This window comes from Dreissena polymorpha, chromosome 5, assembly GCF_020536995.1.
Source record: "Dreissena polymorpha isolate Duluth1 chromosome 5, UMN_Dpol_1.0, whole genome shotgun sequence".
Taxonomy (NCBI): Eukaryota; Metazoa; Mollusca; class Bivalvia; order Myida; family Dreissenidae; genus Dreissena; species Dreissena polymorpha.
Genome location: NC_068359.1, coordinates 94,720,346 through 94,864,524, shown reverse-complemented (window position 1 = coordinate 94,864,524; position 144,179 = coordinate 94,720,346). Strand labels below are relative to the sequence as shown.

The 144,179-nt window shown below is 34.3% G+C and overlaps 3 protein-coding genes and 1 long non-coding RNA gene across 7 annotated transcripts in view; 2 read left to right on the top strand and 2 right to left on the bottom strand.

Moving 5' to 3' along the window:
• The window catches only part of LOC127831475 (neural cell adhesion molecule 1-like), a 4,178-nt gene extending 3,671 nt beyond the window's left edge, over positions 1 to 507 (bottom strand). Inside the window, exon 1 of the mRNA XM_052356459.1 lies at positions 151 to 507. Within this exon, the coding sequence (XP_052212419.1) occupies positions 151 to 499 (349 nt within the window). The 5' untranslated portion in view covers positions 500 to 507. The remainder of the gene's footprint in view (positions 1 to 150) is intronic.
• A 33,829-nt stretch (positions 508 to 34,336) lies between these two features.
• Positions 34,337 to 87,794, bottom strand: LOC127880873 (ATP-binding cassette sub-family G member 1-like). Of its 4 annotated transcripts, XM_052428345.1 has the most exons (16): positions 87,459 to 87,794; positions 69,032 to 69,149; positions 61,284 to 61,473; positions 60,322 to 60,467; positions 58,710 to 58,833; positions 57,518 to 57,632; positions 56,280 to 56,397; positions 54,555 to 54,699; positions 52,998 to 53,054; positions 47,951 to 47,989; positions 46,035 to 46,136; positions 44,653 to 44,821; positions 43,374 to 43,474; positions 42,425 to 42,580; positions 39,640 to 39,758; positions 34,337 to 37,641 (listed from the first exon to the last, which is right to left on the bottom strand). In XM_052428345.1, the coding sequence occupies exons 1-16, from the start codon at positions 87,655 to 87,657 to the stop codon at positions 37,404 to 37,406; spliced, it is 2,136 nt and encodes a 711-aa protein (XP_052284305.1). In that variant the 5' UTR covers positions 87,658 to 87,794; the 3' UTR covers positions 34,337 to 37,403. The 4 variants fall into 4 exon arrangements, with proteins under 4 accessions (XP_052284305.1, XP_052284306.1, XP_052284307.1 ...); XM_052428346.1 differs by lacking the exon at positions 47,951 to 47,989 and having other exon boundaries at positions 87,459 to 87,793; XM_052428347.1 differs by lacking the exon at positions 52,998 to 53,054 and having other exon boundaries at positions 87,459 to 87,793.
• Positions 87,795 to 88,033: 239 nt separating this feature from the next.
• Positions 88,034 to 106,485, top strand: LOC127880875 (RNA-binding protein 7-like). Its single transcript, XM_052428349.1, has 3 exons — positions 88,034 to 88,257; positions 103,700 to 103,862; positions 104,672 to 106,485. Exons 1-3 carry the CDS (start codon positions 88,171 to 88,173, stop codon positions 105,253 to 105,255), a joined length of 834 nt encoding a protein of 277 aa, XP_052284309.1. The 5' UTR covers positions 88,034 to 88,170; the 3' UTR covers positions 105,256 to 106,485.
• Positions 91,207 to 92,155, top strand: LOC127880877 (uncharacterized). The gene is made up of 3 exons (XR_008049797.1): positions 91,207 to 91,301; positions 91,602 to 91,683; positions 92,008 to 92,155. It is a non-coding gene; the product is annotated as an uncharacterized LOC127880877 (long non-coding RNA).
• Positions 106,486 to 144,179: the final 37,694 nt, after the last annotated feature.

Here is a 144,179-nt window from a genome sequence, read left to right as displayed (position 1 = left end):
TTTTCAACCGAGTACATAGACGTGTTTACAGTCGTAATGGTAATCTCATTTAATTTGTTTTTCTTGCCAGGACATTTGCAAATTGCAATCAATTCAATGTTTACCATTTATATTGTGTTGAATGGTTGTGAAAAGTTTATTTTGACATACCATTAACTGTAATGAAAACATAGTTGCTAAATTTAAATTGTCCATCAATAGCTGCATCGCATCTCCATCTATCCCCGTTATCAGCAACGGTTAGTGCTTGAATGGTGCAGGTATACTCCCTTGCACTTACACAAATGCATATAAGTCCTGAGGGCGGAGGTGGATCAAATCCACAGGTGGCGTTACTAAGCACTCCACTTGCCAAGAGTTTCAGCTCTGGAGAACCCGGCGTGTTTGCAGTTTTACGCCAGCTAACGAATCGTACATTTTCTGTTGCCGAGCAAGTCAAAGACAATGCATTCCCCAAAGTTGTTCTTCCGCCATCGATGGATGTTCCATTTCCGGTCATCACTATGTCATTTGCTTTTTATATATACATAATACGTTCAAATTTATTTAACATATACATGTTATTATTATGCGATAAATTATACCAGACTTTCACGAATATTCCTTTAAACCGTGATCGATTCTAAATTTAGATAATCAATTATTATCGTGCATTCGGATATACGGATATTTGAAGACATGTATATAATAATGTGGAAGGGCTATACTTCGCACGTAACCGATAGCATTATGTTTACTACACAAGTAAAGTAAATCTGAATGGCCATTTCGCAGCATACAGTTAACCATCTATATACAGCTTAAACCAGTCAGATTGATAGTTAATGTAAATGGTTGGTGTGTTACTGTAACTGCAAAATAATATACAATCAAGTGAAATATAATAAAACTTTATTGGCGTCGCACTGAAATGCGGCGACTAGTATGTAATACGTTGTGGGGTTTTTTCGCTTATGAGGAGAAGTTATTTTACGGATCAATGTATATATTTTTGTTGTCAAAATATCTTGCAAAGTGGTGATTTTTTGTGTAAATAAGTAATACATTTGTGCCTATTACATCTACTACAACATTTATTGCCATTAATGCAAAGCTAATTGTTTAAATTCATAACTGATCACAGGGACTGGGCAATAATAAAAGATCACAGGGACTGGGCTGGTAAAACTATCTGGTTTTGTATAAAAGCAACCATCTAGTTACTAATAAAGGCGCTATAGAGCGCGAAGCGCGACACGTATTATTAATTGTAATAATGAGTCTTGAGAAAGGAAGCAGCCTCTTATCAATGAGGAGCACCATCACAGCACCCCAGTCTCATTACTATCAAGTCCCCCTACAGGTTTTTTTTAAGAACCACATATAGAAGGCCGCAGGCCTGACCCGTATCTTGCCAGTGGTATGGACCCTTTGGTATAGACCTTTAACCCCGCTCACTATCCAGCGTTTAAACTTCCGGGTTTACATGTAAACCGACTTTTAATAGCTTATTAATATCTTAGTTAGAAGGTGATTTTTTTAAGCGGTTCCGTAGTGTAGTGGTTACACGCTCGCTTCACATGTGAGAGGCCAAAGGTTCGAGCCCCAGTAGAATCAAATTATTTTATTTGTGTTCTATGTTAACTTTTTGTTTTGATGTAGACATTTTAGTTTAAATAAAGTTGCTGTTTTATTGTAACCATTTTTTGTTTTTATTATGCCCATTAAATATATGTGTGAGAGGGTCGGGGTGTTCGTAAACACATTAAAACTTTTACAGTGTTTTCATATCAATGAGTACTCAACCCCAATCGTAAATGAGCAACGTAAGAATAAGTTCAGAATCATCTCCCCTTGAAGTTGATAAAAATATGAAATTACGCCCACAAGATGAAGCAGATATTTTAAAACCTACACAGTTCTGTTCCATTAATGAAAACTGCACACGGATGCCAGTAAAAAAAAGGAAACCGATGTAAATAAAATGAACTATGAAATATTTGGGGGTTACAACACAAAACCATAGATAATGGTTATTTGGGAGTTATAACACAACATCACAGATAATGGTTATTTGGGAGTTATAACACAAAATCACAGATAATGGTTATACCAGTATCTTTTTTCTATTTTGTTTAAAATAATCGGCAAATATATTAATATTTACAGTAGAAAAAAATCGTTCCATGTAACTTCATTGAGTGCCTTGTACACTTAAATTCCCGACGCCCTTTGATGCTTTGCATCAATCGTTATCTTGTATGATATGTGTTATATTCTTAAAGATGTTTCTTAAGGTATAGGTATAATTGGAATTACATTTCATTTAGCAAAAATCTAACACGACTTATATTACTTTTGTTAAAATCGCTCAAAGCACCTCTAAAGTATAATTCGTATTTAGTGGTTACTATTTAACACAACCGAGTTTTTTTTAATTGTTCAGTCATGTTAATCAAGTCGTTTGATTAAACTTTACGTATAAGTTAATGTAAACAAGTTCCAAGATATCTAGAAAAAGGAGATGAGATGTCAATTACATTTTGAAAGATATTCAATATTTTGTTCATATAAAACAGGGGGCCATGATAGTCTCACATCGGTTCCCTGGATAGTGAGTGTGGCCAGATTCGAACGGAAACTATGAACATTATCATACTTGGATGTCTTGTATCTTATACGTACGTTGTCAGCGTTGTAGTTTCAGAATATTTCGTTGTGAAAGTTACTATACTTGTTTCAAATATACAATCTCACCACCACGTCGCTTAACGAAGTAAATTTTGATTCTATGGGCGTTATTTGATAAAACTTAGTCGAGACCCACTATATGATAGTACATGCCAAATATTACACATTTCGACGTTTTAAGAAAGTGTTGACTTAATTGTTGTCGTGAATGCTATAAACATACAACGAAATTGAGGCATAACCAGTGTTGACCCCAACAACATTATTTAATCAAATTGTGTAGGTAGCCACTATCCGATGTTACAACACATGCATGAAATGGTAAACACTTGTTTGAATGATTTTTTAAAGGTATCATGCTATATAAGTATATATAAATCAGAAGACCACTAGGGCGTGGTCCGTTTTGATCCCAGTGGCATGAATACCTCTTGACAGAACCTTTTTAATAAACTTCGTATCAAAGGACAGCCGTTTTTGGCTTCGAAGAAGTTGTTGGGTAACCTTTTACGTTAAGTCTTTATACGACATGTACCCGTGAGGCATTGTCGGCTTGTACCAAGGGACAACATTTGAACGAACTTGGTGTAAGTATTCTAAACTATGCTTCATACTAAAAAATAAACCTTTCGTCCTCGCTGTTTAAATGAATATGCTTATATGTGCTATTTAATATAAACGTCTATATAAATTATCTTGGTGCGCTGCCATGTTTGACCCCAGGGGTATGATTTGAAAGAACTATATAGCAGATAACTATGCGACTTTGCATGGTATTAGAGGAGAAGACGTTTTCAAGTTATTTTTCTATAGGCTATTTATCATGCGACCACTTGGGCGTGTTTGACCCATAGAGTAATAATTTGAATAAATGTTCTAAAAAACCCTGTTTTATCACACATCATATACAATCCCGATTTGTTTTGTTTCAGAGAAGATGATGTTTAGTCTTTGACTATATGAGTCAATAATAATGCGATTCGTGGGATGTGACCAGTTGAGGATCACTATTAAATGTTTAACACCAAATAATAAGACCTTGATATGTGAAGTTATAGAGATGATAATTAATTTTTATCTACTTTAAATATATTTATGCTCGATTTACCTACATATGAAGAGAACGATTTTAACAATTTTGATAGAAAATGTTCATTCAACGGTATTTCCTGTGAGGCTTTGTGTATATCTATTCAGCAGTTTTATAGGATGTAATGCAAAGTGTACGCACGACTTGCATGCTTTCGGAAAATTACAAAATCTTATAAATAAATCATATATTAAAGACATAAAATTTCAAGCAAACAAATATACGGATTCTGAAGTCATATGCAAAGATTCATAACAAAAAAGGATGGAATTCTTGGAGTTTCTAATAATTGCATCTAAATATAGCAATAATATGGTGTGGTGTTGTGCTCGTAGTTTTGTACAAGACATGTAATAATTTGAAACAAAAGATAAGTTGAACTAGTTTTAGAAACAATCGTAAATTAAATCTTTACCTAGAATACTTACAATGACATAATTGCTGTTAATCCTTCCACCGCTCAGTGGGAATGCTCCACATTGCCATCTGTTGCCATGGTTACCCAAGGTCACATTCTTTATTGTCAATGTTTGTCTAGATGTGCTGGGACAGCTGAAGCCGTATAGAGAAGGGTTTGGCGCAAATTCATGGTCAGGCGGTGCACATTGCGAACCATTAAACAAGTTACATATTGCTCCAACCGATGTGAAATATTCGGTACTGTTTGAACTTCTGTACCATGCGAAACCTAACGTTGCTTCTGTAAACTCACACGACATTGACAGTGGAAAGCCTAGAAATGCCGATGGCAATGACAATGTAGTATTTTGTGCATCTGATATGTAAAACACATTGACCTTGTGCAAAACTTTCTTCTACACACTTACCATTAAAATATATATGTTTTCTACTAGATCTTTGTTTGTTCATTTTGCCTGAATTACTAACAGTACATTATAGAGAATGGGTCGCATAACACATAAATAGGCAGTGTATTTTTAATATAAAAAAACAATATCAACAGCAATATGTACACTTTGGCACAATCATCAGGTTAAGCATGTACACCAACGTTTTCATGATTAAACACGATTATGAGAAGAAACTTGAATTACTTGTTCAAACTAAGAAACCATTGATCTTCTGTGTGATTGTAATATGTTGGCATTAACTAACACTCGTTCTATAAATTGCTCTCTAACATCAACAACTTGTTTTGCAACGTTCGTTTTAGATAGACAGATAATTACAGTTTACTTACTTCTTACATTTGGACCATCCCAAAAAAACGCATATCCATATTAAATATATCCTTATTGCTGGTCAGATGTGTTTGTTCTTTACATTTGAAACAAGCACAAACAAACCGGTGTGACATAAATAAATAACAGCTGGCAAGGTTTACAAGGAAGTTTAAAGCGAGTGCACAGTAAGTACATTGTTCGTCCTACGTGTTTACTTTACACATATCTTTGAAATCATCTTTGGGGATAAATACTTGCGACTCAAGGAAGATAAATGAATTGGTATTGAGCGTTTGTAAACCATAAGTACTATTTGAATGCCATACGCAATTCTCGCTGATTATTTGATTATAATTTTAACCATACGCGACATGTTCCTCCGTTGTACAAAACCCGAGGTAAAATCAAAGACAAGCTTGTTAGAGGACTCTGCATGGATATATTTATATTTATATGCTTCCATTAAATATGTGCTTGATGTGTATACACACGAGAAATTCATGTATTAAATACGTTAGATTTTAGTGTGTTTAGACATTTATTGATTCAAAAGTCTTGACACTAATTTCCAATTTATTGGCTAAGATTACTTCTTTTTAGCCCGCAGTTATTTTCTCCTTTGGGTTTGCTGAAATGAAATTAATTTAATAACTCATAACAATACATACAAAAAACATATTTTCGTATCTGAGTGGTGAAGATTAATAACTGCAATAAAGCTCACAAGAGATTTGTATTGAATTAAAGCAAATCCATTTAAGTTTTGACTTCGCTTACTCATATTTCATTTTATATTGATTAAAATAAGTTTAACTTTAATTTATATCGCACAAATGTTATAAGTTTATGTCATACAAAGTTACTGCATGTTACCAACGTATACCGAAATATGTTGAATGATTACATTTTGAATTTAAAATAATGCGGAAAACACTGTTTACTCACCGTTATGCTCGTAGCAGTACAAAATCGTGTTTCTTTCAGGGTTGCAATGATCAAAATGAACAAGACGGCATTTAAAAAATATTATCATACATAGGGCACATGAACACAGTCTTTTTATATGACGGTACATAATGGATTTTCATACATGCTTAACTAAGAACGATAGTTAAACAGTTTTTCAGAAAAGCATAATACATTTACATCTCTCATTTGATAAACGTTCAAATGAACAAGAAAGGAAAAGATAGAGCTGACGCAGGGGATGCCATGACCGTTGTGATTTTCCAGTCATAAGCACATGTATCATTTGTGTGGATTGCCCTGTCGAACGCTCTCAGAAACTGATAGCTGGATATTTCTTTCTTTACGTATTGCTGCCTTTGATATAGAACATGCCAATGTAAATGTTGCTACACGAGTGTTGCTGAATCCATCAGATAATGTGCCTTGTCGAAAAATAACTTTCCTTTGTTTTTCCATTGCATGCGTCATATTACGTCGTTTGCTTAAACACGTGATTTTGCACACGTTCCAATCGGAAATTGCACTCGTGACCATCGAGTGTTTCAATGTATATAAAATGGGCCTTTTCACGTTTTGGTAAAATGACAAAATTAAAAAAAAATGTTTTAGAATGTTTTAGATTCGTAAATGTTCGTTGTAGTTATGATGTTTGTGAAGAAACAGTAATACATAACATTAGCCATGCTTTAAAATATCTATTATATGTATATGTTTACGATTACAATAAAACCTGAACATTATACAGCGTTGCAACGCGAAACGATGGAATAATTTGGAGATTTCTGTTGTTTTCGTTATATTTTGGGATACTACGAGGATTGCTTATACAAAGTATAAAATACATTGTAAAAACACTCATTGTATGAGCACGGATGGCCGAGTGGTCTAAAAAGCGATAGACTTTAAATCCATGGGTCAGTGGTTCGAGCCCAACTGAGGATTACTTTTTTTCTTTCTTTAATTTTATTATTGTTATTTTTTTAATTGAGCTTTTTAGATCCAATGTTTACATTTATCAATATAAAGCATTTAATGACAAACTTCAATTCATGCCAAAATCTGTGAATAGGCCCCTTTTATATATGCACTTCAGAACAGAAATTCAGTACACGTTGGACAACCGATAGGTCACGATTACTTGTTGTCGCGGGTCCGTTAGGCCACCGCATTTATCTTGTTGCTCAGAATATATTACAAGCATTGTAGAGCGTGTGTGTTAAAGATAAATCAGCAAGAATTAATATCAACGAAAATCTGTATGGACTTGTGTTCGATTTTGTATTCCATCGTCTATGCGACATTTGTAAATAGATTTGGCGACCTTTACAAATAAAAATAGTATTGGCCTCCAAATACTTTGTTTTTAAACAGTAGATGATACTGATTTTGCAGATGATAATTTAATAATAAGTAGGCGCGTAATTCAGTTGCCTTTAATCTTATTAGAATATTGAATTCCTTATTCTAATTTTGTATAATGATGTGCTTTAAATGTTAACGAAACTATGTTATTCCTAAACAAACATGATTTATTTAAACTATATATGTTTCCTTAATTTTGAAGAATATGATACGAATGTATTGTTATATTTCAGTTAACGTTTTTGTATGATGATGTGAGTATTCATGGCATTAAACTTTAAATTGGAATTTGAATTGTATTGGAATAGCGAAACATCAGAAACATAAAAACAACAATTTTAGTTAAAACCAGAATATTGAGGATAAACATACACGATTGCATTGTCTTAAGACTTTCTGTACCCCTTGATATATATTTTTAGTCCTACGTCTAACACTGTCCAATTGCATTTAACCATCGAATAGGCATATACAACAATAACTACAACAAATCTTTAAATATTTCATTTGAGAGCCCTATACTTGGGAAATCTATTTCACAAATCGTCTTCGGCATCTGTTCAAATATTGATATCCATGTTTTTATGCGATATAAATTAAGTAGACCAAGCTTTTATTTCCGATCTAAGTACCGGATTCGAACTGCTAATTATTTCTGAATTACTTACGGCTTCTCTATTGAGCGACAAAAACAAACATTATCGTATAGTATTATGTAATATCATTTTTAGTCGCCGGTATTTAAGTTCGTGGTTTTTGAAGAAATGAAGTGCTAGTACACGGATCAGTGGGGCTGAATGTTCGTGAACGAGTGGTTGGAGCGACGAAGCCAATTTCAATTAGTCTCATTCGATTACAATAATTGCCATGCTGGCCTAAATCTTACCTTCATGGATACAACAAAGTGATTTGTTTTAATCAATAAATACAAAGTTCGTTTGGTTTGTATTTGCATTACAAACTCAACAACAAGTTAAACGTGTATAATAATCTGTCAGAAGATTTTAATAATTTGAACTGATCCAATAAACCAATATAAAAGTGAAAAGGTCTATGTTATAAAGCACATGTACATAAACATTAGGTTGACTGGAAGTTAACCTTCACAATCCACAAACAGATGACCATAGTCACCACACTATAAGACAAGCAGTTGCAAATTTGTCGTAGATCTATTATTTCCATTGTAAATTCGAAATCATATTAAAGATGTAAGTATACTGTTATTATTCTTGGTTCAAGGTTCAAACCAAATTAGTAACGCTTTTAGTTTTTAGCAATTCAAGCGGACACTACACTTGGCTTCAGCAGTGCTATAAATAAAGTGATGGATGCTGATATGAAGATGGAGCAAGTGCTATATAGTTTGATGGTGGATCTGGTTGTATACAGCAAGAATGCAGGTATTGCTGGACAATCACTGAGCATGTGCCTAAACGTGGTGGCTCCCTAGAAAAATCACAATCCCAAGATACGGTACATTGAATTCCTCATCTTCCTTGAGCACATGCTGAAATCAAGTATGCTTATGAGGATTGGAGAGGAGGCCTTCCCGATTGACTACCCTGTCATTGAACATGCTTGTAACACTAACATATTTCAAGCCTTCGATAATTGTTTGTTTTGTTTGTGTAAACATTTTGTATAATCCTATGTTTGCATCCATATTCTTTGATAGGCCTACCCACAAATTCGACGAAAGTTTATGCCACACGATTGATAATGATTTTACTGTATATAATCTTAGAAACAAAAACAAAATTAAACTTAATTAAAAGGCGCAAAATAACATATTAAATGATAAACTGGACGTAAATGCCATTTGTCTACTACTAACCGATTGCCAGTTTTTATATTAATGGCGTAACCGTTAATAATACTTGTGTTTCAAATGTCACTTCACACACAACAAATGCACTAAACAAGACACACACTCACACATTGCATACAATTGCAAAACACGAATAACGCGTTGTCATTACCTAGGCACGAATAATTCAAAAACATCTACGAAAATACATTCATGAACGAGCAAAGTGACGCAACTATGGCAAAAATCAATTATTGCAAACAGCCATTGATAATGAGCTTTAGTCTGGAGTACCTCCCCCTGACACTTTGTATTGGGTCAGGCACACATGATTCATGATGACAGCCACTGTGTTCTTTATAATGGATTATTAATTTATTTTCGGAGCAAGGAGTTCAAATTATGATCATCGGTACGTTTTATTATAATTAATATATTGGCGATAATGATTTTTCTTTATTTTTACGTCGAATCTCAATACATCGACATATAATATATGGCTATATTTCGGAGAGAACGGATTTTTTTTATAACGCAATGTTTAAGAAAAGTCGGATTTTAGTTTGACATTAAGTTTGACATTAATATGTTAATGTGGGTATTTTGATAAATATTTTCACGTGTTAGAAATATTTTCATACTTCTAGGCTCTATATAGTTTTACATTGAGTTGTTAATGTGAGTTTTTGACAAATTGACAAAACAAATCATGTCTTTAAAATATTTTCACACTTCCAGGCTCTATATAACCTTTAAGTCAAAGGCACCGTAGATTGGTAGTGGATCCGTGGTGTAGTGGAAACGCAATGGCTTTACAATACAGAGATCGTTGGTTCGATCCCCCAATATAATTTACAATCCCTTTGGTTTATCTTTTTGACACATGTGTGACAATTATTCCATGTGTCATGAGATATTTCCATATAAGGAGTGTAGAATTTTCTACTCGTCGATTAAGTTTTCATGATGCAAAATGAACACTACACAATTTCATGAAGATCTTTGTTTATATTATTACAAAATCTCAAATGTATTGTTAAGCATATCGGTGGATGGAGAAAACAACAAATTACACATGAAACGACCACCTTGCCAGCATTTCTTGCATCAAAAATACTGACCAATTTGTGCAAGCAACTGACTGCTTCCTCACTTGAAATTGTAACCTGATAACTCCAGGTAGACAAGTAAAAATCCCATTACAAAACTAAATTTGGAGAAATTCATCAATTGGATGCACTAAAAATATGGTTCATGGGTAAGAAAATTATGATATGTATCAATTTACCAAATTTGCAATTAGACTACGATTTCTTGTTAAGTAATAATGTTTATTTAAAATATTCATCGTGTTTTAAATCTGTTGCACGATGTTTGATGAAACGGCCCCCAGGAACGGTAGCTCAAGGTCAATATTTTAGGATGAAAATATTAAATTCATAATATAATATTACAGCATCTTTAACAAATAATAATTCTTAAGAATTTTTAAGTTTTGTGATATAATATCCTATTGGGCACATTTAAGCGTATCCAGTCACTAGAGAACTGCAGTACATTGTTTGCACAACTATACGATTTCCAAACTGCTATTCCAGTTCCAGATCAGAAATACAAACGCTGCAACAGGCAAGTGGTTTAACCGTTGAGTGGAACCCGAAGAAATAATTTATTTGTTCTCTTCTGCACATCAAATTGTTTAAACAGCATTCTTTCATGTCTTTGCTCATTGCTGTTGAGGCCAATTCTCCTTGGTTGAAGTACAGGATGGCCTGTGCATCTGTGCACGTTCTTCCAGCTAGTCCAATTTATTGTACATATGCTGAAAAAATAAGACAATATGACACTTTGTAAATTGTGTTGTGTATTTGATATAATACAAAACATGTTTTTTCATGTACATTTCTTTAACTACATCGTTGAATCAGCAGAGCTTTTTAATATATCTAGTTGTAAAGTCACTAGATAATGCACATATCATACTTTCAACAATTTATTGTAAAGTAATGTAAAAAGTACTTTGAACAAATAGATTTTTCCCAGGTCAAACATATTACATGCTCAAATCATTTTATATTATATCTCTGATCAAATATTATTATGTATTTAACTAAGTTAATATCAATGCTGCTGTTTTTGTGATTAGATCAATTGCAAGGTATCCTGTTAGGCATGTTTTAATAACCTAAGATAATCCATGTACATGGGTTTATTATAGTATTTACCCTTTATTGGTATTAAAGATACATTTGAATCAGACAGTAATGATGTGTATATATATATATATATATATATATATATATATATATATATATATATATATATATATATATAATTTGCATTTGCTATTGTTGACCAATGAGCATCTGTATTACAACAGCGCAAATCCAGTTCTAAATGACTAATAATTAGTATTATTATGTATCTATAAGGAATGGAACAGTACATGATCATGTATAAGTATAGAGCAAATTCATGTCATGTATCTGATATGAGTATGAGACATTTTAACAAACTTATTAATTTAAAGTATTACTCTTTAATATATAAAAGTGATTACCTAATTACAGTCCACAATTTATTACCTGCATAAAATGTCATGCTATATGATTTCTTGCTAAGTCTGACATTTGCAATCGGACAAATTTACCAAGTTAGAAAATATCCCCAATCTATCATCAAGGTACGTGTCAATGACTTACAATATAAACCCATTTAATGGTATTCCAGGTACAATTCTACGTTGGAATGTTATTGAAATGTATTATTTTTTTTACCAATAAAATATATATCATATTCATCATGTACATTGAACAGATATCCACTTGTTGGATTGTGTACACATTCATTATCCGAAATATGCTGTGTCCGAATTGAGTAAAAATGACATCCTTTTTTTAAACAAATCATCAGTGATTCGAAAATAACAATAAACGGATCGATACCTTTAACTAAACCTTAATCAAAGCTTCAAAGTTTTTCACTTACTCTAAACTTTAATTTTTGTACGATAATTAATACATACGTTGTGCGCCGCCATTTTCTACGGTTGCCTGAAGTACTTAAGTATTAGTACGACAGGACCCAGAATAAATAAACTTTAGTCTGCATTACCCGCCCCTTTGTGTTCGCATATGTTTACAATCGAAGCAAGGAACCAGACTAAATGGACTTGAATAGAATGTTGATATTAGAGAAAATAATATTACTGGCCGTTCTTTTTTCATTACAATATAAAGAAGTGAAATAAAGCATTTGAAGATTAAATTGTCAATCATCATACTTTAATTGGATCGTAATCATGTGACTCTCTCTTTTCAAAGATTTGTTTTTTCGGTTCTGTCACAACATGGTGTTGAGGCAACATGGTGTTCTCAATATGTCGTTATCATAATAATGACAATAATAATAATAATAATAATAATAATAATAATAATAATAATAATAATAATAATAATAATACTTATAATACTTATAATAATAATAATAATAATAATAATAATAATAATAATAATAATAATAATATAATAATATAGTAATAATAATAATAATACGTATTATTATCATTTTTTATTATTTTATTATTATTATTATTATTATTATTATTATTATTATTATTATATTATCATTATTATTATTATAATTATTATCATTATTATATTATTATTATTAATAATAATAATAAAAATAATAATAATAATAATAATAATAATTTTTATTATTATTATTATTATTATTATTATTATTATTATTATATATGTTTAGTATTTATTTTTTACGTACTATTTTATATTTAATTTTATTATTTTTCATTTTTATTTGTTTATTGAGTTAAAGTGTTATTTTCAAATGTATTATTTTTAATGTACTAACTGTGGGTAGATAATAGCTTAGATACACAGTAAATCATGTACAACACAATGGTCCTAATAGTTGTTTCTTAAACTGCACCAGCTGTTTTCATTCTCTAATTCGCAAAGTTTATAAATGGTACATTTGAGCTGCAGAGAGGTGTGAACAGCATAATGGTTGAATTTGATGTTTTAATTACCTGGTCGTTGATTTACGAGAAATATTATTATCAAAAGTAATTTCCTATCATACTGTTTGTAATTATTTCACAAATTGTAGGGTACCACAATATACGTTTGACTTAATTAAACCTTTTTAGTTAATAAAGAATCAAGACATAGGCTTTATATACTTTAAAAACAGTATCAAGTAATTCGTAAAGGTAACAAAAAGGTCCAAACGGATGGATCTGATAGTGTAACCGCCTTGTGTGTATGTTTGTTTCGGTGTTTACATATATTGAACAAAAAATTATACATCTATAAGTCACAAACAAGGTTAACAATTCAGTTCATAAAATAAACATACCTGTCTTCCGTATAAAAACCATTGAAAACCAATAATGTTGTTAACGTTCAAACAATAATGATTAAATGGCACATTTTCTTTAATTAATTTAGATTTTTGAGTAAAGTTATTTGTTAAAACATTCGATTTCTTCATTAGGGTTTACCTGTGTAAATCTTCATATGTGGTCTGCGTGTCTTGAAAGTAAACGGCACAGCAGTATAACAACTTTATGCACGATTGTGCGATTGATTATTTGCGATATATGAAAAATAAGTGTACTAGTAAATCGTCACAGTCAAATTATAATGCAAATGAACCAAAAACTAAGTAGTGAGTTATTCCAATTTTTAATTCCTGCGATGTTTATATAAATTTATGAAAATTATATTAATGGACTAATTAAAAGTGTAACAATACCTCCTTTAACACAACATATTATCGATTTCGAAATCCGACGCATGCGGCTACAATTTCAACTACAAGTTCCAACACAGTAACCCCTAAACACAACCCACTATCATGTCGGTTTGTGAAGAATCGATATAAGTATATGAACATATAATATTTTAAGTCCTTTTTACAAATAATTGGTATTATTTTCATAGACTTCTTATATACATGCTCCTATGCACATTCTTAGGTTGTTGTTTTTTTAAATGACGTTTAAAAACTCCACGTTATTAACAATATTAGGATCGTGCGACCCGTTTACATTATCACTATGAATGATATATAATGAAGGTTAGGCAGTAATTGAAACGTCAGAAATAAATCCAGCGTATTTAAGATGTTGTAATATGAGCTGAAACATATATATGTTTCGATAATTCATTTGTTATCAATATATGAAACACACTAGAGAGTTAACTTCATTTTAAATACAAAGAGATAAATATGTTGAATCACGGTTGCATTGTACCGTCGGTTTATTCAAGTGTAGGGAAAGCAAGTGTTTATATTTATTTTTTTAAAGCAAAGTATGTTTTATTAGAAGAAATATACCCACATATTAAATACACAAATAAACAAACATATCACCCTAAAACCTAGTTTGAGTAAACAATGATTCGCTGGTATATGAAGTTATTTACCAATTAACATTAATGGGATAATTACTGTATTCAGTTTCTCGGATTATAACGTGTTCCCAATATTGCTAGCTTTGTAAAATATTCTTAATTTGATATCTCGCTGACCTGCTTTGTATTACAAAATGATCTTTACTGACGTGGTAACGTTCGTGTCAATGACGGAAAACTATGTGCCATCTGTGGTTGGTTCTGGGGTTGCGCTGTCCTTGAACCAGGTTATGATTGCAGAAGGTTTGCCTGGAGACGTGACACATTCGAAGGTCGTGATCCCTCCATCCTTAGTAACAAGATTCTGAGCAATGGGGCAGACAATTTCTACATACGTTATTTGAACTGAAGCATAATTAAACGCATTGCATACAATTTCAAGGTCAAATTTTATTCGAACTCGTAATAGCATGATAAATGTTTATGTTTGCTGTATGTGAAGTAATTTAATGTCAAACGTTACTGTACATGCTTGTTTGAGCATTCGGATTTAAAATAACAAGAACGTGTACTAATATCTCTTTGGAATTATTTGCTGATGTTGACTGTCGACGAATTGATAGTGTTTCTAGCAGAACATTTAATAGTGTCTTTGTGGGCTGTTCAAATTTGGGATAGGTAATTGTTTGACCTTTTGGTGTTCTACCTGAGTTAGTCCACTTATAGGTTGGAGTAGGATTTCCAGCAGTTGGTTGTGCACGTGAAAACAAGCTGCTCTCCGGACAAGGTTTCGATTTCTTCAAGCACGTTTGATTCGTCCTTTGTAATTTGTGGAATTGTAGGTTCGACTATAACCATCCACTTTATGAGTACATAATTATTATTTCGATAAATCATTTCGACGTATCCAAATTTAGACTTGTTTGTATAATATGCTTGTATATGGATCCTTCGAAATTTTTATAAATTCCACACAGTCATTGTCCCCGTACTCAGCACGGTCTACTCGAAGGAGTGAACGTGTGAAGAATGTGGAGTTGACACACCTAACGCTCACTTCCCCCGCTAACCTCAACGAAAAGGGCTGTCAAGGGCAAACAATATTTATTTCAAAATATCTGCTGCTCTAGAAAAATTGATAAAAGGCTATCAGTTGAAAACACGTGAGTGTTGGTAAATTGTTTTCAGCAACCAAATCTTTATTTGACAAATGCGTTGCGTTCTCGCTTATTGCTGAAATATCGCAAACTATATAGTTTGTTGTGTTTATACATACACACAACTAATTTAACAATGGTGTAACGTAAACAAAATATAAACAGCACAAAATAACTGATTAATCGGTGTATATGAATACAAATTCTTGACAAAGTATAATGTCGATGTATAACATACGGTATTTGATACTAAGTGTTTCGATTATCCCAATGGATTATATGTTTTCGAATGCATCGAAATAAAACTGTTTGTATTGAGAAATTACCACATCATGTTCAACATTTATCAACTACATTGCCCATTAAAAAATGTCTATTAAATGCATTATTTTCTCCTTAGAAAAATAATAATTGGACATATTCGCTTTGTGTTATATCTTTATAAATTTATTAAAACAATTATAATTACCACATAAAATAAGCATTAACTTATGTTGTTTCTGAATAAAAAATACCTGTTTGATATTTGCTCCATAATGAAATAATGTGAAGTACTACACTTAACCCCACTATCGCCATGTTTGAGACATGAGAAATGTTGTACATTTTTATTTGAATAAAATAAATACTTTCAAAATCTCTCTTAAAGTGGCATTACGGTTCAAAGTATGTTTTCAACTATTGTACCTGTTAATAACAGTATTGGAAAAACGTTCACATATTATTTTATAAAACGTATGATTATGCTATTCGTAACAATTTCTATAAACTCTTGCAAAATAAATTTATCCAGACCCCGATAGAAAGAAATGTTCAGATTATTTTGTTTCAGGTAATTTGCATAGACAATTAGGTGAAATAACTATAACCGTAACATGTTCCTTTCTTATGACGCCATTAAGTATATAACCATGGTTTAAGAGGGATTGTGTATATAACGTGTTATAGTTATTCGAACTAACAACATCTCGACATGCGGGCACAGAAATCTATAGTCGCATGTACAATTACTTCCATGTGCGATCGAATAGATATAATGTAAAGCAATCAAGATCACATTTTGTAGTATACTAGCATTAGGTATGTCATTTTTTATAGTTCATCGACATTTTTTTTTAAAGAATCTTGATTTAGTATTTTCTTGTACCCACAAGGTTTGCAACGTCAATGATCAAATTATGTTTAGACAACAGGTTCATTACTGCCCTACATCGCTGACCTGTGCACAAGGTACACAAAATGGTCTTACCTACTGACAATGTTTTGAGCCCACTTGACCCAGGTAATGATCTTCAGATTGTCAATTTATATATTGTTGCCAAGTGTTATCAAGAGTTAGTCACACTTGTGGCTTCAAGATCGATAACAATATTCTCACAGGCTGTTATGAACTTATAAAAATCCATCTAAATCAAACTGTTGCTTGATTGTCACTACATTAAAATAGGATGGAAAGGTGTTGTTGAATACGTCTGAAAAAGAATGTGTGTATAAGTTAATCAGCAAGTATCAAGTGAGCAAAACTATGCAGCGGAGAATTATATATTTTTATAAATAATTGTGTAAGGTCGTGTACAGTTTAGAGATTAACTAAATAACAGGCAAAGGTTGTATCATGTTAGTGAATGGAATGAGATATAAATCAAACATTATCAAATCTGATCGAGGCGAAAATATAGATTAAATGGACGACTTCACAGTTTGGCAAAACGAAATTATTCAAAAGATTATATAAAGGTAAACTTATAAAGCTTGTGTAACCTCTTTCATTGACAATTTCTTAAATACACATACTATGACCTTCACAAACGTAGAGTGATCAAATGTTAGCGGCTTGACGTTTTCCTAACCAGGATACCTTGTTCGAATCCTTATGAGAGCAAATTTTGTATCAGACTGTTTTTTTTTCTTTTGTAATTAGTGTAGACTACGTGTATTCCAAATAGAACAGTTTTGTTATGTAAGCATTTATGTACGTTTATCAAATGTTCAATAACATTTTCAATGGTTGTTTAAGATGCCATTTTCTTTATTTTATTTAACCATTAAATGTGAACATACCTGAAGCACCTTTTAAAAAGATATATTGCAAAATTTATCTACAAACCAACGGCACGTTATTGACTCACTCGCTTAAGCTTATTTATGGCATCTTTAATCGATAAGAAAAATTCCCCAAAATAAACCGAGAGAAAGAAAACTTGATTTCACTGTATGGAACGTAGTAGATAAAGGATACATACTAGAAATGACAAGCAATTGACGTGTTCAGTGTAACATTTTTTTTATTGCAATGTCTTGCGGATTATATATACACTAAACAAGTCATTCTTAACAAAATGGTAAGTTTGATTCGATATAATTTATTTAAGTTTCATTTGTAATACAATCACACAGTGAATTAAGTTATGGGATTTGTTGGGTAACTGTTTAAAAATACACTTCGAACGTTTGTCATGAAACAATCCTCAAATTTTATTACAATTCAGAGAAGACTGAAAGTCAAACAAAATTATATGGAGCGACAATCTGAAAAACAACAACAAATAATGAAAGGAAAATGTCATTTACAGTAAAGGGCTTTACATTCAACACAAATCGTAAACATATCATACACTTTATTATCATTAAATTAGAACAAAAGGCATAACGATTACTGTAACATTAGCTAAATGTTATGTATTTGATACAATGTACAGAAAGCATTTACAACACTTAAAATTAAACTTGGTGTGTGTAAGGAGGCGCATGGCGGAATATAGCGGTAATTTGTATCGCCTTGTGTTGTTTTTAATATTGATTTGTTATCAGTAGAAAAAGTCTCAACCACGATTCACCCCTTAAAGATTGATAAGTTGATCATGATTTGTACAAAATTATCTGCAAGTTTGTATATTGTTAAAACAGTGGGTTAGGTTGAACATACTTGGGCCTTGTTTACCGACATTCGTGTTTGTTCCACATGCTGTTCTGTAGTTTTTTTACAAATGCATAGTATTGTTATTTGTTTGTAATAATACGAATAACAAAGGAAGTTCATTTCAAAATAGAACTTTATCAGTAATGAATTCCGAGACGTTTTAGAATAGATCTTTCGAGCACCCAAAGGAAATAACGCGATTTTAAATTGGAAGGCATATGCAATTTAAACGCTTTCTTTGACATGTGCACCAATGTCGATGACAAGCAGTACAAATATGCGTTATTTTATCGATTTTAATTGATCATTTTTCAATATCGGGCCGATACTCTATGTATATATTTTTAGTTATAAGTGTTTTTCGATTGTTTGAATATAGTATATAAAGTATGTTTTGAATATCGACATTTTTTTTTTAATTGTCACTTTGTTAAATTTTGAACAAGTCCCTTGACGGAACATATACATTTAATTATGAGTTGTAAAATAGAATAGCCTAATAAGTTTCTGTTATAGAAACAGTGTTAAATCTTTTGCGTGCGTGTTATATTCTTTTTCAGAGTGATTATGTCGCCCCAGACTTTTACAACCAATTTTCCCTCATGCTGTCCGCTGCACTTGATGACATTGGCGTGAATATGAAAACTGTCAACATGCGAAGGCGTCTCCAACTGGCTCTTGAAAAGATCCTCGACATACAAGAAAAGTTAACCTGTCACCAAATATGTACGGCGTTCATCTTCGGTAGTCAGACAGAGGGAACGACCACACCCGATCTTAAATCAGACTGTGATGTAATGATGTGCATGGGCGACTTGAATGTTATACTTAATTGGACCGACTGGAAACCTGATGTTGGAAATGCACTGATGTTGAAATTACCAACGACAGCGCCACAGCATTATCTTCTTCAAATTCTTTATTCTGATACCCCAGAGCCTATTACATCTGACGATTTGGAAAATGTAACATGTTGGGATTTTATATTGCAATCTGGTCATTTGGTAATGCGGTCCGACTTAACACTTCTAAACGCCCAAAAAAATATATCTGCTTTTTGGGGAATGACCGCCAAGACGAATGGCCCCGCGGTCACATTGAACATGGACGACTTGGTGTTTGCTTTTCCAGTTCATGTAGTTCTGCCTGAAATTCAATGTTTTATAGCGAGAGAAAGGCCAGGTTATTGGCCTACGCCTCAACTTTTAGATGATGCTCGTCACTGTGTTAACTTTCTTGTGCCTCTAGGAAACCCTCTTAGTGATGACAAATATTTGGAGTGGAGATTGTCAACAAATATGATAGATCGAAAACTAATGTTCAGTTTAAATGTTACACAAATACAGTGCTATGTGATATTAAAATTAACCAAGCACTCGCTGTTCAGAAATTACACACTTAATTCAAAAGGAATTACAAGCTACCATTGCAAAACTGTCTTATTTTTCACGATGGAAAAACATCCCCTCAATATATGGGAACCTCATAATCTTCTTCTAGTAGTAAAATTATGTCTGAAGACATTAAAATGTTGGTTAAAATCAGGCGTGTGTCCACATTTTATCATTCCGGAAGTCAATTTATTTGACGGTAAACTTAATTCGCTCGATCGTCGCCGTTTATACAAATGCGTATCATCACTGATAAAGAATGATCTTCAATACATATCTGAGCTTAAAATCGAAAATTTACACCAACGAATGGTTGCGTGCCAGATTGGATATATTCCGAAAGACTGTCATACACGACGACGTGTGCATATTGGAATTTGGCAACTTTTGTCGATGTCAACATGTTTTGTGATTTCACGGATAAACATTCTGCTGCATGCAACACGACAAAACTCAAATACTTATGAATATTGTCTTGGTATAATCAGAAACCTACACATTGTCATGAATAATGATATGACAGACGCATGCAGACGGTTGGTGATGCTTTTGTCCGTGAATTTTGCAATGGCAACAGGATCGGCGAGTGGTAATCATCATCCTTCATTAACCCTGTTCAAATATGGATTTCAAACTGACATTGCTTCTAGTCGGCTAAAATTCGCATCAATGCTGTACTGTAAAGGAAATATGCAGGCAGTAGTACATGTCTTAGAAGACGTTAAACGTCGATATAAGGGACTGATAACAAGGATTTGTTCAAGAAAAGGAATCTATGGTTTACGAAATCGCTCTCTTGTCGAACTAGAGTATTGTGTTATGTTCTTCAAGAAAGATGCGTATTTCGTTCCTCATTTTTTGCTTTATGATTTGGCAAAAAGTGCCCATTTAAAAAACTTGGAATACAAATCTCCTTTTGAAAACGAATATGTGGATACATTTGAAGCTGATCCGCGCGCATTTCTTTACTACTTAGAGTATCTCACATACGGTTCATTGGAGAAACGGAAAGAACAATTATCGGCTCTGCAGAATTTGGTTGACCGTGTCTCAGATGAAAAAAATATACTCCCGCACCGTGAAACTGCAATGAACATGTATGCTCACTGTGCGGAGATGGAAGGAGACATTGAGTTGGCGATAGAAGTGTTTACTAAATCCCGTAACATACGTCCTACTAATAACACTGCCTGTTTTCATATCGATAGGCTTCATAAAACACACCATGCCAATTGTGAATAAAACAAGATATGTTACGATAACATTATACATTTTAGATACTTACCTCTTGGTAAGGCAAAAATGAACGAACGATTTGTCTATGGTTATGGTTACTTTTGGAATACGTAAGTTCACATGATTATAAGATAAGATAATTAGATATATGGCTTAAAATATATTTTATAAGACAATAGAATGTGATATTTTAATCATAAGCATGTTTAAAGGCAACTTACGCACTTGAATATCTGGTGGTTACTTTTCACGGAATAACAAATCATTTGCTATTTGCTATACAGTGACACAAACAAGCAAATCAACCTCAGTCGGTCATTAGCTGCCTAATAATGTTCAATAAAATTTAAACGTATTAAATAAAATACAAATTTTTCGTGTTTACGTGTAACTGCCGAATCTTTACTTAGCAATCTAGATTTAAACAATGGTTAAATATTGTCAAAACATTAACGATGGCAAATGTTTAATGTTTAATAATTTTTGATCAAGAATGAGTCGTAAATCTTCTACAGTGGCAATAATGTCTTTACAAGATTTGACCTGCTGATCTAGGTTTTGTGCACACGTAAAACAGATTCATTATCAAAACACCTGACGGCCAAACGGACAAGCTGGTCCCAGCAAACCTCAACTTACAGCCTTGATGGCGTATAAATATAACATATCGTGCCAATATATATATATATATATATATATATATATATATATATATATATATATATATATATATATATATATATATATATATATATTACAGGGAAGTGGGTAATACATAAAGAAGAGTTTGTTAAACATTAAGTACGAATACATGAACATATTACATACAAATTAAACTAAGGCAGCGATCCATACACCATGTGTCATGAAGGATGTCTATTGCAGGTACATTTGTATGACTTGACGTTCACCAAGTTGGAATGTGATACATAGCACTGTAAGAGGTAAAGGATATCCTATGTAGGTACTTTGTTATGGCGTTATATAATATATTATATATTAAAATGGTGCAAAATGGTCACACTTTTGTGAAGAAGGTTCTGACTTGCTAAACAAATTTGTTCTTTTCGAGATATTTAAGATTTTGTTTAATTATTTTTTTAGGGGGGGGGGGGTCGGATGGCCAAATGATGAACAAAGGAGTTGATTGACAGACAGATAAAAACGAAAACATGAAATAATGTTATATCAAATTTTATAATTATATCTTGTGTTGTTTTGGAGCATTTAGTTAATGAACCCTTGTCCGAATTTTCATAAAAGTGATCTGAATGATGACATTAAGTGGTAATCAATGGGTCGCATTTAATCATCCATTTGCCCTCTATAAGTATACACAGTTTAATCCATATCCCTCCAATTCTTTCTCATAAATTACATGAATTAGCCGTATCTTACTGACTTTCTGCGTTATTTTGTTGATAAGCAAATAAAAGGAAGAGTGGAATAACAAACATACAAATGGCACACCTAAACCATATGTTGACCGAAATTGAATGTGAATATTTTATGTGTTTTTTTAGAAATGACTCAATTAAGATTGTTTTATTTTTAACAAGGATATCACCACTGAGCGGGTCGAGCACATCGTCCTTTAAAATCAAACATATTACATTAAGGTACCTTCAGTAAGTTTTGAGAAATCGCAGGATCATAAATATCTTCATCATATCCAGCATCTCTAGCAGCAGAAGTAGCAGCAGCAGAGGCATCATCACAGTAATCATCATTATTTGTTTCATAATTTTCATCGTCGTCATCAATATAATTACCTACATACCTGATGAAGAGATACAAGTTATTGTGATAGAATGGAGGTCTGAGTACAAACAGAACCAATGTTTGTAAAGTTCTAGTTACAACAAAATTATCATAACTAACATTATAATCATCATCAGCAAATTAGCCACAACAAAACCAACATCATCATGATCTTCTTCTTTTTATCATAACCACCACCAGTATCACCCATTCATCATCATCACAGCAACAATATCATCACAAACTTGATCTTATTTTCAAAACAGATGAAGATTCGCCTCTCAACATCCTTAGTTACTTCGTTACAATGGAGTTCATCAATGATGTCACTTTAATCGTTATGATCAAAACCACAATATACCTCAAAAACACCATCCTCAAAAAAGTACATGGAGATAATAGGTCGTACTAGTTGGTGGATTGGTTCACAATGTGTGCTTTATTTTGGATATGTGACTGTGGGAATGTTACATTAATTTCAATCTTCTGACCAAATTTCATGATTGTCTGAGAATAAATGTAGCCTCTAGAGCGTTAACAATGCCAATGTTGACGGCACAAGACGCACGACAGACAAAGGTGATCACAAAAGCTCACCATGAGCACTTTGAGCTCACGCGAGCTGAAAACAACAATGATTCAAATGTGGTCCCATGTTTTTTTTTAAATATCTATCAATGAATGGAGAAATTTGAGATTGGACAACACACACTTTTTGTTCTCTTTCCAACATAAAACCGTGGTCTTAAATGTAGCCACGTGATTGCTGTTTGTAACACAGTCTCATATAGGTGAAATTGTGTGTCATTTTATTTTACAGATAAAGACTGATTGTGTTCCATTTAGATTTAGTAATACACGTCATAAACGTGTCATCGGTTTCACAGAAGAGAATGTTGAATGTTTTTTTACTATAAACACATGCAAAAAAAATGGGTTGTCTTTTAAACAAACGATTCATGATTTCAAGTTCAATAACCAAATTTCGTGAAACTTCAGTTCACGAACTTTTACTTCGTGAACAAGTTTATGATTTTTTTCATGAACTATAAGTGAATAACAAAACCAAACCTTTGCACATATCAGAATTAATATTATATGTTGACTCAAACATTAAACTGAAAGAATGATTCATTTTGATAATCCTTACTTTATATGATTGTTTTACATATTTTGTTTCGGCATATTTAGCTTTTTTATTTATGTACTTATGAATGCTTAAAAAAATATTAACAAACAAGAGTGCCAAACTGTCACAAGATACGCCCGTTCGGAGGTTTTGGACACCATGCTTAATGCTTGAAATGCACTAAGTGACCTCGAGACCTAGTTATTGACCCGGCATGACCCATATTTGAACTTGACCTAGATATCATTTAGATGTAACATCTGACTAAATTTGGTGAAGATCAAATGAAAACTACTTCAATTAGAGAGCGGGCACCATGCTAAATGCTTGAAATTCATTATGTGTCCGATCGTGACCTCGTTTTTGACCCGGCATGACCCATATTCGAATTTGATCTACATATCATCTAGACTCAACTTCTGACCAAATTAGGTGATGATCATATGCAAACTACTTCAATTAGAGAGCGGACACCATGCTAAATGCTTGAAATGCACTAAGTAACCTTGTGACCTAGTTTTTGACCCGGCATGACCCATATTCGAACTTGACCTAGATATCAACTAGATGCAACTACTGACCAAGTTTGGTGAAGATCGGATGAATACAATTTGAATTAGAGTCCGGACAAAGTGGCGCCGTTGAAAATGCACTAATTGACCCTATGACCTAGTTTTTGACCCGGCATGACCCATATTCGAACTTGGCCTATATATCAACTAGATGCAACTGCTGACCAAGTTTGGTGAAGATCGGATGAATACAATTTGAAATAGAGTCCGGACAAAGTGGCCCCTTTGAAAATGCACTTATTGACCCTATGACCTAGTTTTTGACCCGGCATGACCCATATTCGAACTTGGCCTAGATATCAACTAGATGCAACTGCTGACCAAGTTTGGTGAAGATCGGATGAATACAATTTGAATAAGAGTCCGGACAAAGTGATGCCTTCCGCCCGCCGCCCGCCGCCAAGGGGTTTCACATAATACGTCCCGTATTTTATACGGGCGTATAAAAAGGACTTCCAGTATTTAATTTGAAGTTTGCAAGATTTACAGATAAATTGTAAAATGTTTATAATTTGTAGTTCATTAACTAAAACAGTCATTGCTGTTTAGTTCACGAACTGTGTCATTCATGTTATTAATGTCAATACTTGGGCAAAGTTCTTGGACTTGTTCATGAATAGTTCTTGAATTCGTTCACATGGGTAAGTCTATAAAAAATCATTTGACCCCTTGGGTGTGTTTGACCTCAGGGGCGTGATTTAAACAAATCGTATACAAAAACCATCGTTGATGTAACAAACCAAATATAAAAACCCGGACCCTTTTTGTTTCAGAGAATGTTGAGGGTTTCATGTTTAACATATTTGTTCAGCTCCAATGACTTAACATAAGCAACGGACCAAAATTTATTGAACAACTTTTTTGTTACCCAAAAATAATTTTTGTTAATTTTCGGTTCATTCTTCCCTGTGGTTCAGACTGATAAGTCATTATAAGATACGTTTCAGGACTATTGGACGATGGCAAAACGGTATACTTAAAGCTACTAAAGAGCCCTTAGTGGTCACGGGAGCGTAAACCCAATCCAATTATCGCCTGCTTTATAGGTTGGACACTAAAAAAATAGTTACAGTATATGACAACGAACCACATAATGCAGTATGCTTGACTCGGTAAAGGCAAAAGAAGTGTGTTATCAATATGGAAGTTACAGTATTGTGTCTTAACTTCTGGGTTAGAATACTGCAAACGAGTCTACATCTGGCCACGGTATCGTTAAACAAGAGGGCCTGAAAGGCCCAAAGTCGCTCACCTGAGATAACAAGATATTATTAGGACAAATCTTCTGACCAAGTTTCACGAAGATCGGAAAATAAATGTGGCCTCTAGAGTGTTAACAAGGTTTTACTATAGCCATATAAGGAAAATGCCCCGCTCCCTGGCAGCCATATTTTTCAACCAACCGGCATCATTTTTGAACTCGTCCAAGATATTATTGGGATGAATCTTCTGACCAAATTTCATGAAGATTGGACAGTAAATGTGGCCACTAGAGTGTTAAAAAGATTTTACTATAGCCATATAAGGAAAAATGCCCCGCCCCTTGGAAGCCATTTTTTTCAAGCAAACAATTATTTTCGAACTCATCCAAGATATCATTGAGACCAATCTTCTGAGAAAATTTCATGAAGATTGGACAATAAATGTGGCCTCTAGAGTTTTAACAAGGTTTTACTATAGCCATATATAGCCATATAAGGAAAAATGCCTTGCCCCTGGTGGCCATGTTTTTAAAGCAACCAAAACCATTTTCGAACTCATCCAAGTTATCATTGGGACAAAATATTCTGACCAAGTTTCATGATGATCGGAAAATAAATGTGACCTCTAGAGTGTTAACAAGGTTTTACTAAAGCCATATAAGGAAAATCGCCCCGCCCCCGTGGTGGCCATGTTTTTCAACCAACAGGCATCATTTTTGAACTCGTCCAAGATATTATTGGGATGAATCTTCTGACCGAGTTTCATGAAGATCGGACTATAAATGTGGCCTCTAGAGTGTTAACAAGATTTTACTATAGCATTATATAGCCATATAAGGAAAAATGCCCCGCCCCTTGGCGGCCATGTTTTTCAAGCAAACATAACCATTTTCAAACTCATCCAAGATATCATTAAGACAAATCTTCTGACCATATTTCATTAAGATTGGACAATAAATGTGGCCTCTAGAGTGTTAACAAGGTTTTACTATATATAGCCATATAAGAAAAAATGCCCCGCCCCCTGGCGGCCATGTTTTTGAACCAACCGGCATCATTTTCGAACTCGTCCAAGATATTATTGGGATGAATCTTCTGACAAAGTTTCATGAAGATTGGACGATAAATGTGGCCTCTAGAGTATTAACAAGATTTTACTATAGCCATATAAGGAAAAATGCCCCGCCCCTTGGCAGCGATGTTTTTCTAGCAAAGGTTTTCATTTTTGAACTCATCCAAGATATCAGTGGGACAAATCTTCTGAGCAAGTTTCATGAAGATTGGAAAATAAATGTGGCCTCTAGAGTGTTAACAAAGTTTTACCATAGCCATATAAGGAAAAATGCCCCGCCCTCTGGCGGCCATTTTTTTCAACCAACTGGCATCATTTTCGAACTCATCTAAGATATTATTGGGATGAATCTTCTGACCAAGTTTTATGAAGATCAGACAATAAATGGGGCCTCTAGAGTGGTAACAAGATTTTACTATAGCCATATAAGGAAAAATGCCCCGCCCCTTGGCAGCCATGTTTTTCAAGCAAATGTAACCATTTTCGAACTCTTCCAAGATACCATTGAAACCAATCTTCTGACCAAATTTCATGAAGATTGGACGATAAATGTGGCCTCTAGAGTATTAACAAGATTTTACTATAGCCATATATAGCCATATAAGGAAAAATGCCCCGCCCCTTGGCAGCGATGTTTTTCAAGCAAAGGTTTTCATTTTTGAACTCATCCAAGATATCAGTGGGACAAATCTTCTGAGCTAGTTTCATGAAGATTGGAAAATAAATGTGACCTCTAGAGCGTTAACAAAGTTTTTTTACCATAGCCATATAAGGAAAAATGCCCCGCCCTCTGGCGGCCATGTTTTTCAACCAACCGGCATCATTTTCGAACTCATCTAAGATATTATTGGGATGAATCTTCTGACCAAGTTTTATGATGATCAGACAATAAATGGGGCCTCTAGAGTGTTAACAAGATTTTACTATAGCCATATACGGAAAAATGCCCCGCCCCTTGGCAGCCATGTTTTTCAAGCAAACGTAACCATTTTCGAACTCTTCCAAGATATCATTGAAACCAATCTTCTGACCAAATTTCATGAAGATTGGACAAAAAATGTTGCCTCTAGAGAGTTAACAAAGCAAATGTTGACGCCGCACAAGGCACAACGGACAAAAAGCGATCACAAAAGCTCACCATGAGCACGTTGTTCTCAGGTGAGCTAAAAACGTACTTGCATTTGCACTTGAAGTGTTCAATCTTAATGGTCATGAGATAGTGCTTACAATGCGATGTCTTATTTCATGTTTGCGATTATTGACAAGACATGAGCATTGAAATTTATAATCGGTTTTTGTGTGTGAAATATTTTATTCCATGGATGTGTTTTAATTCAGCAAACGAAATGCATCAACACACGTTGCAGGATGTAACAGAAGCATAACAGAATCGAGAACGTGTTCATCAAACACGAGTAATGAACTAAACCAATTTTCTTAGCAATAGATTGCAAAATTATTTTATTATTTTTCGAAAGTTTACAGAAACGTTTTCCAATAGTGTAATGCACAAATAAAGCGCATTGAATCATGGTGGGTCCTACTTCATACACAGATCATGCCTGTAGCAATAATCTTCCACAGATCTCGCAAATAGAGTGGCTTTAACAATAAACAACAAGATGTGTTTGTGAAACACTATGTCCCCGTATATGACGTTTGACCTTGGAGGATGACCTTGACCTTTCACCACTCAAAATGTGCAGCTCCATGAGATACACATGCATGTCAAATATAAAATTGCTAGCTTCAATATTGCAGAAGCGTCATTACATGAGCAATTTTGACCCATATATTTGACCTTGAAGGATGACCTTGACCTTTCACCACTCAAAATGTGCAGCTCCATGAGATACACATGCATGCCAAATATCAAGTTGCTATCTTCAATATTGCTAAAGTACTCATCAAATGAGCAATTTTGGCCACAAATATTTGATCTCTGACCTTGAAGGATGACCTTGACCTTTCACCACTCAAAATGTGCAGCTCCATGAGATACACATGCATGCCAAATATCAAGTTGCTATCTTGAACATTGAAATATTGCAAAAGTGTACATTAAATGAGCGATTTTGACCCATATATTTGACCTTTGACCTTGAAGGATGACCTTGACCTTTCACCACTCAAAATGTGCAGCTCCATGAGCATGCCAAATATCAAGTTGCTATCTTGAATATTGAAATATTGCAAAAGTGTACATTAAATGAGCGATTTTGACCCATATATTTGACCTTTGACCTTGAAGGATGACCTTGACCTTTCACTACTCAAATGTGCAGCTCCATGAGATACATATGCATGCCAAATATCAAGTTGCTATCTTCAATATTGCAAAAGTAATTGCAAATGTTAAAGTTGGCGCAAACCAACAGACCAACCAACCAACAGACCAACAGACAGGGCAAAAACAATATGTCCCCACTATAGTAGTAAAAACTAGAATGCACGAGGACACAACATAATATTTATATAAGCAATAAGAGTTGGAAACCGGTGTTGGGTTTAAATCATGAAGACTGAAACAATATAGTGTCAATAAACGATTTTTATTGTGAGGGGGGTGTAAATCAAAGCGCATCCAAATGGATAGTGGTTCATCACATAATTCATCAACATGTGCGACACTGAGTTAAGTTTTGAACGATTTCCCTAATTGTTCAGACCAAAAGTATATCAATTGTTCAGACTGTACATAAGCTCTGCGTCTAAATCTAATTATTATCAACAAATATTATGTAACTTTGATGTGCTCATTGTTTTAATCAACGGTCTAGTTCGAGCATGCTTTATACAAACAAAATACTGCAACCAAGAATATATTCGTACACTTATAGGAAAAATGTTTGAAAATGATTTTGTTTAAACTATACATGTATATCAATATTGATCTAGAAATAAATACAGAATGCTAAAAATTCCAATCAATAAATCTATAAGACGTAATTTGTCATCGATGTACATTTAAAACAAAGTCAGTTTGTTGGTGTGATTTTTTTTATTTCCATGGATGTGTTTTCATTCAGCAAACAAAAGACATCAACCAATGTTGCAGGATGTAACAGAAGCATGGCAGAATCGATTACGTGTACATCAAACACGAGCTATGCACTAAACCAATTTTGCAAACTTATATTATTATTTTTTGAAAGTTTACAGAAACGATTTCAAATAGTGTAATACACAAATAAAGCGGATTGATTCATTGTGGGTCCTACTTCATACACAGTTCATGCCTGTAGCAATAATCTTCAACAGATCTCGCCAATATAGTGGCTTTAACAATAAAAAAAACTAAAATGCACGAGGACACAACATAATATTTATATAAGCAATAGGAGTTGGAAACCGGTGTTGGGTATAAATCATGAAGACTGAAACAATATAGTGTCAATAAACGATTTTTATTGTGAGAGGATGAAAATTATAAAGTGCATCCAAATGGATATTGATGTGCTCATTGTTTTAATCAACGGTCTAGTTCGAGCCTGCTTCATTAGAACTGCCTTTAAATCCCGTATCTTAAAATTATGTTTATTGGCACCCTGCTGTATTCAAGAGCAGCGACCCGTATCAACTTTGACGATACAGGAAATAGTGCGATGTTCTATTGATAAGTTATATGAGAGAAAAGTTATAGATACAGATAAGAGATTTTATTGTGTATCAATATCCCTATCGGATTACCAAATGGTGGGCTAGACATTCCTTAAACAAAGTTTTGAAGAACTTACCTTTCATGTGCACATTATTATGGCAATAACATCGTGATAACCATATTGGTTACTACAAAGACAATGCTCGCCGGATAACTCTCTTTACTTAGACATTGTGACTTCAACAGTAAAGAAAGAGGTAAATGCGTAAAACAAACAACAAAAATCTGTTTCTAATACTAAAGTCAAGGTACTCTCTACTAAATAAACAAACATATTTTCAACCAAATATTCTTACAGAAAACGCAACCAAACTGTTCATTCAGTATGAGAAAGTTAAAATTGAAGAAAAAACCCTATATACATAATGACGGGCATATCTACATTGCACATTAAACATTTGAAGCTGCCATGTCACAGATTGCAAGACAAAGTGTGGCCAAAAACTGTTGTATAGAAGTGTCCTAAAAACGTTTTGTAAGAGTTGAAAATTAATGTTTTATTAAAGTGTGGAAAAAAACAAAACGTTTTATTAATCAAGACAAAAATCCTCATAAAATGCATTAAACTAAACTAAAATATTAAATCTTACATTTAGTTAACAAATAATGTAGTACTAATAAACTCTTTGTGAAAAGCCCATGCTTGAATTGAGTAGGACTTGTCAATATTTAATTGGCAATATTAATTGGTTAATTGCTATGTGGAGCATTTTGATCAAGGATTAGTCAATTCATTGACATGTAGCCTATTTGAAGACGAGATTTTCAACGATGTTATGCACATGTGGGAAGTACAATTAGATCCTCCATGTGAAAGAGTGATGCTCCTACCGCACCACATATTTTACACTGTTGTTTTTTTGTAAAAAAAATCCAGGTCACATAAGAAAATAATCAGCATTTTTGTCCCACGAGCTACTTTTTACTCTCAAAAGAGTTGTTTAAGGTGCTTTTGAAAGTTCCTTTAAAATAGGCTGAAATTATTTAACATGACAATTTCTTAATTCTTAAAATTGATAAACTTTTTTTTCATTTTTGCAATCTGTGATGTAGTAGCCTAAAGCCTGACATTAAACAATCTTCTCACACTATAAATACAACATATAACAATAAAGTTCCTTGAATTACTTGAAATAAACGTATTCAACAAACATATTAGCAATCAATGCTCAACAATATACAAAATACATAATATTAGTTCACATTAATTACATGATACTTCCAAAGATGCCCAGTAAAAAACAACCTCTTTAAATGTTTAACCTTAAAGTAAATAAAACTAAATGTATGCCATAGATACCGTAAATGTTTATATATTTCTGTTGCAATTGAATCAGTTTATAGAGCAAGTTTACATAGTGAGGTTAAATGGCATGACCTTTTTATTTAAATGGCAGAAAACAAAATGACTGATGAGTTACCGGTATGTTCATACATGTACCTGAATAGCCAAAAAACTTTAACTAATATGTCTAATATGTCACGTTCTGAGAAAACTGGGCATAAGGCATGTGCGTAGTGTCCCCCCAGATTTGCCTGTGCAGTCCGCACAGGCTAATCAGGGACGACACTTTCGGCCTTCATTGGATTTTTAATAAGAAGAGACTTCATTTAAATAAAAAATGTCATAAAAGCGGAATGTGTCGTCCCTGATTAGCCTGTGCGGACTCCACAGGCTAATCTGGGATGACACTTTATGCACATGCATTATGCCCAGTTTAGAACAATATGTCCTTACCACATTTGAGTACAAACCTTAACATTAACATTACTTTTCTCTTCAAATGAAAGTATCTCTTAAACAAATATGAGACAACTAAGGATGAATACACTCTTAAAAAAATTATGAGAGGACACTTTAATACAACCACTTAATTACTCAGCATAATGATGATGACATGGATATAATCAAAACAATAATATAACAAGAAACCGTCGGACACGGGTGATGCTCCCCAAAGGTTTTTTTTGGTCACAATATTGCACTATATATTCAGATAAAAGGAAACGTCTTGAGGGGCATAACTTTGTACAAAATAATACGATGGATGGTTTAGCAACTTAAATTTTTAAAGGGCCATGACTCTCTAAATATATCATCTAACCAGAACCCACAAATAACATGCGCATCTCCTCAAGGTAGTTAAGCTTCCCATAAAGCTTCATTGAATTCCAGTCAGTAGTTGGGAGGACAAGAATTGCACTATATGAACAGTTAATGGAAAATTTCAAAGGACCATAACTCTGTGAACAAGAAACCTTCGGAGACGGGTGATGCTCCCCAAAAATTTTGTCACAGTATTGCACTATATATTCAGATAAAAGGAAACTTCTAGTAGTTGGATTTGTCTTTTGAGATTGTCTTACTACCAGTGCACATTAAGGTCTCATTGGCCACCGTGCACTGGTCTATTTGGATCTAAATTATTTCTTTGGCGAATACCCGGGAAGCCGGGGTAAATTTGACCTACTTTGGCTCTAAATTAATCTTTCTCCCCTGAAAGGTCACAGGGGCAGGTCGGGCTACAATAACCTCGTGAAGAGGCCAGTAGGACCTGTAAATAAACTCTGAAATACACACACTTCTAGTAGTTGGGAGGACAAGAATTGCACTGTATGTACAGTTAATGGAAAATTTCAAAGGGCCATAACTGTAAAAATCATCCGACCAGAACCCGCTGATAATATGCATATCTCCTCTTGGTAGTGAAGCTTCCCATAAAGTTTCATAGAGTTCCGGTCATTAGTTGCCGAAATATAACCCGGACAAAAATTGTGCACGGACGGAAGGACACACGGACAGACGAAGCGGCGACTATATGCTCCCCCCAACATTTTTTTTTGGGAAGGGGCCCTAAAATCATCCGACCAGAACCCGCTGATAATATGCACTTCTCCTCTTGATAGTGAAGCTTGCCATAAAGTTTCATTGAATTTCGGTCATTAGTTGCTGAGAAATAGCCCGGACAAAAATTGAGCACAGACGGAAGGACACACTGACAGACGAAGCGTCGACTATATGCTCCCCCCAAAAAATTTAGGGGAGCATAACAACATAAACAAGTGTCAATATGACCAGACATTGACAATACCTGAGCGAAAATAATATGTTGCAGTACTTAACATTATAGTTACTACTCAAAGTTTTGTGACGCTTAAAAATAATTAGTTTTTTTTTAGTCTCAAAATTTTAAAATCATTTCAAGTGTTTTGATTTTGTTGTACATTCACATTCATCTGCAAGGTTTTATGACCATCTTAAGGTTCTAAAGGGGATGTGTCATGGCAAACATGTAATTCCCCTAATTATAAGGGAAAATCTGTATGACTGAACATTTGGAGTCAAACAAAATAATTATTTTGGCTAAGAAAGTGTCTGTCCAAAAACTGAGAGTTTCAGAAAACTAGGGATAATTGTTTGTAATAAAATACAACAACAGTAATTGTATGAGTGTAAAAAAATAAAGTCAAATAAAACAACAACACAAAACTACGTTTGTTTAGGCTTTCTAAACATCAAAATGTTTTCTTCCTCATGTTGAAAAAATAAGTTTCAAGTGTCAAATTTCAATAACAGAAATACCAAATATAGAGAAATCTTGCACACTTAATATAATGTGAACCCTTTTTTACAACAGACCAAACATATATTGTTTCATTTCATGAAAGAATCCTTAAATTACAAAAAAAACAACATTTAAGAGATTTACATGCAAATACCCTCAATGACTGAATCAGAACATGTGAGTTTTAGTCAGTTCTGGCAAAATTAATTTTGAAATGCTTTATTGACAATCTGAAATGGTGTATGCAGTTTGTTAACAATGATGATTTAAATAATTCATATACACAAATATGCGTAATATTCTTGCTGAATGATGAACTATAAAACATGTAAAGCCGAATTAACCCTATCCCACTCAGAAGCAAAGTGAAAATACCGGGTAGCTATGTGCAAGAGCATAAAACCAGAACAGCCTGTGAGTAGCTCGCAGTCTGTTCAGGTTTTATGCTGTTTGTTTGCTGCTCATCAGTATCTAAGGGTTGGAAATGAAGCCTTTAAAATATATATCTTTAAAATATATATCTTGCTAGGTTTTTAATTAAATTTGACTTTCTTAGAAACTACAAATTGGTCAAAATATGAATCTCATAGGTAAAGGCTTAACACAGCAGAAAAAGCACATATGTTGTACTGGTCAAGACCATAACAAAACAAAAACAATACCATATTTACTAGCAACAATTTTAACATTCAAGCATTCACACAAAAATGTAATAACATTTATAAACAAGGGACAAAATTGTCACAAAACCAGGTTTTCATTGTGAAAAAAAAATCTGATAAAGGGAGAAAACTCAAACTGAACTTTTGAAATGACCAAAAAAAATTAACCCCCTTTGTAAGTTTTTTTTTTTTTTTAAATCTATTTTTAGTCGTGGCGACCTTGACATTGGAGATATTGACGTGATTCTTTCGTGGGACACACCGTCCCATGATGGTGAACAAATGTGCCAAATGATTTTAAAATCTCACAATGAATGACATAGTTATGGCCAGGACAAGCTCATTTATGGCCATTTTTGACCTTTGAACTCAAAGTGTGACCTTGACCTTGGAGATATCGACGTAATTATTTCGCGCGACACACCGTCCAATGATGGTGAACAAATGTGCCAAATGATTTTAAAATCTGACGATGAACGACATAGTTATGGCTCGGACAAGCTCATTTATGGCCATTTTTGACCTTTGAACTCAAAGTGTGACCTTGACCTTGGAGATATCGACGTAATTATTTCGCGCGACACACCGTCCAATGATGGTGAACAAATGTGCCAAATGATTTTAAAATCTGACAATGAACGACATAGTTATGGCCCGGACAAGCTTATTCCGCCAGCCAGCCCGCCATCCAGCCAGCCCGCCAGCCCGCCCGCATTCGCCAATCTAATAACCAGTTTTTTCCTTCGGAAAACCTGGTTAAATATCAGTAACTGTGCATATCAACATTAACTGCATTCAGTAAATTTAATATAATAAATTAAAAATTAGTATACATAAAGAAAACAACAATTGAAAGAAAACAACAATTGAATCTTCCACAAGACGTTTAACAGGTTCAGAACATGTGTTAGGGTTTTGTACATCACTTGTTCCATTAAATTACCATTTCAATAAAATTGAACTCTAACAAAATGAATTGTTGGTTACATGGCAGTGTCCATACATCAATCGGTTAGTTTTGCGATTAACCCATTTATGCCTAGCATCTAGAAAAAAGGCCTTTGCAAAAAGCATAGACCCAGATGAGACGCTGCATGATGCGGCGTCTCATCAGGGTCTGCACTGTTTGCTTAAAGGAATTTTTGTAAGAAATATTCTAAATATAGAAATAAATATACTAGACATCCATAATTAATTGATCCAATTTTGCAGGATGGGAGAGTCCACTAGGCATAAATGGGTTAAAAAAAAACATAGTTTTGCATCATAAGGTGTTCAGTGCAGACCATCAGAATATTGTGTGAAGATAATACCTAATGCAAGTAAACTTCAAATAACATTTTACAATCAGATAATACAGTTTCAAATGCAAACCTTGACTTTTTTAACAGCAATTGGCAACCCGAAACAAAATCTCCAATCATTTGAGGGTTAAATGCAAAACTGTTGCATCTTATATAAAAATGTGAAGAAGATACACCAGTTACATGCTAAACCCTCAAGTTGCAGATAAGTTTGAAAATTGTCAACATGTTAATTTAACCTGCTTATAACTTGAACAGTTACAAACACAGTGCAATATATATTTACAGAAGTAACAAACATGTTCCAAACATCAGTATTATTGTTAACAAATATCATGACCTTTCCTGGGATTTGTTTTTAATGAGCATTGACCATTAAAAACATGTCATTTATTTCCCACAAAAAGGTTAGTGTTACTTTAAATTTCTTAGTACAGAGTACATACATGTAGGTCCTTATCATTGCAAAAAATATCTTTGCGCTGATTTCATTTTATTAGCTGTAATGAGATTAATAAAAAAAAAACATGTAGATTTTTTTTATCAACCTTTAAAAAGATTTAATAACAATGTGTACTACACATAATTGATTGTCGCAAGTAACCCTCCACTAAATGAAGACCACCTCTAAAATAAAGAAAATCATGTATTGCCGTGCAGACATCAAACAAAAATATTATTTCTTGTGAAAAATTGTCTTCAAGTAAGTGTCGAAGAAGTACACGTGTAAAAAAACTTGTACAATATAATTTAATACTATCCATACATTGTATTTTTCTCAGTAAAATAACAACCTTTCACACCTATAAATAAATCCTTTGAAAGAGAAGTAACTAACATCTTTTGCCCTATGCAAGTTACCTAAATAAAGGAGACAGCCCAATCCTTTCTTTCTGGACTCCAAACTTCTATCGAAAGAATCGTCCCTTAAAGAGAGAGTAATTATCAATCGCCTTGACCATATCACACCTGGGTCTTCATATCTCGGACAGATGATGATTGAAAACCGGAAAGGTGATAAATACAACCGGGTCAGGTCATTAAAATGTGGAGATATCTGGATTTCATTTTCCATATTCAACTCTCAACCTTAAATCTCTATGGAAACGTGGAACTCGTTAAGAAGAAATTATTATTAATATAATTTCACCAAGACTAGTCTTTAACATTTTGGAGGATGCTGAAACCATTTAAGCTATTGTCATTCAGGCCTTCATCACTTGATGATTCCATAAAAAGAAAGTTATCCATCATTATGTTTAACCGGAAAGGTCTATATCTACGATTTAACCATCAAAACTTGTTCATCTCTGGGCCTTAACTCTCCAACGCAAGACAAAATAACAGCTGACCCTGAGGACAACGAAGAACGCGCACAGAACTATGAAGTCTACATAGAACTTTGCTTTATCAACATCAAGGTCAGACAAAATGGTTTCCGGATCGAAGTGGCGACATTCCGGACTGCGTATATCTTTCTCACAGTCTAACGACTCCCTGTCGAAGCCATACACTGCCTGGAGTGTACCTTCGAAGGCATACCTAAAAAATAAACAAACATATGAGCTGCGCTCTGTGAAAAGGGGGTTAAATGCATGTGCCTAAACAGTCGTCCCAGATTAGCCTGTTCGGTCAGGCTAATCAGGGACAACACTTTCCAACTAAACTGTATTTTGCTAAAAATACTTTCTTGAAACATAATATCATATAAACGGGTGTCTTCCCTGATTTACCTATGCGGACTGCACAGGCTTATCTGGGACATCACTTAATGCATATGCATTAAACCCCCCTTTCACAGAGCACAGCTCATATATGTCTACAGTTCTCAAAGCATCATCAGGGAAAGAAATAAGCCTATGGGCCATTGAATTTGTTGTTGGTCTCATATGTAAGCTAAAAAAACACTATAGGTCTTCAAGCTTACAAGATGTACTCAAAGAATGAAAAATCAGAACTAAGGTAAGTGTGTTTCTATCTCTGCAACTTTGTTAGATCAAATGTGCAACTTATTCTTTGATCAAGAGCAACAGCTTTAGTTTTTGTTTTCAGACAAGTCCAAGAATATATCTAAAAGTATGAAGCAGAATTTCATTACAATTTTACAAACACTTTTGTTAAGTAATCACAGGTAAGTATGGAATACATGTATTTATATTCTGCCTGAACTACTGGTGTAATTACTTTAATGGGTCATGCATCATAAATATTCCTTAAGTTCCAAGAGAATTAGTAAAAACCTTTGCTATGTTTAGGCATTCACAAAACACATAAACCTCATAAGATGTCTTCATTGGCATAGTGTTTTTGTTTAAAAAAATATTTTTTACTTGTTCTATTGTGTAGGAGGTATACAATAATGGAATAGTACAAGACAGAGGGACTATAAACCCATTTATGCCTAGCGTCTAGAAAAAAGGCCTTGGAAAACAGCGCAGACCCAGATGAGATGCGGCATGATGCGGCGTCTCATCAGGTTCTGCGCTGTTTGCTTAAAGGAATTTCTGTAAGAAATATTCTAAATATAGAAATAAATATACTAGACATTCCTAATTTTGGAAATAAATTGATCCAATTTAGAAGGATGGGAGAGTCCACTAGGCATAAATGGGTCTATTTGTATCGCATTTGTTGATTGAGAGACAACGCATTCCACTTGCTGTGCTCGCACACAATAAACAATTGGCAAAACAACATACTGGAAACTCAGAGTCATGTAATATCCACAATATATTGCATGTGTACGGCCCATTGGCAGTCATACATCCCTATGTAAGACATGTGGACGGCCAATTGGCAGTGATACATACCCTATGTAACATATGTGGACAGCCCATTGGCAGTGATACATACCTTATGTAAGACATGTGGATGGCCCATTGGCAGTGCTATATACCCTATGTAAGACATGTGGACGGCCCATTGGCAGCGATACATACCCTATGTTAGACATGTGGACGGCCCATTGGCAGTAACACATACCCTATGTAAGACATGTGGACGGCCCATTGGCAGTGATACATACCCTATGTAAAACATGTGGACCCCCATTGGCAGTGATAAATACCCTATGTAAGACATGTGGACAGCCCATTGGCAGTGATACATACCCTATGTAAGACATGTGAACGGCCCATTGGCAGTGACACATACCCTATGTAAGACATGTGAACGGCCCATTGGCAGTGACACATACCCTATGTAAGACATATGGACGGCCCATTGGCAGTGATACATACCCTATGTATGACATGTGGACAGCCCATTGGCAGTAATACATACCCTATGTAAGACATGTGAACGGCCCATTGGCAGTGACACCTACCCTATGTAAGACATGTGAACGTCCCATTGGCAGTGACACATACCCTACGTAAGACATATGGACGGCCCATTGGCAGTGATACATACCCTATGTATGACATGTGGACAGCCCATTGGCAGTGATACATACCCTATGTAAGAAATGTGAACGGCCCATTGGCAGTGATACATACCCTATGTAAGACATATGGACGGCCCATTGGAAGTAATACATACCCTATGTAAGACATGTAGGATATCCACTGCAGATAGATTGGTATGGTGTCAAAGTTCACGAAGAACCCGCTGAACAGAAGTAGAGGTATTGATGTTATTGGTCCCAAGAACACTGCAACCTGCAAAGTAAACAGGAAATTTCCACTGTTAATTTGAATTGGTTAAAATAGTATCAACACATGACTATTGTCAAGCAATTAAGTCCCCTACCGGCTCCACCATTGTCAGAAATTCCAGATTTTTTTAAATATATATTTGTTGCCATAGCAACAAACTTTTTTTATTTAGGAACAAAATGAAATGACGTGCTTAATGTCCATATTGCCGTCTATCCTTGTTTCAAGTTTCATGAAAAAATATTAAGAACTTTAAAAGTTATTGCAGGATCCAGAAAACCACCATTTTCAGCAGTATTTCTAGTCTATTTGTTGCCATAGCAACCATAATTTTTGACGTCGGAACGAAATGAAATGACGTGCATATTGTCCATATTGCCATCTATCCATGTTTCAAGTTACATGAAACAAGAAATATCTTTAAAAAAGATATACGGCGTAAATAGTTTAATGAATGAGATCAAGGATAGCGAATGTCTTATTCTGTGCAGTTCTTAGCTGCATCACACGCAGTACGGGATGTTACGGGGAGTTTTCGCGGCTTATTTTACATTATAACATATTGCTGGTCATAAACCTATAGATACAAAACAGAAAACCAAAAGAAGAATGGAAGTGAAATTTAAACATATGAGTCAACCAGCCACACGAGAACAAACCTGTTTTAGTGGTCTGTCGGGCATTGCTATTTGATTCGATTATTAACAGTATCGAGAATCATCGTGCTCATGCTTAAAGTGATATTATGGGCATTTTGCACTGTTGAATTGAGCTGAAAAGAATTAACAGGTCAAAATAGTTAGTTAAAATGTGGTTACTGATCAATTATCTGCAACTCACCTTGCTACCAGTTGTTTATAAAAATATATTTTATATTCGATATTCTTACGTGACCCACCCAGTCCTGTAAGCCGAAATGATCCGTAAAACAATATTGTGTCTTTGTGTCGTATGAACAAATCTGCACTAAAACAAAATTTAGGTTCAACTCGTAAACGCATGATCAGTTGTCAAACGAAAGTACGGTTAATATTCAAATGCATTATTTTTCTCTTTCTGGTATATTGTTTTAGTATGTTGATGCTGCATTAATTACTATAAGTGTATATGAAGTAGAAACATCAAAAATAATCAACGGTTGCGATAGACACCTATAAACTGTTACATGCTCATAATATCACTTTAGTACATTAGGCAATATGGTGGAATAATTATTGTTAAATTTATTAAAAATAATATTTATCATTGTATTGTTGAAAACACATTAAGAATCTATTATTGACATACCATAATTATATTGCTGAATATCTTCTTTTAACATATTTCTGGTCTAAAGAAAATTCCAGGTAACCTAGTTCACGGATAGCGTCTTTATTATATAACGATTATTTTACTGACCGCGAACTCCGGTGATGACCTGTATATAAACTCTGAATGTCCGCGACTTGACCCGAAACCTCGCGGGTTGAAATGCAATTCTTTAAAGTGAGGCCTCGCTTCCACTGCTCTTTATACTTTTACATGTTAACATGTTGACAGGAATATGGAAGTAAGTACTAAATATGAGAACATAGCCTTTTAAGTATAAACGCTTTTGCGCTGGTAATACTCTGAAAATAAAAGGTGTACGCACAAACTGTATTGATGTCGAGAATTGAGTGTAAAACTGTTCTATCTATTAAGCCTTTTCATTAGAGATAAAATTGTTTCATACAGTAAAACAGTGGTACAAAGACGCGGATATGTTTCCAATGTTCTGGTGGTATACTCAAATCAGCCAATGGAATAAATGAAGTGTATTCATTCGTACCTAGTCGCGGGAAATTGTATTTGAATTTTATTGGACACTTACAAAGGTCAAGTCAGGGTGAAAAGCTGGCTTATGCAGCTTACGCCGAAAAATATTAAGAACTTTAAAAGTTATCGCAGGATCCAGAAAACCACCATTTTAAGCAGTATTTCTAGTCTATTTGTTGCCATAGCAACCATAATTTTTAACGTAGGAACGAAATGAAATGACCTGCATAATGTCCATATTGCCATCTATCCATGTTTCAAGTTTCATGAAACAATATTAAGAACTTTTAAAGTTATTGCAGGATCCAGAAAAGTGTGAAGGACGGACGGAGATGAAACCGGTAGGGGACTAATAATCATCAACATCAACATCATCATCAGGCTATAATTATTACAATCATCTAGAGTATTTTCTAACTTAACTTACCTGTTATCACAATCTACATAGCCATAAAGACATCAAATCATCATCATCATCATCATCATCATCATCATCATCATCATCATCATCATCATCATCATCATCATTAAGGGATTTCAATAGATTTTGAAAACCAGATATGTCAAATGAACCCAAACTTGAAATGTTCAGGGGTAAAATGAAATGTTCAGTGGTTAAATAACTTTAATCAAAGGTTATTTTGTTTAATACCCTTCAGATTTTCTTTTGAATAAATTTAAAAGAATACCATGCAAACAATACACATTTTATGATGAAAAAAATAGTTTGGAGTTACATTTTTTGGTAATTGTTTTGTCAATATGATGCAAGGAAGATTATTTGCATGAGTCACAAGTGAGACAATTTCGCTATGCTAGCATTTAAAAGCAGAATTCTGCTTCAGTTAAAATCCTTATCATCCCAAGTCTACCTGAAGAGATGTAGCGGCCCCTATTAGCAGCCCCAGTGACTGGGCCACAAGAGAGGTCTGTGTTGCCAGGGTCAGGAACATCACAAATCTCATCAGGTCACTCGGCTGTGATGTCATGAAGTACACGATGCTGCCGTAGATCAGGGGGTAGATGATCTGAAATGTATACAAATGGCTGAACGTTCGCTCAAAGTTTTAGAGGTGCAAATGAAGGCAAACGATTAATCATGACCAAAAGATATCCATTATTAGTCCAGAGTAAATTTTCTTTTAAAGGACCACTGTAATGATTGTGCGATGTAACCTACAAAACATTTAACCTCTAGTCTTTGCAGTTTCAAATGCATTTAAAGTATATTTTAACTATTGAGATATATAATTATATGTATTTGTTCTTACAATTTACTTTTGTGTTACAAGTACCAAATTGAGGCTGTATTTTTTTTTTAGACCAAAATACATTTAATAATAGGTTTGCATAACTTCTTTCAAAGTCACCATTTCCATGGTATAAAAATCACGAATTTTGATGATTATAAAAATTATCATTTTAAAAGTTTCTAAATCACTGTTTTCAACAATAATAAAATATATAACAATCTTGCAAATATTCAATAATCGTAACTTTGAAATCCTATAAAAATCCCAATTAAGAATGATTATATTAGCCTTGTTATATGAAAAATATGGACTAAATGCACTTGCTCCAAGCGTCACAGATTAGCCTGTGCAGTCAGCACAGGCGAATCAAGGAGAACATTTTCCAACTATACAGGATTTTTGTCTAGTAAAACGTTCTTTAAATGAAGTCCTTAAGTGCTGAAAGTTTTATCTCCGGTTGGGCTATGCAGTTTGCACAGGGTTATAAGGAATTAAACTTTACGCACATGGATTCAGCCCAGTTTTACCAGAACGAGGCTCAAACAATATAATTCTGTTTATTGCATACCTGGAAGGGGAGGTCGGCCATTGTCTTGGCAAAATAGTACGCCTTAAGACTGTACCAGTAGTTCAGATGCTCCCTTATGCACACAGTCATCTCCATTGGAACTGGAATTGGTGATTAACACATTGGAATTCCAACAAATTAATAATAATACAACATATAAATAAACATATAACAGGCAAATTGGTTGAATTGATATCCCCCCACCAATATGCTTCTGGACACAAAAGTGTTATATTTGACACAAAAAAAGGCATTTTTTCAAGATACAAAGGACCATAACTCCGTTATTAACATATGGTATTTGGCATGCATCATCCTCTTATTCATATATATATCCACATGCCAAGTTTCAATGAAATCAGCCAAAACACTTCTAAGGCACACACAAAAGGCATTTTATCAAGATACAAAGGGCCATAACTCCGTTATTAACAGATGGTGTACAATGCCATTTGGTGTGCATCATCCTATTATCCATATATATACTCATACCAAGTTTCAATGCAATCTGCCAGCGCTCTTCCAACATATGACTCCGGACGGACGAAAAGACGCACAGACGGACAACGCCAAAACAATATCCCTCCGCCTATGGCGGGGGATAATTATATTTCTTAAGAAGTTGTTTAGTCCATGCTGGTACATTAAGCTACAAACACTTCTTTGAACTAGCTTAAAAGTCTAGGAAGTTTTTCAGTACTAAGTTCACATATACCAGAAACTGACAAATGAATATGAGGCATGGATAGTGGTAGAAATAATTTCACGAGAACTAACGCCAGTTACTTACATGTTAAAACTGTAGGCCTAAGAGAAAAGTCAAGAAAGACTTTTCGGTTGCTATAATCTAATGTAAACTTCCTACTCAATATTTGACAACATTTCAAAAGGTCCATTTGAAACCCTTTTCCGCTTAGAAGCAAAGTTAAAATGGCTACATGCAACCAGCATAAAACAGAACAGCCTGCAAGTTTTTTGCAGTCAGTTAATGTTTTATGCAGTTTGCTGCTAAGCAGCATCTTAGGGTTGGAATTGAAGCCTTCACAACTTGAATCTTGTTAGAATGGTTAATAAAGTTTTAAAATTCTATTTGTTTTTCTAAGGGACAACATACATGTCAAAATCTGTATCTGCGTATAAAAAAGTTTTTTAATTTCTATTTGATTCTCTAAAGGACAACACACACGTCAAAATCTGTATCTGCTTTAAAAAAGGTTTAATGATCATTGAGTCAAAGTAAGCATCTGAGTGGTAAAGGTTTCAATAATAGATTACTTACATGTCATTACAGTGGGCATGAGAGCGGAGAACATAAGGAAGAGGACTGTGAAGAAGAGGCAGCCGGCGTTGTTGAACACCTTGGTCGCCTCGTTACCGATGCCCAGGTACAGCAGGCCAATCAGAATGCCCACGATCAGGTGGGCGATCAACCGAAGACGGGTCAGAGTCTGGAATGAACCAAAGTGGGTTTCAGACCTTTTTGAGCCGAATCTACCGGTCCCTTAAACTGACCCATTCCCAGAGTGACATGTTAAAATAAAATGCCTTTTTTTTTCAATTTGGAATAAGTTTTGAATAATAATTATGTCTCAATTTTATTTCAGTTATATCTTACAATGTATATAATTATAGTTTATCAATTTGGTTCTGATAATTTGACTTATTATAAAGAGTAACATAATTTTTTTAAAACAAAATCAGTGGATTTTTTTGCGCAAAACAATACCCAATCAGGAAATAGCATTTTTCCCAAAATGGCTAGAAAAAGGTATAGTTGCCATGAAAAGTCTGGAAAGTGTGTGTTTTGTGGCCATGTGAGTGACTGTAAACTTTGAATGACAAGTTTGGAAACAAGAGCTGTCAGAGGACAGCGCGCTCGACTATTCGAGTACTTGACAGTATAACGTAAGCCATCAAGGAGAGGGGGGGGGGTATAATGTGGGTGTGTGGTAATTTAATAGATGATCTTTCAAAAACAAGGGAAACAAAAAAAAATAATTTGGGGGGGGGGGATTCTGGGGTGGGGCATGGGGGATGGTTTGGGTGGAGTGCATTGTGGTATGTTTGGTAAGTGTTGTTTTGTCAATGTATGAATCAAATGTGATCATTAATAAAGAATTAATGGCAATTCAAGCAAAATGTTCAATTATCTAAGTATAAAATGGGCCATAATTCTGTCAAAATGCTTGATACAGTTGTCTGCTCTTATTTATAGATTGAGGTCATGTTGGTATACAAGTATGCAAAATATAAAAGCAATATGTCAAAGGACATAGGAACTATTTGGGTTGGTATGCAAACTTTAACATAGATTTATCAATAATATGCATATTCTAAGTATAAAAGGGGCAATAATTCTGTCAAAATGCTTGATACAGTTGTCTGCTCTTGTTGATACATGTAGGTTGGGGTCATGTTTGTAAACAAGTATGCAAAATATGAAAGCAATATGTCAAGGGACATAGGAAATAATTGGGGTAGTACGTAAACTTTAACATTTGCACACTAACGCTAACGCCGATGCTGGGGCGAGTAGGATAGCTCCACTATATAATTATATTTCATATATAATAGTCGAGCTAAAAATGCAATTAGATGCAATAATCATGCCTTAAAGCCTGTTTGTAATATACTAATATAAAGAAAGAATTTAATCCTTACCGCATCCCGCATGATGGACATGAAAGTGCGGAAGAAGAGGATCTTAAACTGTGTAAACGAGGATGTGTTAAACGTGTGGCAGTCATTTTCGCCCTTCATGTCCTGTGAATAAAGTGCAAAATATAGTAGAGCATGTATGAACATAGAAATGAGGTGGTTAAACCGTTTAAGTGTGTATATATGATCTTCCTTGTATTCAAATTAAATTAAATATTGATTTATAGCAAACTAGCATTATGGTGACCGTTCAGTTCAGTATAACATAAATGAAATTACAGTTTTATGCGACTGCTTTTGTTAAGTTAAGTCGAAAACTTATGTACAATCTGAGATATTCGGTGCAGAATTGCTTATATAAAGTAAATATTTTGTTTGAAAAAAAAACACACAAAAAACACGGTACATCTGTATCGGCCTATGCTTATATTAACTGCTTTTGTAATGAATTCTTTAAAGTAAGCAACAATGTCATTATCTTAACATTGCAAGTTTATTAATACCTTACATTGCTGACTTTTGCTCATTCATATCTTTGTTGGTTTTGGTTCAATTTTAAGATAATTAAATATTTGCATTGAAATGATATTTGCATTGAAATCTTTTTCGAACACCTTCAAGCAGCCATAAATGAAATATAATTCAAGAAAGCTTAACAAACAAAGTTACAATTTTATTTTCAAAGTAAACTACCTGTGTTTATATTGTGTAAACTATTAATGTGTAACATTCAATATCATCAAATAAAGCATTTTCATAAATTATTAGAAAAATCTGTTGCGTGCTGATAATAAATTACATAAACCATATTTGCACTAAATGCATGCGGCCTTTTAATGGCAATTTCAATCCAAAATAATTTTTATAGATATTGAATATTTCAATCACACATTTTTACATGAAATTGCAATTACACCATAGAAATTATCAAATAGTTATTGCTTAACCAAAACAATACCCAATTCACAAAAAGCCACACAAAAATGTATATTATTTGTCAGCTATAAATGAAAAACAATTAGTTCCACTTTACTTAACTTACTTCAGGAAACAAAATGTAAAAATATTACCTCATTCAAATATAAGTAAAATAATGGTAAAGAACAAAAAGTATGAACATGGGACGAGAAAAGAAAACCATATGCCATGGCAATTATGTCACAACAAAACAAAACCAATTTTTTACAAACAATTATCTGTTTGTACTTTGTACTCCTTGTGTTAAAAGCTGGAAGCACAATAAGTATCGAGTATTAAGGTTCTCTAGTCTATGTTAGTAACCCATGGGTACAAGGATGCTATACAACAATTCAAAACCACTACACATTTGTAAATAGTGTATAACATCAACTGACATAAATATCTCACAATACCTTAGACAAAACCCTTTTGTGTAAACCCACTATTCAGACCTCATGTGTAAACCCACTTTTGCTAACCCAGATTCGCAAACCACATACATGTTTGCAAGCCAACGTTGTCAACCTCAAGTTGAGTGCAAACAGCTTGTAACAGTATAATTATTTTGAACAGTGAACTATGTGACATTTCTTTGCATATTTGCTTGTAGTAACATCTGTTTTGTGCTTAATAGTTTAGTAATAAAACATGCCAATGTCTTAGAAAATACAATGAACCCCCACATAAATGTTCTGATTGAAATGAAGTATTTGATATTGTACATAAAAGTGACTCAAACTAAACTTTCTGATCAGAGATATTTAACAACTGAAAACAAATGTTTGCACTCAACCATACAACTCTGCACTTCCATTAAAACTCCACTGAAGTGAACACTTGTTACATATTTTTTTATCCTATAGCCAATACATTTTTGACGGAATAACTAAAAAACCAAATAAATCTAAAACTCCACTCATGAAAACCTATACTGTTAGTACATGCATGCATATACAAACCTCGCTGAGTGTCGATTCAGACTCAGAATCATATCCACTCTGTTAGAAAATAGATATGCATACAGCGATTTACTATCAACATGCTTAATACGTCATGAGATATTCTATGTACATGTACAGTATAATTTTCTATTAATGGTAAATGCATTTTTTGTGAATGTGTTTCTTACAATGCTATATATAGTATAAAGTATCATTTTACTAATTGTATAGTTATTTTTTCCTAAGAACATCTGGTATGTTACTGGTGTTTACAAAGTTCAGGAGTTAAGTTTTGCGCTGCAATAATCATTAGTGAGGTGTACATGATGGCTTCAGTTTCCCTAATATGATTAGTTTTTGCAGTTTTTGTTTTACAAAACCACACAGGTAAACCAGAGTTATGTTGCTATGTTCTTTTCAGAAGATATTAAATATTTATATAACTTCTTCGTTACTTTTTTTCTTCTAAAAATTGCAAAAACAAGAGCTGTGTTCATGAAAAACAATGCCCCCTACTGCGCCACTTTGAAGCCATTTATTTGACCTTTGACCCTGAAGGATGACCTTGACCTTTAACCACTCAAAATGTGCAGCTCCATGAGATACACATGCGTGACAAATATTGAGTGGCTATCTTCAATATTGCAAAATTTGACCTTGACCTTGAAGGATGACCTTGACCTTTCACCACTCAAAATGTGCAGCTCCATGAGATACGCATGCATGCCAAATATCGAGACGATATCATCAATATTGAAAAATGTTGACCTTTGATCTTGACCTTGAAGGATGACCTTGACTTTGACATTTCACCATTCAAAATGTGCAGCTCCATGAGATATGATACGCATGCATGCCAAATATCGATTTGCTATCTTCAATATTGCAAAATTTGACCTTTGACCTTGACGGATGACCTTGACCCTTCACCACTCAAAATGTGCAGCTCCATGAGATATGCATGAATTCCAAATATTGAGTCGCTATTTTCAATATTGCAATATTTGACCTTGAAGGATGACCTTGACCTATTACCACTCAAAATGTGTAGCTCCATGAGATACACATGCATGCCAAATATCAAGTTGCTATCTTCAATATTGCAAAGGTTATGGGCAATGTTAAAGTATTTGGACGGACTGACGGATGGACAGACTGACTGAAAAACAGACAGACGGACGGACTGACGGACAGTTCAAAAACTATATTTCACCCTTTGGGAGCATAAAAAAATTATGGCGAATGTAAGTTTTCAAACGGACGGACGGATGATATATATTTGACATGTGACCTTAAAGGATGATCTAGACCTTTCACCCTTCAAAATGTGCAGCTCCATGAGATACACATGCATGCCAAATATCAATTTGCTATCTTCAATAAAATTGAAAAAGTTATGGCCAATGTTAAAGTTTTTGGACGGACGGACAGACGCCATATATTTGACATATGACTTTAAAGGATAACCTTGACCTTCACCTTTCACCACACAAAATGTGCAGCTCCATGAGATACACATGTATGCAAAATATCAAGTTGCTATCTTCAATATTGAAAAAATTATGGCCAATGTTAAAGTTTTCGGACGGACAGACAGACGCCATATATTTGACATTTGACCTTGAATGATGACCTTTACCTTCATCTTTCACCACTCAAAATGTGCAGTTCCATGAGATACACGTGCATGCCAAATATCAAGTTGCTATCGTCAATATTGAAAAAGTTATGGCCAATGTTAAAGTTTTCGGACGGACAGATGCCATATATTAGACATTTGACCTTGAAGGATGACCTTGACCTTTGCCTTTCACCACTCAAAATGTGCAGCTCCATGAGATGCACATTCATGCCAAATATCAAGTTGATATCTTCAATATTAAAAAAAGTTATGACCATTAAAGTTTTCGGACAGACGGACAGACTGCATGACATACTGACATACTGAACGGACAGTTCAACTGCTATATGCCACCCTACCGGGGCATAAAAAAATATATATAAAGATAACACAGAAGAACAAAAAAAAGCTGATTGTCATATTTGCCAATTAAAATATATTCAATAGTTTTCTACTATCATCTCCTTAACCTTAAAATTGTTATGCTTATTTCAAAATTGTCACAGAGTTTAAAATATGAAGTTGCATTTGGCTTCAAATGCAAATTGAACAAGCATATTGTTGAATTAATATCCCCCGCCAAAAATAAATTTTGTGACAGACTGACGAACAGACTGACAGAAAAATGTATGGACAACGCCAATTCTATATCACTATGCCTTTGATGGAAGATAATAATTAGGAGTTCTGATTTTGTAAGGTATGATTATGCTTGGCAATACATGTACCGGTAATAATATCTAGATTTACATATATTATCAACAAACATTTTAAAATAAATATAAAAGTAATATGCAATTTTCATCATATACTTTTTTTTAAAAGGTAACACAAATAAAAAGGATTCATACAATTTCACACTGTAAATAGTAATATAACAAAAAGTATCTGCCAAATGGTGATGTATTTAATGTTATATTCATTTAATGGAGTCAGGATTTTGAAAAAAGTTCTAAGAAAAAGGTGAAGGTATATGTTTTAGGACACATACATGTATCATTGAACACAATATTATCATTTAATGGAAACCTTCTTTTAAATCTTAAGACTGAGTCACAGCATTATGTAGTATGTACCCTTCTTAATTGCAAAATCTATGAAACATAACAACTTCTACTCACATGCCATGCAAGCACTATTTGTCATGCAAGCACTATTTGTAACGAGACAAATTGGAATACAAATCAAAACAAATGAATTAGGATGGTTTTAATTTTGCATCACTCTTACAGTGTACATTCTACATGCAAAGAATAAAAAGAATATGATCAATCTAAAGTAAGGCCTGTGCTAAACACTTTACCACTTAGATACGTCTTTTGACGCAGTTGTAGTCCAATCATAAAAGAAAAATTTAATTAAATACATTTCTTACAAAATTTAAGTTTTACAGGTTTCATTTTCAACCCTAAGTTACTGATGAGCAGCAAACAGCATTAAACCTGAACAGACTGCGAGTTACTTGCAGGCTGTTCTGGTTTTATGATGTTTGCATTAAAAAAAAGTCACTTTGCTTCTGAGTGGGAAAGGGTTAATCACATTTTTAATATCTCCAGTCTGAGACTTTTATACTATCCGCTGACTACCGGTAGATATAATGACATCACAAAAGTGGTATGTTCAGGTGAACTTTAAAGTTTCTGACTATAAGACCACACTTTCTATTGTGGCGCCAAATGTGATAGTTGGATTGTAGCATAGGGATAAAATCAAACATCTTTACTTAACATGATGTTTAATAGCTTCAAAAATTGACACCTAGATCTGTTTACTAAAAACTTTCACAACCAGTTAAGCTATTAGCCATAATTCTTGGATCAAGTCATAAATGTGTCTTTTATCCCTTTAATATAAGCATTTATTGAAATAAATGTTTTAATGTGATGGCAAATTTGCATATGCTCGAATAATTCGCATATTCTGTATTATATCATTTATTTCAAATTTAATTCACTTTGGTCTGATTTTAAAGACTCTTACATGTACCTCAAATAGCTGTTAAAGTTTTGAGTAACCCGTCCAGCCATAAAACTTAACGGTCAACCGATCCCGACCTCTTTTGCGAGATTTTCTGATCTTTACAATTAAAAAATAATTGAGCAAACAAAAGGATTTCATTTCAATAAAATTGGGTCTTAGCATATTCTATTTTCATAAAGTTCAACTGTCAAAGTTGTTCAATATTGATTTGGTTTGCTTCTTAAGATTTTAATTACATGTAGGCCTTCGTGGATGAACATTATATTGATTGCCCTCGCTAACCCCTGGGAATAAAATATTATTTCTTTTCTATTGTGTTCCATGACTGCTAAAGTCCGCACATTTATGGATCATAGCCCAAAGTTCAAAGGTTCAACATCAATAGTGTCAATGACACACATTGAATATCTAGTAAAGGCATAAAACATATTTTTACTGATGAAGAGTCAAGCATTAAACCAGTAAATCAGATAAGTAGATTTTTGTCCTGTGCACATTTGTGTCATTAGACCTCATCTTAAACACTGAAATATGATTTTTAATATCATGTCATTCTGTCTATAAGCATTTCTGTCATGCAATTTTGTCAAAAAGACATTAACATAAATTCAACTTCACTTGAAGGACACTTATTTTAAATCAATCTTAAAATTGATCAAATTTAAATCATTTTTAACTTCAAGCAGAATTTTGTTGACACACTTTACTTAAGCAAACATGCATGGTACATGTAGATTTATCATGCATGTAGGGCATCAAATCAGCCACTATTAATTCAAGCCTTCAATTTTGAAGTTTGAAAGCAATATACACAAACAATCGTACAGAACAGGTGCATAAGTCATTATTAATCAATAGCCTGGGACTAAAAACCCACCGATTGTCAAATTACAATCAAATACAATCCTGATTGTCAAATTACAATCAAATAAAATCCAAACAAGAACACTTATTTAAGAGTTTCCAATTCCTGTAGGATTCCAAATAGTTTTCAAAGTCTAGTATTTAAATGATGTTGAAAATGTTTTCCCTATAAATAGATCATTAAAATTATTAATTCCATTTAATACATTTAAGGCACTTTTGTAGAGGACACTACCAATCTGTTAAAAGAATATAGGACATCAAAATGAGTCAAAAATAGTTTACAGATAAAAACAAAGGGGTACATTGATTTGTATTATTATGCAAAAAGTAGTCACTGATACAGTGATTGCCAACACTGAATCAGTAACGCTTTATAAGACTTGGATGTCAAAATCATCAAAATTATCAACAAAAGAGTCTAAAATAACAAACACAAGCTTTTGATTCACAATGGGAGATAATCACATCAAAACAAGATTAACAGATTAACAGTGAAGAGAGGCTTAAAGACTACAAAAGCACAGAAACGAATAACTGAAGTCGTGCTCGAAAAGCTGGTTACCATGGAAACATACAACCAAACTAATGCGTACAAACCTTGTTGCCAGAATCAGAACTAGGTGTACTAGCTCTTGATGAAGTCGACGCAATTTCCTGGCCAAGAAAATTGAAAATTTAAGTAAAATTGTTCATATTATGGTCCCACTGTATTTTCTGTAGCTTTTAAAGCCCATGGTAAATGGTTTTTCAAACAATGAACAGGTATATGCCACGAACATGTTAACTCCACTATGATTTCATGCACCTCACGTCTAAAATGAGGGGATTATGACCCATGCCCAAGAAATTAGAAAGCTAAGTGTCAATTTTATCAAAACCGTGGGGAATACAAGTTTACAAGTTTTTATACATAAATGGTTAACTTTTGATGATAAAACTTTCATAATACCCCGGTACAGAAAATTCCAAATACAAAGATACTTTTTGCCATTGGGAATATGACCCAATAAAGTCTTTAAAATCAGCCAAAATGCTTAAATGATAATTGGAAGTGTTTGAAGCTAATATTTTAACTCTTTGTATACTATTTTAAACTTCCTCCTAATGACTTTGAACCTTATCTTGAAACCGTTCCAGATTTACATGTATGCCACTATCAATACAACTCTCTTGATAAACACTCTATTACTATACTAATAAACGACAAAACAATTAATTTCCTAATTAATCCCAGAAGGCTACCTAAATAAAAATCCTACAAATGTAAATCATAATGCAATTTTTGAAGAGGTGCCTGCTGGGCCCAAACGAATATGAATAGTACATTAAGTAATTATTTTCTTTAAATTTCCAATTTTTCTGAATATTATCACTTAAAGAAAATAATGATTTAAAAACAGGGCATACTCTGCCTTTCGCCAAATAAGCCATTGGCTATATATTGACCTATTTGGCTAAAGAAAATTCTATTTGGCTCAAACTTTTTCTGAAAAAATAAATAAATATAGCCAAAAATAGAAGAATTTTGCCATAGCAAGGCGAATTTGGCTAAAATATTGTTTGATGTGTATTTGTTGAGAATTTATTTTAGTCATAGCTTAAGTTCTTCTCAATATACTTGCAAAGTTGGTGAGACAACACTGAGTACTAAGAAATTCACATCTTTAACTTGTATTGCCGGTATCCTAAAAAATCACTTACAAATCCCAAATCCTACTGGATGAAAATAGAACAAGAGCTACGCATAACGGGTGCCAACTGGCGTGTGCAGTTTTGAATAAATGAAAGCTTGTCAGATTTTTTTTGTGGACAGTTAACTTGACCTTTGACCTAGTGACCCAAAAATGGGTGTGTCGTGTAGAACTCATCAGGGTGCATCTACATATGAAGTTTCAAAGTTATAGGAGGAAGCACTTTGATTTTAGAGCAAAATGTCCAGGTTTTAGCATGACGTGGACGGCAGACGACACAATTAGCTGGCTATGACAATATTTTAGGTTTTCTCCGAAAACAGCTGAGCTAAAAGCTACTTAAAGAGAGTTTCACCATAAAACTCTAACTTGAATCCCAAAAAATCATGTACTAATTCTGAATCCCCAAAAAATCACTTCCAAATTCTGAATCCCACCCAATCAAATTTCAAATCCCACTTACGGAGCTTTTCTCATTGCAGGAGAGGAAGTGTTCGCCAGGTACGTAGGTGGTGTCGTTCCTGGTTGTAAGCAGATGATCGTTCTCCGAGGGATCTACATCAATCTCTGGGGCCTCGGCTATTGAAGACATGCTGCTCTTGGAAGTCCTAAATACACATGGGTGTTTCTGTCACTGCTTTATTAATATGATTGTTATTATTATTATTATAATTATTTACTTTTATTATTTGTTTATACAATATCATTGTTATTATTATTTTTTGTTGTTTACTTCAATTATTTTCATACACACTAATATTAAATTATAATTATTGTTATTATCAGTATTATTATTATTATCATTTACTCTTTGAATTGTCCAGTTTTGCAAGTATATTTATTATTATTTAAGACAGTAAGTCAACTTTGGTATGTTGCAAGCAAATTTTTGGACAAAACATATATTTACAAATATTATGGACATACTTTTTTTTGAGATTTGTTTCAACCTGTCTAATAAAACAACATTTGTCCCTAAATAAATCAAGAAGGCCATGAGGGCCCTGAATTGCTCACCAGAGTTCAAGGGACACCGTTTGACAAGACTTGACCTGATAACCTAGCTTTAAACCCCAGCTTCAAATATAGCCTTGATATTATAAGGTACAAATTCTGACCATGTTTCATCATAATGGAGCCATAAATGTGGCCTCTACAGTGGCAACAAGGTTTTCTTACATTGTATCCAGCCATTCAGTTTCCAGCCCACATGAGCAAAATCCCAACTCAGCCTAGATATTGTCAAAGGGAATCATCTTACAAAGTTTCATCAAGATCGAGCAATAAATGTGGCTTGTAGAGTTGCATCAATATTTTGTGTGTAAGATTTGACCTGGTGACCTAGTTTTATGACACATGAGAACCAGATCAAGCTCTGTCTAGATATTTTCAAGATAAGCATTCTGATGCAAATTCATCAACATAGGGTAATAAATATTGCCTTTAGAGTGGTAACAAGGTTTTGATAAAATTTGACCAGGTGACCTAGTTTTCTGGAAACATCTGAAAAGACTCCAACTTGCCCTGGATATTATCAACATAATCATTGTGAATGAAATAAAAAATTAGGCATCTGGAGAGAAAACAAGTAAAAAATTGATGACTGCACAACACATGCCAATGGAAAAAGGACATCAGCGATTTTTTTCCTTCTTTATAAAGTACCTGTAAAGTCCCAATTACGAAAAAAACTACAAATTTCCCAATTGCTGGCCAAAAAATTCCCAATTTATGTTTAAAAAAAAAAAAAAATTGAGGGGGGGGGGGGGTAAATGTAACATTTTGTTAGTTTCCCTGTGCAGCTCTATAGTTTGAACCTAGTTAAATATAATATGAACAGCTTGAAAACACTAAGTTATCAATTTTAAAGTATTTGGGAGCATTAAAATCAAATACACCAATTTCCCAATTTGAGGGTTTCACGACTCGATTTTTCCCAATTTGAGGGTTTTCACGACTGAATTTTTCCCAATTGGACCGGTACAGGTACTTTTCACAATTGGACAAAAAAAATCGCTGGACATAGACTGACCATAATAGATTACTAGGAGAAATTTTTACTCAGGTGAGAATATAAAATCAGTGTGTTTTATTATGATTTAAATTTCCAATGGCCAGTTAAGGTTTTGTAACAAAATGCAGGCTGTTGTAAAAATATGAATGTTTGTTCAATTTTACACCTGCTCACCTGTTTGAAGACGCCTGTGCCTGACTGGCCACAAACTTGTCCATGTTGCCAGACCTAACGGACGCCACAAGCTGTTTGACTTTGTCTTCTCCGGCCTCGCCCGACGCTACCTCCATCACTGAAAACAAATGAATCTCATTCAGGAAAAACTGGGCTTCAAGGGGCCTTTTCACAGATTTTGGCATGTTTTGAAGTTTGTCATTAAATGCTTTATATTGATAAATGTAAACATTGGATCTAAAAAGCTCCAGTAGAATTTCCAGAATAAAATTAATAAAAGGAAAAAAAAAGTAGACCGCATCGGGGCTCGAACCAGCGACCCCCGGAGTCCTGGAGTAAAAAACAATTAGACCACTCCGCCATCCTGCCAAGTGAAAGACGTATTTTATACTTTATATAAGCGATCTTCGTAGTTTCACAAAATTAAACCACAACAACAGAACTCTCCAAATTATTCCATCGTTTCGCGTTGCAACGCTTTATAATTTTCAGGTTTTTAAATCGTCAAAAGATGCATATAATGGCTATATTAGACCATGGTCAATGTTCAGTATTACTGTTTCCTCACAATTATCATAACTAAAACAAAAATTTGCGAATCTGAAACAACTTTTTTCAATTTTGTCAATTTACCAAAACGTGAAAAGATCCCTTTAATGCATGCCAAGAATATTCATTGTATCATAAATTAGTGTATTCTTATTCAAAATGTCTGACAAAACATTCAGGTGTTAAGGTTCATTGAACATTTGACTTCGTGGTTGAGCGGAGCCATGAACATTAACCCAAATATAGTGTGTGATTCATAATATTTGCTTCACAGTAAATGGAGTCAAAAAGCTGTCCTTTAGTGCAGTGGTTGTTAGTTCATTCACTTTCACCTAAGCCACTAGGGTTCAATCCCCTTTCCCGGAAACATGTCAGTTGGTTGCTGGTCACCATACAGCATGTACAGTGGGTTTAACCCCCCCCCCCCCCCCCCCCCCTCCGCTAAAATGGTACACCAAAATTGAACTAAAATGCTGGAAATCGCAGCTTTAATTAAAACTTCGTCCCAACTTTTTGAGACTTGCATGTAAATAAGGTACGAGTGCTGTGACATATTCCCGGTCCTTACATAATGCAGCCTCAGACATTGAAAACACTTTATACCTAGCCTCATGTGCAAAGGGTCTCATAAACTTTATTAAAATAACATAGAAACACACACAAATGGAGTGGACACAATGGACCCTTACCATAGTCTGCAGGGTTGTGATAGGCAGGGCACTCCATACCCAGGGACTTGAAGTACGGCAGCAGGTGCTTGATACCGCCCCCATACACACACTCCCCATTGGCAAGCATGTACAGCTGTGGAAATAATGGACAAAATTTACTGCAAGCATGTACATCTGTGAAAACAATGGGCAAGATTTACTGCAAGTATGTACAGCTGTGAAAACAATGGGCAAAATTTACTGCAAGCATGTACAGCTGTGAAAACATTGGGCAAGATTTACTGAAAGCATGTACAGCTGTGAAAACAATGGGCAAGATTTATTGCAAGTATGTACAGCTGTGGAAACAATGGGCAAAATTTACTGCAAGCATGTACAGCTGTGAAAACAATGGGCAAGATTTACTGCAAGCATGTACAGCTGTGAAAACAATGGGCAAGATTTAGTGCAAGCATGTACAGCTGTGGAAACAATGAACAAGATTTATTGCAAGCATGTACAGCTGTGGAAACAATGGGCAAAATTTACTGCAAGCATGTACAGCTGTGAAAACAATGGGCAAGATTTACTGATAGCATGTACAGCTGTGAAAACAATGGGCAAGATTTACTGCTAGCTTAACAGCTGTGGAAACAATGGGCAAGATTTAGTGCAAGCATGTACAGCTGTGGAAAGAATAAGGAAGATTTCCTTTTGTTATTGTTGTTCTAGTAGGGATTTTTTTCCCTGTTTTTAACAGTATTTTAGTCATATCACTGCATTGTCTTGTATTCAGAAAAAGTGATGTAACAATGAAAAAAACATCGCAAACACTCCTCATATCTATCTTTTTTTTTAAAGAACTTCTTTTTTTAAATATCACATCATTCATGTTATCTTCATGTCCATCGTTATGGGTTAAATCTCAACATATTCAATGTTAAAAACACTTCTATTCTCAATGTGTTAATATTTGTAGGACAAATTTAAAACAAACAAACCAATTTTAGATTTTTTAATCCAAAGGCCTCTACCTCTTCCCAAAAATGATGAAAAAACACAGGCACATTTTTTTTTGTCAACTTATATTTCCGTGCAAGTCCACTTACATGGTCAAACATCATAAACAAACATTAATTATCTATGTCAATACTTTGAAAATAAGCTGCAGTTTCACAGCACATTTTGTTTGTCAACACAAACGGTAGAACATTGTTGCAATTCCACTTACATGGTCAAACATCATGAAGAGCTTGGCACTGGGCTGGTGGATGGTACATATGATGGTGCGACCCCCTGCTGCCAGGCTCTTTAACAGTGACAAACACTGGAAACAGGAAGAGCTGTCCAAACCACTGAAATACAAGACATATTTGTGTAAGAGATAAAAAACACCATTACTGCTTAACAGAAGCATGGGTCATGCATCCCTGACATGTATTTCAAGTCCAAAGAACAAGGTTCTGTTGAACATTTATACCAGTCATGGGAACCAAAAGTCAAGGTAAAATGTCTATTGATGGTGATTAATGCAAAATGCATAATTTTGAAGCAAATGTAATAAGAAATTATTCTTATTTTGACCGCTTTATGTATGCTTAAGAAAAATGATTTATCAATGTATTGTTCACTAAGGAGATCACTATGTAATCTTCACTTTTTCTTATATGCACACTAGAGCTGTAACGATTCAGTTCGATGCATCGAAAAACCTGTTCAACGCCGTCGAATCGATTTTCGATACCAAAACGGCCAATTTCGATTTGATATGCTGCAATCCCGAATGATCCGTATTTTAATCCTTACCTCATAAATCCGTCGTCTAAACTTTCTTGTCATTTGTAATACGTCTTGCAATTGGTCAATAGCCAATATGGCATCCAATGAATGAGTGAATAACATGCTGAGCTTTACATCAGTCGGTAAAATGGCTTCTTAAACCACGCTGAAAGACGCGCCGTCAAAATTACAATCAAATGTACGGAACATTTCGTGTTTCGCGTAGGTTCTGATGCAAAGGCAACTTGCAAAAAGTGTTTTGTTGACGTGAGTTGAAATCAGTTAGTTGGTTTGTTTACTAAACAGTGTGCATTCTGTTAAGAAGTCAATTGGAAATTGTTTATATACTTACATGTTTTTTTTCTGTTTAACAGACGTGACACATTGTGCATTTTATGTTATAATTTATTTATGAATAACTCAACAGGAAGTTGTGTTCAATAAATGTGTAACTTACAAAACATGCATTTTTAAATTGTATTTTAAAAATTAAAGACTTTAAATTTACAACAAAATAACTTAATAAGCTCATAACAAATACCAAACAAATTAATTCATGCCCTGCACAAACCAAACACGAAATAGTTTGTAAAATAAGCAGCAAATAGTTTAATTTGAATCGAATCGAAAACAATCGAATCGGACCATTTGGTATCGAAATCGAATCGAATCGAATGATGAGTGAATCGTTACAGCTCTAATGCACACATAAAAGTGGATGGTTCATCAAGAACTTAACTAAAGAAAGCTCCTGTAGACACTGATCTATGCCCAAATAGCCCCAATATACCTGTTGTTCCCTACAATTACATGATTTGATCATACCTTTGCAATCTTAAGACACATAAAATTACAAACTCAGTAAATATCTCAGGGTGTGATTTAAGAACAACCTCAAGGAAGGAAAATGCACTACCCCCATTACAGGGTTCAATTCAACTCTTTATTGGCATAAATATCAAGTCAATTTAATAAAACATTTTGACATTAAAATGGAGCAAATCAGATGGAAAGAATATAAACCAAGGCCTTAAACTTTATAAAATATAGTAATTGTTCTGTACCTGGTTGGTTCATCGAAGAACATGATAGGTGGATTGTTGACCATCTCCAAGGCAATGGAGAGGCGTTTGCGCTGACCGCCCGACAGGTTGCTGGTCCGAGTCTTCTTGTGGTCCATGAGACCCAGAGTCTCAAGTATGTCATCCACCTGAACAACAAATGTCAAATGGCTATTGCTATGTAGAAACAGGGCTTTTCATACCATTTTTGGACCTATACCTGTGAATTTTGGAATTTTGGCCTAAATTAACTTAAAATTGGGGGAAAAGTATTATTGCTTGATTAAAAACCTTTGAATAATTTTAATACATTTGTAATAATGACTTACATAAAACAAAAACAAATTTACCTAAAGATATTCCTTCTAAGAACGCGTAAAGGTAATGAATTTTAGCAAGTTCTCACCAAGTATTCCTTCTATGAATGCGTAAAAGTAATAAATGATAAATAGAAACCAAACAATTCTCACAAAGTAGTCCTTCTAAGAATGCTTAAAAAATTTGTATATCATCGAAACCATAACAATCTCGCCAAGTATTCCGTCTATGAATGCTTAAAAGTAATTAATTCATTAAAACCGCAAAATTTTCTGCTAAGTATTCCTTCTCTAACATGATCACCACCTGCTGTCTCAGAGATGCTATGATGAATAAAAGTCATGAATGATCAAAGTCATTAAAACCAACAAGCAAACTGGTTGAATTGCATGATATCCTCGCCATTATACTTCTGGACACAAAAAAGCATTTTTTTCAAGATACAAAGGGCCATAACTCCATTATTAACAGATGGTGTACAATGCCATTTGGCGTGCATCATCATAGTATCCATATATATACTCATACCAAGTTTCAATGAAATCCGTCAAAGCACTTCCAAGATATGGCTCCGGACAGACGGAAAGACGGACGGACAAAGCCAAAACAATATCCCTCCGCCGATGGCGGGGGATAACAATCCTCACCAGGTATTCCTTCTCAGACATGGGCATCTTCTCCTCCAGTTTCAGGTTGGCCGAGCACATCATGGCCTCCTCCACGGACAGATGGGGCAGCAGGTGGTCGTCCTGCATGATGTAGCACGAGTACTTGCGGAACGAGCGCAGGTCTCGCTCCTTCTTGCGCACCAGGATTTCCCCCTCGATGCCGCTGACCCTGCAAGACAGGATGATGAGAAATATATGAGGCGTGCTCTGTGAATCGGGCGTTAAGTGTGTAAGCGTTAATTGTTAACCCAGATTAGGGACGACACTTTCCGCTTTTATGATATTTTCCGTTTAAAAAAAGTCTCTTCTTAGCAAAAATCAACATTTTGCAGAAAGTGTCGTCCCTGATTAGCTTGTGTGGACTGCACAGGCTTATCTGGGACGACACTTAACGCACATGCATTAAGCCCCCTTTTCACAGAGCTGGCTAATATGTACAATGTATGTGAGCCTTCCTAACGAAATATGCAGCTTAATTGATTCTCTTTTGATTTCAAAGCAGAGCTGATGGTTCACATTTTGCATTTTAATACTTTAACCCTTTGAGTGCTGGAACCGGATTTTGAAGGTTTATGCAAACAGTTTGGATCCAGATGAGACGCCACAAAACTTGGCGTCTCATCAGGATCCAAACTGTTTGCTATTCTGATAGTATTCTTTGAAAAAAATCGAAGAAAATGCTAATTTTAGAAATTCAGCAGACAACATTTTAGCAGACGACAAATTACCCAGCATGCAAAGAGTTTAGTATGAGCAAATATGGATGGGCCTTGCTCTGGGATAAAGGGGCTTAATGCATTTGTTGTTCAATATTAGCCAAAGCAGTAATTAAAATTCAAAATGTGCACCATCTGTATTACTTTGAAATCAGATAAATACTTAAATCAAATCTTTTGTGTCACCAAGTTGGAATGTAACCATTTCCCATGATTGGTTCACTGAAATGGTAATGGCCCAATAGATATGGTGTCTTCCTCTAGACTGCGAGGTCAAGGGTTCAATCCCCAATCAGTAAGCACCTCAAACAATATTATAAAACACCTGGTACTGGTTATTCCCTGAATGTAAACTCAACAATATCTCCCTAAACTCAAGGCTATGTAAGCAATATTGCGAAAATAGTTTTAATTTAAATACACAACGGGTAATTGTGTGAGAGGACACGTGTTTTCTCAACTATATTATTTACCCACTATTGCCCTTACAAAAGCTTTTACATCAAAGATACTAAGCTTTGGCTTGATATGAAACTACAACCTATCCAGAGGTAGCATAAAATATTGCTTTGATACATGCAACAGTATTTCATCTAACTTCTTGGAATTTTATTCAATAACAGATGTTTACGTAAATTACTCTATGCAAGAAAATGATGAATTCTTTGAAATGAGTGTTTTGTTGATCATCCTTTTATTTGGCAGTTGCCAGTTGGCATCAATGCCAGGCATTTTTATTAAATGGCAGGCTTAATCTTCCTACCATTTGATCATGTGAGACATTTATGAACATGTATGAACCAGTTTGTGGACTAATGTTTGATAACAAATTGTGTGATAAAGTCAAGTGTGTTGTGCATGATACAGTCTTAACAACCAGGCACATTGACCGAAATTATACTGAAATACAGAGTGCTACATGTAATTATTAAGGGGACATATCTACTCGAATATGCATCATTTTCTATCACTGAGTTTCATTACCGTGATTGTTTGTCCATAAAACTGTGTATCTAGCTGTCAATAATTAATGAATGATTAAACCAATGATGGATATAGGGGGGTAGGAATGATGAAATTAATTGAGTTATGCAGTTCAGGAGTTCAGGAATTCAGGAGTAATGGTGGAGGTGATCATGGAAAGATGGAATGAATTTAGGAATGAAGGAAAGAATATAAGAAACAGGACATTAATAAGTGTAAGAGATCAGGAACAAATAAGGGGATAAAAGAAAGAGAATGAGTTTATTGCTCGGAAGGATCACGTATGAAGAACAAAAGAAAGAGAATGAAGGAAATGAAAGAGAGATACAAGGCATCCGAAAAGGGAAGAAAAAAAAATAACACGCAATACTTTCATGCTAAATGCATTATGCATTCAGTATATGTCTTCCCCTCCAAAAAAAGCATTAATAAAACACTGAAACGAGAAGATAAATGCACACAGCAAATTTACACTAAAATACCTGTGCAATTTGTTATACTATCAATGTATTCCATACACAATTCCTTGCGAAGAATTTAACACTTGCATGCAAACAGTGTTTTATTCCTCCAGTTTATCTTTCAAAAACAATGCCAGAGATAAATAAGAACCTGTTTTGATACTTAACTTGAAATAATGAAATCAGAATTGTATGAACATAGCCTGCGCCACTGAATATAGACAGCTGTTCATATTTTTTCTAAAACCTTCATTATACTCATTTATAACTTGAAACACAAATTAATATATTTTTTGACAATAAACATCCAAATTAAAGCAGAACAATGCTTTAAATTTGAAATAAAGTGTATCAATTATTTTAATTGAGTGGTCTTAATTATATATATTTAGTAGAAATGTGGTTGCTGCTGGTTATGATGATGATGATGATTATCAGAAGAAGGAGGAGGAAAAGGAAGAATAAAATAATGATGATGATTATCAGTGAGTGGAAAACAATAATTCAACTGATGAATCTCATGTTAATTTTGGTAAAAATCTGACTATAGAAGTTTCTAAAGGCAAAACAACAGTTGTTTATCTTTGACGAACTGCCGTATTAACAGGCAATCAAACAATGGCGAAGAGCCATAATTGTTAAGTGACCATTAACTGTCTATACCGCAAAGTGAATTTATAGGAAATCAATGTTTTGGAGGGCTGGTAAAGACCGGTTCAATTATCATGCAGATCAGAATTTGACTGTTTCCAAACAATTTGATACCAGTCTAAACAAACAGTTTTTACATACTGCATTACTGGTAAAAGCTATTATCACCTCGTTAGATCTATTACCATCCTCTTATTCACAGGTTTCTATGAAACTTAACAATAGCATGATTGGTAACAAAAACAGGAAATACAAAATATCTAAACATTTGACGTGAAAAATGACCTTGGTGCATGTTCTACCTCTCTGAACAGGTGAAGACTATATACACTCCGACCCCTACTTTTGGTCACCCCTCATTGCCGGTCGCCCCATGTAGGCGGCCGGTCTGTGCCGCGACCGTCAATAAGGCCTAACAAAAAAATATGTTTGTTTCCACTGACATGGCCTAAAAAATTAGGGTAGGTAGGTAGGCAAATAATTTTATTTTTAAAAATATTTTTTTTTAGAAAATGTCGTACATGGTGCATCTTCTTCTCATTTTTTTGTGTATAACTGTATGTACAATAAATTTGATGATGTTTGTAACGCAATATGGCTTTATTTAAATGCTTTAATGAAATAAAAACTTGCTGTTCATAAATTTTGCATTTGTTGCTTTCCTTATTTCCGAGTTTAATGTTGACTTCTGGCAGCGGCTTTAATAGTCCATTTTATTACCAATAAAAGGCATTACTAAAGTCGCAGTAAGCTTGACCCTCAGTGTCTATAGGAATTCAGTGTTGTTATACTTTCCGTTCCTTTGGAATCATGGAGTATATACTATATTATTTATAATTTATAATATATTAAATAGCCCAAAAGCCATGCTTGGGGGACGCGAGTGGTGTTGCGTGTAACATTATCACCATGAACAGACCCAATCAAACTGGGTGTGCTATTATATTTCTTGGATGCAGTTTATGCTTCCAAAGGACCACATTTTCAGATTATATTATGTTCTGGTGTCGTGAGGTCTATCTACCAGGGCTAGCGCTGTCCCTAAATTTCTTTGAGCCGACCAGCTGAGCTGCGCGAAAACTGGTTTTGAAATAATTATATACACATTTACTATCAACTTGTTTATATTCTTTTAATGACAACAAGGGCATATCAGTGATATCACATATCATAATGTAACATACATTTTTCAATATACAAATAATTAGTATGGTACTTGTCAAAGTACAAACATAAGTTATTTTATAGATGAACATTTAATAGGGGTGTCGATTGTTCCAAATTTGAAATCCTGAAAATTAGGCCGGGGGTCTTGGAACCGCAGCCGCAGGAATCCAACAGGAATAAAGGGCAGATCCACCAACCCATCCAGAGCCTTTACTAATTGTTCTTTTTTATAGTCTTTCCAATTGTATTTTCAGGTGAATACAATTTAAAATATTATAAACCACACCGTCCGTATCACCGCATGTGCATTCGTCATTCTATTTCTTCTATAAAGAACTTCGAAAATAAATTATAATCGACGAAAAATAATTACTGTATCCGAAAACGACAGTCCGAAAAATTGTACGCGTTTGCCACATTAATTAAAATGTGCATATCGTTTGACTGCAGACATTGCAAAACCTAGCAAATATACAATTTGGTTGCCATATTGCTTTACAATAGCATTTTTGTGGGTAAAAAACAACTTAATTATCACCTTTTAATTTCAAACAATAATCGGCAAAAAGGTGTAACATCGTCGAAATAGAACTAATTATTTAATTATCATCCTTTAGTTCAGATCGAGAGTCGGGAGAAAGGTGTTAAGTAATCAGCTTATAAATAATTTATTTATTAGTACGCTTCTTTTGATTTGCTAATCTTTAAATACGACGTTTGCCATCGGCCGCTATATTGTAGGCAGACAACAAGATCAACTGACTGTGTATTCCAAGTGTACAGTGTCTGCGCATGAATGACCCAATATCATGTGTGAGCAAACTCATTGCTGATTGGCCAGCTACCACGTGCGCTTCAATAACAATAAAAATGATATGCGGATAACGTAGACAAATTTGACAAGTTTATTGACCGTCGCCGAAAAATACGCGGTCCGATTTTTTTCGAATTTTTGGCTCAAAAAAGATTAGGACCGGCGGCAAAAAATTAGGTAGGGTCGGGCCACCGGAAACAAACAATTATTTTTGTTACGCCTAAACACTATATAATGCACCCCTCTTAAGTGGTAACCCCGTTTCTCCGGCCAGCGGTCAGCAATTTTGCATCCCAAATGTTAAATTTCCCCCATATGAGTGGTCACGCGCGAGTAAGTCAGTCATGTACATGTACATTGGCAAAAGTACACCGACGCAACGGCGAAAAAAATTGAAACATACTTCCAGTCTGCGGATTAGGCTGTGAAGTACTGAAGCGTGATGTGTGATAAACATTTTGACAGCCAGTTTGCAAATTGCAATTAATTAGCGGCGGATTATCATTATCGGGTTTAAAGCAATATGAGACCGTTTGATCTTATTGTTTCCGCATGTGCGAATATCACCTATTATTACTGGAAAAGAGATTATTAATTCATAATTTATTATTTGTAGTTGTTGAATCATACTATTTCAATCACACATTATGACAATTATCAACCAATTATAAGTTAAAAAGAACAACGAAACTTTTAGCCGAAATCAACTGATCTACATATTCTCTGTGCTACAAAGTTTTTATCCAAAAAACAATACACGCACGCTTATCACGTGACATTGTACATTGGTGAATAATTTTTGCGCGCTTTTGTCGGGACAAAGGAAATACATGAGGACTTTTTTGATGCTAGAATTTGTAAACGTCTCGTTAACATAAAACAATCGGGATTGATAGTGACACGAGAGTTATTCACGCATATCTGATTCACAACTGTTCCCATCTTAAGTGCATTGGGCCATACAACGCGCATGGTGTAAACAATGAATCATGAGAATGATTCTTTTTGGCTCATACATGCCAGTCATGTTTCAGCGAAATGCTGACTGAAAAATAAAGACTTAGCCAGGCATTGGGACGTTATTTTTCATTGACTTCATTCTGATGATGATGATGATATTGATGATGATGAGAAAGATTAATATAATATTTTTTTGAATGATAATGTTGTTTTATAGCTGATTTTAGAAAGGAAGAAATAAAATTATTTTAAGTCTATACATTGTTTAGTACATGTTCACATATTTACCATTTTGTTTATACAAAAATTGAACAGTTGGCCACTCATCAACTCCAGACTACCTATGACCCAACCCCCTCTTACCCCTCTTAAGAGGCCCGCCCGCTTAAGCAGCCAATTTGGCTGTTTACCTTGACTGGCTGCTTAAGAGGGGTTGGACTGTACATGTAGATTTATTTTCAGATGTGATTTTATTGATGTATTATAACTGCATGGCTGGTTAAAACACTAATAAATATTTCATATCAGTGTTTTTAAAGTATCAGTAAAAGTAAATGTAAGGATAGAAAATAACATTTACGGTTGGTTGTTTAGATGGGCAACTATCTTAAGCTTGCAGGTGCAAAGAATAAGGAGCCCAGATCCAAGAACATGTCATGATTATCTAATACTTCCTTTTAAGAAAACAAAATCAGACATCAATATTACACGGCTGACATGCCTAAGACAATGAAAAATGCACATGGATGAGCCTGAACCTTCTTTTTTTCCTTTTTAAAAGTGATGGGAAAACAGTTTTATCTATTGTAACCTCTAATATCTATCAAAAATTAAACAAGAGCTCCACAGTCGGAAACAGATGCCCCCATAAAGGCATTGACACCCTTCACTCAATACTTTAATGACATATCCAACATCAATCAATTTATAATTAATCTCACAGTGACCTTGACTTTTGAAAAAGTGATCCCAATTTTAATAGGCATCATCTACTGTCCAAGGCCAATGCACAGCTAGGTGAAGTATCAAGCCAATCCGTCAATTTGTTGACGAGTTATTAATCGTAAACGATTCCCAAACTTATTGTGACATTGACCTTGACCTTTGACCAAGTGACCCCAATTTCAATAGGGGTCATCTACTGTCCAAGGCCAATGCACATGTGAATTATCAAGCCAATTCATAGAATTGATTCATTAACTTGATTGGTCAATTTATTGATGAGTTATTGATTGGAAACAATTCTCACACTTATTGTGACAGTAACCTTGATCTATGACCTAGTGAACCAATTTTCAATGCCGGTCATCTACTGTCCTATGTCAATGCACACCTGAAGTATCAAGCAAATCGGTCAATTCGTTGACAAGTTATTGATCAGAAACGGACTGGTCTACAGTAAGACAGACGACCAGGGACAATGGTATTTCTTATAAGTATCCGCCTAGGGACAATATTATTTCTAAGCAGTGTCCTCCAAAGGACAATATTATTTCTTAGGAGTATCCGCAAACCAACAAAATTATTTCTTAGCATGAGTAGCGGCCAAGGGACAATATAATTTCTTAGCAGTATCCACCATTAAGGGACAATATTATTTCTATTCGATACCTGAACAAGGAGAGTATGTATTGTATGTATTTCTTTTTTACATGTATTTCCAATGGGAGTACTTTTGGCTTTTGCTGAAGAGACAGCAATCAGAAGAGACAGTATTGAGATACAAGGAATCCGAGTGCGATATCCTAGCTCTTTGCGAATAGATCCCTTTGTTCTTTTATGTGCTCAGTGTATAGCACTGATACACGCAAGAATTACCTGGGTTTCATACCAGTACATCTCTAGTTGGGTGGTAAACACTTGAAGCATTTCTGAAATTTCCAGTGCCCAAAACAGGAATTGAACTGGGGACATCTGGAATGGTAGACCAGAGTGACCACTCGACCACTGCACCACCCTTAAAGTATTTCTTACCTGTATCCAGCCAGGATATTCATTAGGGAGCTCTTCCCTGCGCCAGATGGGCCCATGATGGCTGTGAGTTCTCCGCATTTAAACTGGCCAGATATGCCCTTCAGTATTTCCTTAGTACCTAAAAATATAGCAATATGAAAGAGGTGATTTTTGTTATTAATGGTGTCCAAAGATTGTTTACTTTTTCAACTTTATAAAAGTTTAGTTTTGAAAATGTGATTTACACTGATTATATACAAGTTGTTTTAGGGATGTTGTTTTTTTCCCTCAAAATCAAGGTGCCAATTGGGAAATTGCAAAAATTCCATTCATTAACTCTGATGCAGTTTATAAATGACGATGATATAAGAATTAAAGGGACTGTCAACCACGACGACGAAGAAAAGAAAAGTTGTAAAATACCGTATTTTTTTACAATTATTATTTTATATTTATTAAAATATCACAACTGGTATATTATGTTACTTGAAAAAAGTTGTCAAGTTTTCATATTTACCTTTATATTTGGTAATAAATTTTACTGGGTATGTCTACCAGGTAACTACCAGTTTACTATAAAGAACGCCAGTAGATTGATCATCATCGATACGTTGTAAACCCAGAAATGCAAACTGTGCATGCGTAGTGAATTGTATATATTTTATATATGAAATGATCAATCTACTTGTGTTATTTATAGTGTGTTAATCGTTATGTCACCTATTTTCGCGATGTACTTTCGATTTCACATCGCAAAATTTTATTACCGAATATACTGAAAATATGAACTTTTTCAAGTAATGTAATACTGTGAAACCATTATTAATCGTCAGGCATTAATTTTCATAAATTTCGTCAGTCGACCGATCGGCGAATTTAAGATCCTAACAAACAATCATGCTCTATGTTTGAACAAAAACAAATACCAAATTGAACAATATTTTAAAACTATACCGTAGACATGAGGCATTAAATTCCAACATAATCCATGCACACATTCACTGCTGTTTCGTAATCAAGATTAATCCGGTTTTGACACAAAGGGATGTAGATTACACAAGGGACTTAACTGACACGTGACACTTCTTTAAAACGCGTGTGCATTACAGCTGTATCGAATGCGTTGACTTCGTTTATGTAGAATGGTAATGAATTAGCGCTAATTGTTTATAACTTTATTACCCATTAGGTGCATTGTGTTTTTCAGGGGTATTGCATATTAGCCATCACGCAGCGAATGCCGATGAAAGACAATAAACCAAATAAAAAGATGACGATGTGTGATCAACATGCGTATTTATCACAAATTAATAATGAATATTTTAAATGCTGTTTGTTGTTTGATTGTTTGCGTTTAACCACACTTATTACTATTTTATATGTATCAATTTATTTATTTTTAAATTATTGACATTATTGATTTATATACCGGTAGTTTACTTTTTAAGAACAAACACACACATAGAGTTTCTAATTTTAATGTTGATATCAGAAAAAAAGCATTTTATTTGAAAAAAAAAACACTTAACAAACTGGAACCTCTTTCGTATAACACAAACAGTTTTAAAACGGTATTGACAGCATTTTAATAAAAATCATACCAACTAGAACACATACCCAATTGGCAATTGGCTTCGTTGTTACAAACACTCGTTAACGGTTATTCGATCCCACTTGTCCGCTAATCATAACAATGAACATGTTAATGGCATACATTAAGAGGGTCCATTACTGTCCCTTGATAACAAAAGACTAGTTAATTGGCATGTGACAAACAGGCCCCATATCCTGCAGTGATTCTCAAGTGTGTTCCCGCATTCGTACCACGATTTTTCGCAACTGCGATTGATCGCGAATATGTATTACACACAAATCGGATATTGACTGACGCATTTTTTAAAATTCAAAATCAGAAATCGGCGAATTTAAGTGCCGACGAAATCGTCATTTTTATAAAAATGGCGAAATTTTGTGCTGTCGAAAATAAATGGTTTCACAGTATACCAGTTGTGATATATTTTAATCAATAAAAACTAACAATTGTACAAAAATACGGTATATTAGACCTTTTCTTTTTTCGTCATTCAGGGTTGACAGTCCCTTTAAGGCACTCAGAGTGAAGTGCACTCGTTTGAGAATTTGTATTGCGCAGTAAAGGATCTCAGAAAAGTGAGCGCATTTAAGGCATAGACTCAGTGTTTTACCACTTGTATGTTTAAACAAACAAAAAAGCTCCTCAGTTTATTAATCACTCGTACACTGCCCATCATGTATAAATGGTTTTATTAAAACCTTAATATGATTAAAAAACTTTAAAGACTAATAATTCAAATTCACAAATAAAATAAGTCAAGGACTGTAAAAATGTTATTTAATTATTAGAAAATTTTACAAATGTACGTATGTAAAGCTTTATTTCACAATAACAGTGACATTAATTTGTGAAAATTAAATTGACCATACATGTACATGTGTATTATGACCTGATTACTGAATGACCTCAATTTAAATTATCATTAAGTGACAATGTGTATCATCTCATATGTATAATAAATATATATAAAATTATCATGATACATGTAGTATCAAATTCTTGTCATTATAGTGATATTAAACAGAACTACATAAACTTAAATAGGTTTTAGATAACCTTACTATCATGTGTTAAATATCTAAGGCAAAGATTGTAGCTTGTGTAATCAATTAAATTATGATGAAATAAATGGGGTTTTCATTGCTTCTTGTAAGAATGTGAATCATATAAATTATATATTTTTATTATTGTATTTATGGCACTCCTTACACTTATAACACGCCACAACATGCAAATACATATGAATTTCTTTATTAAATGTTAACAACTTTATTCATCAAATTATATACTGAAATTATTGTATTATAAACCTATAACCCCATCTGTCATGACAGAATGCACTTTCTGAGTGTTTTCCGAATTGTATTACTTCTTAGCTGATAATTGCAAATCATATACATCTTTTGACAGTTGAAATCACTTCATATATGACACATATATTGCACATGTACAAAATTACTGTCACTTAGTACTGTAATCAAGTTTGCAATGACATGAATTGGCAGGCCTCATGTATTCTTTGTTCGTCGAAATTCATTTATTTATTGGTGATACTCAATTAGTTTTGTAAACATTGTTTGTCACCTACTTCATACAACTAACATTTTTACCTCTGTTGGCCTGACAGATTATATCATATCCTTGTAGCTGTCAACCTGTGTTTCCTTATTAACTAAGTTTGCAATGAATGTGCATTCTCAAATAACTATATTTGCATTCAGTGTAACAATTTTCAGCATATACAAGTCTATATTCAACTGAAAAAGAATTGATAGAACCCTGCAAACAAACAAACCACAAAGGAGATTTTAACAGACTGGATATTACAACTATATCATAGGCTTAAATGTAACATTCCCCAGTTTAACAGTTTTACCAATCAAAATATAAGAATTTCAGCTTACTTTGACAGTAAATCTATATATTTTTTTTAATATGTAAACATATTAACACTTAGCCCAAAGGTTAAGAGATGAATCATTATTTATGCCATTTTGCACTTTAGACCAAAGAGTTTTAGTGGGCAATTAAGTTCAAAGCAGTTATATATATATAGTTCATGTACCCTGCATGAATACGACTTTCCCAAATATACATGCTCTTTGTACCTTAAATTTATAGCTACAACATGTACACAATCAACTGTTCAATACAAAAACACAGCTGTATGCACTTAGTTTCATCTAAAACAGATCAAATATACACCCATTACCATAAAAACATAATCTGCTTATGTTGCTTGCTCATGATATATAATACGTGTGAACCAATCAAATATAATTTATGGATCAAGGATGTCAAAAATTCAAAATTATAATTATGGGATTGACTTTTTACATCCTGAATGAAAGAAGAATCCTTTGCGAAAATGCGTTTCATGATTTCCTGGGAATTTCAATTTTAAAGGGGCCTTTTCACGTTTTGGTAAATTGACAAAATTAAAAAAAATGTTTCAGATTCACACATTTTTCGTTGTAGTTAAGATATTTGTGAGGAAACAGTATTACTGAACATTTACTATGCTCTAAAATAGCCATTATTTGCATCTTTTGATGATTTAAAAACCTGAAAATTATAAAGCGTTGCAAATCGAAACGCTTGAATAATTTTGAGAGTTCTGTTGTTGTTGTTATATTTTGTGATACTATGAAAATTGCTAATATAAAGTATAGAATACATCTCTTGTTGTATGAGCACCGATGGCCAAGTGGTCTAAGCATTAATAGACTTTTACTCCAGGGGTCGGTGGTTTGAGGGTTACTTTTTTTTTCTTTCTTCAATTTCATTCTTGTTTTTTTTACTGGAGCTTTTTAGATCCAATGTTTACATTTATCAATTTTTAAGCATTTTTATAATGACAAACTTCAACACATGCCAAAATCTATGAAAAGCCCCCATTAAGGTATTGCCTGGCAGTATAATACATGTAGAAGAAGCTTAACTTACATAGCCTAATAGAGTGGTGCCAATTGTTGGCGTTATTACATAAGTGAAACCCCTGGCCATTAATTTGTTAATGCATATTTATGAATTGTAGATATGAGCTTTTCATAAACATCAAAGCATGAATAATTCATTGTATGAAATGATCGATTTCTGTAAGGATGCAATTTGCAGAGATCACACATGTTCCTGAAACATAAAAGTGTTTTTTACTTGAATGCATTGGCCAACTCTAACCTTAGGTCTATGAAATGTACAGTTTCTTCATCATGCAGGCTGGGATGTCAGATAATGCCAAATTCATTTGTTTTTCTTAAATTAACCCTTTCCCTCTCAGAAGCAAAGTGAAAATCTCTATGTGCAAACAGCATACAACCAGAACAGCCTGCCATTTATAGAAGTCTGATCAGGTTTTATGCTGTTTGCTGCTCATCAGTATCTTAGGGTTGGAACTGAAGCCTTTAAAACTTGAATCTAGTCAGAACGGTCTTAAGTTATTTTTAACTTTCTAATTGACTACAAATGCGTAAACATACGTATCTAGGTGTTTTCAGGTTAATATTGGGAATAAATATGTCTGATATGTTTTTGCACACACTTCCTTTGATGCAACTTTAAAAACCTTACCATTCCGAATACACTTTACAAATGAAACAAAAACTGCCATTAATTATAATGTCATAATTGCAAGTGTCAGACATGCACAATACCATTCTTAATATCCGCTGTCTAATATTTTAGGACACACTAGAGTTCAAAATCTGTAACGCATTAAACAGCGACATACTTGGCTTAACGCCCAAATAAAATTGTGTTCTATTACCTTTTACAATCTGTTTCGAAATATGCAGACAAAAGAGTCAATATCAATGACAAATTGTAATGTCAAGGCTCATGTATTAAGTCCTTCCAGGTATATCACAATGTTCATGATCCAAATGGGATTTCAGTCTTTCATGCAAATTAAAATACATGTATACATGTATATGTGATAATGTCTTATGCAGACTTAAACATTATTACAAAAGTTGTTAGCCTTAAGTCTCTATTGATAACAAAAGCAACTCATAGCGGCTGCCAACACTCGACTGTGGGTGCAGTTTTGAAGAAAGGAAAGCTTTGAATTTAGAGCTTATGTTAAAATTTTATATTAGAAGTCACAGTGACCTTGACCTTTGACCTAGTGACCCAAATATGGGTGTGGTGCGTAGAACTCCTCAAGGTGCAGCTACATATGAAGTTTCAAAGTTGTAGGTGAAAGTACTTTGATTTTAGGGCCTATGCTAAAGTTTTATATTAGAGGTCACAGTGACCTTGACCTTTGACCTAGTGACCCAAAAATGGGTGTGGCGTGTAGAACTCATCAAGGTGCAGCTACATATGAAGTTTCAAAGTTGTAGGTGGAAGCACTTTGATTTTAGAGCCAATGTTAAGGTTTTAGCACGACGCGGACGGCGTACGAGCTGGCAATGACAATACCTCAGGTTTTCTCTGAAAACAGCCGAGCTAAAAATTAGATAATGGAACATGCTTCACTGAATTTTACCCTATGGACAGAAAATTACCCAAAGATGTAAACTACATTTGTAGACCATGTTTTGAACTAAAAGGACAGGAGAGCTTTTATCTGTAAAAACTTTAATTTTACATCCTCTCAAATTGTTTATGAATTATTAAAGATCAATCAATATTGATTAAAAGTCCTGTTCGGCTGTGTTAACCAATTGACAATCATTCATTTAATTAGGCATGAAAGTGTATATGTAAAGACACCCAAAGAGATCATATACCAGCTAGCAATCAATTGTCTATATGTTTTTGATAAAATTAAGTCCAGCAAACAAATTTTAAACAAGAGATGTGTTTGTCAGAAACACAATGCTCCCTATTGCGCTTATTTATTTTGTTTGACCTTTGACCTTGAAGGATGACCTTGACCTTTCACCACTCAAAATGTGCAGCTCCATGAGATACACATGCATGCCAAATATCAAGTTGCTATCTGAAATATTGCAAAAGTTATTCAATATTGCAAAACTTTAACCAAGGTTAATTTTCAGTGTTTTAGGTTAAAGTTTTGGGACAGAATGACAGACAGACAGACAGACAGACCAAAAACAATATACCCCCGATCATTCGATCCGGGGGCATAAAAATCACTTTGCACAATAACAAAAGCACTTTTCTTAAACATCATCATTACCATATTGAAATTACAATTTTAGATTTATGCAGAAAATTACAATGACCCAATATAATATGATTATTTCATCCAGTAACAGCAGCGGCAGCTGACATCGCAACAGATTGATGATGACATCCCTAGATAGAATTTGTCAAGCTAACATGCAAAACCAGTTATGCAAGTCTTATTATAACGTGACTAAAATATAAACATTCTTGCTTATGTACTTGCCAGACCAGTCAAAAGTAACATTAGGAGCAAATTAAATTTAAGAAAAAGATCAGTACATGACTTAAAGGGTATATACATGTTAAAATGACCAGTTGAAGGATCGTTGTGAATGATATTTTAGAACTCATGTTTATCAGCCTTCAAAGTACATGTACATATACACGTCTTCTGAGGGCCAACCTTGCTCAATACTTATTCTGGCTATTGGATATTTGTCTGTTCCTATAAAAACATTTGTGCTAGTAGGTAAAACATATACCCTTAAAGGCTGGTGTTATGTTATATTGGCTACAAAAATAACAATTATACATGCAAGTCATGTATAAAGTCCGGCGATTGGATTTTGTATATCTTTTTTCTATGAAAGCATAATTACATGTAATGATTTGAGCTATAGCTGTTTAAATGTATTACCATGAAAACTGACATGTATTGACTGGAAACAAGACTCAAACATACCATTTAGCTTAAAAACCAGTCATTCCTACATGTACAGTGAGTGCAATTGGTTCTTAATTTATTGAACTTTTTAATTCTTTGTCCCCAAAGGAACATCCAGTTTATTGACCCGCAGACTTCTACATCCATTCCAAATTACACTGTGACGATATCTGGAAAATGTATGCATGAGCATAATGAAAAATTGTTACCATACGGCATTAAATACTTCATTTATTATTGATATCCAACATCTAAAGTTACAACCATTCCCTCAATGAGAAGTCCATAAAATGCCACAAAATCTTGTGGTTGTGAAGGTTTTACTATTGCATATATCATAGTTAACTGACATATAAGTGAAAAAAACTTATTTAAAGGTGGCTTATAATCAGTATGGAGTAGACAAGTGAGAGAGAAAACACTTCAATGAAATTATTATGTGAAGTCTTTATAATTACAGGGGTTTTTATCTCATTTTGGGGAAAGGGCCTGGCCCTTTTTTAGGGGAAAAAATCACGCGAAATGCCGGATTTTGGGGAAAATACTGAAAAATAATTAAATTTCGTGTGGTACGAATTTTCGTGGATTTCGTTGGTCCGCTGAACCAGGAATTCAAGTACCAGCGATTATTTATACGTTTTAAATCCGAAATCGGTCATTTCCGTATGTCATTTCCGACACTGTCTTTTGTTGTCGGAAATCCGAGATATTTGTTTTTTGTTATAGTTACTTCACTTTAGTACGTCACATTACACTATATCTTGACTAATTAAAATATTTCCGAAATAAAAAAATGGTGTTGTTATTTTCCACTCATTTGGCATAAATTATATATGTTTAAACTAGGATGTTTATGATTACTTAGTATGATAGGAACTACGATGTTAATGTTTACTTAGTATGAATAACAAGTAGTGTGTTAATATAACATATCATTTTTTACGCAGTTTTCAGATTTATAATCACGTATGTCAATTAGTGCCAATTAAAGTTAAAAGAGACGAGAGAGATAACGGTTTTATTTTGGGGACCTTATTACTCAAGTGTTACTACTTGGGGACAGATTGCGCTGAGAATTACAAATATTGTCAAAACAACATTGATGGCAATTAGCGAGCGGGGACCAACAAGTGTGCCACTTTATCACTCTTATCGACAATAATCGGCAACACTTTCATGCTTTAGTGCACATTAACCTCAAGTCTTGCTGTCAACACAGATTAGCAGATAATGCTTCGTTATAACTCTGGGTTTTTAATAAAAGTTTAATTATTATGACGGTCAGTCTTCCCTGAAAATTTGAAATCCACAAAATTACATATCAACAAATTAGTTGTTTTTTATTTGAAATCCACAAAATTACATGTAAACGAATTAGTTGTTTTTTATTAAACCACGAAATTTCATACCGAAGAATTTCTATACGTTTACAGTACTAAGGAAGGTCTGAAATAATCAATTCAAAATATTTTGCTGTTTTTAAAACAAATTCAAGGCAACAGATAATTTAATTAAGCAATATGTTATATTTTCTACACTAGATCAGGTTAACTTAAATGTATTAAAAGTTATTATAAAAAAATTTATTTTTTTTTTTTAGGGAAAAAAATGAAGTCTGGGGGAAAATTTACCTGCTGAGGGGAAAAACAATCCGAGGGGAAAGGGCCGATTTTCGGCGGATCTCAAAGAAGGAAAAAAAGCCCTGAATTAAGGCAATTTTAAGTTTTTGCTTAAGTGAAAAAGGCAATAGTACATAGACTAGATGTTGTTAACCAGAAAAGTGACAAAGTTTCAATAACAAACAAAGGTTTACAATCAAATATCTTTTAATGCACTGCAATACATTGTGTATTCAAATTTAGAAATTGAGGTCAATCAGCTGTTAAGCCTAAAAAGAAAAAAAATGTTCAAATCACAACTAGTTTAACAGTATAATTTCATATAAGAGGCGATTCACACTTAAAGCACAGTAGCTTACAATCAATTGATACAGGCGTGAACAAATGAGGTCACATTGTTATCTACAGCAATGAATTATTATCATATTATTATCAATACATATCAATTTCAACCAATTTAATGTACATTTTGATTACTTTTTGATTACTTAAGGTTTCAGTGTGAGTGAATTATCAACTATGATTATCATACTGATGATTGGTCACATCAGTACCGGTCAATCTGCTGTTATCACCAAATGACGTGTTAAACATACATGTACAAACAATGTACATGTACATGTAAATGTATTATTATTATTAAAGTGTTTCAGGACTCGGTCAGCATAATGATTTAAGCACAAAAGAAACCTTATTAATTTCCACAATGCTTCATAACCCATTATAAAATAGACTTAAAACCAGTGGTCTCCGGAAGCACAGGCAGCCAGTGATTTCACCGCTTAATAACAATCTTGGAGCCTGCTTCTTTATACCCCAAAAATAACAATTCAAAATAGCGCAAAAAGGCCGGTTTTCTGTCCTTAGTTGCCAGCCAGCTGTACTATGAAAATATAACTGGCTGCTCAAATTTTTATGGAGAACACTGTTAAACCATAAACCCGGCCATACTATATAATTATGCAATTTCTGTTCCAATTTATTATAACTGTCCAGTGTAACAAAACATGTATGATAAAGTATATTATGCAAATGAAACTGATTATGCACAGATCCTCTAACAAAATAATCATATCATGCTAAATTGTCTTCATTTTTGTTTACCCAAGATAATCTTGAAAAATGTTCCAATATGTGTTTTCTATTGGTAATGGACAGACACAATTCATTATTCTCAGTGATTTTTTTTGCTTTAATTTGTTACAGCCTGTGCCTTTTGAATTGGGAAAATTAGCGCGATAAACCGTGAAATTGGGAAAATTAGCGCGATAAACCATGAAATTGGGAAAAATTTAGCATTATAAATAGGATTATAAGTAACAGAAGTGATATTGTTTTTAAGTGCATGTTCAGGGAGTTTTCTAGAAAAGGAGTCTGGTCAAATTGGTTTTTTTTAATCAATAAAAGTGGCAAGTTTGGTAATGATTTATGGACAAAAATGACTAAATTCAAGTTATATATTTTGTAAGATGTTTAAAAAATAAAGTTGAGATCAAGATTTAAGAAATCATAATTAAGTTATATGAGACTTCTTTCTAAAAAAAAAAAAAATTTTTTTTTTTTTTTTTTGGAAGTTTGGCTTTTTTTGGGAAATTTTGGTAAGAATTTTTGGAAAAAACGTGTATTTTTGCGATTGGGAAGCAGCCGAAATTCGGCTGTAAATTTGAGCAAAAAAAATCACTGATTCTCTACTAATTTTGTAATGTCCGTCTTAAATTTGATTGTTAATTGTCATTTTTGCACAGGATCGTATTTTTATCATTGAATGTGTGCCATCTTGGAATATGGATGTATGCAACAGGTTTGCAAAACAACATATAATTGTGTATGTCGTATTAGATTCGAGAACCAATAGTTAATTCTCACATTTTTAAGTTGTGACAACTCAATACGTTCATTGAGCACTTGTGGACATAATGCATCGCTCATTGAGCACTTTGGACATAATGTATGATTGTGTTCTCATTGGTCAATATTGATGTGAATGTACAGCATTACCTTGCCTTCAAGTGGGTGGTTAATTGCAGTTTCTGAACAGTAAACTTTCAAAACCTTTTGCAGAAAGACACTTGCTTGTATCCTTAGATCTGCCCCTTCAGCTTTTGAAGTTGATGCCCATGTATTCTAGTTGACATTAGAAGCTTTTACAGACTGGTAAACTGCTGCTGTCATTTCATACATAACATGCGCCCTGAGGACTTTATGAAATATGAAAGCAAGGAATTTTGAGATTGCAAAGATTTTTGTTCAAATGCAGCAAGGTCGAAACAAATGCATGGAAGTCAACTTCTCTGTCAGGTTATTCAAGTTAATATGCCTCAGGAAAAGTTAATGCCAACATGGTCCTCACAGCTGAGGACTGATGGTCCTGTACAATTTACAGGAATGGCTAAGAGTTAGTAAATTGTAAGTTACCTAATCAAACACATGAATGTTTTATAAAAGTCCAAATATATTATTGCTGAATAGAAATTTTATCATTTATAGAGATCTTTTTTTTTTCTTATTAAATAAATACATTGCATGTTAACGTCCTATTATTGATTGATTCGATCAACACGTACAATTTCTCACTCTATGACCGTAGTCCATATAAACGGACTCCCAGAGCCTTTGATAATTTTTGCTATGGCGGCTCTCAGGAGTTCATATGCACCCCTTCATAAACATGGGTGCAGTTCAGCGCAGAGAATCCGTGCGCTTCACTAACACGCTGGGTATACGGACACTAACACGCTGGGTATACGGATACTTTGATAACAGATGGCACTTCGATAACAGATAACAACAAAAGCCATGCGCGAGAGGTTCATCATTTTTTTTTAAAGTTATATCATAAAGATAAGTTTTTTAGACAAGGCGCATGGTCGAGTTTATAAATGGTGTATCCTTTTCTATTGCAAAGAAAAACATCACAGAAGAATAGTAGATTAATCCCCAAAAAATAGAAAATTCGGTCGGAAAACAGCATAAACTGGATGAACAGTAAACATTTCAACAAAATAAAACTACTTAGAAATATTGCAAGAACTTGTTTGATATTCCAGCATGTAGAGTAATCACTGTGCTTCAAATACTGAAATTTTGATAGCATTCAATGAAATATAAACGAAGATAGAGCATGTTTTAATAGGTGGTATGCATGAAGTTGCGGATACTTTGATTCCTGATATAGGGTACTTCTGATGACAGAGACTTTCAACAAATTGGGCACTCTGATAACCGAGTTTTATTTCCTATCTGAAATGCATTTATGTATATTATGGCTATTCTTACCAAACATTTTGAAGTACAAATCAATTTGCGTTGTCAAGCCCGACACATTGGGAATCTTTGCATAATGTAATTACATACACATGTCAAATTTAACCAATGGCGTTGTTCGTTTCAAAAATCTTATTACTATTAATTTATATAATTAATATTATAAGTGCAAATTTGAAATAAGATTCAAATGCTTATTTCTGAAGTAATATATTTAAAATGACGACCGGAAATAGTTGTGTTAATAATAAACTTGTTTTTTAGTGGTAAATTGAGATTAAGAGAATTCAAAATACAACGGATCATGTGGATCAACACGACTGTTTTCAATTGAACTTATAGCAGGACTCCAGATAAGGGGAGAAAGGGGTCTTAAAGCGGCCAATACACCTCATAAAATCCTTTGTCATTGGTGCTCATTAGAATCGCATCATGGAGACGATACTAATGCGTAGCCACAAAATTTAAAAGAGATTGGAAAACTCCCTTCATATTGAGCTTTACACTTCCCTTTCTTTTTAGTTATCATATTCCAAAGGGGTAAGAGCATGTTTCGGTAATTCGTTTTTAATTTACGTCAGTACATACATTTTTATGTATTGCCTTCTTACTATAGCAGTATTTCACAGCGAATTCTGCATTTCTGATTCACTAAATAGAGTGTGCTATATATATCTGGTAAAAAGTGTTGATTTATCTGGAATCGAAGTGCCATTGTCTATGAGATGATCGGTAAAAGAAGTGTCCATGAAATTTGGCATCCGACTCTTAAAACATTTGAAATTCCTAAAATATGTTATTCAAATAAAAATTTAACATGTTGTAAAATTAATGGACATATTGATCTTTTATTTCGATTAGTTGGCACGTTCTTGATTAATTTCCAAGTATTTTTATTTTGTTATAATACGTACTGATCATCGAATTCATGACGATTATCGATAAAAATTTATCTCTTTTTTATAATTCACTGTTTTTTTTCACGACTTATTTGCTCCGCAATATACGAAGTACTAAACCATTAATCGACCAAACAATGTTACGTGTCTGAAAACCAAATGAACAGAACATAAATGCAAAAAAGCTGAAGAACTAAACTCTCACGTGTGGCTTTTGTTGTTATCTGGTATCGAAGTGCCATCTGTTATTAAAGTATCAGCATACCCAGCGTGACTAAACAGATGTCGTTCGAGACAAATTGAGGAAAATAATGAATAAACTTCATAAACATGTTAAATTTACCTGAATGGCAACCTACGGATGTTATCCTTTGCATGCACCCTATAAAAACACAACGATGTTTCAACACACGTCTTTTCCCGCTGACATGTTTATGTTTAAATTTGAAACGAATATCGAATACCACATCGTTATCGACTTTATAGGCTGGAGCACATAACCCGACATGCAAAATATTGGTGTACTGCGACCTAACCAATATTGGGTCAATTTTCCAATATGGGGAATACACAGGCCCGTACCCAGGCCATGGGCCCAGGGGCCTGGGCCCCCCCAGCTGGCTGTTGAATTGTGATTTTTTTTAATTATGGGCCCACTGCAATATTTTCTCTCGTGAAAGGGCCCACAGTACACTTTCCCTCAATACAAAACAGCAGCTATGTTTTATTGTCCCTGATAAACAAGGGGATTAGCGCTCGCCAATGGAGATACACTACGCGTCCCGTAATTTTTGCCTAAATCACCGACACTCGGTGGTCATTATTTATTTTGGGTGAAAAATCATCGCGATCTCGCGCGTTTCATCACGCTAGGTCGAGCATGATCACCGTGTATGCTATAAATATCATCTTTGCGGTGATTCACCGCGATTCACCCCGTTCATGGTCAACGCAGTGAAGAACGATTTTCCTACGTTACATGTAGATGTCTAATCTTCACAAAGATTATAGCAATATGGGATTATTAGAATTGTTGGCAGATATAAGAGAGTAGCCTTTTTAAAATTTCATCATGTATTTCACACCCAGGTTAATTTTTACTTTTTAAATGCTGCGTATAAAACAAAACTAGTGTTCGCACCTAGCTGTATGATACCGCAACTGGATGAGTGATAATTGCGTTATTGATTATGCAATTAACAGTTTGAAGCCATGGAGAACTCATAACTCATAACTGATTGTATTGTAATAGTCGTATTTTCTCCGAGTCTCTCGATTCCCCGGTACATACGTTTCAACTGTCTCAATCACATTCATGCAACTTCTTCCGTCTTTATCCATTGCTTGATAATCCCGCATATGCCCGATTTCCATTTTAAAAGCGAATTCTGGTTACTATTGACGATAAGAGTCCTAAAGAATGTCGTACACGCTGTTTTGTAACCGTTGCGCTGTTTCAGTTCCTTTATAATTGAAACAATTATTGTATTGTATACTGACTACATGTACACACTTAAGTGTCATGTACAGTTCATAATCTTCTTCAACGACCAATAAACAACTTTATTTATATTTAGATTAAATGCAACATGTACACATCATTTTCTGGGAATCAAGAAAGCGAGTTTATTTTGTGAAAATAAACCAATATCTGTTTATTGAATTTGTCAAACTTTTATATATATATATTAGCAATTCTTATAAAAATAAATATCGTTATTTTAAATGTTTTAAGCAATTTAAGTCTTTTTCTGAGAGCATATATGGGAATTAGCTGTGTGAGCTACTTCAAAATGTTTACAGCTATACAGTCATTGTTTTGACAGACAACGCGTGCTTATCTTAAGTTTGTTTCTGGTAATACACCGGATATTGGATGTTTGGGGCTTGATTGGATAATAAAACAAAGATGCAGTCGGCGGTTTTCAGTAGAACTTTTGTACAAACCAACTTAATCAACAGTGCACATGCTTATCTAAAATTTAAGGATCATCAACACGGGTACAAGCAAATTGCATGGACCATAATACACAGTCCTATGGTTACATTTAGTAAAACACGTGGTCAGAAACTAACAAGTTCGAGTAATAAAGCAAAGAGATTATGATCTGAAAAATTGCATGGGGTCCGAAATGAAACAGAATGCCATCAAATCAAACGATTCACTGCCTAATTTTAAGTGTAACAAACTATGTTTGAAATATTTAAAATAACGATAATTGCGAATGATCACAGCTTCCATTTTCAAAAGTATAGGCTGTTCAACATTGCTCGAGAAATTATAAAGACAAACGTTTAGTAATGTTCCATTAAATGAATTTTACACGCTTCTATTTTATTAAATAGATCTAGCAGCCCAATGGCGATTGGAGAAGCGTACATCACCTGAAGCAATGTGTAAATTTAAATTTAGATGCACATGTAAGTCATTTTATGAAAATCAGGACGAAGTGAAAGTATTAATTTTACAAATAAACCAACATTTGATTTTTATTCAAATGGTCGACATTATTTATATTCGTGTCGTCTGTGTATTTGAGCAACTCTTAAGCAAATAGATATGGTTTATTTCGACGTTTAAAGCAAGTCTCGTTTCCGATATTAAACTATACAAATTTCTTCGGTATGGTTACTGACCTAAACAATCATTGACAGATGACATCCGATGGTAATTGCATGAAGTATGCAGAGAAGCTGACGAAATGTTAAAACAATCGCGTAGAAGTAAAAATATCAGGTTATTATCTGTACCTGTTTCTTTCGGAGTGAATACTCGTTGTGGCTGCGGAGAAACTTGAGAACAAAAGAATCTGTAGCCGCGAACTTTGTTGGTTTTGCGTGAGCCATACTGTACAATTGTTATTTCAACAAATAAAGATATTGTTTGTAAATCAGGATTCGACATTCAGCAAGTACGCTGTTTACTTTCATATTGGAATACATTTTCGCGATCTAATGTGATCGTCAATAGTGATGACATTAGTTAATAAGTTGAAATTTAAATCTAGTAGTCACCGCGAATCAAGGCGAGTTGCGGTGTTTTCGCAATGATTCTACAGCTGATTTTTATCGCCAGATGGTCGCAGTGAAATCACGGTGGAATCACCGTGAATCAACCACAGAGTGGATTCACCGCAATTTGCGGCGAATCACTGTGATTTGCCACGCTGGCCCAAACGCGGTGGTCGGTGATTTAGGCTAAAATCGCGGGGCGCGTAGTGTAAGCCCCTAGGCAATGTTTTCTTATCGCCTTGTACACACATCCGCGATCAGTCCCCCATTGTGATCCTGAATGCTTCATCTATCGATGGCTGATGTAACATGTAATTTGATTAGTCAAGGAAAGAATAGCAGCAAATGGAAGCAACTGCTACAGGAGGTCGTAGACTATGGTCTGATAATTGCTGACGCAGGTTATTTTCCTTCTTTGAGAAGGACATATCCCATAGACGTATATTTACCCTCTATAGTTTGATTTTTTTTTGCAGACCTTTTATTGTAAATTGTTAGGTCCCAATTGGGAATAATATATACTTTTTTTACTTTGCGAATGGGGCCCTGAAGTTGAACGGGAACAGAAACACTGACAAAGGTATTAAAACTGGAACACTGACAAAGGTATTAAAACTGAGTATTTATCATTTTTGAAATGAAATCACTAAAAAATACTACGGATAGATAGTTAACATGTTTGTTGAAAAGAAAAACATATTCATAAATTTGTCCAGCAACAGATAAGAATTTGGCAGATTTTAAGTCAGTATTTAAAATAATTGAGTACCGAGAACTCAGTATAATGTCACCCTATTAATGGTGCATTGGTAAAAAAATAAGTAAAATTGAAACAATAAATAGATCTCATTATATAAGTTAACCTGATCAAGTGTAAACAAATATTGTATTATTAATTTATCTGTTGCCTTGAAATTGTTTGAAAACAGTAAAATATGTTTAATTGATTATTTAAGAGGTTCATTATTTCCCCCCAAAATAAGGCGTTTCGCGTATTCCCCCCCCCCCCCCCCCCCCCCCCAAAAGGCATGGTCTTTCCTAAAAATAAAAACTTTGAAGTTATTGATTTGTGCCAAAAAAATTAGTGGAAGCAATTAAAAAGTTGATATGGATAACCATCATTAGTTTAAACCTGTAAGTTTCATATTCACACCAATGTTTAAAGCTTAAGACTTCCGAGATGGGTTGATGGCTGATTTACTTGTTATATTCCATAAATTAATATCACAAAATAAGGTTTGTATAAGAATTAAAATTACCTTGCAAAGTGCCAAATTCAATATATATAGGGAGGGGGGCCCCCTCCCATATTCTCCCCGGTTGGCCCCCCCAGTCAAAAAATCCTGCGTACGGCCCTGAGCGTACAGCGTACAAAACAAAAACTAAGTCAATAAAATCAATTATTTCTTGCTTTAATGGTACCATTTGGATGAGTTTGTGGTTAAGATAGGTAAACTTTAATAAGTTCTTGCAGTTTCAGTGTTCCTTAACCCTTGCATTGTTGATAAAATTTTCACCCATGTACAAGATAGAGCGCATTGCAACTCTAAGCAGCCCATTGGGCTAATATAAAGCTTAGAGTTGAATTATTGCAACTATCTATGACCGTTACTTTTCATTTACCTTTAATATCTTATACATAATGTTTATTCATCAGGGGTTTTTTTGGCCCGATTTTATAGCCGAAATTCGGCTATGTTCCCAATCCCAAAAAGTATACTTTTTTCCCAAAATTGGCAACAAATTCCCAATTTCCAAAAAAAAAAAAAATATTTTTTTTTATTTTTTTTTTTAAAGAAGTCTAATGTGTATTTTATCTCAATTTTAATTCAATTACATCTAACAAAGTATTATATAATTTTGTTTTTTTAATTTGAATGATTATAAAGGGTTATATCAAATTTAGTATTTCTCTAATCATTGGACTTTTCGTGTGGAAAAAAGGCTAATGAATTTATTTTCCCAATTTCATGAAAATGCCGATAAAATTCCCAATTCCAAAGCCATGGGCTATCTTCCCAAAAAGTGGAAAAAAAACCTGTTCATTGCTTTCTTACGTATTTGCTTTAGTTTGTTAAGCTACTATAAGTTTTATTATTGTGCATTGTGTTGAGCAGAATTTCCTTTGTTTACAATCCTGTATCATATTGATTTATTCATTCTTAACGAGATTCGCGAACGCATTTGCGATGTCAGTGCACCAAAATTAAATAGTTGCTCGTGGGCACACCAACTTAAAAAACACAATTGCAAAGTTTACCTTTTTGGTGTCCATCTTTCACCACATACTTCAGATCTCGGAACTCTATGTCAAAATTGCGTTTCTTGCGAAGGTCATATTTGCTAGAAGCTTTCGAGGATTGGTCGCCCGCCTTTAAAATTCCAGCACTTTTGGATTGTTTCAACGTAATGTCATCTTTCAATGGTATATGAACGTGGACAGATAGCAACTCCGCCATCGTTTTTGAATTTGGTTAAGTTGTTTTAACGATTTTCCACGCAAATAATGTCATTCCTTTATGTTCACATATTGCGTGTCAGCCATTTTTTTCGTCAATTTCCTCCGCTCGTGTCGAGCGATCTCAATAAAATGATATGAGGGACTTCATACAAATTAACGTGAGAACATATTAATAGGTGTCCAACGTATTGTACGTTTGGGACAAGGCCAAGTGAGATATTAATATATATATTTATTTTTGTTTTATATGCGCAAATGTGCTGGTCTACTTGTTTTTTAAACGATGCATAAACCTGACACATCCTTCTAAATGGACTGATCCAAAAATGTAAACATGTCCATGTGACATGATTTGGTTTCCGTTCTGGAAAGACTGCCAGGGCATGACCTGCTGCCGCAGATTAAATAGGGAACCTACAATATGTGGATTACTTTAAATTTATTGCAATATAACCTTACTGCATTATAAGTTTTACTTTTCTTTTATTCTTAAGGGCTTCCATTCTTAGGAATGTCTACCGAAGTCGATAGAACACTGTGGGTTGGCAATTTGTCAGATAAAGTTTCGGACGAATTGTTGTACGAGCTATTTCTGCAGGTAACTCACAAGAACGATTCGCACCATCACTTCGACCTAACGCGTTTTGCCAAAATTACTGTTATAAATATCGCTTGGGTTATTTGAAAACTATCACTCGAACGACATTTAAAAAAAAAAATTTGCATAACGCTTATAAATATGCATTAGTATTTATTAAACTGCAAAAGGCAGGCACTTTAGTTAAGGCCACTAGAGCTCCATTTGTCATAGTCGGCTTGGACGAACCATCTTTCGAACCTCTTAATTTTTTGACTCGTCAATGTGACTCAAATATAAAAATGAAAATAGTGAAACATATTAATTAGTACTCTATTTGATAAATAACTTGTTTCTATATGGCTGGCAACTTTAATTGCTATGTAAATCCTCTTTTGATAACAGATTTTTGCAAGTTTCCAGCACATCCATATCATGTAAAACTATCAATGCCGCCAAAACAACGAGTACCTGCTTTCGAACCCTTCAGTGTACACAATTATAAATAAATTAGTCGCATGTTTAGACCATAGTCACGTGACTTATTGCAGCAGCCAAAATGTGTAAATTGTCAAGACAAGTTGACAACAAAAATTAGACCATGTTTTTAAAGTGTTTTAAGGAAAATCCTTATATATGTAAAAAGCATAAAGAAATACATTGATTTTTGCATGTTTTATGATAATTACATTTATTCTAACAGTTTTTGACTTATTTTCGTCGATTTGCCACTACGTATGAGTCGTCGTAAACAAATGACATATACACAAAAAACGGTGACGTAGTGCGCATGCGAATAAAATGTAAACAAATGAAGGGTTTGAAAAGGGGTCAGGTTCGAGAAGAGGTACATTAACAATACTTAAATGTACCCCGGGTACTCGTTAGTATACTTAAATGGCGTACAGTCAACTCGTACCTAAGTCAACTCGCACGGTAGTCAACTCGCACGTTGTTTGGTCAACTCGCACGGAAGTCAACTCGTACCTAAGTCAACTCGCACTGTAGTAAAACTATTGATGTGTTAATGGGTTCTAAATGAATAATTTATGCATAAACACAAATTGGAAACACTTTAAGAGTTTTGTTTAATACATTTTAGTAAAATGTCTTCACAAAATAACACTTTTTTTCACAAAATATTGTTTACACGATAGTTACATTATTGGCACATAACAGTCCGTAAAAGTACTGTTAAAAAGTTTTAACTATTATTTTAATTTTTATTACAATATTAACACACATTATCAGGGCTTAACACTTAGGCACGTCCAAATGACATTCACTGCCTGTACCTAGGTCCGGGCTAGCCAATGTCCCAGGAACATGCCCGACCGGTCGTGTGTATTTTGGGAGGGATTATGTGTTCTATATCAATAAACTGCATTTTAAATAAGCTTTTCAAAGATGCAACAATCTTAATACAGTACGATCAGATGACAATTAAATCCCAGAGTGAAGTCGGAGACAACAAACGGATCGTATCTCAAAATAGATTTGGAACCCCCTTATTGCAATCAAAAAGAGGCTGATAATTCAAAAAATCCCCGGCAGTTTTCCTGGTAAAACACGTCAGTACCTATTTTTAAACGGAATTCCAATAGATACGGTTCTGATTGGTTTCCTCGTAGTGACGTGTTTTCTCGATAAAAATACGTTATAATCTAAAAGCTGGGATCGCCCAGGATCGTCCAGGGTGGATGGAGGCAACTCGACATTAACACAAAGTTACTATAAAATTATTAGTTGTTTATCAATTTTAAATAATTGTAATTTGTTTGATCGTTTAGAAGTGTTTTGACAATCTTTTTTAAGCAATTCAATTAGCAAAACTAACATTAATGGTCGATCCCGACTTTTAGTAGAGAGTAAACCCTGTACAATTGTTACAACTACCGTAACACGTTATTTTGCGAAACCTAAGATTCACTTACCATTTGTTGTCAGACGGTAACCGTGGCAATCTATGTAAAAAAAGGTTTGGCTTTACGGGTGGGGATGAGGGTTCCTCAGATAAGAAAAGAAAAGGGATGGAGGAAAGTAAGTGAAAGTATGAGGGAAAAAAAGGAGATTTCTCCCAAATAGTCTAGTCCCTGGGGGTATTTGTGTGAATTTTTGGTCCAGAGCATTTCTTGGTCTCATTGTGTAGGGGAATGACTGAAGTTTAATTTTAGTCAGGGTGGACTGTTCAATTCCTGGTCGTTTCCATGGAAACACAGATGGCGGCTATTAGAATGTCATTTTCGAGGGACCATACCTGTGCAAATCTTTTGTTTTATTAGTTTTATATGCCTACAGATTTTTAATTAAATTCCTCTGATATTTCAAGCATTTATATTTGGCTTTCAGATTTTCTGTTCATTGAGGTCAAGAAAGGTCATGGTCAAGGTCATCTAAAGGTCAAAATGTGCAAAATGCTACAAAATTATGGTTTCTACCCAAAACCAATGTTTTTTATATAAACCATTTAATAGATATACATCAAATAGTGTTTTTAAACAAAGTGCAGTAAGTACTGAGAATGACAAAATTTATTTTAAGGTCATAACTTAAATCGTTTTCAAATTAGATGTCATTACGTGGCACCATTCAAAAACGTTATTTTGCTTAAAAACTGATATTATAATTACACTGGTTTTGCTCAACACAATGTCATATGCTATAAATGTGTGCATAATATACACACATTCCTAACAGGGAAATTACCTTCAAATGATATATATTTTAATGTCAGTACCTTTTTCTTTTGATAATATCATATTATTTTAAGGTCATTTAAGGTCAAGGTCACATGGTTTAAAGGTCAAGGTCATTTGAAGTCCTCATGCATATAATGTTTGTCCTATAGACAATTAAATCAATCATCCAATCTTTAAAGCACTAGTTTTATATGCATACTAGAATTAGCCATTATACTATAATGCACATTTAACATAACCTGTAAACCTAAATTACCTCCCTTTGATATAGAAACGCCATTTGCAGCAAACTTGTGTCGTCTGCAACAGATGCTTTTTTCAAACCGCAAAATGAAGACATTTGAACCGTTCAGCGCGGTATTGATTGTAAGTGTTATTGCAATTATTAATTTTTGTTTTTATTTGTTTATAAATTAAAAGTAGAAGTTACTAAGAGGAGGGTCTAGTTCAATATTTTTTTCTAAGTGTAATAGTCTTCGGATAAACAGATTTTCGGATATATTATTTTTATTTGCCCATTTCAGCACATTTTGATTAAGTTTGAAATGAAAAGAAAAAAAAAATTCTATGGAAAGTCCTGCTGTTCACATGTTTAAAGTGTTATATATTTTGGATAAGTATATTTCGGATAAATTAATTTTTGGTTTCTTTTATATATCCTTTCAGAAGACTTCTGGAGTTTTGTTGCGGTGGAGTTTATGTTTACGAAATCAGGCGTTATAGAAGAAACTGAATACACGCTATGGAGGTAAAATAAAAGAAATAATCAAAGAAAACAAAGAGTCACTCAAGTATCAATATTATCAAATTGAATAGTAGTACGTAGAGTCTACCTTCATTCAAACCCTACTTAAATTGCAGGCTCAGTTTGTTCTTTTCAAACAGTTATTAAAAGCACGACATAGCTCAAACCCACTACCTCTTCCACATTTCCAAGTTGTCATGTTAATCTTAGAAGCAAAGTTGAAATATAACAACTTTCGATATTCAAACAAAGCAAAAATCAATATCAAATTTAAAAAAATAGGTTATAATATTAACACTATTTTTGTTGTGTTTCAATTTAATACAGGCTCAGGCATGGAGGAGGATGCTCCCATTCCTAGCAAGAGACCAAGGCTATTTCAATCCGGACCAGACATTTTGAAGTGTATCATCTTTCAAAAAGATACAGACCAGTTTACAACGAGTTCAGAAAATGGGAGATCGAAAGTAAAAGAAGCAGCAAGTATCAGAAATGACTGTGTCAATGAACGTTTACTTAGACTTGAATCTGATTTCTTTGTGTATCATATTTTATATATGTGTTATAAAGCATACACCCATAATAAATCTTTAGATAAAATAGCCAGTAGCTCTTGTAAATATAGTGCCAGCAAGCCCAAATTGAAGTAGATTAACCCAATAATGTGTCTTTATCTGTTCAGCAACGTAGATCTGTTTCAAAACCAAGAATTACCATAAATACTCATGATGAAAATCCCAGTACTAAACCATGTATTGTATGTGCTCAGGTAAAATGCAAAGGTAATACTAAGAAATACAGAATATCTGAATGTGACAGGGCAAGAACATTTCTAGAATCAGCGTTGTTTCTTCAAGATGAAGTATACACTAGGGTGTGCGACTTGCAAGACGAATATTCAGTGTTTGGTGCAGAATTGTTTTATCACAGTAACTGCATGCGTAGATATTTGCGACAGTATGAATCTGAAAGTTGTAAGATGCAAATACTGTGTAAATCCAGAAGAAGAGAGGCTTTCTCAGGTTGAGAACATTCAATGACCTATGTACCGCATTTGCCAGATGTATATCTGCTTTGAGCAGGACAGCCAAGAGACTAGACTTTGTATTTGATTCATACATTGAAGGTTCTATAAAAGACAACAAGAGATCCCGGCGGTCAAGATACAGGCCTATTGAAGTCAACATGGTCAATGAAGACACGCCATTGCCAGTAAATATGGATACTTTCTGGGCATCTGGCTCCAATAAAGTTAAACTACAAATTCTCTTGAGCAAATGGGTTAGAAAAAAATGAAAACAATATATGGCCTAATGTAGAACTAGTATTAAGCAGCACTGTAATAGACGGAATAGCAACTGATTGTATTGCTGTAAATAATGGCAATGAAAACTGTATCGAGTCATTGAAGCTGTTTGTAGAAGAAGGTGACGTTCGCATTGTGCCCTATGCAATCAATATCGCAAAACATGGCTATAAAGGAATTGTGCTGCTTTCCAATGACACAGACGTGACGGTTTTAGGACTTCATTTTTTGAAGATTGTCTACAAATGGCTTAGAAGAGCTGTGGATAAGGGCTGGAATAGGAAATACACTTCGTTATATTCCTCTTCATCTGATCGCTGAGAAGAACAAGACACTTTGTCAGGTACTACCCGCTGCACACATTCTAACTGGCTGTGACAATACTAACAAAATAGAGACCAAACTTTCTGCACTAAAGGCGCATCCATAAGAGTTTTTGATGAATTTTGGTCAGACTTTGAGCGACACTCCCGAAGATGTACTATTGAAAGCCGAGGAATACCTGGTTCAAGTAATTAAGCCAAACAGTCAATGTACAACAATGGATAGTCTCCGATATGATCTGCACCATACAGGAAAGGCAGCGGATATACAAAGTCTTCCACCAATAAGTCATTCAATTAAGGACCAAATCTTAAAATGTCTGTATACTACATTCCTTCAAGTACATTGTATGGACGAAACACAAACAAGTAACTAACATTGATCCCCAAATGTACGGATATACAACTGATGAACATGGACATAGTGTACCAACACGTGCGTATAATAGTGTTCCAGACAAAATTGCTGTTACATGCGCGTGCAAAGAAGTTCCACAAAGAGATGTCTTTGTAGAAAGGCTGGAGTTTCATGCTGCAAGTATTGTAAATGCAGAAGCAACTGCCAAGGCACTGTTTGTAAAAACCCAAACAATCTACTTTCTGTCCCTGTACAGATTGATAAATAAAAAGGGAAAAATGTTGAAGAACATGTCATAGAAATTGATTAACAGAGTTATTCTTTAATGTAAGCATTAGCATGTCTAAGAAGTTCTGTGTCTATCTTTTAGGAATATAGACGAGAACATTTTATGAGTCGCGTATACTGCAGACTCAGATCAATATATATTTCGTTTCTGCAATTTAATTCTAAATTGTCATTAAAAATAACAAGTTTCACATTAACGATGTCATATTTGTGTTAATTATGCTACGTAATTTGTAGATAGTTTAAAACATGTTAATTTCATGTATTGTATTTCTGTGATAAGTTTTAATTCTACGTTTGTTTACACACAGCTGAAAGTGTAACATATAGTTTCTGATGACTTAATCAAATCACATTTTGACTAGATTGACATGTTGTAATATTCTTACGGTGATTTTAATTGTGTCAGTATTGATGCAACTACAATGCATTGCTTTATAAATGAACGAGTCAAAATAAAAATACTTGTTATAAGTAATGATTTATCCCTAGATCTATATTGTTTTTCTTATTGGCAGGTTCTGTGATTCACTTTTTCATATGTACACACATTTGGTTTGTATAAACACATGCATAACATGTATGTACTTTTTAGAGTTCTATCAATCTTCATGTTTACCTTTTAACATGTTGTACTATTGTTATGGAACGGATTATAATTTTAACAATTCTATATATAGTATTGACATATTTTAACATATTAAATGAAATTAACATGATCATTGAAAGTTAATTTTGAAAATTGTGTATGTTGGTATATTTACAGAATAAGTTTGAAACAAAGCAAAATTCAATAAAGAAATTGGAAATATTTAGAAAAACGTATTTTATTTTCTTTAAAGCATACACTTGTGATTGACCTTAACTAACTCTGATTTTTGTATAGGAACCGGAACCGGAAAGGATCGCTGCATATACCAAAGTTGTACACTATGCATTGAACTAAAACTTTCGAGGCACTTAAAATGAATTCCACCAGTTTTAATCGTTCTGTTTCAAAATTTATTAATAAAACTGTATATAAACGACTTACAGTAAAACAGCACAAGCCCTTTAAACATACTCAAGAACATACACAAAGGAACGGGTGCCAAACGCTCGGCTGTGGGTGCAGTTTTTAAAAAAATATCTATAAAAAAATGTTTTTGACCTTTGACATTGAAGGATGACCTTGACATTGACCTTTCACTTTCAAAATGTGCAGCTCCATGAGATACACATGCATGCCAAATATCAAGTTGCCATCTTCAATATTGCAAAATTTATGGCCAATGTTAAAGTTTTCGGACGACGCGGACGGCGGACGAGCTGGCTATGACAATACCTCGGGTATTCTTCGAAAACAGCCGAGCTAATAAAGTACAATTATAATTATTATCCCCACGCTTTTTGAAAAAAAGGTGGGGATATTGTGGTGATCTCCGCCGTCCGTCCGTCCGTCTGTCCGTCCGTCTGTCCGTCCGTCCTGGCCACTATCTCCTCCTACACTAAAAGCACTAGAACCTTGAAATTTACACACATGGTAGCTATGAGCATATGTGCGACCCTGCACTATTTGGAATTTTGATCTGACCCCTGGGTCAAAAGTTATAGGGGTTGGGGTGGGGCCGCGTCAGAAATTATCACTCATTTTTTTAGGTTATTTTACATTTACTTCTTTATTTCTACACCGATTCACTTCAAATTGATACTGGACCTCACCTATGACAATACGGTCAATCTCAACCATGCATGGCCCCATTCCCAACCCTGGGGCGCCCCGCCCACATAGGCCACACCCACCAAAAATTTCCATTTACTATAATTTTTTCATTTCTACACGGATTCACTTCAAATTGATACTGAACTTTTGTTATGACATTAGGGTCAATCTCAACTATGCATGGCCCCAATCCCAACCCTGGGGCGCCCGCCCACATAGGCCACACCCACCAAAAAATTCCATTTACTATAATTTTTTCATTTCTACACGGATTCACTTCAAATTGATACTGAACTTCTCTTATGACATTAGGGTCAATCTCAACTATGCATGGCCCCATAACCAACCCTGGGGCCCCGCCCACATAGACCACACCCACCTTAAATTGCCTTTACTATAATTTCTTCATTTCTACACCGATTCACTTCAAATTGATATTGAACTTCTCTTATGACAATACAGTCAATCTCAACTATGCATGGCCCCATTACCAACCCTGGGGCGCCCCGCCCACATAGACCACACCCACCCAAAATTGCCTTTTACTATAATTTCTTCATTTCTACACCGATTCACTTCAAATTGATACTGAACCTCTCTTATGACAATACGGTCAATCTCAACTATGCATGGCCCCATTACCAACCCTGGGGCGCCCTGCCCACATATGTCACACCCACCCAAAATTGCCTTTTACTATAACTTCTTCATTTCTACACCAATTCACTTCTAATTGATGATGAACTTCTCTTATGACAATACGGTCAATCTCAGCTATGCATGGCCCCATTACCAACCCTGGGGCACACCTAGGTCAAACATTCGGCGTGGGGATACGCGTCGGCCTCTGCCGCGCCATTTCTAGTTACCGAATTGTTGTATCCGAAATATATAACACTTTAAAAACATTAAATGCTGTGCCCTACAAAATGTTTTTCTTTATTTTAAACTTATCATGATGTGCTATAATGAGCCGGAACAAATGAAACAATTATCCGAATATTTTTATCCAAATACAATTACACTTACAAATAGTTATCGGTTACACTTTTGAAAAATAAACTGGCAAGGCCCTATATTAAAATCAACATCAGTTTTTAATTCAGTCCTTGAACTAAATATGCAATTAGTTAAATAAGCATTATTATATCATTTAGTTAAACAAACAACTATTCCTACATTTAAGTTTCTAGGCAAAATTACGTATTTGAATGGTGCCTCGTAATGACTTCTAATTTGAAAACTATTTAAGTTATGACCTTAAAATAAATTTTATCCTTCTCAGTACTTACTGCACTTTGTTTAAAAACACTATTTGAGCATATATCTATTAAATTGTTTATATAAAAACACATTGGTTTTGGGTAGAAACCATAATTTTGTAGCATTTTGTACATTTTGACCTTTAGATGACCTTGACCATGACCTTTCTTGACCTCAATGAACAGAAAATCTGAAAGCCCAATATAAATGCTTGAAACATCAGAGGAATTTAATTCAAAATATGTAGGCATATAAAACTAATAAAACGAAAGATTTGCACAGGTATGGTCCCTTGAAAATGACATTCTAATAGCCGCCATCTTTGTTTCCATGGAAACGACCAGGAATTGAACAGTCCACCCTGACTAAAATTAAACTTCAGTCATTCCCCTACACAATGAGACCAAGAAATGCTCTGGACCAAAAATTCACACAAATATCCCCAGGGATTGTACTAAAAATGGCGTGAACTGAAGATTACAAATAGATGTCTAAAGTAGATGAATATTGAATTCATTAGCATTAGAAAGGCAAGCTAATAAGAATTATTGAATCACAATTGCGCATCTCTATGCACAAGAAAATACCAGTTGAATGATAAATATAAAGGTTTTGATATTCTTGGGTCAGGGCACATGAAAGATTGGTCAGGGCTGGTAGGTTCTGCATTTAAAAGCCCGAATGGGCTAGTTGAAAAAAAAGTTAGTGTTAAGCCCTGATTATGTAAGGAATTGTGCAGCTTATTTTCTGATATCAAATTAATACAAGTTTACTCACTTTTGTTAAGACCTGGTTTCCCAAATCACTACTCATTTTATAAGCAGATTTTCCATAGTAAATAGCAAATGGAATCAATAAACAAATAAACAAAAAAAAACAAAAAATAACACCAAACAAATTAAATTTGACAAATATTTCCGTATCGCATGCAATCAACCATTATCGTTGCATATATATCTATATCACAAAAAATTTGTGTACATGCAAATATTTAAGTTGTTTTGAACTAGAAATATGATAGAAATAATATTTGTAATTTAATGAATAGGACATTGAGACCGATAATCGAAGAACGGATCATCCTATTAATTATTAAAGGTGTAATAATTTGTCTTACAACAATTAAAGGGGCCTTTTCACAGATCTTGGCATGTTTTTAAGTTTGTCATTAAATGCTTTATATTGATAAATTTAAACATTGGATCTAAAAAGCTCCAGTAAAAAATCAAGACTAAAATAAATCAAAGGAAAAAAAAGTAGCCTGCAGCAGGGCTCGAACCAGTGACCCCCCGAGTCCTGGAGTAATAATAAACCAATTAGACTGCTCGGTCATCCTGCCAAATATGTATGAATGATGTATTTTATACTTTATATAAGCAATCTTCATAGTTTCACAAAATAAAACGACAACAACAGAACTCTCCAAATTGTTCAATCATTTCGTGTTGCAATGCTTTATAATGTTCAGGTTTTTAAATCGTCAAAAGATGCATATACAATGTAATGGCTTTATTAGACCATGGTAAATGTTCAATATTACTGTTGCCTCACAAATATCATAACTAAAACAAAAATTTGCAAATCTAAACAACCTTTTTCAATTTTGTCAATTTACCAAAACGTGAAAAGATCCCTTTAATGGAGATCCCGTTACTTATGCTATTATACGCATATAACTTATTGCACACACAATTATAGGAAACAAGAAATATCTTTAAAAAAGATATACCCCGTTGATTGTGGTCGATGTTTATGAACGATCAAAAGTTATCTCTATGAGATAAAAAGTAGCGGATGCCTTTTTTCTGCGCAGTTCTTAGCTACATCACAAGCAAATCAATTATGGGGTGTTGCGCCAGATTTCGTGGCTTATTTTGCTTTATGTGATATTATTACTCAGATATCTATATTTACAGAATAGAAAAACACAAGAAACATGAAAATAAACGAGTGCATATAGGTCAGCCGGCAATACTGACTCGAATATTATTTAATTGCATAATTATAGTATTGTGAATTATTGTGCTCATGCTTAATAAACTGGTCTAAATGGATAAATATTTCTAATTAATTTTATCAAAATTGGTCCATATCATGCAAATGTTGAAAACATATTAAAAATCGATGATTGACATAATTTAGTATCTTTCTAATCAAAACAGACTTCAAGTGCACAAAGTTTACGAGACGGTGTTTATATAAAGATTTCTGCAACTGACCGCAAACTGACCTTGATACCTTGGGGATTGGAATGCGATGCATTAAAGTTAGGTAACAATTCTCTGCTGAAACGACGGCTTGTTTACGCCAACTGTACACGACCAAGGCAACAGCTGTGCCTAAAATATTGATATATCGACACTATTTACTCCATCAGACAAAAATAGCATAGATTCCAATTTTTTCCTTCAATGAAAAGATCGCAACCCCTTCTGCGAACTCCGGTGATGAACTGTATATAAACTCTGACTTTCACACACTGGCCGCGAATTGACCCGAAACCTCGCGGGTTGAAATGCAATGCAAGTAAGTACTTAATATGAGAAAAAAGCCTTTAGTATAAACGCTTTTGCGCTGGTAATTCTCTGAAAATAAAAGGTGAACGCACAAACTGTATTTATGTCGAAAATTGATTGTGAAACTGTTCAATCTATTGAGCCTTTTCATTAGAGATAAAATTGTTTCATGCAGTAAAATAGTGTTACAAAGACGGGGATATGTTTCCAATGTTCTGGTGTTATACTCAAATCAGCCAATGGAATAAATGAAGTGTATTCATTCGTACCGCGGGAAATTTTATTTGAATATTATTGGACAAGTCAGGGTGAAAAGCTGGCTTAATACAGCTTACGCCGAAAAAACACAATTTTACAAGAATCAAATGTGTATTTAGTTCAAACTTTAATAAAATTGCCCAACATTTTTGAAATTTGAACATGAGTTACGGTTCTACATTAATTAATTAAATATTAAATTGTATAGCGTGAAAAATAAAATATTTATTTAAGTATGCCATACTACAGCCTTATCTCTAGGCAACCCTTATCAGTAATAGCATTATCTACCCCTCGATAACCAGTACCCTCATCATCTTTGAATGACTGACAGATAAGCAGTTTATTGTAATTTTAAAGGTGAGAAATAGGATATGGTGTTTTCAGGTATTGTTACTTGGTTGACTGATTTAACAGTTGACATAGTAACGTATGAAAATTTCTATTGGTTAAAAATACTTGAATCGAGTGATAACAGTATCACAAAAACAAAAATTAATCTACAATACAATTAGACGTTTATTAAATAACTTAAAGCAACTTCAAGCAATTAGCTGGTATATTGAGATACAATGTAACTACTTGACTTAAGGCTTTTTCTTAAGTTATGAAATATTAAGTATATAATGAAATGCATGGTACTTACCGGTTTCGCATGTTTTGTGTTGCCATTTTTGGCAACTATCGCATTCAATTGCTTGCTGCCTTGGACCCACATTCCTTGAACACAATATACACGGATAATCAATCACACAAAAAACGCATGAATTCACTATACGCATGTATTCCGTAGCCAGGGATCGACAAATCCCCTCGCCCGCTTGTTATTACGAGTAGAAATCGGCTACGGGAGAGTGAATATTCCAGCAGCGCTCGTCCTGCAGGGTGAGTGACATTTCTGGCCTAAAAGATTAAAATTTCAAGTTTTAAAACATTTTTGCCAAACAAAACAACCTTTAATCAGCGAATAAAAATTTACCGGATGTTGATTATTGCACACTGCGCTAAATAAAAAAAAAACGAGTTAAAAGTGTGTTCAAACAGTTTATTAACTTTATTGAAGTTCATGAGTTAACACTAACAGTTCTATTTTATAACCAATAGAAAATCACAATAAAACATATTAGTTACTGATTTTTTTTCAATAAATTGCAGGGCAAGTACATATTTCAGCAGGGCAAGTGGAAATTCTTAGCTACTTGCCCTGCAGGGCAAGTTGCTGAAAAACAATTTGTCGATCCCTGGTAGCAATTATATGTTGATGATGATAACCTATTCTAAATGAAGTCGATTTATATACATAACTAAGAAACAATGATCTATTATGAAATAACCGCATGCAACAAAAAATTTCGTTTTAATTTTCTTTTAATTTAACTTACCTTGATTATAAAAATAAAACTTTTTATAATAATTACAAGCTAAATTAACTTTAATTGAATTGTGCGCGGTTTACAACACCCTTTACAACATTATCCGTGTTTGTGACAAACATTAAAGTAATACTGACTAATTATCATACCAATTTAGTTTAATTGATTAATGCTTTGCCATTTTAATAATTGTTAGTTGTATATAAGACCTTTCACACCTATTACAAACATTCATATAACCCGTGAAAAAAACCGACTACAAGTGTAAAAGAGCCATTAAACGTGATAACCGTACATTAAGATTATTAAAAAAGGACATAATTTCTATTATAACCTACTTATAAACTACTGATCATATTACATCCTTTATCTATTCTATATATTTTTTGGAGGGGTGCGAGTTGACTTCAAAAAGTGCAAGTTGACCAGAAATGCCGTGCGAGTTGACAAAAAAACGTGGAGTTGACTATAGTGCGAGTTGACTTAGGTACGAGTTGACTGGCACCCACTTAAATGTACCCAGGGTATGAAAAATATACTGAAAAGTTCCGGGGAATTTTAATGCTAAATTGGTTGTAGTCGTCTTGATTTTTTCAAATTAATTATGTTAATATTTATGTGAATATTTTGTTTAATGAACATTATCGAAATCCTATTCAAAGTCAAAAAGCATTTTCTACACATTTTTACTATCACACTCATCAACACAGATATTTACCATCCCAATTTGTCTTAAACTCTGACATAAGATTGGACCTAAATTTTCTCTATGATTGTTTTTCGAAGGCTTTATGCAATGCTTTCAGATATTGAGCTTATTTTTGGTACGAGAGTCTACCTACATGACTTATGCCTCAGTCCCAAATAATCCATGCGCTGGACCATTCGTTCGATCTCCAGGCATTTAGCCGTCAGATGAGTGCGTCCAGCCAATGATCGCACGGTCACTGGGTCATTTTATGTCTCATTTAAAATTTAAACGGATGTCTTGCCCAAGAAGGAATTGACTTGAGCTTTGAAAGAAGATCAGACGATCAACGCACGGTTATTGCCCGTCGATCGCCCGACATCTGATTCATTATAGATGCATCATCACAAGCTCCGTCCTGCATCCGTCAGTTATCATTCGGAGGCCTTCTGGCCATCAGAAGGTTGCCGGCAGATGTTTATGTCCCTGGAAAATACCCTGATTTTGCCGATTCTCTTACAATGAACCTGGGTATACCCGAATGTTGGGTAATATCCTGGCGTTGATTGTCTGATCTTTTTTTATCTCAGTTCAATTCCCTCCCGGGACGACGTCGGGTAAAGTTTTAATTGAGACTTAAAATTAATCAGGACGCCAATCCGATGCTACAAAATGACCTCGTGTCTGTGCGATCATCAGCCTGGCGCCAGCCCGATGATCGAAAAAATACGTTGTCCGCTGATCGGACATTGATCGGTCTCGATTATTGACTGAGGTATTATAGACTATGTCTGTTATCCGTTGTGGTCTAATGATTTTTGGCAAAGATGAGCATTGGACTTAATTTTGTTTTCTATAATACCCATTTTCCCGAGGGTTTTTTATGCAACTCCCTCTGATATTCAGCTGATTTGTATGTCCCCTGTAGGATGACATATAGCAGTCTGTCTGTCTGTCCCACATTTCTTTTTATGCCCCCGGTAGGGTAGCATTTAGCAGTTGAACTGTCTGTCAGACTGTCTGTCTGTCTGTCCGAAAACTTTAAAATTGGCCATAACTTTTGCAATATTGAAGATAGCAACTTGATATTTGGCATGCAAGTGTGTCTGGTGAAGCTGCACATTTGGGTGGTGAAAGGTCAAGGTCATCCTTCAAGGTCAAAAGTCAAAAAATACAATCCAAGGGAAGTAATAAGCCTTAAAAGGGAGATAATTTCTAAACCTGCCAAATGATTTATTGAAATTTTATTTCAAAGTGGCGCAATAGGGGGAGCGTTGTGTAAACACATCTCTTGTTCTGTTTAAAGATATTGACCTGATATTTGGTGAGTGAGTCTACCTACATTACTTATAGATGAATTATGAATTTTATTCCAGTCAAATGATTTTTGGCAAAGTTATGGTCCTTGAACTTAGACAAACAAACTTACCGGTTCAAATAAATGATGATTAACCATACCACCTCTCTAATTAATTCCTTTTTTTTTTTTCACAAATAATTAACTTCAGCAATTTTCAGACACATGCCCTTCTGTATCAGTTGCTTCGATTCGCTGCTACTATATCCTTTGCCAATCAAAAGATGTGTTACATCAACCATCAATTGATGTAGCATTCAGGATCACAAGGGTTAATTGAATGCCCTGAGATGTGTGTACTAGGCAATAAGAAAACATTGCCTAAAGGCTTAACTCCACTGGTGAGTATATTAGCGCTAATGGTCTTGTTGATCAGGGACAATAAAACACATCTGCCCTTTTGTATTGAGGGAGAGTGTACTGTGGGCCCTTTCATGAGAGAAAAAAATTGCAGTAGGCCTATTCTTTGAAAAAATTCTTAACTTGACAACCAGCTGAGAGGGGCCCGTGCCTCAGGGCCTGGGTACAGGCCTGATTCTTTTTGAATTTTGATGACCACATCATGGTCTTTTTGTCTTCTGTTTAAGGCAGGACCACTGGAGAGAGTGAGCATCGCAAAGGAGAAAGATGGCCGACCAAAGGGATTCGCCTTCATTACATTTGCGCACGATGAATCTGTGCCGTACACTGTACAACTTATGGATGGAATCCAGCTGTTTGGTCGCGTCTTGAAACTCCAGTTCAGACCAGGTGAATGCCTTGTATTGAAATGTTTGAAATTATGCTTTCTGGAATCTGCAAATAGTAAAATACCGTTGGTGAAGTAAATACTCTACCCTTTAAATATGGGGAAAAAAAAACGCTTGATAATTATTGGGCATCTTTAAAATGATAAATTTACATGTAGTAGTGTAAAAGAAATTCTATGATTAGTTCCAATTTGCAAGAAAACTATATTTATTTATAGAACTTTTCTGAAGGGATGTTAACTTTATTTGTCTTCAGTCGGTGAATACGAAAGTTCTGTAAAATGTTGGCGTGTCTTACACAGTATTATCAGTTAGGAATGATGTATCATGCAGTTATTAAATTTCTAAAGAATCTTTCTTTATCTGAAGTAGAATGCCCTGAATTTATCCAAGAATAAACTGATCACATGTGTAAGTCCTTGGTAAATAGTCTTAGGTATGGGGTACATGTGCATAAGACATGATTGTCCGTCTTGGCCATTATTTGCACTGTGCACTTCTTTATTAAATGGTATATGTTTGAAAAGAAATAATTAAAGCTATTTAGATTCTTTGATCAGGTTTATGGTTGAAAATAAATGGCAGAAAATATTAATTTCACATTTTAGGCATTGAAAACTTTAAGCATATGATTATTACATTTTTGTCCCCTACCAGTTTCAACATCATAAATTCTGGTTGCTACATGTATGGCAACAAATATAAAAAAAAATCTGACATTTTTCAAGCCGGTAGGGGACATAAATTGCTTGGCAATAGTCTTGTTAAATTAACAAACCATTGACCTTTGTTGGTTTTTTATCTTTCTAGGCTCCAGTCATCAACAACAACAGCAGCAGCAACAGAGAGAGACTAGCCTGCGCAATCCCTATCACCACAGCTCCCCCATACCAAACAGCGCACACATGCTTCCAAACATGAACATGAATGTTCCCGTGATGAATATCATGAACATTCCCCTTAACCCATACATGAACAATCAACCCATGGGTGTGATGGGCGGCCAAATGTCACCCTTGATTCAGCAGTCCCATCCACCAAATTTCCAGCGTTCAAATACTTGGCACGGTGGGGAGGGTTCTGGAAGCGAAGGGGAATACGGACGTGCTGATAATCGTAACAGCAGGGGCCATCACGGCAGAAAGGTGGATCGGGATAACGATCGCAGTGGGTACTCTGACCGGGATCGATCTCACAGTCGGAACAGAAACGATGGCTACCATGATGACAGGCATGGCGGGGGTGGAGGTGGTAGTGAGCGTGAGTTTGAAGCCAAGCGACAGAGGGTTATGGAGAAAACTAACAGAATGAAGCAGAGCTATCAGCATGACAGTCATGGGTCACATGGCCAGAGATCTCACGGGCAAGGTCATAGGAGGGGGGGTCGATATTGATATTTCTATGTTGTGTCTTCAGGGCCAAAAACCCTTTCTTTGAAGGAGCCGAATATCGGCCGCTTCCCCAACCAAAGTAACCTTTTTTTTCCCCCTAATTTGACCAAAATTTTCCCCAATTATACTGGAAAAATTCCTCACCAAAGTAATATCTAAACTACGTATGAAAGTCAAACTTGTTTACTTGTTGAGCCTTCTATTAGGCTGGAAAAACCCAGAGCCGTAAAAAGTCTCCTAGGGGAAGGGGATATTCATATTGGTTGAATATGCCTTTCATTACCTCCTGTATTATTCTCCTAGAGGGGTATGCGTATAGTATTGATCAAATAAGCTTGACATAATTTTGTCGTTCGTGACCAATCGGCGAATGACAGAGGGTCAAATTCAAAAGCTATAAATATATTACATTTAAAGGCTAATTACGACTTAAAAGATTTTCAGTCATGTGGATATTTTTGGAATATTATGTTTCATTATTATTTTCCCCAAATAAGAAAAAATCGTGCTATTTTTCCCCTAAAAAAGGCTGAGGCCCCTTCCCCAAAAAGGGTGTTTTGGCCCTGGTCTTATTGTTCATGTTGGCCGTGGTCAAAGCAACAGAAGGAATGGATTATTAAACTGTGTCCATTTTTGAGTAATTTATAATGTGTGACAGAGTCCTAAGAGGCGTTGATATTGGAATGCCTTCTACATGTATGTGCCTTCTTGTTCATGTTTTACATGATCAAAGCAATTTGTAGATTTTGCAACTGTGTCTTTTCAATCATCAAAATTGTATGACATGGGTTGGACAAAAAGTAGGTCTGATTAAAAATTGAGTCAGACAATTTTTTATATGTAAAAACGTTAATACTGAAATTATGATCTTTCCACTCATTGTTTCATGAAAATAGACTAGTATATCGAGAATACATTAAATTGTTTGAATATTTATTTACAGAGAGGGTCCATATTGATCAATGTACATAAATAAATCATGCACAGCATTTTACAGAAAAAGGGTCGTTATTTAAATGCCTGGTAATTATTTTTTTGACTCAAAGGGTTTCAATATTTAATTTTGTGGATGCCAGATGCTGGTCAAACCTTTGTTAAATGTTCATAGAACTTATGTATCTTATCTTTTGACTTGATACATGTATGCCTGTTTATCCGGAATAGCTGTAATGGTTAGTTACAATAAATCTTAGTCATGTGCAAAGTTTTACTTCATAATAAATGTAAATAAATTGTATGTAGTTATTTATTCTTACCATTACCACGCTGAATATAACCATTACCATGCCAAATATCATAATTTACTGTAATGTATTTTGTTTTTAACAAAATCTGTAAATAGTTTCAACATTTTTAAAACTGGAAACCCATGAATGAAATAGGAAACTTGTCACCATATGAATGTATTGAATATTTGATTTATTAATTTTAAAATAAAAATTATAAATCTATACAATCTAGATAATGTTATGGCTGCCTGAAAACAAAGGCAATAAAATGCAGTATGTTTCATTTATTCTGAAAAAAGATAAATGGCTGGCCTAAGTACAAATACAAAATACAGATGAAACACAGACTGTCACAATAACCAATAATTTTACATTTAGATATACAAAAAATGTATAATTAAATAAAAATTAATAGTCTAATAATATATTACTGTTAATTTCGTTAAGTTGTATGTGGGTCTTTAATTTTGTTTATGGCAATCAAAGTCTTAGTTAATCCATTTATGCCTAACGTCTAGAAAAAAGGCCTTGGCAAACAGCATAGACCCGGATGAGACGCTGCTTGATGCAGCGTCTCATCTGGGTCTGCGGTGTTTGCTTAAATGGGTTAAGTACAATTTTGTTCATACAATTGTATGGGTCTTAAACTTTTGTTTGTGATTTACTTAAACAAGTTTATTCAAGTAACACTTTGTGTTTTGCTTAATATCCTAGACAAATGAATTCAGTATAAAAGGTATCAGGAACAAGTTGTGTTTGGTGGCCCCTCTCAGATGGTTGTCGAACTTTTTGTGCTCATGATGAGCTTTTGTGATTGCCTTTTGTCCGTTGTGTGTTGTGCGGCCTCAACATTTGCCTTGTTAACACTCTAGAAGCCACATTTATTGTCCAATCTTAATGAAATTTGGTCAGAAGATTGGTCCCAATGATATCTTGGATGAATTTGAAAATGGTTATGTTTGCTTTAAAAACGTGGCTGCCAAGGGGCGGGGCATTTTTCCTTATATGGCTATGATACGCCTATAGTTAAAACCTTGTTAACACTCTAGAGGCCACATTTATTGTCCAATCTTAATGAAACTTCGTAAGAAGATTCATTCCAATAATATGTTGGACGAGTTCAAAAATGATGCCAGTTGGCTGAAAAACATGGCCGCCAGGGGGTGGGGCATTTTTCCTTATATGGCTATACATGTGTAGTTAAACCTTGTAAACACTCTAGTGGGGCAACATTTATTGTCCAATCTTCATGAAATTTGGTCAGAAGATTGGTCTCAATGATATCTTGGATGAGTTCGAAAATGGTTACATTTGCTTGAAAAACATGGTTGCCAAGGGGCCGGACATTTTTCCTTATATGGCTATAGTAAAACCTTGTTAACGCTCTAGAGGCCACATTAATTGTCCAATCTTATTGAAACTTGGTCAGAAGATTTATCCCAATAATATGTTGGACAAGTTCGAAAATGATGCCAGTTGGTGGAAAAACATGGCCCCCAGGGACAGGGCATTTTTCCTTATATGGCTATAGTAAAACCTTGTTAACACTCTAGAGCCTGCATACATGCCATACGTCCCGGATTGTCCGGGACAGTCCCGGAAATGAAGAACTTGTCCCGCTGTCCCGGAAATCTGTCAAATGTCCCGGAATTTACAAAATCCATATATAAATGTACCTTATCTTGGGCTTAACTGCACCTCGAATCTGTGTATATCTGCAGCGTCTCCATGACAATTCCTACCCGAATAGGCAGACTACGCTACGTGTCAAAATCGATCAATTAACAGGGGCCTGTTATCATATGGATTGTCTCACGTTCGCGGTCAAACCGAAAAGGCGACATTGTTTAATGTGGTTGTTAATCGACTTTAATCTACTACGTCATTATTTCCCGCTGCGTAAGGGCAAAGGATAGTTGTTCACACATCTGAAGTCCAACAATGTTGGCAACATCGCTGAGTAAAAAATTAAAAGCAGTTTATGTTCGCACGTTTAACCGACAAAGAAGTTGAGTAAAAAAGTAAGCATATAAAAACCTCATCCTCACTAGGTTTATTTTTTTCTTGTTCTAAACCCCCAAATGTTATAAATGAATAAAGGCGTATCAACAACTACGCGTTACACACCGGTCTTAATAACAATAACGCAGTGACGTCACCATCTATGTTTAGAACGCTTACACTGAAAACACGTGGCTTGTATCTAGTAACGGAAGTAGTAATGTTTAATTTGACGTTAATAGATCAAGTGTATTTCAGATAGGCTTTCGAACTTTTGCAATTAACAATACGAAACAAAAAAAAACGTACCAAAAATGCATATGTCTATAAATATCGCTACATTTTATACATGTCCCGGAAAATCGGCAAAAGTCCCGGACAATTTAACTCAATGTCCCGGAATTGGTCTGAACAATTATGGCATGTATGCTAGAGGCCACATTTATTTTCCAATCATCATGAAACTTATTCAGAAAGTTCATTCTTATTATATCTTGGACGAGTATGAAAGTGGTATGGTTTGGTTGAAAAATATGGCAACCAGTGGGCAGGGCATTTTTCCTGATATGGCTATCCTAAAACCTTTTTTTACACTCTGGAGGCCACATTTATTGTCCGATCATCATGAAACTTTGTCCGAAGATTTGTCCCAATGATATTTTAGATAAGCCGACAATTAGTTCTGGTTTGTTGAAAAACATGGGCACCAGGGGGGGCCGTGCATTTTTCCTTATATGGCTATAGTAAAACATTGTTAACACTCTAGAGGCTTCATTTATTGTCTGATCATCATGAAACTTGGTCACAAGAATTGCCCCAATGATATCTTAGACGAGTTAAAAAATTGTTTGAGTTGGTTGAAAATCATGGCCACCAGGAGGCGGGGCATTTTTCCTTATATGGCTATCGTACAAATTTGTTGAAACTCCATGTCACATTTTTTTCCAATCTTGATGACGCTTGGTCAGAATATTTGCTTTAATGATATATTAGATGTGTAAGAAAATGTATCCGGTCTGTTTAAAAACGTTGACGCCGGGGTGTTCACTATTCATGAAAGTTTGTTAGAATATTTGTTCTAATGACATCTTGGAAAAGTTCTTAAATGGTTTCAGTTGCTTTAAAAACATGGCCACCCCCTTGTCAATTGAAAACGCACTTTTTACCAAAACACGTATTTAGCGCATTTAAAAGTGCGTTAATTCTGTGTTTTTTTGTTAATATCTGCGTTTTCAGTGTTCAAAAATGCATTTAAGTGCGCATTTTGTGCGTTTTTTCTTTTCAAGTGCGTTATTTAAGTGAAACAGTTTGTTTTTGTGTGTTTTCTTCAACTGTTAGTGCGCTTTTGAGTGTAGATGTGAGAAAAGTGCGTCTTTTATCTAGTAAGTGCGTCTTTTATCTAAGAAGTGTGTTTTAAGATTTACAGATGTGTTTTTTTCTCTCACAAAAGTGCGTTTTTCTTTTTTGATGTGCGTCTTTTTTAAGCATAAGTTAGTCATTTATTTCATAAGTGCGTTTTTATCATATGATCTGTTTTTAACGGATGTATCTAAAAAGAAACATGTTTAACACACTTCTTAAAAAAGTGCGTCTTTAACAAACGTTTAGCAAATGTTGTACAGAAATTGAACAAGAAACAAAATTGTTGCAGGCTCTAACAATTTATTTGCATCAAATGAATAAACATTGACATATACCTCAGTAACCTGTTATAATATAAGGTGCAGTTTTAATTCAAAGCGGTTACTGGTTGTGCATATGAACCTGTTTAATGTTAATATACTTTATAATACAATGTCAATGCATATAACATTGCTTTCGTTTTAATCTCAAACATTTCTTAAAAAATTCTACCTAAATCAGACTGTGGGTAACTAATTAAAAATATTGAAAGTGTCAAAAATATTATGTGGGCTTGACAGTTTCAATTATATTTCCTCAACATAAAAATAAGTATTTGAACTTTTTTATACTGATATTTATGTCTACCACATTGACTATTAACATACATTTTAAAAGGCAATTAAAATAATAATGATAATATTACTATTATTTGCTAACACCATTCAGCATGATATATTAAAATATTCACAATTAAATATAGTATGCTAATGGTGCTGTGTATTATTCAATAAATATTTTGGTGTTGAAGTGTGCCTATGAGTGGATATTTCCCATATTGAGTAATTGGCTAGGACAGTAGATCAGATAAGAGATTAGCATCATAAACATTAATCCCTATCAGTGCTCCATCTAAGCCTAACAAAGGGGTGTTGATAGACTTTTGATTGGTTGAGGCATCATCTATGTCAAAACAAGCGACTTTTGATTGGTTGAAGGGCAGGAAGTTATTAAAAAACAAGTTTGTTTCAGACACTGACTTTCTTTGAGTTAAATTTTAGGTATCATAAAATTTTGAGCAACATTAAGACATATAATTCTAGTGTTAAATGTCTTGAAATACTTTCAGCATTAAGTATTGTGTGATGAAAACAATGTGTATTTACTACAATGTGTAGATCAACAATATGTTTGTTGCAAAAGAGATTCAAAGTGGGTGGTTAAAGACATATGAAGTGATATGGTCTAGTTCAACAACTGCCTGTATTTTTGGAATACTGAAGAACAGTCTGTTGTAACAGGTTTGTATTTTTAATTCTGCATCCCTTTTGTATTTAGTTTATTGAATTAATTATGATCATTATCATATTTATGTATTGTCATTGGGAAATGTAAATGGATGAGTAAATGTAATGCAATTTTAATGAAAAACAACACCATTTGAATTATTATGGCTGTATTTTATGGTTATTGTCATCTTAAATGTTATTTATACCTATTTTTGGTCATTAATGAACAGAGTTTTTTTCCTCATATTAAATGAGAACTTTATATTTTAAATTTAAAGGTTAAACCCCGTGTTGACCGTGAAATTTACATTGATCAGAAGATCCTTTGGAAAGAATGTGCATCATCGCATCGCCTGCCAAAAAAGGAGCAAACCGGAGACTACCTGATGTATTGACTTGAATACCAGGTTTTACCCTGCACAAGCTGGCCAACATGAGGAGAACAGGGGTGGGAAAAGCGCGCCCTCTCCTTGACCAAGAAAAGCTGGATTTGTTCAGAGGTAAAACTATACAGGGTACTGCAGGTTATTGCATTTTAAAGGCGTCACACTTACGACCAGTCCAAACAGCTAAATGAGACCACGTATCTTGGTACATTTTCAAACAGTATTTTCTACCAAACGTATTTATTTATGAAAAGCTTTAAGTCACATGTGATCAGGGGATTAAAATTGCAAAAATAAACAACCAAAAACAACAAGCAAATAAACTAGTTTTGATTTAAATTTATAATTTTTATAGCAACGAGATTATCATAACAGCAATATTCAACACTTACATTATAAAACATCTTTCAGGACCTGATCAAATGAGATCATGCACGAGACGCACCGCGCAAAGGCCATGACAGTATAATAGTTGCAAAGAAGTTTGACCGGCTGGTGCAGACGTGGAGAGAAAGATGAGAGCCGCACTCCGCCGCCTTGAAGAAATGACAGGCCTTGATTGATTCTCATCTTTTTTATGTATATAGATGTTCCTGTGTATATACTGTACATGTTATTTATTAGTATGCTATTAGGTTTTGTTTATTTATAATCTAATTATGTTAATATTTATTTCATCAAATTGTCATTGATATTTAATTACTCATGTATGTTAACAAATGTTGGTGTACATTAAAGTATATAATTGAATTATCTTGTAATTATTTAAAATACACAAATGCATTTGTGTATTAATTATTGGTTTTTATTGTGTATCTTAATTAAAAAAAACTTTTAACAGCATATAATGGAAGCAACTGTTAAGGCAAAAGATGCACCTTTAACGCACATGTGTGCTTTTTGTGAGTGCGTTTTTGACTGCCATTCATGTGCGTAAATTGTGCGTTTTATGTGGGTTAAAACTGCGCTTTAAACCGAGTTAAATGTGTGCTTTTTATAAGTCAGTACCTATAAAAAGCGCACATTTAGCTCGCTTAAAGCACATTTTCAACCCCCAGAAAAGCGCACATTTAACACACATGTGCGCTTTTATGTGGGTTATAACTGCGCTTAAAGTGAGTTAAATGTGCGCTTTTTTAAATAAAAAAGCGCACATTTAACTCGCTGAAAAGTGCAGTTTTAACCCACTTAAAAGCGCACATTTTACACACATAAAAGCGCACATTTAACACACATGTTTGTTTTTATGTGGGTTATAACTGCGCTTAAAGTGAGTTAAATGTGCGCTTTTTTAAATAAAAAAGCGCACATTTAACTCGCGAAAAAGCTGTTTTATCCCACTTAAAAGCGCACATTTTACACATATAAATGGCAGTCAAAAACGCACTTATAAAAAGCGCACGTTTAACCCACATAAAAGCGCACTTTTACCCACAAAAAGCGTACAGTTTCTTGTTTGTTTGTTTTTGTTAAAAACTCACTCGGTAAGAAAAAGCGCACATAAAACGCCAATACCGCCACGTTTAACACACGCAAAACGTACTTAAAACGTACATTTCACACACTTTTTTGAGATGGGCCAGAGGGCGGGACATGTTATCTTATATGGCTATGCATGCCTTTAGTAAAACATTGTTAACACTCTTGAGGCCACGTTTATTGTCTGATCTTCATGAAACTTCATCAGAAAATTTGTCCCAATGATATCGTAGGTGAGTATGAAAATGGTCCCAGTTGGTTGACAAACATGGCCGCCAAAGGGCGTGGCATTTTTCCTTATATAGCTAAACTAAAACCTTGTAAACACTAGAGGCCACATTTATTGTCCGATCATCAAGAAACTTGGTCAGCAGAATTGTCCCAATGATAGCGTGGACAAGTTTGAAAATGGTTCCGGTTGCTTGAAAAGCATGGCAACCAGGGGGCGGGGAATTTTTCCTTATATGGCTATATATGGCTTTTGTAAAACCTTGTTAACACTCTAGAGGCCACATTTATTGTTTGATCTTCGTGAAACTTTGTCAAGAGATTCATCCTAATTATCTTGAACGAGTGTGAAAATGGTTTGGTTGAAAAACATGGCCACCAGGGGGCGGGGAATTTTTAGCCAGGTTTTCCGAAGGAAAAAACTGGTTATTAGATTGGAAAAAGGCGGCGGGCGGGCTGTCGGGCGGAACAAGCTTGTACGGGCCATAACATTGTCGTTCATTGTGAGATTTTAAAATCATTTGGCACATTTGTTCACCATTATTAGAAGGTGTGTCGCGCGAAAGAATTATGTCGATATCTCCAAGGTCAAGGTCACAATTTGAGTTCAAAGGTCAAAAATGGCTATAAACGAGCTTGTCTGGGCCATAACTTTGGCGTTCAATGTCAGATTTTAAAATCATTTGGCACATTTGTTTACCATCATTAGACGGTGTGTCGCGCGAAAGAATTACGTCGATATCTCAAAGGTAAAGGTCACACATTGAGTTCAAATGTCAAAAATGGCTATAAATGAGCTTGTTCGGGCCATATCTTTGTCATTCATTGTGCGATTTTAAAATCATTTGTCACATTTGTTCACCATGGGACGGTGTGTGGCACAAAAGAATTACGTCAAGAATTCCAAGGTCAAGGTCACCATGACTAAAAATATATTTATTTTGATACAAATGATAAACAATTTTCAGATAAAGGGAGACAACTAAAACTAAACTGATTAAATCAGTTCAGTTTTAGTTGTCTCCCTTTATCTGACTTTTTTCACATTGAAAACCCGGTTTTGTAACAACTTTGTCCCTTGTTTCTTAAATGGCTATAGTAAAACCTTGTTTACACTCTAGAGGCCACATTTATTGTCCGATCATCATGAAACTTGGTCAGAAGATTGGCCGAATGATATCTTAGATGAGTTGACAAAAGGTTCCGGTTGGTTGAAAAACATGGGCACCAGGGGGCGGGGCATTTTTCCTTAATTGGCTATAGTAAAGCCTTGTTAACACTCTAGAGGCCACATTTATTGTCTAATCTTCATGAAACTTGGTCACGAGAATTGTCCCAATGATATCTTTGACGAGTTCAATTTTTTTTCCAGTTGGTTGAAAAACATGGCCACCAGGGGGAGGGGCATTTTTCCTTAAATGGCTAATGTAAAACCTGTTTACACTTTTTATATTACATCTATTGTCCAATCTTTATGAAACTTGGTCAGAATATTTGTTTTATTGATATTTTGGATGTGTACGAAAATGTATCCGGTCTGTGGAAATACGTGGTACCAGGGTTTTCACTATTCATGAAAGTTGGTTACAACCTTTGTTCTAATGAGATCTTGGGCTGCACAGAACAGGTCAGTTTCCTTGAATCTCAGGTGAGCGACTTTGGGCCTTTCAGGCCCTCCTGTTAATTCGACCTGGCAAAATTGTTTTTTATTCAATGTGATCCAAATTCAAGCGTTATTTATAAATTGTCTTGATGAACTCTCTGACAAAGTCTCATCAAAACATGAGTCACTTCTAGAATATTAAATAGGCAATGGTTTGACCTGGTTATCAAGTGTTAATGCTTACTAAACTCATTAAAACTTGGCCTAGATATAAACGAAAAATAATTCGGACCTAGAAATCTACAAATCATTAAAGTGGCTTCTAGTGTGAAACTAGGTTATTTTGCAATTTTATCTGGTTACCTAGTTATTGATCCTTAAACCTTTATTCAAATTTGACCTTTTTATTTTAATGCTTAAAATTCTGCTCAAATTAAATAAATATTCCGATACAGTGGTCTCTCTGATAAGCTCATCTAAACACATAATGATATCGGGTGTGCGTTTAATGACGCACCATAATTACTATTGTTTCTACATTGTACTCTACTTGAGACCTTTTTTCCCAAAACGCTCAAGGCTATTTTACCGCACACTTATTATTACATGTATATGTTAAATGTTAAAATATATTAATATAGATTCGATGTCCGACGGCTACGAGCAAGCATTTTGATGAAAATATGCAAAGCTAACAACATTGTCTATCGAGGTCATCTCTAGGGAAGTGGTTTCGGGACGGATTCAAAATAATCTATATCAAGTACACATTTACCATAAATAATGTGTGTGCGTTCGAATGGAATTCAGATGTTTGGGAGATAAGGTCTCCAAGTAGAGCATATATGTGAACAATCAAAACGACTCATCTCTTTTAGATCCATTTGACAGTTTTCATTTCAATTTATGTATCCCCGGAAGTGAACTTATGCTTTTAAGCGTATCCTTAGTGGAGATTCATAAGTTGCTTTACCGGACGTGGATGCGTATGAATAATTAATTTGAACTGCTCTGATACGTCTGTATCACGAGTGTGGTTGAATCGTGCAGCACGTGTGAATTTATTTATGCGGACACTTTACATCGGATCGCATATTCTAAGTTTTACTCAATTGTGTTTTCTATACGAAATATTTTTTGCTGTTCAATGATTGCTGTTTAAATAAATCGTATCTTCTATAGCTGTGTCGAAAACATATTTTACAAAGTACAGAATGAACATTCATTTTTTTACATGCAGTAAAGGTTTGAAAAAAAAACAATGCAAAGCACAATATAATCACACATACACATATATAACAATTTACAGAAACATTGTATTTTAATATAAGAAAAACAAACAAACTAAAATTGTATTTCGTTCACAGTAAATTGCCAGTAATTGTATTATAAATTTTAATGATAATATTTCATCAATAGCTAACGACTACCACGCTAAATACATTTTCTGTAATCTGTACACAATCTATTAAGCATTTCTCCTTGAAGTCATACTTTATCATATCAATAATTCAAATAGTTCCATTTGTATAAGAAATTATGCGTTTCCAGGATAAAAACGATACACAGAAATTCTATGTAGAATATTATGAGCAATAAGTGAGTGCATTTGATGAAATTTCCACTATTGTGTTTTCGTGTGATGTCCTTGATCCAACAGTAATACACTTTTGAAGGAAAGTGTATTGCTTTTGTTTTGTTTCAAGGTATGGTTAATACAAATATACCCTTTGACATTAATCATTTACAGTGCTTTTTTTCTAAGTATTTGTAAAACCTTTAAGCTTTCTTACTTTATGTATTTAACAATCGTAAAACGGCGTTCATATGCCTGTGTATTTTGAAATGAGCTAAATGCTGATGGCCCAATGCAGTTCTTGCATAATTATAAAATGTGTGTACAATAATTTGATTGTACAAACTCAATTGTAAAACAGTTGTTTAGTATTTTGATCATATGGCACAATAAACACAATCATGTGCATATATAAGTATTACTTTGCTATCTATATTTAAGTAACACCTACTTTGAAATATTGTGTAAAGCTTGTGCGGTCAATATCTCGACCACCACAATATGAACACAAACGGTGTATGCATTTTGTACAAGCATGTGTTGTATAACGCTGTATTTCTCTTTCTCTCTTTCTTTATTTTGTCAAGGATTGTGTACTCGTCTTACTAGTCGGTCCATTGTACATTGGAAACATAGCCATATAGAGGTTAAACTTATAATTTATGTAAGCGCTTTCAAGGAACTGTTTTTTCCTTTACCTATTTATATTTACACAATAATCGTGTTCATGTGTATGAATATGGTTGCCATGTATTGTGTCCATGTTGAAAGTAGGTTGATATTTTTCATTCGTCACTATTTATTGCTGCAACAATCTACGATTAAAAGATACTGTCCACCTCTTTTGAAGCCTGCTTTATTTTTAAGTGATGAATCACATTACTCTAAATAATTGAAATTTGGATTGTATTATTGCTATACAAACGTTTTGGTTAAGACTTAGAACTCTTTGGTTTATTCGGCGTGTTACAAGCGTATCTACGTGAGGCCTGATAGATGTAATTGTGTCATGTAATGTCGAAAGTCTGATCAATTAATTAGAGTGATTTGCATAAAATAGTTAACGTTTGATGGTGAAAGACCCGAACTAGCATTATAAGCATGCACACATGCCGGTCAGGTCAATATTTTCAATATGATAACAAGGGCGTTTAACTGTGTTAAGTGCATAGGATGTATGTATTGGTTTTCCAGAGATTATTTACAGGTTATAAACTTTTTTATTCAATATAACACATACAATGTATACATGTATATGATAATAAAACAATGTGTTACCATGTAGTAGCAATAATTTTCAGACATGTTATACAAGATATGCTAATAAATATGATTTTTTGACTTTGTGATTTCTTTAGCTTTAAAAAAGAAGGGTTTATAGAAAAGAAAAGAAGAAAAGAAAAAGCAACAGAGTAGTTGTGAATAATGATGAGTGGCATAAAGATGGTAGAGAGCATACTGGACTTGTTTATGAAAGTTTAATATGTTTCCATTTTTGTTCAAATATATGAAGTGTATCATTGTTTAGGGCTATTTCTTTTTCATATTGGATCTTCAGTTATAAACTTACTCTAACGCTGAACCAACTTCATCGTAAAAAGTGTGTTCTTCATCGAAAATATTTTCGAACGATGTTAAAGAGTATTAATGTTGAGTTAAACAGCATTAATTTTAAATTATCTGATAAATTTTTCACGCATAACGACTTAACAGTTATTAAATTCATATACACATATCAACATCACCAATTAATATCTTCTTAATTACTAAACATGGATTTTACTAAAATATGTTAGCTTTTTAAAGAGGGAATACACCTAGTTATTCCGTAGAATAAAGTTTTTGGTAAGATGAACATAACCAAAACTTTAAATAACGCCAACGCATTCATTTGAACAAAATAATTGGGGACGAGAATCCGCCCTTATCAAAGCGGTCACAACACCGGCAGAACGCACTTTAAATTTTAAATACTAACAAGCAACAAGGCCCAAATCTAAAAACTCTAACAACTCTTACAAATCTTACACCTCTTACAACTCGAACGTCAGATTTGTAACCAAAATTTTGCCTCAATTAAATAAGCATGCAGTTTCACAGTGTTTCTATATTAACACATGGCGTCTGAGATTTAGTGTTTGCAAATACCAAGACTAAAAAACAAGGTTGAACGTGTGACTATCACATTTGACCAACCAAATAGTAAACTGTACCTTAATAAGATCAACATTTAACAATTTAAAATAGTACGGTAAACTAGTTCATAATGAAAGATAAAAATAATGTAAATAGTACTTAAAGAACGTCAGCAACAAACACATCTGTTGTATGATGACTAATCTATCCATAGCAGTTTATCATATATCAATTACATTATTAATTGCAACTTATATAGCTAACGGTTAGCTTTAGACTTAGTTGCAATTCAAACAAGAGCTGTCAGAGGATAGCGCGCTCGACTATTCGAGTGCTTGACAGTATAAAGTAAGCCATCATGGGGAAATTGTTCATATTCAATAATTTATTAGACGATCTTTCAAATAAATATTTTTTTGGGGGGAGGGGGGGTTGAGAAGGGGTATAATGTGGGGTGTGGTCATTTATTAGACGATCTTTCAAAAATAAAAAAGGAAAAAAATGGGGGGTGGGGTAGTTGGTGGGGGGGTAGGGCAGAGAGAGGGGGGTGTAATGTGGGATGGGGTAATTTATAAGATGAGGTTTAAAAAATGGGGAGGAGGTGGGGGGGGGGTAGGAGGATGAGAGGGGGGTATAATGTGGGGTGGGGTAATTTATTAGGTGTTTAAAAAAAATGGGGGGGGGGGTTGGGGGTTGGAAGGGATTCTGGGTACGGGCGTGGGGTATTGTTTGGGTGGAATCCATTGTGGTATTCAGGTAAGTGTTGTTTTGTCAAAGTAATAATATAATGTGATCACAAATAAAGAAGTTATGGCAATTTAAGCAAAATGTTAAATTATATAAGTGTAAAAGGGGCCATAATTATGTCAAAATGCTTAAAACAAGTTGTATGCTCTTGTTTATAGGTTGGGGTCATGATGGTTAACAAGTATGCAAAATATGAAAGCAATACGTCAAGGGACATTGAAAATAGTTGGGGTAGTACGCAAACTTTAACATTTGCTGCATATTGTAAGTGGAAAAGGGGCCATAATTATGACAAAATGCTTGCTAGAGTTGTCTGCTAGTGTTTATAGGTTGGGGTCATGATGGTTAACAAGTATGCAAAATATGAAAGCCATATGTCAAGGCACAATTAAAATAGTTGGGGTAGTACGAAAACTTAAACATTTGCACGCAGACGCTAACGCTAACGCCGTCGCCGGTGTGAGTAGGATAGCTCCACTATTTATATTTTATATATAATAGTCGAGCTAATAATTGGGGTAGTAAGAAAACTTTAACATTTTCACGCCAACGCACACGGACACGCCGACGCCGGGGTGAGTAGGATAGTTCCACTATATATATTTCATATATAATAGTCGAGCTAAAAACTGATTTTGAAACTATTACATTTAAAATATTTGTCAGGAATGTGGCCTTATCAACTGTCACCTTGACCTTAGATACATGAGGCAATATCAAGGTCATGACACAACATCATATTATCTTGGTGAAGTTCATATTGATGTATCACGTTTTCACTACCTTCACACAGAAGTTCCTTTGGTTCCTATTTGGTTCCTATGGTTGTGAACTTTTGGCCAATAGTACAAGTAAAAGGCTCATAAAAGGTGACGATCCGTAATTATTACCGATTTTAAAATATTTGTTGCATATTTTATTTATAAAGGTTATCAAAAATATATATATATATGCTATTGGACATAACCATAAAAATAGCAATGAAACTATTTTTGAGCTCAAAATACAGTGTCCTTCAAGTCAATTTTGTTTACAAACAGGGGCGTACTTAGGCATACGGCAGTACGCACGTGCGTATAATTCAGGTTCAAACTTGAAAAAATGAAAACTCGAAAAATGCAATAAAAAGTGAGGGCTTAGGGGGGTTTGGGGTATAATTATGTAAACAAGCAAACAAGAGGTCCACTTTTAGAAAATAACAGTGAGTACAAAACACAACACAGTCTTAACTCCAAACATACGAAGTTAAGTATTTTTTCACTGATGAAGGGTAGCAATCACTGTGTAGACTCTACTCTACGATTGTGTTGTCGCCCTTCAATTTTTTGTGAACCAATATTCGGACACGAGTACCAGATTATGTTTACATGGCACAATTTTTCAAACATGTCGGTGAACGCTCCGCTTTATCCAGATGTTTTTAGAGATAGCGTCAGGGAAACATGAGATGATACTCAGATGCTAGCTCTTTTGACAGATAAGTGGCGAAATGTCCACAGCTTTACATTTCCCTTAAGATATGTCAATTAAGACTCGATTTATAGATCTACCCGTTCTTGAATTTGAAATGTATTTCTGAAATCTAGCATTTCTATGAATTTTCACATTTCTGGACGTTCAAATCATGATAAAATGATAGGCAATGCCCAAATTATTTTTTCATTCAAATTATTGTAGGTATCTTTATTCGAAATTGTTCTTCACTATTTAGTTTCTATATATATATATATATATATATATATATATATATATATATATATATATATATATATATATATATATATATAACTATATTAAAAATCAATGACATTCTGAAGTACTTGCCACTGTAGCGCAATCGGTTAGCTGGTCGTCATTTTGTCCCATTATTGACCTGAAGGGCAGTGGTTCGATACCCACAAGTACATTCCACTTTACTTTTTTTTCTTCTAATATAACCATTTCCTGGTTTATTTTTTATTTTTAATTTCAGTAGAAAAAATATAATTATCTTAACTTTATACCAAAACTAGCTCAAACACTTAAACTTTTAATTAAGGTTTATTTTAAGTTAATCCTGCATCGCGGTGCATGATTGCGACTAATTTTAAGTGTGCAATGGGTAGATTTGACCCCGCTGAAACACTTAAAGAAAGCATAGCTTTTGCGAGTCAGCAGCTATACCCTTAGCATCAGAAAATGCTTCATGCTGCTCTTCGTTACGCCTGTCTCCACCGCAACTGCAGAAAGATCGTTTTCCACAATGCGAAGGGTCAAGACATACTTGCGGAGTACAATGGGGACGGAACGCTTGTCTTGACTTGGACTCCTTAATGTATACAAATGTATAGGGAAAGAGAAATTAACGCTGAGCATGTGGTCGACATTTTTGCACAAAGAATAGATCGAAGATAAGCATTACTTTTCAGGGTGTAGTATTGCACATACAAGTGGACCTGTGTTTTATGTGAAATTAGAGGATGTTTTCTTTTTGATAAATTACACATAGTCCAAACTGGTTTTATTGATAGAGTTAAATAAAAGTTTAGCATGCTCGCTCAATATTCAGCGAAATCCCCCATATATACGCCTTAAAGGGTCAATGTGTCATCGGCATGATTGGTTTGTAAATGGGCAAATAATGATATTAATTTTAATTATTAAGCACTCCTTACAGCATACGTTGCCTCTAAGCGGGGATTTGGGTAATTCTACACAATAACTTTAACGCGCGTCGGTACAGAAAACCCCGCTGTACAAATACTCAATTTCTCTCTATACATCAAGAGATAGTTTGACAACATAATGAATATGTTGCCAATCTCCACATGGAGGACAGCTCTTGTTAGAGCAAAATTTTTAATTTCATTAAAAAAAACAGGCCGAAATAGTCCCAAATATTTAAACAAGAAATAAACAAATAGGCCGAAATAGTCCCCCAAAACTAAACGTTAAAATGTGCAGCACTTTGTAATGAAATAAACTGCACAGCTTTATGTAAGCTTGTCTGTCAATGAGTATGTTACCCTCAATTTCAAATCTGATAATGATAATAGAAAGTAATTATAGTAAAACAAATCCAGGACATACACCGACATTTTGGTCGGAAAGTGTATATAAATATATGGCTACATAATAAGTGGTACATAATATAAAAAACATAGAATAAACAAATTGCCAAAGTATATATACAACTATGTTACATATACATATGCAAAGAGGTAGTAAAGTTACATTATTCAAGATAATGATTATAACAACAAATGTGAACAATGATAAAAAAAAACAGGTATGATTACCATTTAGTTGCAATAATCCATTTCTCAGCTATTGACCCTCCGGCTCGCTGGGAGTTGCAACTGGTTATTGAATATTCCATTTCAAGTCCCCGCCCAGAATCCAGGCGGCAGTTTAAACCGAAATATTAGCCACATAAACTATGTTCTGTCATAAATAAACACAAATATATCATAAATATATACATAATGTGCAAAGTAAAACAACTTACATAAGTTGGTGTGCTCGCAAAAGAATGATTTTAATCCAAGTTTCAAACACGTCAACCGTTAATGCAAATGTCTACTTTTTGACATATGGAAAACACCGAGATATTTCGAATTTGAAACATAGTTTCCTCTTATGAGCCTAAAGAAAAAATAAAGGAACTTAAAGCGCGCGGTGTTTTTACACCATAATGTGCCAATAAATCTATGCTTTTCTTCGAAAATACAATTTATGTTTTTTTTGTTTATAATTCTTTTTATTATTATTTAATATTTAAGGAATGAACGATTTTTTTACCTTTTGATTAATACTTATGTTTATTGTGAGTATATGAAAAGCGGTCAGAAAACAGACTTTTGAACAAACAAAAAGTAAAGACGACCCTTAGATCAACCGTAAGGGTTATTATAATATAGCAACAACAACAACAGCAGCAACAGCAACATTTCTAAGCCGTTAATCATACACTTGCCTTAAGCCACAGTCAAAATTCAAAATAACACACGTGTACTGCATGACTGATAAGAATTATGAAAGTTAGGAATTGAAAAAAGTTTATAAAATAAAATCAATGATTACTTTAGTTGTTTGACTTTAAATGGATAACAAAGAATTGACTTGGTAACATAAGTATTAGTTTCATCACTTTTACATTGATATTGATTTTAAATCATTAAATTCCGAGATAAGCATAACTATGCAATAGAACGTAAAGTAAGACACTGCATCGTAATCAAACAACAATGATGAATATAAAACAACTCATTCGGTGAAGCGTAACTTGTAATAATATTTGTATCATTAAAAATACTCAAATGAAAAATCTCTCCAAAACACCTATCACACCATCACAGCCGCATTTTGCACAGCACATCGAACAACACTTACAAAGATCACACTCACATACAGTACTTTTTTTTTCAAAACGCCACCTTCCCTGACACAGAACACACTTTCATCCATCTCTTTAGTCAACAACGTTTTTAATACAGACCGCCTCAAGCACTCAACACTCTTAAACATCTCTCTCATTCCACTGTCTCCCACTACCGAACGACCATACGGATAGACAACTGCACGGGACGGAATCCCATCCCGGCCTGCCCTCCACACATACTGCCAGTACGACAGATGACTTCGACGAATATCTGGAATGTTGATCTGAAAAAGAACCAGATGTAAGATTTATATTTTATATATTATAATTGGAACAGTCTGACCACGTTATCGACACATAATTGAATAAATTAATCAACGAATAAATACACATTTCTCTGTACCCAACGAATTATCGCTCTGTTCCCAATGAATGAATCTATACATTTATATTTAATTCGATAAATGAAGACATATCCATAATCACAAAGGTTGACGTATTCAAATGTTCCAAATCACCTGTGGACCCCGTCGCTCTGGATGCCATACTATCTAGATCAGACCAACACGTTTCATTGTTCACATTGATTGGGTAATAATTGTCCAGAAACTTACCCCCAACCCAAATAATACAGTCGCTACCACGATCTTGACATTTCCTCGGTGAGGATTCGTTCCTTGGACAAGTCTGTGGTCGAAGCATGGAACATCTCTACCACACGATGTTCAAACGATATGTCCCCATCAACATATGACTGATGTCCTAACTAGCTAACAAGCCATGACCAGATGTTGTACACCGATTTATGCGACCTACACATAAATGTATACATGTTCATTTATGAAAAATAAATGTTCATACATGTTCATTATTCATTTATTTTAAAGCGGTTGATGACAATAATAAAAAAGAGCACCGCCTTGCGGGTGCAGACCGCTCATCTACTTTCTTTTTAAAGGTGAAGGGACTCTCAATTTAAATCACAAAGGAGGGAGAGGTGGAGTGAAGAGGGGTGTATAGTGTGGGGGGGTGTTTATTACATTATCTTCCGAAAATGCGAAAAAAATGCAAAAAAAAAAGAAAAAAAAATTCTTGGGTGCGAAGGTTGGACGGTATTTCAAAAATAAAATAATAAAAATAAATATTTATGTTTTTTAACCGTTTCAAAAAAAATGGGGGGATGGGGTGGGGGGTATAGTGTGAGGGTGTGGTGGTCATTTGTGAGATAATCTTAAACAAACAAAAAACAAAAATTAGGGTGTGGGTTCGGGGGGGGAGGGCACGGGGGATGGTTTGGGTGGAGTCTGTTGTGGTATGTCAGGTAAGAGTAGTTTTGTCAAAGTATCAATCAAATCTAATCATAAATAAAGAAGTTATGGCAATTTTAGCAAAATTTAATAATTTTACCTTGAGAGTCAAGGTCATTCAAAGGTCAAGGTAAAATTCAACTTGCCAGGTACAGTAACCTCATGATAGCATGAAAGTATTTGAAGTTTGAAAGCAATAGCCTTGATACTTTAGAAGTAAAGTGGATCGAAACACAAAATTTAACCATATATTCAAAGTTAAGTAAAAAAAGGGCCATAATTCCGTAAAAATGACAACCAGAGTTATGCAACTTGTCCTTTTACTGTCCCCTTATGATAGTTTGCGAGTGTTCCAAGTATGAAAGCAATATCTATGATACTTTAGGGGTAAAGTGGACCAAAACACAAAACTTAACCAAATTTTCAATTTTATAAGTATGAACGGCCCATAATTCCGTCCAAATGCCAGTCAGAGTTACATAACTTTGCCTGCACAGTCCCCTTATGATAGTTAATAAGTGTTGCAAGTACGAAAGCAATAGCTTTGAAACTGTAGGAATAAAGTGGACCTTAACACAAAACTTAACCAAATTTTCAATTTTCTAAGTATAAAAAGGGCACATAATTCTGTCAAAATGCCAGTCAGAGGTACATAACTTTGTCTGCACAGTCCCCTTATGATAGTTAGTAAGTGTTGCAAGTATGAAAGCAATAGCTTTGATACTTAAGGAATAAAATGGACCTAAACACAAAACTTAACCAAATTTTTAATTTTCTAAGAATAAAAAGGGCACATAATTCTGTCAAAATGCACGCCAGAGTTATCTTACTTTGCCTGCCCAGTCCACTCATGATAGTAAGTAAGTGTACCAAGTTTAAATGCAATAGCATTAATACTTTCTGAGAAAAGTGGACCTAAACGCAAACCTAACCGGGCGCCGACGCAAACGCCGACGCCAACGCCGACGCCAAGGTGATGACAATAGCTCCTTTTTTTTTCAAAAAATAGATGAGCTAATAATAAATATAAATTATTACTGTATATATATTTAAACATGTGCTATATGCAATACATTTGGGTATTTTTACCTACAAAATATGATCGTTTTATCAAGCTTGTTTGACGCCGACTTTATCCAATCCAACAACAGGCAAGCTCCTCCTCATACTCCTCCGACGCCGACTCTTTACTTACTTATCCGATGTTAGGCCTGATACGAGACATGTTTAAGGGACATAATGCATTGCTTCGCTAACAATTTCGATGCAATAATCTTTCAGCAATTTAACGTTTTACGCAATAACGCATTCGCCGCTGAACTTATCATTAAACACAATACGAAACACAGCACCCTATCGGCGTTGACTAATGTAGAATCTACATAAAGAACATTAAATGCATCTTGTACTCACCTCAGGTATAATGCCAATGAACAATGTGTTTTCTCTAAGAAAGAGATACTTTCGAATATCGTCCTGAACCACTTGTGTAGCTGTTGCCGTCACAGCCAGAATTGGAACAGACAACAGACTCCTAACTTCGCCAATGAGACGGAACTCTGGTCGAAAATCGCCGCCCCTTCAACGTAATTGAATAAAACACATACTAGCGCAATATAATATACACATGAATGTATTATACAGGTTGGGTATGTATTCATTAAACGCACGAGATACAAGTGCTCACTTTGATTATAGAAAAGTATTTTAATGTTTTTTTTCTGATTGGTTAGCTGAATGAAACTATGTAGACGCATATTAGCATGATATATGGCTAAAATATTTTATGATATTACCACTCTGATATGCAATTGGACTCATCGACATCAAAAAGTATTTTTTTCCGAAATTCCTCAGAAAGAAATACTTGTCTCCACTCCCTTATTTTTAACGCCTCCGGAGTAATGAACATCAATGTTGGGTTAACGGATAATACATCTGAAGTATAAACAGAACACAGCTCGTTGTATGCATATAAAATAAAAATAAATTATCATAATGTAAAAGATGCGTTAAAGTTCCTTTACCGTTTATATTACTGCTGCTTATGTCCGGAGACAAACACGAATGTATCCCCCAAGCTCTCAATCTTCTTTCCTGGTCTCGCATGAGGCTAATCAACGAAGAGACGACAACGGCAACATGGTCAAAACAGGATTTCTGGAGTACAATTTATGCAAACTTAATCAATATTTGTAAGTACGTTCGCGTAAATTCACACCATCAACTTGATACTGGCGCTTTTGATGATGATGATGGTGGTGGTGGTTGTGGTGGTAATGATGATGATGTATGATGATGATGATTATGCTGATGATGATGACGACAACAATGACGATAATGAATGCCATCAATAAATGAGAGGATGAGAATGGAGATGAGCATGCAAAAGAACTTAAGAAGAATACTATGCAAATGAATATGCACGTGAAAGCTAAATAAATCACTTTTTAAATTAATAATTTATTAACTAATCTAGGTCTTTTAACAACGGCGGTAACATGTAACACATTGACTTTCCATATCCCGTCGGCGAAACCGCTGTTACGTCTCTTTCATTAAATATTGCAGCTATTATGTCCGCTTGAGCATCCTTTAGTTTAAAGTTTAATTGTTCTGAAGACAGGAAAGATTCTCGTACGCTTTCCTTTGTCGCCATCACATAATTTAACGTCTACACTCTTTCAACAACGGTGGTACAATGTAGCACAATGACTTATCATATTCCGTCGGCTAAACCGCTGTTACGTCTCTTTCTTTAAAGATTGCCGCTAGTGTGTCTTTGTGCGCATGCTTTAGTTTCAAGTTTCATCCTCTTACGGACTTGAAATATTCTCGTACGCTTTCCTTTGTCGGCAATACGTAATAACAAGTCAACACTCAGTGCCCGTCGATTGCATCATTGGCACCGCCAATACACGGCATTTGTACCCGTCGATTCCACCACGGAGTGTATATTGATAGGAGATGAATCGAGTATTTGACCCTTACTGTAGTAAATTCAATCTTATGCAACAACTATTCATTCGATTTTATTGGTGTATACGTTATCTTGTTGCTTATTAATTCCTCTTTAAAAAAATATAACTTTTAGTATATTCCCGTTGTTATTAATGGATTTATAGCGAGTTAAACACAAGAAATACACATTTTATGTTTTACCACCGCGCGTTTTAACGTGTTGTGGCTATCGATCTTTTACAATTAGCGTACAGCGAAGCGCCGAGGTTATACATTTTGATGTACCCACTCACGTCTTCTGTTAAATTATAGTTTCATTTCTCGGCCGATTTTGACAAATTATATATCATTAGAAAGCTTACGTTACGTAGTAAACAGATGTATAAATATATATTAAGTTTTTCTTCTGATTTCGACAGCCCGGCGAGTTATAACTTTAACTTTTGCAAATATCATACCGTTTTGGAGTTTTAGAATCTAGATTTACGGTTGACATGTTGGAACTTAATACCAATTTGTAGCGTTTATATTTGGAGTTCAGTTTTAAAAGTTACATCTTGCTTAGGAGAATAGAATTCTGTAAACGATAGAAAAAAATATTGTTTAAAAACGAAAGTAATTAAGGAATGAAGACGGAAAAAAGTAGCGGGCGTTCCTAACGCACTGAACTGATGCTACGGTCTTGGCGATTATGCTTTTGTTTAGAAACCGGCCATTGAATTTCCTTTGCCATATTATTATATTTTTATGGAATATATTGTAGTATTTTGTTCACGAAACATATCATTAAAGCTAATTATAAATGAATCTTAATAAATTAACGATTTCAGCTCTTGTTTATAACACAGAAAGGGTGTTAAATTTATGATGAAACAGCGTATATAGCGGACCCTCTCGATATTATTCGGCTTTGCATGCATACTTGAAATAAAATGGGTGTCAAAAACATTCATCGTTTGCTGTTTATTATCAACGAGGTAATTATGTATAATTATTTGAAATGTTATTTACCTTAAATTATCAATTTATTAAAGATTCTTTAAAATCACGGTCGGTGTTACGCGGGTCATTTCGTATTTTGACATCAGGGCATCATGTCCAACTTTTCAAAATCAGATTTTTTTCACCGGGACGATGACGGCTTAGATTTAGACAGGCAGACAGATAGTTTATTCAGACTTATACAACAGTTCATCGTCTTCGACTCAAATATATAAATTATTTTTAGACGAATTGTTAGGTGATTCAGATATAGCAGTGATGATTCTGAGAATGTTGCCATGTTTCTTATCCGTGTAATGTAGAGTCCGTGGTTTAAGCATTTTTATCGCGGTGTTCAATAAAAGATATCTCAATAATCTTGTTTATTGATAGATCTGTGGTTTTATTGCGCCTGTGTTCAGCACAAACCAATTATCTCGTTATGATCAGATACTGTGCCGACCAATACTAAATAACACTATGGTGTCATACACCACAGCATGGACCTATACTTGTATATTGGTCCCTAACCACAGGTGGCAATGTCTGGTCAGTTTACACTTTTTATGATACCTCCATGTCTTCCCGTGGTATTAGTGGTCATTTCTTGGAGTAATGTAACGCCACATACTCAAGTTTGCGTTTATAAGATATGTAGCGTATTGAAAACATTTATAGTCATCTGCCCATACAGATTGCCATAAACTAAATACTGTATAGATGTCTGCCAGCTTAATCATAATAATTATAAGTGCTTAATACCTATACATGAACATTTTAAACATTTAAAAAATCTAATACTTAACATTTAACGTATTTAGCGGGTACCGGTAAAAAAACTCCGTCATTTCGTAGTCCTATAAAGAGTGTATGGTAGTGTACGGAACAACATGATTAAAAACAGCATTCTCATTTGACCACAACGGGGTTAAATAATCTTTCCGAAAAATACAAATAATACAGAGTTTTAATTTAGAATTCTATATATTTATAACTCTGATAACTTATAAAGATATTTCAATATACACGCATAGACAGTTGACCGTGATTTTCAAGAATCTTTACATAATTTTAATTTATTGATAATTTATGGTTAATAACCTTTCATATAATTTTACATAATTTACCTTTTTAATAATAAACAACAAACGATGAATGTTTTGACACCCATTATATTTAAAGTATGCAAAGCCGAAAAATATCAAGAGGGTCGCTATATACGCTGTTTCATCATAAAATTAACATCCTTTCTGTGTTATAATCAAGAGCTGAAATCGTTAATTTATTAAGCGTCATTAATACTTAGCTTTATTGATATGTTACTAGAACAAAATATTTCAACATATTTCATAAAAAATATAATAATCATGGCAAAGGAAATTCAATGGCCGGTATCTAAACAAAAGCATAATCGCCAAGACCTTAGCATCAGTTCGGTTCGTTAGGACCGCGCGCTACTTTCTTCCGCCTTCATTCCTTACTTGCTTTCATTTTTAAACCATTATTTTTTCTCTATCATATACAGAATTCTATTCTCCTAAGCAAGATATTATTTTTAAAACTGAACTCCAAATATAAACGCTACAAATCGGTATAAAGTACGAACATGTCAACCGTAAATCTAGATTCTAAAACTCCAAAACGGTATGATATTTGCAAAAGTTTAAGTTATAACTCGCCGGGCTGCCGAACGCACAAAAAAAACTTAATATATATTTATATATCTGAAAACTACGTTACGTAAGCTTTCTAATGATATATAATTTGTCAAAATCGGCCTAGAAATGAAACTATAATTTAACAAAATACGCGAGTGGGTACATCAAATGTATAACCTCGGCGCTGCGATAAAAGATCGATAGTTACGACACGGTCACGTGACTTAGACACAACAAGATATTTGGCGTAACGGTCCCGTTTCTTATCCGTGAAATCTAGAGTCCGTGATTCCACCAAAGGAACCGCCAGTACACCGGCATTTTTAATTGGAACGTTGCCCGATTTAATCGCGTCGCAGACAGAGCCAATTTTACTCGCGCGGAAGATATAACGTCGAAATGTCTTGTGCTAACTGTGGCAAGGTATTCACTCTTAATTTCTGAAAACGTGTACACGTTCGCAAAAGAATATTTAACAAGACGGTGGTATAAAATTCTCGCTTTATTTTAGTAAACCAGGCGGAAACTTCTTTAATTGTTACGTGTTTAAGATGGGAATGGAGAAGTTTTACATGTATGCTCAATTGTACGAATCCAAGCGGCGTTTCCAGAGGGCTTGTGACCAGATAGCGTTCCTTTATGGCAGATTGGACGATTTCAACAAACGCTACAAAAGAGCCATACAAAATGAGGACAAGTGTTTCCGGTACAAACTGCGCATGCGCATTTTGGTGGCTGATGGACTGCTGCAGACGTATTGTCAGTACACATGCTTAAAGAAAAACGAGGTTCTCGATTTGAGGTTAAAACTTAACGGCGAGAACCCCGACGAGGGCGAGACTTTGTACGCCGGCATTGAGGAATACGACGACGCCGCAGACGTCGCAAATGAGAGCGCGGAAGAATCGTAGAATCTTGACCGGAAAATAGTATGGCGCTATTTATGACTTCACTGATGCAACCGAAACATTACGACGTACGATGACGATGACGCATGTGCGATGAGCCCGTGTCTGACGTTACTTCCGGACCCACAAAAAAACTCACTTTTTGCTTTAACATTTTTCATTAAGGTAGCGCACCTCTAATGATTTCCCGCGATTTATTTTACAATCATTGCCGGTCTTCAGTGATCGGTTTTTTCCGAGAGATGCATTTGATTTTTTTCAACCTTCGAATTTTGATATGTGTTTACCCAATTCATTAAGAATACATTATTTTCAGTATAAATATTGACTTTGATCCAATTATCATCTGAAAAAATACGATTTCGCGATTTCTTCAAAGCTCGACGAGCCTTTTTACCTGTTTATTTATGGATATCTAATTTAAAGTTGCACTGATGGGAAGTTGTCGTGGCCGAGTGGTTAAGGCGATGGACTAGACATTTTTTGGGATCTTCCCGCGCAGGTTCGAATCCTGCCGACATCGCATACTTTTTGCGACGCGTTTTATTTCTTTTCTAACGTTATTTGATTTAATATAGCATATAAGCTATGTTTATTGTTAAATATATTGAAAATTGTATGCACATCCTTCATTTTTTAAAATTAAAACCACGTTATGGCTAAATTGGGTAATTTACTGCTGAAAATACGAATGATGCATGTTGCATTTTTATTTTTATTTCACAAAGTAAACGGTAAATCTGTCTATTTCTTGGTATTTTTGCTGTATATAGTGTTTCTATAAAAAAATAGTTTAAAATATAACTTAAATGATACTATTTTGAATTTTATGACACTTTGTTTTTAACCGACCCAATTTTTACTTGGCTGAAATCACTTACATTTCATGGCGCTATTCAATAGATAACAAATTTGTAAAAAAGTAATGTCTGTAAAAGAATACTTATTTCATCTTGTTTAAATTTTAAACACCTTTACTGCATGTGTACACACCAACTGCATGCCCATATTTGGAAATTTGAATGAATTATGGAACTTTTATATACCCCAGGGGTGAAAATAAACTGGACAAAAGCCGAGCGTGAGGGTGGTTTTGAAAAAATCGGTATATTTTTTTTTTTAAGTATGGAAAGCCTACCTACAAATTTGCATGTAGTTCAGTGAAATGATGCTGATTAAGAAAATAATTAATTAAATTATATTTGGATATGTGCCCATTAGAGGTGCGCTACCTTAAGGGAGGCAAATGCTGTAATAAAAAGAACATGCATTAATTAAATTATATTTGGATATGTGCCCATTAGGGTAGCGCTCCCTTAAGGTATTTTCAAATACACTTTTGTCGTGTACATATTTTGTGTAGTTATTTTCTTTAATGTTCTAAAATAGTTCTATCCTTATTTATAGAAACTAGTCAGTGATCATTATATTCTCATCAAATAAACTTCATATTACGTTTCCATAATTGTTAGTGCTTAAGGTATTTAAGAAACTGATCTCATAATTGATTGCTCAAGTCTAAATGTGTTAATTATTCATTACTAAGTGTTTTAAATTATCTTCCCATGTTATCATAGTTTACTGCAAATATACGTTTTCATTTTTGTCAGTACATAATTATAATGTTGTTTTATTGCTCTCGTCTTTGTTATTAACTAGTCATATATTTTTTATCAAGCGGGCAACCGCATAACGGGTGTCACGCTTGGCTGCAAAAGCTTGTCAGATTTTTTTAAAGGTCACGGTGACCTTGACCTTTGACCTAGTGACCCAACAAGAGATGTGTTTGTCAGAAACGTAACGCCCCCTACTGCACCACTTTGAAATAAAATTTATATTTAACATTTGGCAGGTATTGAAATCATCTCCCTTTAAAGCTTATTACTTCCCTTGGATTTTGTCCAATCCAACCAGGGGGGGGGGGGGGTCTGTAGACAGTAAAAAATGACCAAGTCAGACATCACGACAACCAAGACCTGTGGTTTATCAAAGAGATCATAGCCAGAGTTCATCTATCTATAGAGTGTATCAATGGACATCAGTCCACAGGTAAGTAATGAACACTACTATTATCAACTAAGTACATGAAAGAAATGATGATTATATCATTTGAAAAAAACCTTTGACAAATCAATCATTTGAGTTATAAATAATAGAAATAATAAATCTGTACAGTAACTGTGAAAAGAACTTCAATTTTGGTAAGGAAATTATATAATATGAGATTTATAATTATATAAATTACTTCCCTATAAAATAATTGTCTGTAACAAATCTCTATTTTAGTAGCAAATAATTAAAATCACTACCGTGACTGTAGATTCACCACTCAAAATGTGCAGCTCCATGAGATACACATGCATGCAAAATAGATAAAGTGGCCTTGTTCAATATTGAATAATTATCTCCCTTTAAAGCTTATTACTTCCCTTAAATATGTATTTTTTACTGAAGACCTTGAAGGATGACCTTAACGTTGACCTTTTACCACAATGTGTTTGTCAGAAACACAATGCCGCCTACTGCGCCGCTTTGATTTACTTTACAAAAATATATACGTGGGTAGGTCAGATAACTATGTCCATTTAAAGCTTATTACTTCCCTTGTCTTTGTTTTTTCGACCCTATACCTTGAAGGATGATATTTACCTTGAAATATTACCACTCAAAATGTGCAGCTCCACGAGATACACAAGAATGCTAAATATCAAGTTGCTATCTTCAATATTTAAAAAGTTATGGCCATTGTTAATGTTTTAGCACGACGCCTACGGCGGACGGCGGACCACGCTGTTCACGACATTGTGAGAAACTGTATTAAACAATGTTCTCGCTTTTCAAATACACTCGGAAATATATCGGGTTTGCACGAAAAAAAACGCAAAATAACAGAGTAAAACAACGTGATGAACACATACGATCTTTCAGTAGTTAAGTAACATACCTGTGCAATGACGGAATTATTGTGAATATATATATATATATATATATATATATATATATATATATATATATATATATATATCGCTTCAAAACCTAAAAGACTAAAACTAGAAATTGTAATGTTTTCATTTTTCAAAAACAGCATGTAAATATCATTGAGAAATGGTAGAACCGCCACTCCATGACGATCTTGATCTGGTAGTAAAAATAACATTACGCAACAACATCGGATTATCGACAATGTTCTAAAAGATAAGATGCCCGAATTGAGTGGCATGTTTATGACACTTGCTCAGACTGTTAATCAAATACCAATTGAGGGAGCGCTTAACTGAATTTTTTTTTATTGACAATTGAAGGCGTGTGTTGTTATTTGATTGTTGTCCAAGCACCACTTTGTGCGTAAGCTGTAAAATTAATCATTGTAATTTAACGCAGTTAATATATTTAATTATGTCATACGTCATAAACAATTATAATTTGTCATCACTTTTTATTATTATTTACATGCTTTACACAGTCATCTTTAATTGAATTATTATTATTATTTTGTTAATAGTAGAAGTTTCAAGATATTGCTCCGGACACACAAAAAACATGTTTTCAAGATACAAAGTGCCATAACTCCGTTATTAAGAAATGGTGAACACTGTCATTTGGATTGCATCATCCTCTTATTCATATATATATACTCATACCAAGTTTCAATGAAATCCGCCAAAGCCCTTCCAAGATATGGCTCCGGTAACAAAAATGCCGGACGGACGGTAAGACGGACGAACGGATAGACGGACGGACGGACAACGTCAAAACAACACTGTATCAATCAGCCTATGGCGGGGGATAACAACCTGATAACTGTACTTTTCATATTGTTCTTATCGTATTATCCTGAAGATTAAATATTAATACCACTGCACTATTTCTGGAATACAAAATTAAAAAAAGAACTGTATATGGAAAATAATTCCGCCGAAAGATTGAAACATTTCGGGTATAATTCTACACAGTTTGCATCAATGTAATAGTTTTCGACTTTGTTGTAATATATTACATATCACACAACAACAACTAAATAATTACAATTAAATACCAACTGAATGTACAGATAAAATCATTAATATATAAATTTTCGCAGCACTCCTTTATTGTGTTGAGTTTCAGATGATAATAATAATACTATTGAAGCTTCTGTTGTTGCTACTCATGGTGATCATCATGGGGTGATTCTTCTTAATCATGACGACGGCGGTGATGATGATGATGATTTTGATGATGAAGATGATAATGATGATTATCAAGGTGGTGGTGGTGGTTGTGGTGGTGGTGATTGTGGTGGTGGTGATGGTGGTGGTGGTGGTGGTAGTGGTGGTTGTGATGACAGTGGCGGCAGCGGTTTAATTTAATTTTAACAGCTTAGCTTAAATGGCACGTTTAAAAGAAGCAATACTATTACGTCAAGCTCTTACCCTAAGCCAACCTCAAGCACATTCTCTCCGCACAAAGCAGCGATATTGTTAAACAACAGCAAAGTGTTCAAATTGAGTATTTAATTTAATCCTCATATTTGGCTGTAACACCTCAAAGAACTAGTGTTATTAAATGGCAGGCTTACCTGGACATATAACGTCTATTTTATCGAAAGAAACTCGCACATAGCCGACAATCCTTTGTAATGTACGTAATGTACGAACTGCATATAACTGTATTTATTATCGGTGTGTGAATTAATAAACTGGTTATACAGGATTTGAAGATGGTGAATGTTCAATGATGCGGAAATCAATATTTCCTCATGCACACATTTGTAGGTCTGGTAATTCGACAGGCAAGCAGTGTAGAGCGTTGACGTTATTAAAATCGTTTTTAGCTCGACTATTACATATGAAATATGTATAGCAGAGCTATCCTATTCTAGCCCGGCGTCGGGGTTCCCGTTAGCGTTGCAATGTTTAAGTTTGCGTTCAACATCAAATATTTCCTTTGTCCTTTCACATATTGCTTTTATATTTGGCATACTTCTTTACCAACATGACTCCAATCTATAAACAAGATCAGACAATTGTATCAAGCATTTTGTAAGAATTATGGCCTTTTTTCACTTAGAATATGAATATTATTGATAAATCTTTGTTAATGTTTGCGTACCACCTCAAATATTTTCTATGTCTTTTGACATATTGCTTTCATATTTTGCATACTTCTTTACCAACATGATCACAACAATAAACAAGAGCAGACAACTGTATCAAGCATTTTGACAGATTTATGGCCCCTTTTATACTTAGATAATAAAACATTTCGTTAAGTTTTGTGTTTTGGTCCATTTTACTCCTAAAGTATCATAGCTATTACTTTTTGTACTTGGAAAACTCGCAAACTATCGTAAGGGGACTGTACACGGCAAGTTGCATAACTCTGGTTGGCTTTTAAACGGAATTATGGCCCTTTTATGTCTTATTAACTTTGAATATTTTTGTTAAATTTTGTGTTTCGATCCACTTTACTTCTAAAGTATCAAGGCTATTGCTTTCAAACTTCAAATACTTTCTTACTATCATGATATTACCGTACCTAGCAAGTTGAATTTGACCTTGACCTTCTAATAACCCTGACATTCAAGGTCAAATTAATAACTGTTGCTTAAATTGCCATAACCTCTTTATTTATTATAACTTTGATTCATACTTTGAAAAAACAATACTAACCTGACAAACCACAATGGACTCCACCCAAACCATCCTCCAAGCCCCACCCCAGAATCCCCCCCAATTTTATTATATATTTTTTTGTATTTTGTTCTTTTTTTTAAAGATCATCTATTAAATGACCACACACCCACATTATACTCACTCTCCACGATGTCTTACGTTATACTGTCAAGCACTCGAATAGTTGATCGCGCTGTCCTCTGACAGCTCTTGTATTTATTTATGTTCTGTTTGTTTAAAGGTTAATAATATGTTTTATGTGTTTCAGTGAGTTTTATGAGTGCAGACGTATGACTTGAGATAGAAATGGACATTTGTTCCGGACATTAACGAGTTTACGTGTTATACTATATTTTCCTCAGTTCTGTGTACCTTGTTTGATAAAAGAATACATTAATGTTTTACAATATAGAAATAGCTGATTATGTGCAGATTTCTCTAACATTAGAGGTTTAAGGAGGTGATGAAGGCACCTAAACACCAGTCTTGAGCCATGGGTCCTCATACGACCCACTGCCATTAAAAGAAAAACAAAAGAAAGAAAAAGAAAAATGGCAGTAGGGTTGCATATCCCGCTCGCGGTACAACCTGAATCGTTCATTTCTACCGATTTTTATTTGGGTTGTACATGCAGTCATGTGCACTTCTCTTGATTGGTGGTGGTGGATAAATCTTGCAAATATCGAAGCTGTTTTTTTTAACAAATTAATGTTCCACTTTGTGCGATTTTGCGATCGGCGTGGTGGATGGGCATTGGCTGTGTACGCTTTGGTCATCGATGGGGGCGGACGGGTTGTTTGGTCCATAGTGCCTATGTGCCTGCGATTTTGCATGGTGTAGTTAAGTTGTGCTCTTGTTCGATTTTGAGTTTAGGTTAACCGTCTGATGTGTTAAATAATATTGTACTATTCGCATGCCACAAATGTGCCGGTTTAATTATACGTATAACAACTTGTCCTTTAGAATTGATTTAGTATCGTTTTAGTTCCTTAATATATTGGAAGGATGTCGCAACGTTTACTGACGGCTCGACTCTTGGTTCTATTGACGTCGAACTCTGTAGCAAATTGCAGACATACGGTTGTCAGTAGCATAGCAATTTGCATCTATGTGTTCAAAGCCGAGTTGAATAAAATACTCTGCTTGTCATGACACCTAAACAAATGTGTTTGTTTTTATTCTAAATGGTTAGATGATAAATAATTTGTTGGTCATGAAATGCAATGGAATATAACACATAAGGTGAAGTATTCAAACGGAGCAATACACAACAAGAAAACAGAAAAATCGTGCGTTCATGTCTGGTTATCAACAGTTGTAAAAAGCGAATGCGTCGTTAACCTGCCAACTGTTTTGCAGTTGACAGCGTAGCAAGAAGGCGTAACGAAAAAATATTAGGTACCTATTTTTACAATATAAAGGTTCATATCCTAGCTAAATAAAAGGTAAAGCAATATAAGTTTATTGTGATTATTTAAATACGTTCTTACACTTTTACAAGTCTTAGTTTGACATATTATTAAACCACGACATGCACTAAATTAAGATTTAAGTACTCTTTACTATAAGCATTTAACATGCATGTAATTTCCTATAACATCTTATCTTTCCTTAAAGAGCTTTCTTATCGGAGTGCATTTAATAAATAACGAACGTATGTATTGTGACATATAAGAAAGAACTTGACACGTATCAGTCTTGAAATGATTTTTGTCTGCATTTAAGTTAAAGTTGGCCGAGTTGATGTTGGTATATTTTCTTATTTTTGTTATTTGTCGCAAACAAGTGATTATAAGTAAAAATGTGAGTGTATTTACGTCAAATGTGAACACAAATTTGGTCAAAATCGGTCAAGAAATGCCCAAATTTAGCACAAAGATAGGCCTTTTCAATTTATGTCCATGGGCTGAAATGATCTTCATTCAAGGTTCATGTAGAGGCTTCATTTTGAAAAATGTGGGACCCCTAGCATTGAACTCAAATTTGACTAAAGGAAGAGTGCCACATTGAAAATGTATACATATATGCTTTAAAGGATGTTTTTCCTTCAAACTGCTACCAATTTTGTACATCAACGTATCATAACATCCACAAAATCAATGAAAATACAAAGCGATTTTAACAATAAAATATACATTTTTTTCAAAAATCTGAATCATGTTTATTCCACGTATTTCGGCGGAAAATTATATAACTAGTGATTAATATCGACATTGACGAGGGCAAGTTACGCTTAAATAGTAAAAAAGTTTACATATCTAGAAATATCAAAACTCGAACACATGTCATTTTATCACCATGGGGGCAGCCATTTTTAAATTAATAAAATAGAAAGAAACATGCTGAAAACTCACTCATCGCCTAATTGACATTCCAAACGGTTGACGATGACAAATGCATTGGATTGTAATCTTTCAGTTGATGTTTGCAAACTGCACGATCAGACCTCATAAACACTCAAAAGAATAACTATGTAAGAAGCATTTCACCAATGTTAACAGTCGTTGTCGAATCACTGTACTTATATTATTGCGCATAAAATAGTACGCTTACAGACTGACAGAAAGATCGATACGTAACTCCGTTCAATTCATCACGGTATACTATTCTATTGATTATATATAATAATACATCGCTTTTACAATCAAAAAGTAGAAATAGTTCTTTTAAACGGAGTTTTTAATAACGAAAGTGAAAACAACGGAGGTTGGATGGATATTCTGTGAGATGCACTTCGGCTCCAGAAAAACAATACAAATAAACTAAAAAAGACGTGTGGGGCACAATTTTCAGTTGGAAAATATTTGAAATAGGGTAAGTGATGATATCTCTACGTGGTCATTTCTGTTATTTAGTGCGATCTCTTGCTGATTAATGTTAATAGTTGTTTTACTAGTTGCCACCCAACTGTCAAACTAAGTATGTGTTTTCGCAGGTATGTGTATACACATACCCGGTTTTCTCACCACTGCACGTGGTTTCGACCGATTTGTTTTGCACGTTTTTCTACGGAGCACAGCGATGGCCACGCTTTCAAAATGGGTAGAAGGAATCGAAATATAAAATCAATCGGTTTGCCAATTTCTTTATATTCCTTTAAAGTGTATATGTCGTCTGCAATCTATTTCAATTTGAGATGGTTTAAAATTTGCAATTTGGTTGAGAGGTAAATAACAAAATTGTTAAGCCTTTGAAATAGAACTGTGACTTTTATTATCCACCATACCTGAATTTTTTTAAAGTAGTTACGTTTTAGTTATTTTAAGAACTTTGTTTAGGAAATTTATCCAATAAAGGCAGTTGAATAAAAACTTATTTGTTGTTTATGACAATAATTTTCTGTGAAATGTTGCTAACTTGACCTTTTATATGTATATAGCTTTGTATTTATTCAACTTAAGGTTCATGGGGGGGATAAAATTCATTAAAACTTCGCTTTGGTTTTTCTTCATTGAATGTGGTACAATATGGTCAAACTATATATCATTTTAAAGCTAAAGACGGATAGAATAACATAAACACATTTTTGACATTCAATATTTGTGTGCTTTATTCGTATTTTGGTTTAAAACAAATACTTTTTTACACTAATTTACAAAATCTCAATCTAAAGTTAGGAATGATATGCACTACCTTAAGTTGAATAAATACAAAGCTATATACATATACAAGGTCAAGTTAGCAACATTTCACAGAAAATTATTGTCATAAAACAACAAATGAGTTTTTATTCAACTGCCTTTTTTTGGATAAATATCCTAAACATAGTTCTAAAAATAACTAAAACGTAACTACTTTTTAACAATCCAGGTATGGTGGATAATAAGAGTCACAATTCTATTTCAAAGGCGTAACAATTTTGTTATTTACCTCTCAACCAAATTGCAAATTTTAAACCATCTCAAATTGAAATAGATTGCAGACGACATATAAAATTGTAAAGGAATATAAAGAAATTGGCAAAACGATTGATTTTATATTTCGATTCCTTCTACCCATTTGAAAGCGTGGCCATCGCTGTGATCCGTAGAAAAACGTGCAAAACAAATCGGTCGAAACCACGTGCAGTGGTGAGAAAACCGGGTATGTGTATACACATACCTGAGATAACACATGCTTATTTTGACAGTTTGGTGGCAACTTGTAAAACAACTATCAACATTAATCAGCAAGAGATCGCACTAAATAACAGAAATGACCGCGTAGAGATATCATCACTTACCCTATTTGAAATAGTTTCCATCTGAAAATTGTCCCCCACACGTCTTTTTAGTTAATTTGTATTGTTTTTCTGGAGCCGAAGTGCATCTCACAGAATATCCAACCAACTTCCGTTGTTTTCACTTTCGTTATTAAAAACTCCGTTTAAAAGAATTATTACTACTTTTAGATTGTTAAAGCGATGTATTATTATATATTATCAATAGAATAGTATACCGTGATGAATTGAACGGAGTACTCTAGATCTTTCTGTCAGTCTGTAAGCGTACTATTTTATGCGCAATAATAAAGTATATGTGATTCGACAACGATTGTTAACATTGGTGAAATGCTTCTTACATAGTTATTCTTTTGAGTGTTTATGAGGTCTGATCGTGCAGTTTGCAAACATCAACGGAAAGATTACAATCCAATGCATTTGTCATCGTCAACCGTATGGAATGTCAATTAGGCGATGAGTGAGTTTTTAGCATGTTTCTTTCTATTTTATTAATTTAAAAATGGCTGCCCCCATGGTGATGAAATGACATGTGTTCGAGTTTTGATATTTCTAAATATGCAAACTTTTTTTACTATTTAAGCGTAACTTGCCCTCGTCAATGTCGATATCATTCACTAGTTATATAATTTTCCGCCGAAATACGTGGAATAAACATGATTCAGATTTTTGAAAACAATGTATATTTTAGTGTTAAAATCTCTTTGTATTTTGATTGATTTTGTGGATGTTATGATACGTTGATGTACAAAATTGGTAGCAGTTTGAAGGAAAAACATCCATTAAAGCATATATGTATACATTTTCAATGTGGCACTCTTCCTTTAGTCAAATTTGAGTTCAATGCTAGGGGTCCCACATTTTTCAAAATGAAGCCTCTACATGAACCTTAAGGTAGTGCATATCCTTCCTAACTTTAGATTGAGATTTTGTAAATTAGTGTAAAAATGTATTGGTTTTAAACCAAAATATGAATAATGCACACAAATATTGAATGTCAAAAATGTGTTTATGTTATTCTATCCGTCTTAAGCTTTAAAATGATATATAGTTTGACCATATTGTACCACATTGAATGAAGATGAACCAAAGCGAAGTTTTAATGAATTTTATCCCCCCCATGAACCTTAAACACGCGCGGGTCACATGTAAAACCACGCGACCATTGCATCATTGTTTACAACGCCGTTTGCATAAATGATGAATAATAATATCATAACCAGTATAAATTTATGCTGTCTTACACATGCGTATTCGTTTAAATAATGTTCACATTATGTTGTTTTATAGTGCCGATTTAATTCGTAAATTCACTTCGTCTGCTTTATGACTAAATTTTCAATACTCGTATAACCCGCCCCACGTGAACTTTACTATCGACCGCTTGTTTTCACGTAGTTTAAATTTCAGCTTTAAATCTCTACCAATACACTTATTATCGTCTGCTATTAGTTAATTTTACATTGTCAATATAAAATGCCTTTTAACGTTTAATTCATGGGCGCAGCCATCTTTATTTGTACATGTCATTGAATGGATTTGTTTAACATCGTGTATAGTGTGTCCTGTATGTCCAATTGTCATGTATTATTTTACACACGCAGCCATGTTTGTTTCGTATTGATATCGTATATGTTATATAAATAGATAAATTGCTAGTGTACAGAAAAAAAATGTGTCTTTAAACGTACAACATATTAACATTAATAGATTTAGATCCAAACAAAAACAGACGGATTGTGTTATTTAGTAGTTCTTCTTTGTTTTGAAATGCGCGTAAGTGGACATCACGTGGAATTGGCGCTCACGTGACCCAAAGCGTGCACACGTGAAAGGTTAATAATAGTCTTTAGGATTTCTTTATGTACATGATAAGGTTTCATATTGTTTAGCGAAAATCAGTATGGGAGAAAATTAAGCTTAGGAATGTATCAGACGAATACTGATTAATTCTGGTCAGTTGAGATAACTGAATTGTTGTGAGAAATATCAACTCGGGCGGCTTTAAAGCGGGTATATACGATTTTTATATGTGCTGAATTGTAAAATATTGATACAAATATGTTATAATAACACACAATATGCAAGAAAAATGATACATTTAAGACGAATTTCATCAAATACAGCAAATACAAATTAGGGCCCTGAGCCGATTGTGACGAAGATAATTCGTAATTATTTTCCTACAATAACCGATGCATTCGTCTTTTTAGTAAGTGTTTGTGTGTCGTATGAATCGATATCGCTGCAGGAATTTCAAATGAACCGTTAAACTAAATTTAGATTCACATCGTACATGCATGATATACATGCTGGCGAATTCGGCTGTACAGCCTTTTTCGATTTCAGAATTACATATCTGGCTTATTTAGCATTTTTCGACACATGTTCTTCTTAACTTTTATTTTAGTTCATATTGAAATATATGTATAATAAGTTTTTACACATTTTATATTAATAAATAAATATTTGACAAGATCGTATATACCCGCTTTAAATGTTGCCTGTCTGCGCATAATTTTCTCACTGTAATATCAAACATAAAAACATAACAGTAATTTTTTAGATAACGTAAATGCTCTCCGTATTAACAAGCCGCTACGGGAAAAATATAACGAGTGTCATTTGCTGATTTCATGTATGTTTTTTTTCTTCAAATGCATAGAACAACAACTTAACACACTCGCACACACACATTTAAAATGTATGTTGCTGTAATAATGCTGCTGATGACGATGATGATAATGATTGGTCGCATATCATCGTCAATCACCACTCTAAGAGGCGACTTTTTGATCGTGCATCAAACAAAGGTCCGACTCGTATCGATGTGGTCGGAATGTAAAAGAGAGTCTTAATGTGTG

What these genes read in the sequence shown, in the direction of transcription:
- LOC127880875 (XM_052428349.1), top strand. Translation starts at nt 88,171, where the DNA reads ATGTCTACCGAAGTCGATAGAACACTGTGGGTTGGCAATTTGTCAGAT. An exon ending in TGTACGAGCTATTTCTGCAG is followed by an intron (nt 88,258 to 103,699) that starts GTAACTCACAAG and finishes CTTCTGTTTAAG; the next exon opens with GCAGGACCACTGGAGAGAGT. An exon ending in GAAACTCCAGTTCAGACCAG is followed by an intron (nt 103,863 to 104,671) that starts GTGAATGCCTTG and finishes TTATCTTTCTAG; the next exon opens with GCTCCAGTCATCAACAACAA.
- LOC127880873 (XM_052428345.1), bottom strand. Translation starts at nt 87,657, where the DNA reads ATGGCGGAGTTGCTATCTGTCCACGTTCATATACCATTGAAAGATGAC. An exon ending in GTTCTGATTCTGGCAACAAG is followed by an intron (nt 47,990 to 52,997) that starts GTTTGTACGCAT and finishes ATTTTCTAACAG; the next exon opens with AGTGGATATGATTCTGAGTC. An exon ending in TGGCCGACCTCCCCTTCCAG is followed by an intron (nt 42,581 to 43,373) that starts GTATGCAATAAA and finishes TATACATTTCAG; the next exon opens with ATCATCTACCCCCTGATCTA.